Consider the following 144,179-nt stretch of genomic DNA (forward strand, 5'->3'; position numbering starts at 1 on the left):
AAATATCAGTAGAGATCGGATAATAGAAGTAACATAAAAGTAATTCGACCAACATAGCCACCCCTATCCAAATACAGGGAAAAAACATCTGATCCATATTGATACAGGAGTGTGTGAAACTACCTCACCTCTTGTGAAATAAAAAATCTAATCTATATTGCGGTTTAGGTGCTTAGGGCTCGAACTGGCAGGCCTGGCGATTTGGGTAGAGGTCAGCCAGCCGAATCTTTAATTTTCAAACATAGGCTACCAACTAACAACAACAATAACTCTATGATACAGCACCATCTATATTGAAAGAAAAGAAATGTTATAAAGGTTTTAAACTCTACCGTCCATGGGTATCTTCAAAACCCAAGTTCCAAAAAATCCCTCACAATGCCCACTTCCACCAACCTAGCATGAAATCCTGGTTCCTCAACCATGCAGTAAGCTTACAAAAGGAGCACCGATGTATCATAATTTAATGCAAAGTTCAGATTACTAAATCTTTTATCATTCGGAACCAAGGGATGGCATCCACAACTTTGTGAGATTACCCTTAGAACAAGGTCTCTGGGAACCAAGGGATGGCATCCACAACTTCCCTCAGAACACCTGCTATCAACCTAGCATGAAAAGGTCCTTCACCCTTTGCAAAAGTGAACGCAAAGGGCGCACCTATCCTTCAGAATTTCATGTTTTTATGCAGCACCTGAGGCTCATCTTGACCAATGGAAAACCTGCAATATTAGCAACATGCTTGGCTCTCTACTTGGTATTCAAAAGCTTTACATGGGACGCTATTATATACAGGTAATAGAACCTTGTGATTGTCATATATACTCAGTAAATTCCATTTGCTCCCTTTGGTTTACTATATAAAGAGAAGTCGTGAAGACACTTCTTTTGCTTTTAAGATGAGAAAAAAGAGAAAATATTCTATTTAAGCAACCCATAAAGAAAAATAAAAGTTAGGACCCGGGAGGGTATTTGAGGGAGACACATGACCAATCCAAACCACTCCTTTGATATTCAACTGTTACAATTGGTAAATCAGATCTCCAAAGGGCAGAAATAGTTGGCCTACTAAGAAAACCTCTTGAAGCAGTCCGGTTACCATGAAGGAAACCTGCTATTAATCAGCTAATATACTTGAAGCCCAACAGAAACATGGTAATTATAAATCAGATCCAAAAGTATGTGAAATTTTTCAATCCAACCAAGCAAAGCAGAATAATAGGTGTTGATCCAACTAAATATCCATTGACCCCGAATTCAGAACAGAACATAGGATACCCCTACTTCAAATCTTCTGCAATGTCACTAAGTACAATGAATCATGTTTGCTGAGGATTAAAAGAAGCAAATAGAAAAGCAAAATTCATATGCAGAAAAGGAACAAAAGATAGATCATAAGTTCTTATGCACAAAAAAAGAAGTCACCTAGACTTCCCATATTGATAGATCATAAGTTCTGATGCACAAAGTAACAAAGATATACCAAGGTAGCCAAAATTCAGATGTAAAAAAGCAAAAAAAGATAGTTATAACATACCATAAATTATCTGTCATGGTAATAAAAGTATCTTACTGTCAGATTTCATCATCCACAATAAAAAGATCAAATCATCCTACTAGTCGATCTATGTCATGCTTGGAATACCAAAAACACTAACTAGAGTTAAGTTAGTCTCTCTGTCATGCTAATAAAAGTATCGTAGTGTTAGTTCCTCAACAAAATGAACCACCATTAAGTCATATAACCAAACGAAAAAAAAAAAAACCAACCACATTGGCTACCACCACTGCATCAGACTTCATTGCCACCATCCTCCTCTTCGAGATACTTGTCCAGTATCTTTCTCTTGTCCACATCTCTTGTTTTCAGAAAAACAATGGCCTTCTTCTTCTCTGCCATAAAGAAATTCATTGCACGAAACCTCATGTTGAAGTCAAAGTTTGGAAGGGTATCCATTGCATCATTGAGTCTATCGGCAAGATCATCTAACGAGTCATTCTTTACCAGAGCATCCATGGCAGCAGCTATTGATTTTAAGGGACTTGAAATCTTTTCAGCTCCCCCCTTCTTTCTCTTTTGTCTACCACTTGTGGCAGATGATCTTCCCCTACGACTGCCACCTTCAGCTTGACTAATAGGGACACTATCCCCACCCTCAGTAAATTGATCATCAATACCATGAAAGCCACTTAAATCCACATCTGGAATTGTACTGTCATGCATATAGTCATTCAATGCATCAGTTGGGTTTTCAGCTCCATACCCGGTTGCAACTTCATTTCCCAACCATATTGCAACATCCAAGTGTATGGGAAGAACTCTATGTTCTTTCCAATACTTTTGATCCTTCTTCTGCCAAACACAGTCATAAGACATTCAGAAATTTCATATAAAATAACTAAGAACACAAATGTTGTAAATATTTGATATGCTATCAAGTTCACCTTGAATTCGGACCACACATGACCTGCTGCAACAAACCTCATTTCCATTGCATTCCATCCTAACCCACTTTGCTTTTGTAGGTCACACATGCTCTAAGCCTGGCTTTCCATATTCTGTAGTGATTTCTACATTTTTCCCAATCATATGCATATCCATACTTGTTATTACTGGCAACTGAGATTGACTGCCAATGGTCTTCATTAGACCATTATCCCCAGTTTTTTCATTTCTATAACAATTTGTAAGTTGTTCAACCATGAAGTGTGAAACTTCACTGGGCCATAAAGCATTCCCCACTCGTGACCTCGTCTAGGAAGCCTCCCCTGTATCCATGCTTTCGATAGACAAATAACTCAGATTCAATTAACCAATAGAGATACTATAATACCATCATTACATATAATACAACATTGTCATATAATCAAATAACTCAAATTCAATAATAAGTTAAAAAGTATTCAAACTAAATTATGCAGATTACTTCTCAAATTACCAAACAGACAAAGTTTAAAAGAGTATTCAAACTAAACCATGCAGATTAAATCTCAAATTACCAAACAGACAAAGTTTAAGTACGCAGCTTAATATTACATCAACAAGCAATCCAATGCAAGTAGATAATGTCCAACAATACTTAGAAATCTTAATCTTCATCACTACTATCTTCATCATCATAATCATCTTCATCAACAACTCCTCCAATATAATCAGCCCATATTTTGTCAGCAATATCATCTCGAAATTGTTCCCAATCTTTAGTGATATCATTACCTTCCTCGTCAGAATCATCACCTGCATCTTCATCATTTGTTTGTATTCCTATTTGCTGACCAGGCATAACAGCTCCTGCATTCTTTTGGTCTAAAAACCTCCTCTTCCTCAATAGTATTTTGATTCAAAATATGATCATGGAGAAGAACACATGCTTGAACAATCCTGGTTTGCGTGTTATAAGGGTATTCAGACTGGCTTTTCAATATCTTCTATTTTGATTTCAACGGATTAAACGCACGTTCAATTACATTTCGCAACTTGGAATGACGCAAGTTAAATAATTCCTTCTTATCAGTAGATGCTTGATTGCTGTTCTCCCACTCTTTCAAATGATAACAAACATTCCGATATGGTCTCAAGAAGTCCCTTTGGTTGGCAAACCCAGCATCAACAAGATAGTATTTACCTAGAGGTACCACTATCTTTCCTGCTCCTTGCCTATGAATTGCATCATCTCATATTCGTGAATCAGATGCCGATCCTTCCCAACCAGCATGTAAGTAAATTTTGAGTCGAAGTTGCATGTAGCTAAGATATTTTGCAATATATTTCCCTTCCTATCGCGAAATCTCTTATGTTCGTTAACCGGTACCCACGCATGGATATGTGAACCATCTATAGCTCCAATGCAATCCTTGAAGTAAGGATAGAAACTTCTACCTGCTATTCGCTAGTTCGTTGTTGTACTTGGAGGCTTCAATAATACTGGGTACAATTGCAATATTGCACCCAATACAAGATTAAAATACCTGCTTACAGTCTCACCGGAATGTCCAAAATCATGCAAACTTTTTCGATTTTTCAAATGGTGGCCGATTGTTTGTAAAAACATGACTAACTGTTCCTCCACTTGCATTGATCTGGTATCATGAAGAAGGCCCCTATCTTGCACCAATTTACATAAACTAAAAAAGGCCCTCCGACTCATTCTTATGATGCTTCGAGATGTCTTGTCGGACACCAATAATGCTCTCAGTCTCTTTCATTCCACATAGAGAGTCACGAGGGTAGGGCTCTCTAGTGAGAAACATTTTACTATAGTGCTCCGCTCCAATAGCAGCAGCAACAGCCCCTAGTATAATTGCTTTCCTACGCTTCTCATAACCCTCATCGTGTTCGTCATCGAAATCCATTTATACGTTGATCAACAATTCAAAACACAACTTTTAGATCGAGATATAACCTAAATTCCTCACATGAAAACCTCATCTAATAACTCAACTCGTATCCTTACTTTATAACTTAAGCTCCATTAATATGTGTCTAGCACTATATAATTCAATATATAAAAGTCAGGATGCCCCTACACACACTTACACACTCACATTCACCCACCCCTTGCTGCCCCTACACTCACTTACACACTCACACTCACCCACCCCTTGCTGCCCCTACACACACTCACACACTCATGCTCACCCCCACCCCATGTTGCCCCTATACACACTCACCCACTCCTTGCTGCCCCTACACACACTCACATTTAGCCCCACCCCATGCTGCCTCTATACACACTCACACTCAGCCCCACTCCATGCTGCCTCTATACACACTCACACACTCACACTCAGCCCCACCCCATGCTGCCCCTATACACACTCACACACTCACCCTCACCCCCACCCCTTGCTGCCCCTACACACACTCACACTCACACTCACACTCACACTCACCCACCCCTTGCTGCCCCTACACACACTCACACTCACCCCCACCCCATGCTGACCCTATACACACTCACATACTCACACTCACCCACCCCTTGCTGCCCCTACACACTCACACACTCACACTCACCCCCACCCCATGCTGCCCCTATACACACCCAAACACTCACACTCACCCACCCCTTGCTGCCCCTACACACACTCACACTCACCCCCACCCCATGCTGCTCCTACACACACTCACCCCCACCCCATGCTGCCCCTATACACACTTACACACTCACACGCACCCACCCCTTGCTGCCCTACACACACTCACACACTCCCCCACCCCATGCTGCCTCTATACACTCACACAGTCACAGTCAGCCCCACCCCATGCTGCCCCTATACACACTCACACTCAACCACCCCTTGCTGCTCCTACACACACTCACACTCATCCCACCTCATGCTGCCCCTATACACACTCACACACTCACACTCACCCACCCCTTGCTGCCTCTACACACGCTCACACAGTCACACTCACCCCCACCCCCATCCCCACGCTGCCTCTACACACACTCACCCACCCTTTGCTGAATCAAACATGTCACATACTCTGCAAATTAGAGAGCTACGCACACTCACCCACTCTTAAGTAATGACAATAGTATATGGACAATCATGGTGCTCAGAGAGGGAGTTTTCTCAAGACATCATAGATGCATAGATCTGAGCTTGTATGCCAGCAAGAAGAATGATGAAACAAATAGATTTGATTTTATATAAAATAGATCTACCCTAAAATACACCAATCTGGGAATCAAAACATGATGAAATTTGAACATATTTGTTTTCATTTTCCTCCATCAACAAATCTCTAAACGACCATAGTTTTTCTTCTCGCAAGTTCCAGTTTATAAATCTAAGACATCAAACTATCCTTTTTGCTACTATGTTTACTCTCAATTGGCACTTGTAACTTGAGGCCATCATTTTGGGATTGGAGGTAGCAAGATCTAGTAGAGAAGGGAATGATCTAGTTACTAAAGGTAAATCGCAGCCTAAAGATAAAGAGATATTGCCTATAAGATCATAAGTACCACAATTTGGTACATATTCTCTCATCTATACCTATCAGTCCAAGAAACCCTTTTGCAAAAAAAAATTTGGTTGAAATAGCCAGCCTTTTATCTCTTGTTTGATTAATCTCTCAATAGGGATTTATAAATAGATGCATTTGCCTTTTAATCTTTGTTACAAAAAACTTCCTTTGAGTAAAATAGTCTACAACACTGCAACAGCATCCATCAATCTGCAGAAGCCATCAATAGAATGACTTACCATTCAGCTTCATGATTCACACTTCTTCACTTCAATAGTTCAATGTAATCATGAAGTGGATCATACTGTTTCATGCGGACTCAACTCAAGAAGTATTTTATTTCAATACAACATAGCAAGTCAGAGTATCCAGATTCTAGAGAACTAGTAACCATTTTACCATTCTCTTGAGCTCTCTAAAAAACAAAAACATTTATCAGAAGACATAGGATCTACCAGTAGAGTTCTATGAAGCTACCAATATAGAAACCAGAAGATTCTAATGAAAATTAAAGTGGGAAAAGTACAAACACCTGGAGAATTGAAAAAATCTCTATCATTTTGTTCATGCAGCTCTCAGGTTGTGTTCTAGTTTGTTGCTTAAAGAATCGACATGTACTACAATCTATCCTTTCATCATGATTTCTCACTCATCCCAACACCCTGAAAGCCCATTTCTTATCCCTTCCTGAGCCATGCCTTCAACTATCTTAGAGAAATCCATTTATCAAAACAGTAATAGTTAAAAGAGTTCCATTAATTTTTTTTGTAAGCCTCAACTGCTATGGATCTGATAAATATATTTTTTTTAATCATCTTTCATTGATTGGATGAGAGAGAGGGAGAGAGATAAGTATACATTTCAACAACAAAAATGTTGTAATATCAAGAACCCTAATTAGTTGTGACTCTACCACAAAAAAAACCCCTCAGTGGGAGTATCAACAACAAAAAAGTAGAATTTAGAAGGAAGTAAATTCATATTACCCAATTTATGAGAGCATAGAGTTAATACCAATTTGTATAATTGAATAAATATTACCCAATTCATATTGCATACATTAGAATTTAGAAGGGAGTAATCTAACACAGACAAGCAACCATAACTATTGCTCATGTCCACACACACCCTTTCTGATCACCCCTTGCTTACCACCAACCCTCATGACCTTGTACCCTTTGTTGAATATAATTTTTTTATGGTCACTAACCAGAAACCTTATCTATCAGACCTTCCTTCTCCAAGGCTGTTCTCCACTCATATTTCATACACATCACTCCATGAATCAATCAAAAACTATGGCTGTCGAATAGTCTATTAAAGCCGGAATTGTAGAGATAACTTCATCATCATGATAATCAGTAATTCTCAACATCTATTTATCAACATGAAAGAAGAATTCAAACAGGAACCTTGCCCTCCCCCTAATTTCTCCCAAAACCCAGAAAAAAATCAAATAAAAAAACTACAGAATGAAGGAAGAAGTTTAGATCCTCAAGAGCATCATCAAAGAAGACATTTTAACACATAAAACTAAAACCAATGCCAACCACAAACCCAAAGCAAGAGCAAAAGAGAGACAGACAGAGAGAGAGAGAGAGAGAGCAGATAGCAGAGAGAACCATACCTCGGCCACTCGGGAGACTTGGATCGAGCTTCTCGTGCTTCAATCCGTGAACGGAAAACTTTGTCTCTATCTCTGCAAATGCAAACAATAATTAACAGTAAGAACAACTCACAACAACAACAAAAACGTTAGGGCAATGCAACCCTTTCTCGTCCCTCCGTATCTCCCTCAAACTGAAGATTAGGGCTGGGCTCTTGGACCCACTGCTTCCACCACAGAAGGACACAGTGAGAGAAGAGCGAGAGCGATGAAGAGTCAGAGAGAGCAAAGAGGGACAGAGCAAAAAAGAGAGAGAGAGAGAGAGAGTGAGTAAGAAATAGCAGAGAGCACGAGAGAGAGAGATACCAGAGAGCAGTGAGAAGTGGGTACCTCCTTCAGCCGTAGGGTTCCTCTTCGTTCGACTTGCATACTGGAGGTTGAAGGCGATGGGGTGCTGGAGGTAGAAAGCGATCGAGTTCCTCTTCGTTCGACTTTCAGTCTCGATTTTTTGGAAATAGGGTTTTGCGATTTGGAAATAGAGCTCCTCTTCTTCTTTTTGGAGGTTGAAGGCGACGGCGTGCTGGAAGTTGAAGGCGCTGGCGATCGAGTGTTGGAGTATCGCGATTTTGGAATTAGGGTAGATTTAGGGTGAGAATCACCCAAATTTCTAATTTATATACCAGGGACCTCAAAAGTAAGTTTCTCTTTGAAATTCACCTAGTGAATTCTTGTCCGAGTCAATTTTACTTTGAAATGAAGAATCACGTGTTTTCGTAGAATCCATCTCACATTCAACCAAACGGTCTTTTTTTTAAGAATCATGAGTCCGTAGACTCCAATTCTTAAGAATGACCGACCAAACACTTCCTTAGAATCCTGACCAGACGATCCTGCTCCTCTTTTTCGATACTATGAGGAACATGATTTGTAGTGAGGGGTTCTCGAGAACTTGTTGTACTTGAGATCTGAGAATGGCATGGTTATTTTTCCAGTATCCCTTTGTCCAACAAAGTTCTCCCTCTGTTTGTCTTCAATTCCCTTGGCTGTTTAGACCACCTCTGAATAGCTTTGAGCCCTATGGGCTACCATAACATGGCCGATGGAAAGCCTTAACCCATCTTTAAACTTTCTCACCTTAGCCTCGTCAGTTTTCAGATGCTCAGGAGCAAAGAAGAAAAGTTCCTCGAACATCTGCTGATACTCTAGGACTGACTTCGATCCCTGCCTTAATTCTGTGAATTCAACTTCTTTCCTCCTTACAGAACTAGGGAAGTAATTTTTGAAGAACTCTTTCTTAAATATCTAGCTCCCAGGTCAACTCAGGGTGAGCAGCGGCCAGTATAGGCTTGGTTATCTACCACCAAGCGCCCGCTTCATGCTGGAGTTTATACCTAGTACACTGTAACTTCTGTGCCTCGGTACAACCCAAGAACTCAAACGTTTTTTCTATTTCCTTCACCCACCTCATTGGTTGAAGGGCGTCCTTAGTAACACCACCAAAGGTGAGAGGTTGAATTTTTAGGAACCTCTCCATCATACGAGATGTAGCATCATTCATGATCTCTGGAGGAGTCGGTGTCGCCCCCTGTGGCACGTTTGCAGTGGGATTAACAGGTGGAGGTGGCGTGTTCTACGCATTCTCTCACATTTGGGCTGTGACGGTGGCCATAAATTGTTGTTGTTGTCGCTGCATTTCTTGCAGAATACCTCCCATCTGTAGTTGTTGCTGCCCCATCATACCAGCCACAATGTTAACAACATCTTGATCGGTGAGAGAAGTTGGTGCATTGGATGTTCCTGCCGCCGATTGATTTCCTCCACTAGGCCCAGATGAGGAGGGCATATTAAAAGGTATCCGAGCTCCCATTGGAAGTTGAAGATCGGTTGGAGGTAGCACCATGATTTTTAAAGAAAAGAGATGGAACAATAATGATAGGGTTGATTGTAGTAGATCTTGTTCTAAACCCGATCCTCCCTGATGGATTTAGACACAATATTACTACATAGCACAGAAGATTTCAAATGTGATATAACATTTGGAGGATGGAGGGCACATGGATTTGCAGAACAATAATCACAGTTGAGTATCATAAGAATACAAATAAGCATCCAAAGAGATAGAAATAATGATACATGCTTGAATTTAAACACATTTATATAAGTGCATGTACCTGACTACTTTAAATTGTGAGAAGTTGCAGGTCAAGTTCCAGGTTAAACTTTCCCCACTGGTGTGCTATTATGATTTGTCAGTGCTCCTCAGCCACTCGGATATAGTGTGCTTGCTCCCTCACTTCACAAGTACTATATGATTCTTCAACCTCCCTAAGTACTCTTCTTGTATTTGCTACGATTCTATTTATTTGACAAATTCTCCTCCTAAACTGACTTATATATAACATGGTACTCAATAGGCTAATTCTCGGAGGATTCTTCTATTTAGGTAAAGCCTATAGTTTATCTCAAATATCTCCTCTCTAACCCCCTCTGTTAGGTTAAGAAAATACCAACACTCTTCAAACTCAAAGGCGTCAGCAAATGATATGTGTTGTCTCAATTGTTTCCTTGCTTCAACTCTTACTCTCTCAAGATGGTTTATCCTTCTCCTAAGCCTCCTTAGGTGTTTCATAAATGCTGGGGTAAGTTGAGCTCATGTGTGCAACCATTTATTGTTGCAGGTTTGAGGCCATTAGTTTACCTAACCATATTAGGAAAAAAAAATTTCCCCAAGAGCACTAATAACCTTAAAGGACAGATATCAGCAAATCTGAAATTTAAATTGGCACCACTAGTTGTAACTCAGGTAATGCATACTGTTAGGGTTAGGGTTTTAAGCACAAGGTTGCTTAAAGCATTACACCCAGTATCTAGTTTGGAATACCTGCATGCTGCCTCCGGCTAGTATATATAGGAAAACTAGGGTTTAGGTCGGATGGGCTAATTACTAGATTACCCCTCACACTGGGCATTAATACAAGTAGGATTATATGAGAACATATAAAGGGATATTACATAAATACCCTTACAATCTCCTCCTATGTTCTACATATATCCATTACACATGTATAGGAACCATTGTTCAATCATTAATTGAATCAATATAAATTGAATATCAATAATCCAATAAATCAAATAAGAAATAAGTAGACTTCAAGAAATAAAACTAGGGTTTTAGATCAAAACTAAACCCAACAATAAATCAAGTTCCACATGCAAGTGGCTAAACCAAAAGAAATAATCAAAAGAAAGAGTCCTTGCAATCCATGTGACTTTACTCATCAAGTAAGTCATCCTCATCGAGATCCGATTCAACCGTTCTCCTCCATCTTCGCCATTCTCTGTAATTTGTCAAATATGAATTTCATAAGATATTATGAATTCAATCATTTGCACAATAGTATCTAGTTCAACAATAAGAACTTAGTACATTTCATATATGGTGAAGGTAAATCAAAAAACAATAAGCATCATCATCAAGTTTCTTTACAAGAACTCGATCCTATATAGTCTCTATCATAAGGACCATACCATGTTTCCATTTGGAATATCGTATTCGTCATATTCATAGATTTATGTTGTATCATCAAATTTGGAATGGGACACCATACTATGAAAGACATGTCATCAAATTTGGAATGACGTAAAGACTAGCACAATATCATTGAAACATATCGACATTTTTCATATTCCTTTGTGGAATAACAAAGTAAGGAGACTTCACATGAAAATTTGCTACACCATCAAGTTTGGAATGGTTTCACAAACCCCCATACTTAGTAACCTAACTAAGTTATCGAAACATGTAAACTGTCCCGAATGCTTACAAGGCTAGATGAGATTCGAATAATTCAAAATAATATTGGGTTAGGTTAAGACCGACTAAATGGTCTTTAACCCCATCTCCCCGTAGTTTTGAATGTTCGATCTTTGTTCAATCCCTTTGTAAGGGCATCCGCCGTATTATCCTTCGATCTCACATCAATCAAAGTGATAATCCCTTGTTCGTTCTATAATTCAGCATAGCCTGTTTCACTTTGATGTGTCTCCTCTTACCATTAAAGAGTGAGTTATTCACAATCGTCTTGGTTGCTTGATTATCACAGAATATAGATATAGAGTTTAACTTAAAACTCCTCAATGGAATATCCATGATCGATCCTTTATCCACTCTGCTTCATCTCCATGAAGGCTAGAGCATAAAGTTCCAATTCCATAGATGACAGAGCAATACTAGTCTGTCTTTTGATTTCCATGCTCTGTTGCTCCTCCTAGTGTAAATACATAACCACTGGTGGATCTGCTGTCTCCCAAATCTCGAGCACCAAGATGCATCGAATATCCTTCCAAAGTTGGAGGATGTCCATTATAACATAAAGCATAACCTTGAGTACCCTTAAGGTATCTCATCAGCCTCGATAGGGCATCCCAATGCTCTTTTTCGGGATTACTAGTGAAACGACTCAAGCATGCCTACCGTAAAGGCTATGTCCGGCCTAGTACAACTCATTGCATACATGAGACTACCAATCAGTTTAGAATAATCTAAGCGATTCACGATGTCACCTGTGTTAGGTTTCAACCGTTTGTTATAGTCATAGGGTGTCTCAATCGGTTTACAATCACCGTATCCCCAACTAGAAAGTAGCTTCTCAATGTAATGAGTCGACTAAGGGTGATCCCTTGCTCACTGAAGCTTACTCTCATCCCAAGAATGGTGTCTACCACACCAAGATCTTTCATGTCGAATTCTTTGGACAAGATTTCTTTAATGTCACTCACTACAGATTACACCCTGAGTATCTAGTTTGGAATACCCAGACTGCTGCCTCCAGCTAGTATATATAGGAAAACTAGGGTTTAGGTCAGATGGGCTAATTACTAGATTGCCCCTCACAGCCTGGGCATTAATACAAGTAGGATTATATGAGAACATATAAAGGGATATTACATAAATACCCTTACACATACTCCAAGCAATTAAATGAAAGAAACTAATAAAAAAAATCCCCTAATGGAAACTCAATATGAAAACCTATGTATTTATACGAAGGTTGAATAACCTATCAAACTAGTTTTTTTTTTTTTTTTTTATATATATAGATATTATGAAAGAGGATTTTTTTTTGTTCAAGTTATTTCAATACCTATTCATTTGTTTACATGCATGTGTACATGTAGGTACTTTATTAGTATGATTCTTCTTATTGCCAATTGTTTTTTAAACATGGATACAGACTTACTAGGGGTGGGCAAAAATGTGGGGTCCAAAAGGTGTAGGCCACTAGGCCCCCCCCTTCTCCCTTTTTTTTTTGTGTTTTGGGCTGGCCAGCCCTTGTAGGCCAAATGGGCCGGTCAGCCAGCTAGCCCTGGTTGAGTTTTTTAAAAAAATGAAATAAGGCTGCTGCCTTTATTTCCCTCTTCTTCTTTTCTCTCGCAAGTGCTCACGGTTAATCTTCTAACTTGGGGATTTCACCCCTAGGGTTTCGACAACTTGATTCCACACTTCTATCTCCATTTTCAAGGATCCAACTCCTTGTAGGTTTGTCTTTAACCGATCTCCATGCTTCTCTTCCTCTCTATTTCAAGTTTCTTCTTCTTTTTCTTTGGAGCACAATGGGTAATGGCATACCGTAACCTTAGAATTTTTCTTGAATCGACAGGGGTTTAACACCGTCAAGGCTCTTCTACCACCAATTTCAAAGATTCTAAACCTATTGGTAAGTCTTACCACTACATTTCCTAAAAAAAAACAGGTTTTTTTTTTTTTTTTGTAACATCTTCACTTGTCTTTGCAACCTCCTTTCAATTGTTTCTTTGACTTGGGTGTTTGTCTTCAACATTTGCCCCATGTATTTTGTTTGTTCTACCTATTGTGCTACATTGTATTGCATTCTATAGGTTTGAAAAATACCCATTTTTAACTTTTAGAAACTAGCTTGTTACTTTTATGCACACAAGTTGTTTGATGAATTGCTTGAACTAACTCTTGTATTCCATTGTGTGCTATTTTTTTTTTTTTTATATATAGGTTGTGGTGTTTGGATATATATATATATATTTCTTTTTTTCTTTGCCTTCCTATGTGATTACATTTTTCTTTGCTTAGCAAGTTCCCAAAACAATGAATTTTGGCTTGTTTTAAGGTCCATTAATGCCAAACACTGATTTTCCTAGGCTGACCACCCAACTCCTTACAATCGACCTTTGATAAGGTAATTGTGCTTGTTTCCACACTGAACCTATGTTGTCCACTTTTATTAATAAAGCACATAAGACTCAAATCACCAATTATATGACCCCAATATGTCTTTCTTAAATACCTATAATCAATAGCATTGTTTTCTTTATGTTCTTGACTGGAAAGTTTCATTCTTCTTTAATTTAATTGTTGGTTCTTTTTTTTTTAAAAGCATTCCTCCTTGTTTTGCTTATTATATATTTTTTTTCTTTCAAGCTTCATTCTTGATAATGGTAGGCTAATCTTGAGTATTTTACTTAGTATTCGAAACAAGTTGTGGTTGTATTTAGCATTCTTTAACCTAAAAATTATGTTTTGGCTAATGTACTCTTCTCTTTATACATCATTTCTTACAAGTTATATCTTCCTTTATTTCTTATTATAGGTTGGAGACAATGAATCCGAATGAAAATAACGATGAGAAAGATGTTGGTTGGGATGGATATTGGTATCCCGCTATAGCAGAAGAAGTAAGGTACCAACACTACTGTGGTGGCAAACCCATTGATGTGGAGCGAAAAGTTGTGACCAAGGACTTCGAAAGGTTCAAGGTCCGGGAAAGGTTCGAGAAGTTGGGATGGGGTCCCATGCTAGATCTTGATGATCCATGCTACCCCAAACTAGTGAGAACTTTCTACAACAATCTCAACCACACCTATGAGAACGGCGAATTCGTGATTAGCAGCTAGCTACTTGCAAACATCGTGCTTCTCATTTAACACCAGTCAACTTGCAACCATTCTAGGGGTCTCCAATGATGGAACGTGGACATATTGTCCCCCCATGACTGAGCCGGAAGAATTCTTTGAGGGAAATGATTACGAGTGGACCTTTTCCACCCTTACTGAGGGGAGGTCCCTGACCAGAGTGAAGGCAGAATTGGAGTACACACCCTCAACCAGGATCATCTCTAGGATTTCCAGTTACAACATCCTCCCCAGAGCAGGTCACTTTACTGAGGTCTCTCCTCTTAATGCCTTCATTACCTACTGCATTTATTGTAATTATCAAATCAATATTCCTTACCTACAAAAGAGGACCATGGCATTGCATGGGGATGACCCAGGTGTCAGTAACTTACCCTATGGGAGGTTACTTACTAGGGTCTTCAAGCACTTTAATGTATGTTTCTTGGAACAAGAAGCACTGAGAAAGAAATCAGTGAACTTCACCAAGTCCACACTCTAAAAAATGAACATGGATATGACCTACATATCCCTAGTGGCAACCCCAGAAGGTGTAGAGGAAGGAAGGGAAGAGGGAGGTGAGGGACAAGCTGAGACCAATCAGAGGGTTAGTTCTCATACAGGCGGATCTTCATCATCAACACTTCCTACTGATGAGAATCAGAGATGGAGTTGGCTTGCCGGTCGCTTAGACACCATCGAGGGGATGGCGAAGCAGTATTTGGAGGAGAACCGAGGTCTCAACACCTGTGTGACAGCCATGGAGAGGTAGATGGCGAAGTGGAGATCTTACTTTCCGTCGTAACCACCACCACAGTAGAGGCAGCCCAGCTTGCCATTATATTCTTTTTTTTTTTTTTTTTTCACTTTTGGGAATGATTTGTAATCAGCAGTATGTACTGCTGAATTTTTATGTTTTGTACTAGACTTTAACACCACATCCAACAACTTTAAGCTGAATTTTTGTATTGGAAACACTTATCGGTTAAGCACCAACATAGTTAATTACTCTTATTAAAAGTTATTTCTTTCTAAAATTTATTCTTGTCATAGCAGTTCTTATATGCATCAAACAAGTAACTACCCTGTCTCTATTACCTATGATAGTTTTTAGTTTAGATTTTTATTTAATTATAAATTTAGGTTCGCAATCGTCCTTATGAACCAAAATACCATTTCATTGATATAAGGTATGCCGATAAAAGTGGAGCACGTGCGCTCTGATACCAAGTTGTCACACCCCGCCTTGGGCAGCCCAGGCGTAACATGAATCGATGCGGTCCCGCACCCAACCTAGCCAGGAAGCTCTGTGCAGCACAGTTACCAAGCATAAAAATAAAGAGTTCCAACAGCAGAAAGAAAACTATAAACATAAGTATTTACATTAAGTCCATTGAGAGATCATGTGGTATATCTGTAAAGTATGAACGAGTGTATACCCCCAAAAGAAAAACTCATAACTACAAACTTTCAAAAAGACTATATACATAAGTATAAGTGTTATACACACATAAAAAAGAATATGAACAAGTACGGCCTATCCCATCAGGCCCTCCTAAGAGAAAGCACATAGATCACAGACACAAGACCTGTCATGCTCCTTGGGCTCTTGGTCTGTGAAGTCCTCAAAGGCATCATCTACGAACTCGCTATCAGGTAGTCGATCACCTGCACAGTCATCTAAAAATAGGATTTCCACGAGTGTGAGCTCACATTGAGCCCAATGAGGGGGAACACAGACATACAATGATGCATGCGATATTTAGAATATAATTACAATCATCAATCTCATGATGCATGTTCAAGTTCCATTTTTTTATTAATCCACCTAACAAACAGAATAAATCATTGGAATGAACTACGGTATCGACTCGAGGGGTACTTTGGGTCACTTCTTTTATCGTCGCCACACCCCCTCAGCCAATACAAATAGGGAGCCCACCTCCACGCTTGGCACCTTGGCTCAAACCTTCGGGCAGACCCCGATAGTCAAGTACCCATGACCCTGGGTTAATCCCTTTCTCCAAGCGTCAGTAACCCGACTACCCAGCACCTGAACCCCTACTGGTAAGGGTTGTAGTCTGGGGTTCCCATCCTAACCATGATTACTAGATGATGATATGCTGTGTTCAAGAGTGCACCGTGTTCCATATATACGTCTACTCAGGAACACAGGGTCACACAAATCATGTTATGCATATCAAATACACCACAATAGTTCATAACCAGCCATCATTAAAGGAATCACATCATAAGAAGTACAGCAGTATCATCACAGTAAATGAAACAATAATAACTCATACATCATGTTAGCTAAATTTAATATTAGGCATAAGACATAAGCACTATTAATGGAAAGTTCATACATATTAGAGAGATCAGATCTGAAATCCAAATACACGCACATAGGAAATTAGATAAAAATCATCCAAACAACAAACACCCCACTCACCTTGGGTGTCTTGATCAAGCTACTCAACCAAGATGTCCAAAACCAAAGTGAAGAAGTTCAAAGCAGGCTTCATGTCTTAAATACAGAGTTACAGAAAAGTTAGGGCACTTCCTAAGAGGCCAGAGCACCACCCCAACCCATCCAGGACCCCAAAAATCCACCCAGGGGAGGCCGGAGCTTCTAGCTCCAGAAGGGCCGGTCAGCCTCCTCTGAAGAGCCGGCCCAGTAAACAGAGTCAAAATCAGCAACCTGTTTGACTGGATTTTGTCCACTAGGCTATGTTCAGCCATTCAAGGGCTTAGGGGGGAGGGAAGAACACCCATTAAGGGTCATTGTTCATAGATTGCATGTATGATCAAGGAATCATATATGCATTACACAATCTCAACCAAAATGGGAAGAATTTGAAGATGGATTTGATGAGTTAAGTTGAAGCAACCCATGGCAGTAGCATTTAGGTTAAAGTGAGGTAAACTAAAGATGGATTGAACTAATTACATATTAGAAACTTACCTATTGATGGATTAGAAGGGATTTGGAAGAGAAAATCAAGCATGCAAGCTCTCCAAGAAGTTCTTCAAGTCAAAGATCTTTGTTTTTTGGTCAGAATCCAAATTTTATTAAACAAGAACGGATAAACTCCTATCGTCTACCACAGGTGAGGTAGCTAGATAGGGGTCGAAAATGGGCCAAACAATCCTCTCCGTAACGGATTGTGCCCTTTACACTATATGCAGCTCCAAACGTTTTCAGCATTCTAAGCTTTGAGAAATCATTTCTCAAAGATTAGTGCCATAATTTATATGGGGTCCCCAAGGGCATGTTTGTTAAAGGGCTGAAATAGAATGAGTTTTTCCTTGATTCTAGAATGTGATTCCAAGCCTTAATGGAAGCCGATTCCGAGATAAAATTATTAATACATAAGTTATTGATAATGTTGGGGTCGTACCGATACGACACAGGGTTTTACAAGATTTGATCACGTGGGACCTGCGAGGTATGGCTAGGCATCGAGCTGGCACGGCCAATCATGGTGGTAACCAATTCGAAGCCGGCAGAAACAAGCATAAAATAATAAACTTATTTTAATTCGAAAACATGTGTTAATATCTAATGTTCGGCATCCGACACAGATAATTGTTGCAAGTGGTCCGCCAAACACTTCGCACATGCAAACCTTATATGCGACGGGCCACTGAATTCCTCGGATTCCATCAGGACCGTGTTCGATGGTTCCTCGGCACAAGGTGCTATAGGGTGCGGGTTCGTTTCAACGACAGACAATGCCCACAATGCCCACAATGTGGAGACAATCATGGCACTTAAAACCGCACCCACATGACCTAATATTTCAAAAAAAATTAAATTGGGCCTGATTTTATGAGGTGGGTCTCACACACTCACTCATCTCTCAAAAAGATAACTACAATATATAAGAAAACTCTAGCCTAGAAAGTACAAAACTACCCCTAGAGATCCACCTGCTCTGGTTCAGACCTTAACCAACATGGGCGAAATACATCAAATTGGAGATCTCAATGAGTTCTACAGGAGACAGATATATGCACTTTTAAGCCATTTACGCGTGTTTTGAAGACAAAACAAACCGCCGAAGAATCACCACAACACTTTCTGGACTGAATTTAGGCTTCACCAATGTCAACAAGTGAGCAAATCAAAGTGAAGATATAATGATCCACGAAGACAACTAAAATGGAAGAAAAAAACAAAATTTATTGATTGATTGTACTTCTAATAATGCTCTAACTTTATAGTTAGCCCTTCCCATGGTCAACAAAACTATCAGTTTTTTGTTAGTTGGCTACAGTGTTTTAAAGCAAGGAATCAGGATCTGAATCGGGTTTAGCTGATTCCGTTATGAATATCGAATTGATCGACAATCGGTTAAGATCGGCTAGATTTCACCTGAATCCTAGAAACTCAGATTGAAGCACCCACTTCATAACGATTTCCCGGATGATTTGCCTAATCCGATTTGATTTTGAAATCCATGATTGGCCAACGGATTTTTAGGGTATTCCATTGTGCCAAGCACAAAGTTCATTCTAGGGATGTCAAAACCCTAAACCAAACAGGTCAAAATGACAAAAAAAATCCAAAATCAAATCGAACCAATTTCTTATTGGGTGGACTTTGTTTTGGGGTATTATAAATCTAGCTAAATATTGGACCGGATCAGACTCATAAAAACATGACCCCAAACATGGAAAACTATATCAAAATCGAACCAAACTGATAAGAAACCGAGATATCAATTTGAAAACCACTAAAAAAAAACATGTTTTTTTCCCCCATAATTATGTATGGGGTGGGGATCACTACGAGGCAAACATGCACAAGGGCATCCAACAAGGGTGGAGTTTTTCATTACACAAGATGAGAATAGGTGGGGTGGTCATTTCACCCTTTCTATTTATAGGTGTAGGTGCCACACAGTTTGACAACCTTGTTTTTTCCTTATATATATATGGGAGAAAGTTCTCTGTCCGGGAGTGTGGCCTGTGCCAGTGCTCCCATGAGTCTATCTCTCTCCTCCCTATTTAAAAAGACAGCTCTACCCCCTTGTTTTAAGGAGTAGAGAGATACACATGAGAGTGCTGGCGTAGGCCACACTCCCGGACAGAAAACTGCTTCCCTATATATATATATATATATAAATGGTAAATCGAACCTAAATCGGACCAAACCTGATATCAAATTGATAAGTGATAACAACCCGATAAGAGAAAACCGAAGTACACTGAATTCAAACCAGACAGAAACAGACCGAAACCGAACCTTCTTTTATTGGTTTGGTTTTGGATTCACCCATTCCCACCTACAAATCAATTCAGCCCGTCCAAAATCGGACCGATTGACACCCCTGAGAACTAGACAAATCCTTAACTGATATGGAAAATGACATAAAAAGATTCAAATCCCACGATAAAGTGACTGTGACCTACTGACGTAGCTGCAGGCTTCATCTACCCTATCATGAATCAACAGAAGAATAACGGCAACCACGGAATCCGGAGGCTTCGTTTCCCAGTTCGCAACCACATATTCCCACCGTTGGCGTGGCAGAAATCGCGAACCTCCGATCAAATCTCAAGCCAAATCAATCTTTTCATATAATCCCTATTCTTCCTCTTCTCTTCTCAACTCGATTTCCCTAACATGTGATCCCTTCAAAGCCAACACAGAAGCTAAGCTAAGCTAAGCAACAAACAAACATGTCTTCATGCACCTGTAAAGAGCTAGGGCATCAAAATTGGGAGATGTTAGGGCATAGAAGCTCAAAATTCTTCTCTAGGGGTCCGTTTGATCATTACCCATATGGGTTTCCTCGAAGCTCAGTGAAGATCCGCTGTGTATTGGATCATATCATTCCGAAATTTGCCGTTTCTTCGTCGTTGAATTCGGTGTTTAGCTTGGGGAATGTGATTGCAGCGGCCGCGGCAGCAGCTACTGGGTCTGGTTCGTCTCATGCAGCAGTTACTTCGGCGCTGGCTCATGTTGCTGTCACTGCGGTGGCGATTGCCTCTGGGGCTTGCCTTTCTACCAAGGTTGACTTCCTGTGGCCAAGAGTAGAGGAACAACCTGGTCGGTAGTGGCTGAGAGCTTTTCGTTGGAAATTTTTTATTTTTGAATCTTCAAATTGCCCTGATTGATTCTTAAAATTGAATGTTTTGCTTCATGGAGTTTGTTAAAGTAAGTACAGTAGAGAGCCTATTAGATTAGATGGATTATGGCTATAAACGTCTATGCTGCAACTTAAGTTTGTGGCTGAAGAGAGAAGGAAAGAAGTAAATCAAGAAAAGAAAGAAGACGAAATTTGAGAGCTTGAAATTATAAGACTCACAGTGAACATCTTTATTTGAGTAACCAGAACTGACCAACTATCTCAAATGCCTGACCCAGTGATGGCAAACTCTGATAGAATAGCATAGTTGTGTACGAAACTAGAAGGATTTATTACCAACATACCGAGCTAAAATTTATTGAATTTGGAGTACTCCTGGTAGATTAAGCCCAACAACCAATTGGAATAAATCATTGATTTCAGTGTAAGAAAAGAACCAGTATCTTGAATGGAAGACTTATAAACAAATGATATCCCAAAGCTCAACTCAATTGGACCACCCAAAGTGTGTCAACTACTCCAGTCAACCTGACTGATCTGTACCTAGAAGCAACAACAACAACAACAACAACAATAACAAGATATCCTTATCCCCAACTAAATGGGGTCGGTCGATTTGTGCCATAAGCAGGAGAAAAAAAAAACTTTGAGAAGAATTCAGCCACAGCTCTGAAATTCAGTGGTTTATATTTGGAGATTGTTATATACTTTTTCCCTTAAAATTGTGTCCTACAGGAATTCTAGCTAGGGTCTCTATGGTATTCAGCAGAATGGGAAATCATGATCCATGGAGGCCTTTCTAGGCCTTTTCTTGATAATTAATATATATTATACATAATAAAGGAAGACGGAGAATATCTGCAAGATTCCTATTTAGTCAGGCATCCACATTCAATTTCAGAATCAAATTTGTTTCATAGTTCATTCCTTGGAACATCAAGTCAGGTAGTGGCATCCACAAACTCACACAGTTAAATGCTTCTATCATTTAAAACTATTACAATGAACTTATAGTTAGTAAGCTGTTACTGGAAATTGGACCTAAGAAGCCACTATAGGTGCCTCTCGAAATCTTATATCGAACCCTGGTTCTACCCTAGATCTAAATTTACCTAATCTCTCAAATGACTTATTTTGGGTGCAAATACGTAGGCAAAAGATCGAGGTATTGTACATGTGTTATCTGATTTGTCTCCACAAGCAGTTGCACAAAAGTTGGAAATGATAAAATATTGCTGCATAAGTGCTGTCCTTTGGTTGCCATTAGGGTTATTGTCCTTATTTGTAATCATGCAAAGTTTATATTATAAATAAACATGCTGCCCTAATGGTTAGACTAATTCAGTCTGGCCATATAGATGGCTTCTTCTTCTAGCCAAGAGGTTGGGTGTTGATGTAGCTGAGTGGAAAAATAGCCACTTGTTGGAAGTCACTAGGAGTCTACTATTTGGCATACATGTTCCTAAGACCTTTTGGTCCGATGGCCTTCTTGTTGCTGCCTTCCTCGTTAATTGCATGCCCACTAAGCTCCTTAGATCCTAATCCCCTTTGGAGATCTTGTCTCCTTAGGTTTCTGCCTTCTCTCTTCCCCCCATAGTGTTTGGCTGTGTCTGTTATGTCCATGTTGACAAGTTTGCTCGGACTAAACTAGATTCCAAAGCTCTCAAATGCATTTTTCTTGGGTACTCCTCTACCAAAGGATATAAGTGCTATCAACCTTCTTCTCGCCGGCGGCTTCTCTCAAAAGATGTCACCTTCTATGAATCTATCCCTTTCTTTGCTTCCCATCAGCTTCCTCTTTAAGGGGAGAATAGAGGGAGTGAAGAGGTTACTGATGTTGCCCTTGTTATTCCTCCCTTACCCATTTGTCCATTTATGCTTGATATTGGGAAACACAATGAGCTAGCTGTTGTTGACTCAGGTGTTGGTTCTGGTAAAGAAAAGGAGTTAGTTGTGTACCAAAGAAAGGAAAAGAAGACTTGCCAAGAGTCCTCTTTGGATCCACATCTTGAGATCCACCTTCCTTAGTCAGGTAACACTCATTCTCTTAATTCTTACTTGGACCTTTCCATTTCTATTCGAAAGGGAAAAAGAGCTTGCACTAATCTCATAGCCTAGTTTATTTCCTATGATTTTATTTGTAACACCCGTGCCCAAAAACCCAGGCTAATTTGAGCTTTGGTTGTAAGTCCTGAACCAGAGGTTGTAGTTGTCAGTGCCTTGTGGTGCATTGACCAAGTGTTTGTTAGAGAAGAAGGTACCCCGAGGGTGAGAGCATATACACTAGTAAGGAGACAAGTACTTTCTTCGTGTAACTTTACAGATCACCACCAGATGTACAACCTAAGGGAGAGTTGACACGCGAAGGCATTGACCCTCGAAGTGATTCGACACTAAAACAACAAGGTAACACACTCTGGTCTATCCACCCTGGTTGATGTCCTATCAACCACTCCCATCGATCAGAGCTACTGTACTGGGTGAATCTCTGCCCCATGAGTACAAGACCCGGTGCCGCGCATTGGACATCTTCTCCCCTTGTCCCAAATACCTAGTAGAGGTGTATCCCCTGACAATTTGGTTGAGTGGGACCCGCGTATCGGCCCGTACACACAAGAATCAGATAAATAATGTAATTGGGCAAGAAAGATCCTTAGCCAAACGGACCCTAAGTCACCTTCTATTTAAACCCATTTCATTTCTAAAACCCATTCTTGCTCAGCTGAAATCGTTGGAGAAGAAAAGAGAAAAGAAGGAGAAGGGAGAGGAGAGGAAAAGAAGTAGAAGGAAAAGAGGAAGAAGTAGAAGAGAAGGAAGGGGAGGCTTGCTCGTGCTGCCCAATTCTGATTTGAGGTAAGGATCCTCATCACCCTCACTCTCTTTTCCAATAGGATTAAGTTGTTCTCACTAAACCCTTGCTGAATCAAACCTTTCTTCCATTGTTCAGCCCATATGAGTGGACTCAAGTTGTGAAACTCACTAATTGCTCACAATTTCAAGGTCAACCTTTAAACCTACTCAAATTCATTCTTCTATTTCCTTCTTAGATCTAGAGCCAAGTAGAAGTTCTGAATTGAAACCAAGAATGGACCATCTAGCTTGCATGCATGTGAATTTGATATGGATTGGTTAATTAGAAACTAAATTCCTCGCATGCATGCCTTGTCCTAGCTTAAGAACCTAACCCTAGTTCTGATTTAGGCAAAGTTTGACCTTCATCATCTTGTATCCTTAGATTATAGCATTTTAAACCAAGTTCCAATTTTGCTTGTTCGATTTGGTGAAATCGAAACCCAAAACCCCATGCATGATCAATCCCATCTTCAATTAATCAAATCCCCATCCCATGGACCAAATTAGGTTACCAATTTCATAGCTTGGGTTGTTAAATCATCATCCTTGAAGTTATTTGGAAGAATCCAAGCAATATTCCCAAGATTTCTTTAAAAAACACCGCCATTACTGAGTTTGGTTGATTCACTCTGGGCAATGTCCTATCAACCACTCCCATCAGCCAGAGAATGCATTCTCAGGAAAAATAACAAGTTTAGCTACTGACTCTCTTTGAGTCTTTGGTCGATAGCCTATGGTTGATGTAGATCCACCACTCCTATCAACCAGAGCTGCTGTCAGCCTTGTTTTGGTTCTGATCTCTGTTTAAACCTAAACCTAAGTGTACCTTAGGACCCCTCCTTCACTCAAACACAATTTAACATACATAAATGATTTGACCAATGTAGGATAGAACCGCTTATACGGCGAAGCTTATCGAAGAGAGTTTTGGAAACCGATTTGATCAAACAACTGCGTACTTGACAAGGTGAGTGGAATAGACATTGATTTCTTTTATAGAGTGTTTACTTCTTTGCTTGTATGGCACTCATGCATAATGAGTATATATTAAATCCTTGTATTTAAATTTTTTTCATTCCTTTACTTATTTAGAATGTATAATTTTCATATGAATACATGCTGTACTTTCTTTCTTTACTGGTTTATGGAATATTGAAGATGTGCTGCTGAATTAAAATTACATGTTTGAATATCATGAATGGAAGTGAGATAGAATAGAAGCTGTAGTTGGCTTGGAAATGAAGGGTATGGTGCGCTGTAGTATGGGATGCAGAGCACTGTACATTTCATACTATGCTCATATAGAATGGCATGTGGCTAGGGATTATAACATCACCCGTACTACGAGCCCTTGCCAATAGGGGCTAAGGTGTTGGATACCATAATTGTGTGAGGTCAATGTCCTGAAAGGGCATTGGTCAGTTGGTAGGCCCATCATAGTCGCTAGGACGTGGTGGTAGCACAGAAATGTGTGAGGTCAGTGTCTTAGAATTGGCACTGGTCGCTTGGATGAGCCATCAGTCAATAGGGTTGGTGGTAGCACAGTGGTAACCTAGAGGGCTGGTCGGGCTGACCTTGGGAAGGGATGCTGGAGCCGACTGGTCTTCTCCAACAACTCAATATGATTGTAACCAGGTATGGGCTATTCCTATACCCAGAATACAGGTACTGGGGATTGTAGTAGTACCTATGAACCTATTGACTTAGACATTGTTGTTAGGTGGATTAAATAATTAAAATTGAATCTCATGCATATAGGATTCATATTTGTTGCACTTGCTTGCATGGTTTATTTCACTCATTGGGCTCAGTGGAGCTCATCCCTCGAGGAAACCCCCTTTTTAGATGATTTTGCAGGTAATGGTTTACCAATGGGTGATGAAGCTGTTGATGGAACTTTAGATCTTCCTTATCTTGCTGTTCTGTGACGATATTGTGGTTATTTTAATTTCTTTTCTTTCAGAAGTTTAATTATCCAGTTATTATACTTTTTAAGCATAAATGGATATGTATATACTATAACACAAGTATTTGGAATTTTACTGTAAATGATGTAATCCATCTTTTGGGTAGTTCAAGTCTTCCGTTGTACTCTGATATTCATTTATTATTATCTATTTGCCCCTTTTTGTGTGGTTTGTGACGTGTAACTACTGCTTCTGGATCCTGGAGGATTGTTGGATATCGTAGGATATCCGGTGCCCCTTTTTGTGTGGTTTGTGACGTGTAAGTACTGCTTCTGGATCCTGGAGGATTGTTGGATATCGTAGGATATCCGGGTCACTAACCGGATCCTTCTAGGGAGTGGGTTCGGGGTGTGACATTTTTTCTCCTACAAGTATTGCCTTCACTATTGCCCTTTCCTTTATTTCCATCCCTAAGAATGTCACTAAGGCTATGTCTGACCCAATGTGGAAGCAAGCAATGTATGCGGAAATGATGGCACTGGAGATGAACTATACTTGGAAACAAGTTAACCTTCCTAGGGGGGAGAGTTCCAGTTGGATGCAGATGGGTTTATACAATCAAGTATAGATTAGATGGTATTATTGAGAGATATAAGGCCAGGTTGGTGGTCAAAGGATATAGTCAGGTGTATGGCATTGACTACCAGGAAACTTTTGCTCTCGTGGTTGAACATAACTCGATACGAGTTCTCCTATCTTTGGTGACGAATAGGGATTGGCCATTGTACCAGTTGGATGTGAAGAATGCTTTCCTCCATAGTGACTTAGAAGAGGAAGTATACATGCAAACTCCTCCCGGCTTCAACTTTCCTTCTGCTGAAGGGTAAGTGTGCCTCTTAGAAAAAACACTTAATGGTCTCAAACAGTCTCCCAGGGCTTGGTTTGAGAGGTTTAGATAGGCCATTTTGAAGAATGGGTATTCTTAGAGTCAAGCTGACCATACATTGTTTACCGGACGAGGTAATGACACTATCATAACCCTCATTGTTTATGTGGATGACATTGTGGTGACTGGGAATGATAAGGCTGAGATAATGAGACTAAAGTCCTATTTGACCTAACAAATTTGAGATTAAAGATCTTGGACCTTTAAAGTATTTCTTGGGAATTGAGGTGTCAAGATCTAAGAAGGGAATAAACATCTGTCAGAGGAAGTTTGTGTTAGACTTACTGAAAGAGACAAGAATGTTGAGTTGCAAGCCAACAAACTCTTCTATTGATCAGAATCATAAATTAGGAGAAGATTGTGGACCTTTCCTTGTTGATGTAGGGAATACCAGAGGCTTGTAGGGAAGTTGATTTATCTCTCTTTGACTCGCCTAGATATTACCTATGCAGTTGAGGTAGTGAGTCAATTTATGCATGCCCCCAAGAGTGGGGACTTAGATGTTGTATACCGGATTCTTAGGTACTTGAAGTCCTCCACAGGAAAAAGTCTTCTATATGCTAAGCACAACCATTTGAGAATTGAAGGCTATAGTGATGCTGATTGGGCTGGTTCAGTTTCAGACATATGATCTACATCAGACCATTGTACCTTTGTGGGTGGCAACTTGGTCACATGGAGGAGCAAAAAGCAACTTGTTGTGGCTAGATCTTGTGTAAAAGCAGAGTTTAGAGCGATAGCCCAAGGAGTTTGTGAACTCTTATGGTTGAAGAGGCTGGTTCAAGAGTTGGGCTTTGATATTAAAGCATCTGTGAGACTTTATTGTGACAACAACGCTGCTATAAGTATAGCCCACAACCCTGTGCAATATGACAGAACAAAGCATATTGAGGTGGACAGGCACTTCATCAAAGAGAAGATTGACTTCGGCCACATATGTACTCCTTTTGTAAGAACTGGTGATCAGTTAGCCGACATCTTCACCAAAGGTCTTATCCCTCATCTGTTCAGCACTCTCGTATGCAAGCTGGGAATGTATGACATTTATTTTCCAGCTTGAGGGGGAGTGTTAGATTTAGTAAGGGTATTTTAGGCACATGCCCATTATATTGTAACTTGATGTAATGTGTTTTTACTTTTTACCTTTTACCTCACTTAATTATCTTATATTAGCATGGGGGCTAGGATGTAATTTACCTTTCTAAGTTTAGTGATCAATATATGTGAGAGTTGAGAATCCTCTCCTAACATATTCCATTGAACTCTCTCCCTCTCCATTTCCTTGTCTTCTTCTTCTTCTCCCATCTTCTTCCTTACCTCCATCACCTAATTTCCAGCTGAAGTATCAGCTAAAGTGGGCATGCAGGTCATTGTCTAGCAAGTATGGGTATCGCCACATAATGAAATATAAGAATGTCCTTGATACACAAAAAGGGGATGGGTATGAGAGAGATCACAGAGGAAAGGCTTCCAATCTTGGTCTGATAAAGTCAGGGCTTCGTGTGGCCATTGGGTAGGGTAGAGATGTTGGGTATGGTGGTCAGAGCTTCATGTGGCCCCGGGGGGGGGGGGGGGTAGAGGTGTTGGGTTACATGGGTATGGTGGCTCTTTGTCCCTGGGAATGGTTCTGATGTGGGGTTTTGTGGGTGGTTTTTGGTCCTTTCCCTTCTTTTCTTTGGGGTGGTGGAGTCGCGGTGTCATGATGGTGGTCATGAAGGCCCTTATCCGACTTTTGCCATTTGCTTCCTCCCAATCCCTTCCCTAAAGATTTTTTCTTCTGTCTTCTTTCTTCCTTTGTCTTGAACATAATCGTTAATTTCAAATTTGGGTTTATACTACTGGTAATAGTTTCAATTGCATGTCTTTTCATTCACATTATTACATGAACTAACTGTCCTCTAAAGTAGCTGAAGAATTCTGATGATTTGTGATGATTGTTGCTTCCATATTTGTCCAAGCTATATTTATCATACTCTTTGAACTGACCATAATATTGACCCATTTTTGTTGATTGATTTCTTTATCACCAACATTAGATATTATCTAATCAGACGATGATCTATGTGGTGCAGATTCTCTTATATTGGATGGAGTAGATGTTACTGGGTATCTGATCTTTCACGATGCAAAGGTTCACTATTCTGTCCTGCAGCATGGTTTGAATATCATCATTTTCTGCCACTAAGACATTAAGCTTTGTGAAGGCAGGTGCAAAAGGCTATTGCATTTGCAAGGAATGCTCACCAGGGTCAGTTAAGGAAAACAGGAGACCCTTATTTAAGTCACTGTATCCATACTGGAAGAATCTTAGCAGCTTTGGTTCCAGCAAGTGAAAAACGAGTAATTTTTTTTCAGTCACTTGAATTTGAACTTGTTGCAGTTACTTAAAGAATATTTAGATGCTTTTGCTGCTTTTAAAGTTACGTGTCCCGTTCTTCCTTCTAATGGCTAAGGTGTGATGCATCTGTGAAGGAATCTATACCATATTTTTTATGAATGGATCTAGACCACCCATTTTAGCCACCTATTGGATGTGTTTACATAGAGATGCTGGATATTTAACATCACTCAATTCAACTGAACTCAACTAATCCTTATCCCATCTATAGGGGTTTGCCATATGGATCCTGCTTTGCCATTCATCTCTATTAAAAAGCCATACTTGTTAACCCATCCATGAATGACCAATTATGGTTGCTCTCGACTGAATGATTATGATGGCCAATTATTATTATTTATTATAAAGGACCACTAAACTTGGAAACAGCCTCTCCTGCGAAGCAGGGGGTAATGCTGCATATATTTGCCCATCCCAGACCCTGCAGTAGCGTGAGCCTCGTGCACTGGGATGCTCTTTTTATTATAAAGGACCACTGAAAGGGTAGCCCTCTGATGGTTTGAGGTGCTATTTTGGCAAATAGCAGAAGCCTAGGTCCTTAAATTCTTTTTTTTTATTTTTATTTATTATTATTTCATGTTCTGCTGCAGGCTATAGATACTGTTGTGGCAGGGATTCTTCACGACGTGATTGATGACACACGTGAAACTCTGCACAGTATAGAAGAGGAATTTGATGCTGACGTAGCGAAGTTGGTAGCTGGTGTTTCTAGGCTGAGCTACATAAATCAGGTAGTTTTAAAATTGGTATTCAGTATTTTCAGAGTTTTTCTTCCCCCCCCCCCCTTTTCTTTATGTACCTTTTTTGCTAAATGACAGATGAAATTGCAATGTCAATTTTTTTTTTTTTTTTTAATCTAGATAAGGTGTATTGTTTACCACTTTGAGTTTGGGTTCCATTACATATTTTCATTTTCCTTTTTTTTTTTTATTCAAATAATGTCTAGGAGAAATGGATAATGGATATTTTGCTCATTGATCTTCAGAAGTAGGGTGCTTTTGGAAAACATGTGGAACGAGATCATGTAAATTTTGGTTTTGCATAAAATTTCAGTGCAGTTCATCATCCATAGTAGAGTGATTGCTAAATGTTAGTACAGCATACGTATTATTTCACTTATTGGAATCTGAAATTACCACATTTCTAAAATATTTATTGACATTTAAGTGATGATCACAGGTGGTTCCATCTTATATATTTCAAATGCTATGTTTAACTAACTGTAAAACTACCCAGGTTTCTGAACACAACAAAAACTAATACTTTTTATTTACCAGAAAAAATAGAACAGAAAACTTAGATTGCATTCCAGTCTTCCACTTCTTCTTCTGTGAAAGGGGAAAGAAGCAGAAGTAGTGGAAATCTTTCATTGCATTTAATTCTTCATATTGTTTGCCTTTCACCCAAATATCCATATTTTGGATTGATATTTGTATCACTGGTCAATTTATGGTTCACCAACTTACGTTAGCATTGACTGTTATATTGCTGAAAAATCTTAAAAATCAAATTGTTTTCCTTTTATGCAGCTGCTTCGGAGACATCGGCGAACAAATTTGAGCCAGGGTACACTTGGTCCTGGTGAGGTAATCCACTTGAATCATGTATCTGTTAATTAAGGGCAACAACAATGTTTATCAACACTCCCCGCATGTACAGGCCCGTACATACTCAGCCCTGCACATGCAGGGCCGTACACACACTGCCCTGCACGTGAAATGCACTGACACAGAAACACTATCACATGGCACGGAGGGGAGAATGTGTTGGCGAACCCTGTAACACATCCCAGGGATTGAATACTCAACTTCTCTACTCTAATACCATGTTAGCACTGCTTAACCCCAAAGTTCTAGCTGTTAAGTGAGGGCAACAACAATGTAAATCAACAAATCATTGTAAGTTCAGGCATGCTATGAATTTTCGAACTCAAGTAGCTGTGGGGGGTAAGATGCAATGATGAATGTGGTCCATCAAACTTCAATTTTTCTGTTGTTCTGTTTCATTTGGTTGCTTTTATTTTATAATGGTCTATGGTGAGGGATTGGAGCTTTTTTATTGGAATGAGATCTCGTTCTCTGTTTTTGTTCATTATGAAAATTGTTGGCTCTTTTATTTCTCTTTTTGTGTGTGAGTGTGTGTGTGTGGGGGGGGGGAGGGCTGGGTCATGTGATAATTCTTTTGAAATCTGGTGGGACCTATGGCTTTGATGATTGGTGGACTTCTTTTTTAGGAGATGTGATTATGATTTAAAAAAATTTTCCATTGTAATTCATACCTTACCCATAGATTTGATAACATTGGGTAACCGCTAAATTTTTAACTTATGATGATTTTACATTGCTCATGACCATTCAACATGAGAAATAAAATTTGATGATGAAGATTCCCACAAGCCTTATTTGTGTAACCATTATAATGGTAGAAAAATTGAAAAATCGAGTTAGTCATGTTAGCAATAACATTTTTGGGATAAGATTTTTTTTTCCACCCTCACATTACGAACTTTCGATACCAAAATATTTCAGTGAAACAAAAAACCATAGAGTTTTTATTTTTATTGTATTATTTGATGTGGCATGAAGCATAAACTTTATTTCCTCATAAGTTAATTTTTCAAATAAAAATGAACTGTAATATGTAGCTCTAATTTATTTATACATCTCATGGATATTTTATGTTGTCTTTAGGCAAATAATTTACGAGTGATGCTCTTGGGTATGGTTGATGATCCCCGTGTGGTTCTCATCAAGCTTGCAGACCGCCTACATAACATGAGAACCATGTATGCAATCTAGAGGTTCTGGTATTTTATTTGTTATTGGTTGAACTGGTGAGACATGCTTTTACTGTTAACTGACTCACTTCTCAGAATGAGCAATATTCTTTTTGATGAATTACTTAAGGATGATATTATCCATTGCTTGGTTACAATTGTTCGAGTCTGGAAACAGCCTCTCTGTGAAAGCAGGGGTAAGGCTGCGTACATTATGATCCTCACCAGACCCTGCAGTGGCGGGGGCCTCGAGCACTGAGTACTCCCTTACTTAAGGATGATATTATCCTTATTTGACAATCAAACTTCCTATGTATATATATATATTTTTCTCTTGGACTGATGTCATGGTTTTTCTGACAAATGTTTTGGCTTATAATATTATCATATTCACACTCTTAGATCACCTCTTCTTACAGTTATGCACTTTCATCACCCAAGGCCCAAGCTGTTGCACAGGAGACATTAGCTGTGTGGTGCTCACTTGCTTCAAGATTGGGTGTTTGGGCTTTAAAAGCTGAATTGGAAGATCTTTGCTTTGCTGTTCTTCAGGTTGGTCAATTCTTCTTTTTTTTTTTTTTGATAGGCAGAGAAAAGATTTATTAAGAAAGAGAGAAGAATGTGGAGATTACGAGTTATCTCAGTGTAACCAAGAAATGGACTCTACAATTTTTTTTGCATATCAACAAAAAGGAATTATCTCTATGCAAATCATGCTTGAATGAAGTATAACCATTGAAAGCTTCCACATCTCAAAATATAGTCATAGCTTTAGCCCATCTCATGATGATTCTTTAATAATAGACATCATATGAGGCCAGTTTTGAACTTCATCCTCAAAGATACCACAAATTGAGAACACGAGTAGGCATCCTGTTGATCAAATATGCAGCGGTCAGAACAGCCTCACTCCAATATTTTGGTGGTACATTCATTTGAAACATCAAGGCGGGAGCTACTTCTAGTAAATGGCGGTTCTTGCGTTCAGCCACCCCATTCTGAGCCAGTGTGTCAATAGTTCAGCACATCTGGTTTGATGGAGAATGCCCTGAGATGCAAGATAGCTTGAAATGCCCATCTGTATACTCCTTCCCATTATCACTACAGAGAATTTTAATTTGGGCATTGAACTGGGTATGAGCAAAATTATGAAACGATTGGAAACAGTTGAAAACATCACTTTTATGGTGCATCAAATAAAGCCAAGTGCAATGGGTATGACAATCAATAAAAGAAACAAACCATTTATAACCAAAAATGTAAGAACACTGGGCAAGGCCCCACACATCCGAATGGATTAACATAAAAGGAGAATTACTTCGAGCATTCAAACTAGAATAAGAAGAACGTGTTTGGTTGGTTAAACTGCAAGCATCACAAAAACATCTTTGTGATTACATTTGGAAAATAACTTAGGAAAGGCTTAAACTAAAGTAACCCCAAGAGGGTGTTCTAAATGTTTATGCCAAAGTAACAAGTCAGGAAGAACAACGGGATCAGCAACAGTCGGATGAGCATGACTTAGAGGAGAAGCAATTGCATCGAGCAAATAGAGACTACCATAAGCTTTACCAAAGACAATCGTTTCCCCGTTACCAGATCCTGGAAAAGACAATGAGAAGGAAAAAGGTCACTTTACAATTAAGATCGGAAGTGAGGCGACTAATAGAAAGGAGATTTGTAGTAAATTTAGGACCATGTAAAACAGAATTTAATGTCAAGGTGGGAGAACATGTGATAGATCCCTTCCCAGCAATAGAGGAAAGAGAGCCATCAGCAATGCACACTTTGTCCTTAATAGAACATGGAGAATATTTGGAGAAAAAATTGGCCTTACCGGTCATGTGGTCTGAGGCACCAGAGTCGAGAATCCAGGATTGGGAAATAGTGGGTGCACAAAGACCAGCAAAAGAAATACCTAGGGTTGGAGAATCTGAAGGTATTAAGGTATAAGAAGAAGCGCAAACAGAATTGGCAGAGCCGGAGAAGTCCAACTTGGTTACCAAATGGCGGAGAAGCTTGGTAAGCTCAACCGGAGAAGTAGAAGGGGCAGCACCAGGTGGAGGATTAACTGCAGTGGTCTTAGTATGATTTACTGAAGGTTTCCCATGATCACGACCTTTGTTGGAAGAGGCAGTGGGGAGCCCATGAAGCTTCTAAGAAAATTCCTTGGTGTGTCTCTCTTTCCCACAATAATCACATTGATAGGATCGCGTTCAGAATGATCACTGTGGCGAGAAGAACCACCTTTGGATTGCACAGGAGAACTAGACAGAAGAGCCAATCGGTCTTGGGAAGAAGGGGGCAACATAGCAGCGCGACGGCTGTCTTCGAGTTGAATTAGGGAGTGAGTCTGTTCCAAAGTGGGGAATGGATCCCTGCTAAGAACCTGGGCACGGAGTTGATCATACTCCACATTAAGTCCAGCAAGAAAATTATACACCTTGAATTTATCTTCTCATTTCTTGAACTTGATCATATCTTCAGGGTTAGAGGCCTGGAATGTATCATAAAAATCCAGTTCTTGCCACAAGCTGCTCAACTTAGAGTAGTATTGGGATAGGCTGAGTTCCTTCTGCTTGGTCTCATGAAGTTTCTTACACAGTTCATGAGAACCGCGGACTTGCCCTTCTATACCAGATGTATCAGAAGAAAGATTCGACATCATTACAAAAAACGGGATGATCAACCACAGAGTTGAAGGTAAAAAAACTAGATCATCAACAGATCTGCAAAAACTTAGCAGTACAAAAACCACTGCCTTCGTAGATCATGATTAAAGGCTGATAGAACAAACAAAGAGGGAAAAAGCCCTCGGCGGTGGAGAAAAACACCATCGAGGGGTGGCAGATGAAGGGAGTTGGAACTCCCTCCCTGCCTCTCGGTGACACTAGAAGGGAGACCAAGAGAGAGGAAAGCGCAAGATGTGGCGGTGCTAAGGGAAAAACAAGAAAGAGAAATAGAGAGGAGAGAGGCAGTAACGGCTTTGGGAATCCCTAGGTTGATTTTGCCTAGAGCTCTCATACCATGATGGTTTTGGGAATTATGACTTGTGACAATGAGACACCAGTCCACCGATATTTATAATAATAAGATGTGAGGTACAAAGACAATAAAGCCCCTAAGCAACATTACATAACTCCTAAGGACATTTTTACCCTTATATCCCATATTACAATAGAGACAAAAGAAGGGATTAACGCTAAGTTAGAGCTATGTAGATCAACCTTGGAAACAAGAAGCTTTAAGATTAGTAGAACGAAGATGGAGTATATGATGTGTAATTTTGGTCACACTATGATGGATACCATATTTCGAGAACTCGTTTCGTTTCGGTATTTCGAGCTGACCGAAATATCCGAAATATTCGAAATTTCGGATATTTCGGTCGAAATATTGTATTTTTTCTGGTATGTTTCGATAGGTCATTTCGGTGGGTTTTAGGTCAAGTTAAGGCCTGAAACTTCATGGAAACCCTATTTTAGGCTATATAAACACGTTTAAATGTTCAAATTGCAAAAATAGTCACCCAAAATGGTGTTTTGGATGTGCATCATTGATTGGCAATGTACGGTCGAATCCTAATGTATAAGTGTATAACTTAGTTAATTACACATTTACACATACACATTGTACATTAAACAAGTAAATTGACTTGGAACTAAGTTGGAAACATAATGACTCATAAGTTAAGTCATAAATCATAATATTAAGTACATAAGACATCAAGTCAATAACAAGTTAACAAATAACAACTTAAGAGTTAAGATTTAAGAAGATGATATCAAACATTCCAAATCACAATATGTCAATATCCCCAATTGTCCCCTACAAGGCTACAAGTCAAGTAGTCAACTAGTCATCATTCATCTCAAATGTTTACAAATTTGCTAATAATAACTACTCCGCCGTCCAGGATCAACCCCACTCATGGTCATTGGAGCCGACGTGTATTACTCTCCGATGTAGGACAAATGCATGCCACGTCATAGTCCGGGAGAAGAAGCGAGTGTAGTCATCCACAGTGGCCATGTAAATCGCATCATCAACATCTTGAAGGTAACCTATCCTAGGATATAGGTCACCAAAGCGTGAAGAAGTACCACCCATTGATCCACTATGATATGAGTCATATGACGACTCGGGAGCATGTACGGGTTGTACGGCTGCGGCTGGTGGGTTGGGTAGCCGATATAGGAAAAGAAGTCATGCACAAAAGACGATCCACTATATCCTTGTGAGTGGGAGTCATACTCAAAGCGGGAATGGATGGAGAAGATATAGGTCGCGCCCCCTGAGTGCTGCCAGAATGCCCTTCGCCACATGGATGTGAATGAGATGAACCATGCTACGATTGTCTTGGAGATGGACTGCTGTCTACATGAGCAGATGGGGCACGGAAATGCCCACTCGATCCTCTGTCTTTATCGCCAATACTCAGTTCACCAACAGAGCAGATAGGGCATCAATGTCCATAAGCTCGGCTTGCCTACTAGTACCACTACCACGACCACCAGACGGGACTGGCCTTTGCTTTCTCGAGTAGGTCGAGGTGGACGATGTGGGCCGTGTGGCCGGTGTGGGGCCGGTGGGGGGCACGGCTGCCTCTCTGCCCCTCTTGCCTCGCTCTGTCGTTTACCACGGTTCGTCATAATCGAGACTAGTTTCTTGTTACATGAATAAAAGACAATTCATTAATCATCAAGCACATCAATTCTTTTAGTTTAAAATTTTAAATGTTTAAGAATTAAGATTTAAGAGCACTAACACAAGTATATAAGTATATAACTATTTAGTATTTTTCCCCTAACCCTCATATTTTTCTCATATTTAAAAACAATTTTTAAAAATATTTTTCAAATAAATATTGGCCTAGCACAACAAAATCGAAAAGATATGTAAATGGGCAGCAAATAAGAAGTATGTACAATTTACTTTTATATTTTTCAGTAATTTTAAAACAAAAACCTCATATTATTTCTTATTTTTTGCTATTTTTTTGAATTTTTTAAATATTTTTTATAATTTTCAAAAATTAAAATAATTAATTATTGGCAGAAAAATATTTTTGACACCATGAGGCCATAGATCGCCAATGGTGTCTAACATATATTTAATTCATCACCATACAATATACATAACCCTATTATTTTTGATTTTTGTTGTAAATATATCCAATTTTTGAAGTAGAAAAATAAATAAATAATATATATACAAAAAAATTTCGACACCGTGAAGTCGTAGATCGGCTTCCGGTGTCTAACATATATTTATTTCATCACAAACAAACATGTTGATCAAGCATTTCCCTAAAAAATCAATTTTGAGAATATGGTTTTACCGAAATAGTGGAAAGGCTTCACGGATGTGCTAAGAAGTTTGTTCTCCAAGTGATTCCGGCGTAGATGTGGCAAGGATTCAAGTGGGAAGTGGAAGATTGAAGAAGAAATAAGCAAAACCTTCAAAAACCAAGCAAAAGAGGAAAAATGCTCTGTTTTCTGGTCTCGGTGAAATTTAATGAGACTATCAAACATGGTATTTTATATAAAGCATTTTCTCGAGATTTTTGAAATCTCGCGAGATTTTGAAAATGTCTTGAAATATCTCGAAATCTCGAGAATTTCGATCGAAATTTAGTAATTTATTGATTCGAGGGGTCATTTCATTTCGAGGGGGTCGAAATTCTCGAAATTCTCGAAATCTCGATCGAGATTTCGCGAGATTTTGAACTATGATGGATACTGACATGGTGCGAATTGAGGAAAGAGAGATACCACAAAGAGACTATTTTAGATATCTGGAGTCAATCATAAATAAAGAATGTGACATAGAGGATGAAGTTTCACAGGGAATTAAAGTGGGATGGATGAAGTGGAGAGGTGCGTCCGGAGTACTATGTGATGGACGAATTTCCTTAAAGCTTAAAGGAAAATTCTATAGGATTGTTGTACGACCGACAATGATGTATGGGGCATAATATTGGGCATTTATGAACTGTCATATTGAGAAGCTATGTGTAGTAGAGATGAGGATGTTAAGATGGATGTGCGAAAAAACTAAGAAGGATAAAGTCCGGAATGATCGTATTAGAGCTGACTTAGGAGTTGCCCGAGTCAATGACAAGCTCCAAGAGAGTCGTTTGAGCTGGTACGGTCATGTTCAACGGAGGCCTAGGGACGCCCCAGTAAGGAGGGGTGATATGATTCCGATTGAAGGAGCTAAAAGAGCTAGGGGTAGACCTAAAATGACCATAGAAGAAGTTGTGAGGAAGGACATGGATTGTATGGGTCTTGTACCAAATATGACCTCGGATAGAGCCTGTTGGAGGGCAAGGATCCATTTTGCAAACCCCATTTAGCAATCAGAAAAGTGAACCAAAAACAGGGTTTCCGCCTCGTGTAGTATCAGGAGGTATAAGAAGCAACGAAGAAGAAGAATGGAAGCAAGGAAGAGGAGAGATCACATCTAATAAGAGAACCAAGGTTACCCAGAGGAAGAGAGAGAAAACCAGATCTCACAATTAGTAACACAGCAGCACATAAAACTCAAAATTCGAATTCACTATTAAACAACCAATCTTTCTATTGGGGGAGAGGGGGGGGGGGAAGGTGCTTATATATATATATTAGTAAACTCACACGTGCATATGCACGTGTGCCAATATGTTAGAGAGAGAGAGAGAGAGAGAGAGAGAGAGAGAGAGAGAGAGAAAGCAAAATAAAAATTGACGTATGATTATCATACACATAATGTCCTATTAAATGGGAAGATTCAGATCTTATTAGCTAAATTGAAGATAATTAAAATTTCATAATTAAGGTACAAAAACAAAAAAAAAATAAAAATAAAAATTTTGACGTATGATCATCATACATATACCCATGTTGTCCTACACAAAAGAATTCCAAGACTCTGGGATACTTTGATGCCATTCTGCTCCTGGTTTCATGTTGAAATCAAGGTACATTGTCATTGTGCGGATATATACTGGAGAACGGACACCCATTGCTTCCCAAGCAATAACTCTGACTTCAAATCCATCTTCTTCTGTTGTCTTAATGTCGTCCTTTGGGATTGAACTTTGTATGTGAGTTTGGGATTGAACTTTGTATCCAGGGACTAATATTTTTGAATGTACATCAAATAAGTAACTTTATGTTAAACAGCATATATACCTGTAAGTCAGCAGTTCTTGTTGTGCCTTTGTTTCCAGCAAAATCTTGATGAGTGAAAGCTCCCTAAAATTCATTAATCACCAGTTCAGCTTCTCATAATCTGAACATCTACAAAAAATTATTTCTGAAAAAGGAAATGTGAATTTATATGAACACAAACCTCCAACGTGTATGTAAGTGTCTCAAAACCTGAAAGGAGAGAACTTAAATTAGTTATAGAAAGTGACAAAGAGACATAATTGTCTGAAAAGGAGCCATAAAAAAACTAAAATTTAAAGTACAAAAAAGTGCATTTGTACCAATTGATAAGACTCTCGGACCTCTATGAGTATGGTCTGGGAATCCCGCAAGAGCAGTAACTTCAAAAGCAAGCAAGGGAAGAACTGAGTTAAAATTCTTTATTTTAAAAGTAAGAGCAATAAAAAGGAGGAGAAGAAGAAACCTACCAAATAACTCATCCAACGTGAGTAAAGGATCAAATGACCATCTTCAACATCTGATAATTTCAAAATAGAGAGAACTTAGAGTAAGTTAAAAGAAAGGGTGCACTTTCTTTGTCTGGTAGAGCATCTGGGTGCTGGCTGGGCCTAGACACATTGGGCGTGACAGAAACAGTTAGATTACATACATGTGTGTATTAGGGAGTACTACATCGAAGGACCATATAAAATGAGCATTAATTAACTATTAATTAAATAATTAAAGGAGTATAATTAGTGTGATAGATAGTATTTTTAACCAAGTAAAGGAATTGGTTCAAGCACAGGACAAAAAACTATATTTCTTATTTTGTAAGATTGTAGGAGTATCAATGTAACCACAAGACCCCTACCTATGTATTATAAAAAGCTAATCCTGTCCATAAGTGCATAAGAAATTAATGAGAACGAATCGAAAGAGAGAACACCATGTCCTTCGGCTGAACACACTGTCCTCTGGCTCAAGATGATGTGTCAGCAAACATTAAAATATAGTGGAAGATCTGGATTTAAATAGGGTGTATTGGCAGAACAAGATTTGTTCAACTGACCATACTTACCAGATTGGACCTTAGATTTTTGGTTGGAAAATTGAACTTATTTTCCATCTTCATAAGAAAAGGTGGGATTCGAGGTTGGGTATATTGAGTGTATGTTCAGAAGTTCTTGTTTCAGGTTGAGTTTGATTGAAGTCAGATTTATTATGAGTTTTGTTTAGTGATCTTAGTCAAAGGTGTGCCCTAAAACAAGAAGTACATAGACTACGGAGATAAATGAAGAAATCAGTACATTTAAGTTTTGTGGCAAGAGTAAATCAATAAAAGGGATTTAACAGAATTTCCTAATTTATAGATCTAGAAAGTGAGTAACGCAGAAATTTTAATTCCATTAATAATAATAGATTTTACAGCAATTCGAATCCAAAGGCAACTAAACTGGAAGACATAGATCTAATAATCTAAACTCAGTACTACAAGGTCTACATTCAGAAATAAGTCTTCAATTCTTCTGATGAGGCTGATAGTGAATCATCATCGAGAGGCAAAAGAAAGCCTTTATCAACAGGAGGCTTGAAATCAGATGAAACTGACTCCAAGGTCCCCAAATTGTCTAGGCTATCTCCAAACTCATACCATTCTCGAATCTCCTGTTCAACCATTTCACACTCCTCATCATCAGAGATATCCTTGCATTGGTCATGTATAAGATCCTCCAAAAATGTATCTATGTGTTTTATCACTTTAACTTCAGGTTGTGGCTTTTTAATCATCTCTATCTTTGTAAGCGAGCTGAGGGGAGTTCTACATGCACAGGATGTCACTCTCTTCTTAGGGACAGAGATCAACTTCTTCCTATGCAGGAGTGAGCTACAGTGTATTTTATACTCACGGGCTGTCAGCCTTCTCTTAGGGGCAGAGACTGATTGGGAAGTTTCTTGTGTAGCAATAGGAAATCTAAGGAATATATTACAGATCATGTAAAATGTGACAACACAATTTAAAGGTGTCTATAAATTATAAAATATAGAATATAAGTTATAAATAAACACACAAAAGAACACATTCTCATTTTGTTAATGTTTATGCAAATCTTAATTAAAAATTTAAGTTCAACTACATGATCCCAAACATCAGAGTACTGGAAACTGAATCAGTAGATTCTAGAAGTGGGTGAAAAATGGAATCAAATGAAAACTGTGATGATGAAGTTGATATCAGTAAAACTTCCAAATTCAACAAAACAAACTCAACTGTAGAAAAATCTGTGGAGAATTAATTATTAGGAAATGGCTGAAGATTTTCCCCTGAACTATGTAAATTATTTCCAAACAATGCAAAAGAAGCAACTTGGGCATAAGGAATGGTTGCAATTATGCTGCTTGTATGGAGCATGTAAAATTAGGAAGAGAACAAACATGTTTGGAAGAAGCTTCTATGAAGTAAAATTACAACGCCTCTAAATTTTATGGTAATTCAATTGGGGGAAGAAATGAAAGAGAAACCAAGAACTACCATAAAAAAAATCCAAATATATTTTAAGTCATAAGCATCCCATGGCCGCCATAAAAACAAACGAGCAGCAGCTTGTGGCCGCCATAAGCATCCCATGGCTGTGGGACAGCAGCCAAGGCCAAGGTTGCTGCAGATACAGGGTGCAAAAAGAAAAAAATTAGTTTGAAATGCATGCCAGGCTGCTGCATGAGCAGCGCTTGTGGATGCCATACGCAGTCCATGGCCAGGGTACAGCAGCCAAGGCTGAGGTTGCTGCAGCTACAGGGTGCAAAAAGAAAAAATTGGTTTGAAATGCATGCCAGGCTGCTGCCTTCTGCGGACAGCCATGGTGTCCATGTGTGCAAGGCACAATGGTCAAGAGGCCTAAGGGAGTATGAGAGTGCAGGCCACATGAGCCTAGGTGGCCTGGGGTGCAAGGTATCTGGCAGCAAGGGCCAGAAGGGGCTGTGGTTGTGGGGACTGGTGTTTGAAAACACCCAATGCCGAGGATGTGCGATATACTTGCAGCAAAGGCTGCCTGGGTTTGGCGTGTAATGCACATGCTGGTTTGTATGCAAAGTGTTGTCGGCAGTGCATCAGAGAAACCAAGAACTATCATAGAAAAAATCCAAATATATTTGAAGTTCAGCTAACCAAATCAAAACAAACGACAATAACAAACAGACAAAAGGGGGGGGGGGAAATTAAAATAAAACTCATGGCAAATGAGATATCACAAAGAAACAAACATAGGAGGAAACAGGGATAAAAAAGGAAGAGACAAACTTGAACCAAACCAAAAAATTTTGATTGTAGCAAGGCCAATGAAAAGCCCAAAAAAAAAAGGAGCACAAATACAGATGAACATGTGCAATTTCTTAAAAAAGCAACTGTAACAGGGTTTGACAAGAGACATTGAACCCCATAAGCAAAATCCAATACTGTAAAATGGCCAAAAAATTTATGACACCTATGTTCTGCCCAGCTTTTTGAAGTGCTAAAACCTCTTTCCTGTATTGTTTATCAAACAGGGAAGGGAGAGACATTTATTTTTTTCCACTTTATCTCTCTATTATTACTATATCTTGTGACAAAATGGAATCCAGCATGTGACCTTATGGCTGTGATGCAACAGGTAAGCCAACTATCAGTGGTTAGAATACAAACCCTTGTATTTACATATTTCCTTTTTATACTTTTTGATAAATTATGATTTTATGAAAAGTGAAACAAAATTACATCAAGATGAAATACACTACTACCAACCACAATGAACAGCTGGAAACAGAACCAACAACAAACACGACCAAACAAAGATTAGTTAATAGGAAAAGAACCCAAATAGTACAACTCTATGTTCAGCCCAGGTTTGGGAAGCTTGTCAGCCAGGCAGGTCACCAACAAAAGGACTCAATCACTCATGATTGAGGCTGTGTCACCCTCCACAATCAAATCTAACCACCCATGGGAAAGAAAGAGGCCTACCTCAAAATTCTTTTATTATAATTTTATTTACCAGTCAAGTCTTATTAAAGAAAGGTTTGATAACAGAAGAGAACTACTACTAAAGGAAGGGGGAAAAAAGGAAATAACTTTCCTTTTCAAAGTAATTTTCCATGTTACAGCCTTACAAGTGTATTTTCTGATTGCAAGTATCACCACATAAAGCACAAACTTCAAACCAATGGTGGAAGGAATGAAAAACATGTATTAAACATAATCTCATAGATGCCTTATGCATGAATCACAGGTCATCACTGCCCAAGTGCATGCATAATTTTCTGTTGTAATATGGGTTCAAGGGTAAATTGTCATAGGGGTAATATTGTCCTTGTACCTATTCCAGAACATTCTTTCTCTTTTTATAAATAAAGGACGACTGTAGTCACTCTGACTCAAGCCATTATTCAAGGATTTCAACATGGTATCAGAGCCAAAAATCCTAGAATATGGGACCTAAAATTCCTTTCCTTTTTTTCTTTTTTGCTCTCCTCTCCATTGTGATTTCATCCTAGCAGCACCACCGTCAGCAGCCACCTCCGCCAGCAGACACCACCTCATCCAGCCTTCCGCCAGCACCCCACACCACCGCCAGCCTTCCGCCAGCATCTAACCCCACCGCCAGCCCTCCGCCAGCCTTCCGCCAGTCCCCCACCACCTTCTCCCACCACCGCTACACTCCCGCGACCCTTCCTCTTTTTTTCTCTCGCGGGGGGGTGGGGTGGCTTCCGAAAACTTGTGATTATTTTTTTAACCCTCCTTTGGTGGTGAGTTGACTCCCATCAAGGGTCCTTTTCTCTGCAAATTTTTTCCCTATGCAGTGAACAATTCTGCATTTTTTTCTTTCTCTATTATTGAGATTTTCCCTGTGACTAGCCACTATGCTTGACAACTCTAAGATAACGTCTGCTTCCTTTGGTCCTGACGGCCCATCGCAGCGTGATTTTGTGCCTTTTCCAACCAGTCCTATAAAATTAAATGGGGACAATTACCTACTGTGGTCTCGTTCTTGCTTGTTTGCTATTGGTTGCCATGGTCTCTGTGGCTACTTCATAGGAACTTCTGTCAGGCCTATTGATGCTGGTCATGCCCAAGAACGGTGGATGAATTCTAACTTCTTGGTTATGTCATATTTGGTGAATTCCATGAAGCAAGAGATTGCCGGTCGTTATCTCCTTCTTGATTCGGTGGTCAAGATATGGAAGACGACCAAGGACATGTATTCTCAGGTTGGGAAATGCCGCCCAATGCTATGAGCTCCGTCACAAGATCCACTCTACCAAGCAGTTGGAGTTGTCGCTTTCTTAATATTATAACACCATGTGCACCATGTGGCAGCAGTTGGGTTTTCTGGGTACCTTTACTGCAACCTGTGATGTTGATGCAATGGCCTTCCAGAAGAGGGAAGATGGTCAACGTGTTTTTGATTTCTTGGCCGGCCTCAATATTGAGTTTGATCAAATCTGGGCAAATATTGTGACTCGTGATCCTCTGCCCACTCTTGAGCAGGCATATGCGATTCTTTCTGTTGAGGATAGTCGCCGTACAGTCATGGTTCAATCTGTTACTCAGGAAAGATCGGTTCTTATCTCTAGGGCTCCATCTTCTTCCCATGGCAATTCTTTGTGTTCTGTTACTGGTGATCGACCATCTAGGGATCGCCCTCCAATTAAATGTGATTATTGTGGGAAGGAGTGGCACACAAAGGACCGCTGTTGGAAGTTACATGGTTGCCCTGCAAATACTCGGGGGCATGGGAGAGGTGGTTCTAATCAGTCTCATAGCACCCGTTTTAATCAGGCCTCCACTGAAGAGCAGCCCGAGCAATCTCTTTCTTAGGTTGTGGCTGAACTGCAAAATCTCAAGGATATGATGACTTGTTTGGACACGTCTTCTTCAGCATCTGCACCTTCTTCATTGGCTACTCGGCTACTCAGAAGGGGTACAAATGCTATCATCCTCCAACCAGAAAATTATCTGTTACCATGGATGTTGTGTTTTGAGAATCCGAGGCCTACTTTCAATCACCGGTACCTCTACAGGGGGAGATTCTAAGTGATTCAGAGGCCCCACTGATTGTTCCTCTGGATTTTCATATACCTACTATAGAGGATTCTTCTGTGGAACTGGAATGGGATTACAAGTCAGGAACAAGAAATGGGACAGATTGAGCAGCAACAGTCCAGGGGAGAAAAATTTGAAAAGTTATTCTCAGGGAACGTCGTTTCCTTCTTATGAACTTTTGTACAAAGAGACCACCACCACTGATCCTACTTAATCTGCACCTGCTCCGAGTCGTACTCATTCTCCTGGTAAGCTTCCTTTTGATCCCAGTCTGGATTTACCTATTGCTATTCGGAAACCAAAGCGGAGTTGTACACAACACCCAATTTCTAATTTTGTGTCCTACAACTCTCTAACTCCTTCTTTCCATGCCTTTACACCTTCATTATCCTCTGTTACTATTCCTAACAATTGGCAGGAAGCAGTACCAGAACCAAAATGGAAGGATGCGATGAATGAAAAAATGCATGCCCTGGAAAAAAATCAGTCCTGGGATTCGGTGATTCCTCCACCAGGAAGGAAACCTGTTGGCTGCAAATGGGTCTTTGTTGTGCAGCACAAGTTTGACGGCTCAGTAGAAAGGTATAAAGCAAGGTTGGTTGCCAAAGGGTTCACTCAAACCTAAGGAATTGACTATCAAGAGACCTTTGCTCCTGTGTCAAAGATGAATACAGTGAGAGTCATAATTTCTTGTGTTGTGAATCAAGGTTGGGATCTTCAACAACTTGATGTGAAGAATGCCTTTTTTACATGGAGAGTTGGAAGAGGATGTCTATATGGAGGTACCTCCTGGATTTGCCTCACCAGACACTTAGGGAAATGTGTGCAAGTTGAAGAAGGCATTATACGGCTTAAAGCAGTCACCTCGGGCCTGGTTTGATCGTTTCCATAAAGCTATGGTTGCGAATGGATATAAATAGAGCAATGCTGACCACATGCTGTTTGTTAAAAGAGTGGGACAACATATCGCTATTTTGATTGTCTATGTAGATGATATAGTGATCACCGGAAGTGATACACAAAAAATTCAGAAGTTCAAGACCTACTTGGGTACTGAGTTCGAGGTCAAAGACTTGGGCAGATTGTGGTATTTCTTGGGAATAGAGGTTGCCTATTCAGCCAAAGGTATATCTCTTTCCTAGAGAAAGTATACTCTTGATTTGTTGAATGACACTGGGATGCTTGGGTGTAAACCTGCCGATACACCTCTGGAACCTAACATACACTTGAAGAGTAACGAAGGTGACCCTGTGGATAAGGGAAGTTATCAGAGATTGGTTGGGGGATTGATATATTTATCCCATATCCGATCAGATATTGCATTTGCGGTAAGCATAGTCAGCCAGTTTATGCATGATCCTCACTCTTCTCACTTGGAAGCAGCATACCGGATCCTAAGGTACCTGAAGTCCTCTCCTGGTAAAGGAGTCCTATATACCTCACACAGTCATTTCCGGGTGGAAGCTTATACTGATGCAGATTGGGCAGGCTGCCCTGATGATAGAAGGTCCACTTCTGGATATTGCACCTATGTTGGAGGTAACTTAACTACTTGGAGAAGCAAGAAGCAGGCAGTGGTAGCTCGGTCAAGTGCTGAAGCTGAGTTTAGAGCCATGGCACAAGGCATCTGCGGACTTCTCTGGCTCAAGGGGCTTCTTCAAGATCTTGAAATGTCAGTTGATCTTCCCATGCGACTCTATTGCGATAGCAAATCTGCAATCAGCATTGCCCATAACCCACTCCAACATGACCGCACCAAACATGTTGAGATTGATCGGCACTTTATCAAGGAGAAGCTAGAGCAAGGAGTCATTTGTATTCCATTTGTTCAGTCTAGTGATCAAATGGCTGATATTCTTACTAAGGGAATTAGTAGTAAATTATTTTGTTCTGTTGTTAGCAAGTTGGGCATGTTTGACAGGTATGCACCAACTTGAGGGGGAGTGTTGTAATATGGGTTCAAGGGTAAAATTGTCATATGGGTAATATTGTCCTTGTACCTATTCCAGAACATTCTTTCTCTTGTTATAAATAAAGGACAGCTGTAGTCACTCTGACTCAAGCCATTATTCAAGGATTTCAACATTTTCTAATGTGTTCTGTGGCACATGAGAGATCAGAAGTCACGAACATAGCAGGAAACAGGGATAAGAAACGAAGAGGAGAAGAAAAGAGAGAGATACAGAGACTCATTACTCATAGTGATCTCTTCAGTAGTCTCAATCCTGTTGAATAAATTTTGCAATCTTTCCCTGTTTCCTAGAGCCTGAAGAAAATACAATATGAATCTGAGGAAGAGTACAGGTTCAAATGATGTGTTTATTGTACATAAATCTCTCTCTACGAACATAGCAAACAGAAAAAAAGGAGGGCAATAAAAATCCAACTCGACCATACCTGTGAATCCCTACAAATCAGTAGTCTCTGAATCACTTCTGCAACGGATGAGAAGGTGAAGAAAACACAATACGTTGGGTGAGAAGGTGGGAAACGGATTTTATACAGCCATGGGCAGAGCCGACGGGAGGTGTCCATTTCTATTTTCTCAGATGTTGCGTCGTTTGACTCCTATTTTCTCAGAGAGGATGCATATGAGAGGGATAGTGGGAAGATTCGGAGTGCAAGGATGAATATGGAAACAGGACTCAGGAGTTCCTCGTTGGATTCCTATTTTCTATCAGAGATTGCTTTGATTCATTCCTATTTTCTCTCAAGAGAGGTTGCTTATGAGTGGGATAGTGGAAAGAAATGAAGCAACAATTATTCGGGAAAGGGGACTCAGGGGTATTTTGGGCGTTGTAAAAATTTGACAAATAGAGCTTGCGTATGAGTGGGATAGTGGAAAGAAACGAACTGCAAGAATGCATCTGATCGGGAAAGGGGAACCAGGGTTATTTTGGGCATTGGAAAGGGGACTCAGGGTCATTTTTGTCAGCTGAAAAAATTGACAAAAAAAGTAGAGTACATACTTTTATAGGATACATATATATATAGTTGCTAACAGAACTAATATCTGACTATCTCATGGATTCCTAGTCACAAACTGAGACTGAGTAATAGATTAAAAACCAAAAAAAATCAGTTACTCTACCACCAGCCTACTCTAATTCAAAGACCCACTTAAAGACTGAAACTAGACTACTATCTCAGTAACTGACGAAAGATTTTAAAAACACCACAAAAAATTAATTTTAATTACAATATTAACCCCAAACTTTAATACCAAATCTACACTTATTGGAACCAATGGCTCAATTTTGGCCTGGTTTTCCATGGCATGGGCTTCCAAACTGTGTAATGCATATCCAGCCAGGCTTCTGCATCTGTATCACTCATTTTTATTTCTCTCTCTCTCTCTCTCTCTCTCTCTCTCTTTCTCATTCTTCTTCTTCTTTCAACCTTGAAAGACACAATTAAACTAATTTAGTGTTTAATGGATTGTTTCTGCTACAGCCTCATACTTTTCAGAGAATGCGAGCTGAACTTGCTTCTATGTGGAACCCTAGCGTCAAGGCCAGAAATCTGAAGAGAATATCTCCTAAATCCAGCTCTCTGGTACCCTTGCATGAAAATCATATGATTTCTGACTCTCCTAAATCAAGGCAAGGATCTATGATGGCAGCTGATGACGATTTTGCAACTATGAAGGTGTGATGTTTTTCTTTTCTTTTTCAATCTTCTGTATGTTTTAAACTTTCATTATGAAATTTGAGAATGAAGTTTGAGCATTGCTAATGGAAATGAAGATCAATTATCTTCACATGGTTAGAGCTCAAATAAATTAGTTACATAATTTTTTCTGTGGAATTTCTGAACAGGGAATAATATATCCGATGAAGACTGAAGCCTTTCATTATTGTTGATATTAGTTTACTGAACATAAGACATTACCTTTTCTGAAATCTTTGTGTCAGACATGATACTGTATCCATGAGTTCCACTCATACATCTTCTGGAGCTTATTCACATACATACTTATTTGTCATACATAAAGTTATCACACACAATAATATTAGCAAGACAGAAATTAAGAGAATGGCTTGAGTGAAATGATATTCACACTCAGCCCCTTCATTTGTAACATTCACTTATAAAGCAGAATTACAATACTGTCCCTGTATAGCCAACTATGCTTATAACAGGGAATAAATAAAGAAAAAAACCCAAAATACCCTTATCAGGTTACATAACTCAACACTCCCCCTCAAGTTGGTGCATAGATATCACACATGCCCAACCTGACTAGACTAGGATGAAATAACTTTCCACTTAACCCTCTAGTGAATACATCTGCAAGTTGATCATCAGATTTCAAAAAAGGTATACAAATCTGCCCACTTTCTAACTTCTCCTTGATGAAGTATCTGTCGATCTCCACATGCTTGGTACGATCATGTTGCACTGGATTGTGAGCAATGCTAATCGCTGCTTTGTTGTCACAGGACAACATCATTGGACGATGAACAGAACCACCAATCTCTTGGAGTAAGCTCTAAAGCCACAATAGCTCACATATGCCCTGGGCCATGGCACAGAATTCTGCTTCAGCGCTGGACCTAGCCACCACATTTTGCTTTTTACTTCGCCATGTGACAAGGTTACCTCCTACAAAGGTTCAATAGCTTGAAGTGGATTTCTATTCAGGGTTACTACCCCAGTCAGCATCTGTGTAAGCCTCAATGTGAAGATGATCATGTGGAGATAGGAGAATCCCTTTCCCTGGAGCTGAATTCAAGTAGTGGAGAATACGAAAAACAACAACCATATGGGTAGAGTAGGGATCATGCATGAACTGACTGACCAAGCTAACTGCAAATGCAATGTCTGGTCTAGTGTGGGAGAGATAGATTAGTTTTCTCACCAACCATTGATAGCGCCCCTTATCAACAGGATCACCATCCTTCTCTTGTAGACGAGTAGTAGCCTCCAAAGGGGTGTCACATGGGTGACATACTAACAAACCAGTCTCTGAGAGTAAGTCCAGAACATATTTCCTTTGGGATAGAAAGATGCCTTTGGGAGAACGGGCAACTTCAATCCCAAGGAAGTACCTGAGTTGTCCTAGATCTTTTATTTTAAATTCTCGTCCCAAGAAAGTCTTCAGGTGAGAAACTTCATCTGCATCATTGCCAATCACCACTATGTCATCGACATAGACGATAAGAAGAGTGACCTTATCTCCATTTCGCTTGATGAACAAGGTGTGATCAGCATTGCTCTGTTTGTATCCTACAAAGATCATTGCTTTATGGAACCTGCCAAACCAAGCCCGAGGAGATTGTTTCAGCCCATATAATGCCTTCTTCAGTCTGCAAACCTTCCCATGAGTCTTGTCACAAGAGAAACCTGGAGGAACCTCCATATAAACTTCCTCCTCCAACTCTCCATGAAGGAATGCATTTTCCATATCCAATTGCTACAAATCCCAGCCAAGATTGATAGCATATGACAGCAAAACGCGAACAATGTTCAATTTTGCCACTGGGGCAAATGTCTTCTGATAATCAATCCCATAGGTCCGAGTAAAGCCCTTGGCCACCAGCCTAACCTTATATCTGTCCACTGTTCCATCCGGCTTCTGCTTAACAACAAACACCCATTTGAAATCTACTGGTTTCTTGCCTGAAGGAAGAACCACCAGCTCCCACGTCTCATTTTTGGATAAGGTTGTCATCTCTTCGATCATGGCTGCTTTCCATTTTGGATCTGCAATTGCCTCCGGCCATATTTGAGGAATAGAAACAGAGGAAAGAGAGGACACAATGCACGATAGGAATGAGACAAAGCATCATAGGAAACAGAATTGGAGATGGGATGTTGGGTGTAGGACCTAATGCCTTTGCGGGCAGCAATAGGTAAATCAAGAGAGGGATCCTTACCAGGTAATGTACCAGAGTCTGGATCTGGATCAAGTTCTGACGAGTATAGACTTTATCAATAGGAATCTGACTCACAGGTCTACGCTCCCCTGAATAGAAATGGGGGCTGACATTGGAGGTTCTGGAGATGTAGGCTCCCCCTGAATAGGAGCCGGTAGAAGAGCAGACACATCTTCAAGCACTGGATTATGCTCCCCTTGAAGAGATGGCTGAGAATAATATGTCAGGGACTCATGGAAGGCAATGTCCATGATAACAAATGTACGCCGAGAGGGTGGGTGATAACACTTGTATCCTTTTTGGGTGGTGGAGTAGCCCAAAAAGATACACCGAACACTTCGAGGATCGAGCTTGCCATGAAGATGATGGTTGCAAGCATTCCAAATACAACCAATTATTTTTGGGGGGACCACAAAAGAAGAACCTTAGAGAAGGTCAACAGGGGCACGACCCTCAAGGACAAGGGTAGGCATACGGTTGATGAGGTAGTCAGCAGTGAGGATAGCATCACTCCAATATGGAGAAGGAACTTGCCGTGCAAACATAATTGCCCAAGCCACTTCCAGACATAGTTATCAAGGTAGGAAGGCGGCCATGGCATTTTAGAGGGTCAGAAGTCAAGGCGACACCGCCATGGCGGCAAGGCATCCGACATGGCGCCCAAGGCGTCCAAGGCAACCAAGGACCCTAGATGCCATGACGTTGCCATGGCGACGCCTTGATAACTATGCTTCCAGAAGGTGCCGATTTTTTCTTTCAGCCACGCCATTCTGAGCCGGGGTGTCTACACAGCTGGTCTGATGAAGGATGCCATTTTCAACCAAGTAATTTTGGAATTGGCCTTCTATGTACTCCCTACCATTATCACTCCACAGAATTTTTAAGATGGCATTGAATTGGGTCTGAACAATACAATGAAATATTTGAAAACATCGAAAAACCTCACTCTTGTGCTGCATCATATACACCCAAGTGGTCCTAGTAAAGCAGTCAATAAAGGAAACAAACCATCTATGGCCAGAAATAGAAACACAATGGGCAGGGCCCCACACATTAGTACGAACTAAAGTAAAGGGAGAAGAACTTCTTTTATTTAATGGAGAGTAAGTGGAACGAGTCTGTTTAGCCAGAACACAGGCTTCACATAAAAACCCATCCTTTTTGCAATCTTTAGTCAACTGAGGAAACAAAACAGCTAAAGTTCGAAGAGGAGGGTGACCAAGCCGACAATGCCATAGATGGAGATCCCAAGAAGTGGCTGAATGTAACTGATGAGGCTGAGATAAAGCTGTTGGTGAACAAGTTTGATCCGTGTCAAGTATGTAGAGACTGTTAGATTAAATCGATCCAAATAGGGACAAAATCCTAAAAGCCAGGATCTCTATAGATGCAGTTACAGCCATGATTCGGTGTCTAAAACTCTATGGGACCTGATTGATTTTCTAATACGATCTCTAGACCAATTTGTTTTTAAAAATGTGCACATAAAGTTTTCTTAAAGGGAAAGAAGGTTATTTTGCAGTTCAAATCTTTTGTTAGACTACTAATGGAAAGAAGATTGGTAGAAAATGAAGGAATATGCAAAACAAAATTTAATGTAAGGGTAGGAGAGCAGCGAATGGAGCCCTTTCCATTAATAGGGGAAAGAGAACCATTAGCTACTCGGACACTATCTTTGCCAGAGCAGGGAAAATACTGGTGAAACACATGGGAAGAACTAGTCATGTGGTCAGTGGCATCGGAGTCTATAATCCAAGGAATTGAGACAGCCGATGCACAATGACTACTGACTGGAGTACCTGAGGCAAAGCGAGAACCAGAAGAGGCAGCAGGTGCAAAAGCCGTGGTAGGTGCAGCGGAAGAGGCCTGTAGCGTGCGACGGAAAGCCAGGAGTTCATCCTGAGTAAACCGAAGGTCAGTAGATGGGGCAGCAGCAGTAGTAGTAGAAGACTCCGTAAGATTTGCGTTGGGTTTGGATTTCACACGACCCCTTTTGGCCTCAAAATCAGCAGGCTTTCCATGTAACTTCCAGCATTGAGCCTTGGTGTGATAAGCTTGTTGCAGTGTTCACACTTGATAGGCTCCTTGGAGGCAGCATTACCACCATCAACGTGTTTACGGTAGGCAGCAATATCAGTAGGTGTAGAAGGTTGATAGTCAGAGTAATGATCCAATTGCTGGATTTGCTGCCACAAGCTTTTGAGGGCAACATAGTGCACAAAGACAGACAACTCCTTCTGAGTGAGGTCATGGGCCTTCTTGCGGATCTCATACATCTGAGCAGCATTCCCAGCACGTCCATAAGTCTCCTTGGCAGCACTCCAGATCTAATGAGCTATCTCCAGAAATAAGAAATTGTCGGACAGATCTGATTGCATAGAGTGGAGAAAATAAGACATCACCATTGTATCATGTGACATCCACTTCTCTTGCGGAGAACAGTGTCAGCCGGCATGGTGTTAGTGCCAAGGATATGGGCAGTAAGGCCACGACCAGCGATGGTCAAGTAGATAGTCCGAGACCACTTGAGGTTATGTGTCCCATCGAGCTTGATAGGAGCAGCAAGGGGAAGGAACTCTGTCCGGGACTGTCCATCAAGCTCAGAAGTTGCAGAAGAGGAGGCTGAACCTATCATGATGATTCAAAGAAATGCCCCAACAAAATGCACCAACCCAAGAAAGTAATTGCTGAAAAAGGTAACAGCAATAACCCCAAGAAATCTCCAATAAAAGAGGCTGAAAACTTGATCGAGTACTCTTCAATGATGATGGAAGAAGTCGTCAAAATTTTCCACCAATTGGAGAAGGAGAACTATAAGAGGCAATTCATCAAACACCTGTTGAGCACCCTTGTATGCTAAAATCGATAGCTGAGATGAGAGATATCGTGAAAGAGTGAACAACCAATAGCTGAAACTGAGGTCGAGGGAAGCTTGTGAGGGTAGTAAATAGCTCCAAAAAAAGTGGCACCAATAGGCAGCCCGGCAGTCCAAACCCAGAAATCGATTGGAGGTAGTTTTTGAACATAAAAACTGAAAAAAGGTCGATTAGAGGTTAGGATCTGCAAAGAGGGGATGGGAAAGGTTGATAGTTGCTGGTTAGGGTTGCAAAGGAAGCTCCAATCAAGAGAAGATCATCCTACAGCAGGTATCGAGGCTGAATCTTCAAAACTTGGAAAACTGCAAAACCGCAAAGAGAAGGGCAGCAACTATTGGGCATAAATGTGGTTTATGTCATGAAGAAGATGAGGTGGTTTGAAGGGCAGCAACTAGATCGTAAAAGCACCTCATTAGTGCTGCCCTAAGGTGAAGGGAAAGAACCAAGAAGAAGAGGAGAAAGAAGATCGAAGAAAGGAGGGAAGAAGGGGAAAACGACGGAGGGAAGGAGGTGGGTTTTTGGCCTTAGATCAGAATAGGGTTTTAGAGTCCTGCTCTGATACCATGTTAGCAAGACAGAAATTAAGAGAATGGCTTGAATGAAATGATCTCCACATTCAGCCCCTTCATTTATAACAGTCACTTATAAGGAAGAATTACAATACTGTCCCTCTATAGCCAACTATGCTTATAACAGGGAATAAATAAAGAAAAAAACCCAAGATACCCTTATCGGGTTACATAACTCACAAATAGCTTATTTTGAGTGCAATCTTGTGCCTTTGTTGGAGCAAGCGACTGATTTTTCTTTTTTTTCCCCCCCTCATCTGCAGGATCTTTTGCAAGCTGTACTGCCATTTGATGTTTTGCTGGATCGAAGAAAGCGCAGTAACTTTCTCCATAATTTTATGAAATGCTCAGAAGCTGCTAAAGCAAAGCCTAAGGTTGTGAAGGATGCTGGGATAGCTTTAGCTTCTTTAGCAGTTTGTGAGGAAGCACTTGAGAAGGAGTTATTTATATCAACTTCGTGCGTTACTCATTTACAATCTTATTCTCTTTTAATCATGCATATAATAAGTAAAAAATGCCCAATATTATGCATATATTTTTATCTAATGTTATTCATTTATGAGCCACTATTGGTACTCTAGCATCATATAATATACATTGACTTGTTTTTCTTTCCTGCTTTCAGTTATGTTCCAGGGATGGAAGTAACTATGTCTAGTCGCCTAAAGAGCCTTTATAGTATCTACTGCAAGGTATTTCTTTTGATGTTTTTGGTTCGTTTTTGGTGATCAATGTATGTTCATGTGTTAACCTCCACATTGTTGCTGCACTTTTTATTTTTTTGGGTGAATAAAATAATTCATTACCAGAAAGGAAAGAAAGAAAGAAAAAAAAAACTACCCTCAAATAGGATGGAGAAGAACAGAAAAACAAACAGCCAAAGACTCAAACAGGGGGAGTCCGAGGCTCAAAGAGAGAGAGAAGAAAGACCCCAGGATACAACAATAAGTCTGTTCCTTGGGGAGTCAAAACAAATAGAGGGAACAACCGAACTAAGCTTGGCTTTAATTTCGAAAGAAATGGAATCCCAAATCTGTTGATGAGATTGAGATTTGGTGGTCCATTTCCGGATATTTCGTTCCATCCAAATATGATTGATGACAGCACAAAAAGCCAACTTTTGTTCCATTTCTGGGTATATCTGAAATGAGTGTGAGTTTCTTCTTAGCATTGCCATGATTTAGCATGTTAAGCACAAAAGGTGTTTCCCTTTTGGGTGATACTTCTGTCACAAAGTTATGTTCCCTTGACACATGGCAGACATGATGAGATGAATGTGGATCCACGCTATCAAGTCTCGATACATATCGAGATTGGCCATGTTGATACGATATAGAGCTTGTTAAATTTTAAAATCTAGGGGCAGATAGGTCTTTTTACTTTGTTTTATTTCAGTCCTTTGCTATGTCGGTTTGTGTAAGGGCATTACTGTCCTTTTCCTTGCCTTTGTTTTATTATTAATACAATCGTGGATGACCTGCGGTAATTCATTGGAAGTTCTACCGCAGGTCCTCCTCTCTTTGGACTTGCGTGGTCTTCTTCTTCTCCTTTACCTCTCTTCTTCTTCTTCTGATGATCTGGTTAAGTGTTCTTGATATTATAACATGGTATCAGAGCATCTTTAATCAGATTGGAGTATTCCCACAATCCTCTTCTGATCTCTGTTTTTTGTTTTTTTTGTTTTGCTTGTGGTGTGCAGCCACCCATAGCTGCCTTTACCTTGGTTTAAATCCACTCCTATCTACAAGTAATGGAGTGTTTTTATTATTATTTATCTACTGCTGATTAATGATTGGATGTCTACATCAACCACCATCAAGGCTGCTAGTATCAATCTCAGGAGAATACCCTGACTGCTATCAATCTTCTCTGGACAGTTTGTTTTAGGAGCCTGTGATTATGGCCTGCGATTATATGGTCTTCTTATTGCTTTTGGTGATCGATTGCAACAGCAGTGTGTTAGTTATGCTGCACTTTTGAAGCCCTTGAAATTCTTCCCAGAAATTCTGATCTCGAAAATTTTTTTTGGCTGAGTCCTTCGACTGTGGATCTGCTACTGGTTAGTACTTCTTATTTTTTTCTGTTGCTGGTTGTGGATTTGCTGCTGGAATTTTCCCTCCTTATTTTTATCCATTGAAGAAAGTACTATTGCTGCTACCTTCGACTGTGAATTTGCTGCTGGTTGGTTCTTCTTATTTTTTTTCTGCTGCTGGTTGTGGATTTGCTGCTGGAATCTTTCCCTTCTTATTTTTTTATCCATTGGAGACAGTACTATTGCTGCTCCCATCATTCCACCTTCAGAATCGATTTCTGCCTTGGTTTTTTTGCTTGTTCTCCTTATCAATTCTTGGAGTATTTCTAATATGGCTGATTCGAAGACTCCCAGAGTCCCAATGATAATGTGAATGTCCAAATTACATCTATAAAATTGAAGGGGAATTCCAATTATTTACTTTGGGCACAAGCTGTCCGTGTCTACATTATGGCTAAGGATAAACTTAGCTATATTACCTCTGCTCCTCCTCCATTTGATTCCAAGGACTACAATACCTGGGTGAGGGAGAATGCCATCATTTTTATTTAGTTATGGAACAGCATGGAGCCGGATATTGCCGTCAATGTCATGTTTCACACCACTGCAAAGGGAGTGTGGGATGACTTAAAGGAGACCTACTCTCAAGAGAAGAGTATGACATGTATTTATGAACTCTATGGGAAGCTATTCCAATTCCAGCAATCTGACAAATCACTCCAAGAGTATTATAGTGCCTTTAAGGGCATGGTTGAAGAATTAAATGTGTTTCAACCACTTACTACTGATATTGAGAAGCTGAAGGCTCAGAGAAACGAGTTTTTTGTCTCCAAATTCTTGGCTGGTTTGAGTCCAAGTATGAAGACTGTAAAAGGGCATCTTCTTGCTGGTGAAACTGTTCCTACTTTGAATGATAGCTACTCTAGGCTGCAGCGACTGTTTCCCCTAGTTCCAAGCCTGACACCAACCCCAAGGAGAATTCAGCATTTACTACTACCAGGGGCCATGGTTCAGGGGGAGGACGTGGTTTTGGTGGTCATGGTTCAGGTGGATAGCATATTGATAAGGCTGCTTGACTGTGTTCTTATTGTGGGAAGATAAATCACACCGTTGAGACATGCTGGTCCAAGCATGGCAAACCAGAATGGGCTCAAAACTTGGCCAATCATGCAGCTCCTGAAGATGGTTCTGATTTTGTTGCTCCTACTGATACGAAACCTAGTCCAGCCGTGGGAGACTCGTCTACCAATCTTCGTGATGAGGTTCATCAACAGATGCGTTGTATAAAGAGTCTTGAGTCATCCATTTCCACTATTGGGGCATCTACTTCCGCTGCCACATTAGCTCATGCAGGTACACCTGCTTTCTTTTCCACCACTTCCACTCCCTGGATCATCGATTTGGGGGCTTCCGCTCATATGACTGGTAATTCATCTGTTTTCAGTTCTATTTCATCTAGTTCTCACACTCCTCCTATCATTGTGGCCAATGGTTCCTCCACCCCTGTTACTGGGCATGGCACTTTTTGTCTAAATTCTAATATTTCTCTTGCTTCTGTATTACATGTTCCTCAATTTCCCTTAAGTCTCCTCTCTGTTAGCCAACTTACTAAAAATTTGAACTGCTCCATGACATTCTTCCCGTCCCACTATATTTTTCAGGATCTTCACACGAGGAAGACGATTGGTGGAGTGTGTGAGAAAGATAGGCTGTATTATCTGAATGGTGCTGCTCCGTCTGCTTCGGCTGTAGCTACTGCTGTTGGTGGAGAATCCCCTTTCCAATGGCATTATAGGCTAGGTCATTTATCTTTGTTTAGATTAAAGGTTTTGTTTCTGCAATTTAAATCTTTAGATAGGTTAGAGTGTGAGGGTTGCGAGTTGGGTAAGCATCATTGTGCTACTTATCCATCTCGTACTATGCCCCATAGTCCTTCCTTATTTTCTTTAGTACATTCAGATGTGTGGGGTCCTTGTCGTGCAAGTAATATACATGGTTTTCGGTATTTTGTCACTTTTGTGGATGACCATTCTAGAACTACATGGTTGTATCTTTCAAAGGATCAGTCTGAATTTTTACATGTATTTCAAAGTTTTTGCAATGAAACAAAGACCCAGTTTAATGCTTCTATTAAAATTTTTCAGCCTGATAATGCTTTGGAATTTGTTCAAAATGAGATTTCTTCTTTTTGTGTTGCTAACGGAATGATTCATCAAACTAGTTGTTCCTATACTCCTCAACAAAATGGGGTAGTGGAATGGAAGAATAAGCGTTTACTTGAGGTTGCCCGGTCTCTCATGCTGCATATGCAGGTGCCCAAACATTTTTGGTGTGGTGCAGTTCTTACTGCGTGTTTCTTGACTAACCAAATGCCGTCATCTGTCCTTGCAGATAAATCCCCTTTTTCTATTTTATTTCCTGGCATATCAATTTTCAGCATACCTCCTAAGGTGTTTGGGTGTGTCTGTTTTGTTCATAACCATCATCTCCCTAGTGATAAATTAGACCCTCGGTCAACCAAATGCATCTTCCTGGGTTACTCTCGGACCCAGAAGGGATATAGGTGTTATGATCCTCTGACTCGGAGGCAATTTATTAGTGCGGATGTTACCTTCATTGAAGGAACATCTTATTTTTCTGGTCAGCCCACGGTGTCTAGTGATCCGCTAGCTGTATTTGACCCTCCTCCCATTCCGGCTGTTGTTCCTATTGCTACCTCTCCACCACAGGTGTATTGGCGCAAGAGGCATACTGGGCAGCTCGATACAGATAATGTTGGTCCATCTACATCGCTTCCTGCACTTTCCTCAACCTCTGGTAGAGATCCCTATTTACTTGCTCTTCCTAATTTACCAGCTGATCCGGATCTTGATGACTTACCTTTTTTTTTTTTTTTTTAAACCCGAATATTACCTGGGACCCGGGTTGGCCCCTAAACCTTTATTAAAATCAATGAGCAAATAATAAAGAATACGGGGGGGGGGGGACATTCCGCCTAACCCCTTCCCAAGACAAAATCACACCTCTCAATGAACAGCCACCCCATACAAGAGTAAAACCAACCAAACCATTAGCTTCGTAGGACAGGAAGGCCAGCTTTGTCCTCACGGAGAATGGCTTGAAAGGGACCACCCGGCAAGCTCTCCGGTTGATAAACAATAGAAGTCATCGCAAGACAAGAGTGCTTGGCCAACCAATCAGCCGCTCTGTTGCTCTCCCGGTAGGCAAAAGTGATGTTGGCCCGAGTACAAGCTCTTAATTCATGAATCTCCTTGTAGTGATACCACCCTTCCCATAAGTTACCCTTCCTCTGATTGACTGCTCTAACCGTTGCCTCTGAGTCATCGTTAATCACAACATCCGTGAACCCCAAATCCTTACATAACCTTAGGCCATCCTCGCGCCTTGAGTTCCGGCCAATGGTGGTTCGGCCCATAAAAATTAGAGAAGGCTGCCCGCTTTCCCATTCCGGTCTCTAATAATCCCACCTCCTCCACCTGTGCCAGGGTTACGAACAAGCTCTGTCAACGTTCAACTTTACCGAGTAGAAGGGGGGGCACCAGTATACTAGGATGGGCCGTTTGCACTTTACGATGGGTGCTGCAAGACCCAGACACTGTAAGATCAAGGTTTCCCTAGCAGATCCGTGGGTGCCTACCTTGGTCGGGTAGGGCAACTCCCTCACCCAGGCTTTGATGCAAGCAATAATGGAGTTGGCTATCCGCCTCCTGTCATCATGTCTTCTGAAGTTTCTTTCCCTCCATAGCTCCCAAATGATCGTGGATGGCGTAATCCCGCAATAACAAAGACTAAGACCATGTCCACCGCTAAACTCGCTGCAGTAAGACCCTGCTCCTCGCATCCTGAGTGGGAAGAAGGGTGATGTCAAACAAACTGGAGAAGTGGTCCCACACTCTAGTCGCCGTGCCTCCGGAAATAAGACAGTGGTCCGTGGTCTCCCTCTGAGGCCTACCACAGCAACAACATTTCGAGGCAAGTGGAATACCTATTGCCATCAAAGAGTCATCTGTAGGTATCCTTCCATTCAGCAGCTGCCACGAAAAGAAGCCCATCTTCACCGAGAGTGTGCTATTCCATATCCACTTCGCATAGGAGACTGCAATGGGCGACCGACCCCGCACCACATCCCACACCGCCTTGGTAGAGAACAAGCCATTACTAGAGAGAGCCCAAACCAGCACATCTTCACCTCCCGACAAGAAAAAAGAACCTGACGAAATATACTCTCTTATGGCCTCTGAATCAATGCTGTCCAACACTTCTTGCTTCCAAGTGCCATCCTCGCAAAAGGCATCCTTCACCCTCAGCCCCATATCAACCCCAAGACCATTGTCTACAGTGTCCATTAGGGGACCAAAACCCGTTTAGTTGTCCAGCCAGAAGAGAATATTACCTGCCCCCAGCAGCCACCTGGAATTCGATAACAGGACCTCCTTGTGCTCCAAAGTGTGCCTCCAAGACTTTGAGCCTGTTCTATTTGCCTCTGATAGAACAACATGCTGATTTTTAAAGAACTTAGCTTTGAAAAAATCACTCCAAATGGAGCGCTCCCCTAGCGCCCTCCGTAGGCCTTTGAGCCTAAACGAGAGTCCAACATCGTCCAGCAGTCTGATCCCTAGCCCTCCCTCCCCAACTGGCCTACAAACTTTATGCCATCCAACCCAATGTTTTCTCTTCCCCCACTCTGAGCAGCCCCATAGAAAGTCAGCAAACATCCCATAGACCCGCCTAGACACCGCCTTGGGTGGTGCCAGTGTCGCAAGAACATGAATTGGAATTGAGGAAAGGATATGCTTTATAAGAGTAATCCTGCCTCCTGCAGTAAGCAGCCTTCCTTGCCAACCTGCTACCTTGCATCTAATCTTCTCAATCAACCCATCAAACAAGCAAATCTTCATCCTCCCTGAATGGAGGGGTGCTCCTAGGTAAGTAATAGGGAGAGATTTCCTAGGAAAACCAGTTATCTCACCAACCAAGCGGCCTCTAGCCGGTGTGGCCAAACTACTCAACACAAAGCAGCTTTTCTGTCTATTAACCAGCTGACCCGAGAAGCACGCAGTAAGAACTGCACCACACAAAAAATCTTTGGTTGCCTATCCCATTGAAAAATTTGTTTCTTTGTCTCACCTTCTATCCTGTCCTCATAGTCTTGCTACTTCCCTTTCTACTTATATCGTTCCTCGCATCCATGCTGAAGCTCTTGCTATTCCTGCCTGGAAGCAAGCCATGGATGCCTTACTGACTCGACATACATGGGAGCTGGTGGATTTACCTCCTGGTAAAGACCTGGTCAAGTGTCGTTGGGTGTATACTATTAAGTATCATTCTGATGGGTTTGTTGAGCAGCTAAAAGCCCGCCTTGTTGCTAAGGGATACACCCAGACCTATGGTATTGATTATTTTGAGACCTCTCCTGTGGCTAGACTGAACTCAGTTCGTCTCATTATTTCAATGGCTGTGAATTTTGATTGGCCCCTATACCAGTTGGACATAAAAATGCTTTTCTTTATGGTGCATTACTCGAAGAGGTATATATGGAGCAACCTCCCGGGTATGTTGCTTAGGGGGAGGATGGTGAACGTGTGTGTAGGCTGCTCAAGGCCATTTATAGGCTGAAACAGTCTCCTTGGGCATGGTTCGAGAAGTTTAGTTCCATAGTGACTAATTATGATTTTTCTCAGTGTTTCTCAGACCATTCTGTGTTTGTTTGCCGTCAAGGAGAGAAATTGGTTGTTCTTGTTGTCTATGTAGATGACATTATTATGTCAGGGAATGATGAGAATGGGATCAAGGAGGTGAAGAATTATTTACAACAGCATTTTTCAGACTAAAGATTTGGGCCAGCTTCACTACTTTCTTGGGATTGAGGTCATTAGAAGCAAAAAGGGGATCAGCCTGTCTCAAAGAAAGTATGTGTTAGATCTCTTGACTGAAACTGGTATGTTGGCTGCAAAACCAGTAGATATTCCTATGGATCCTAATAAAAAATTTGGCACTGATGATGGTGAGTGTCTTGAGGATGTTCATTCCTACAGAAGCTTAGTTGGAAAGCTATTATACTTGACCGTCACTAGACCAGATATATCTTATGCTGTTGGGGTTCTTAACTAGTTCATGCAATCCCCTTGTAACTCTCATTGGGATGCCGCTATTAGGATTCTTCGGTATTTGAAGGGTGCTCCTGGGAAGGGGCTTATTTATCGTCCCAATAGACATATGGAGCTTATTGTCTACTCTGATGCAGATTGGGCAGGTTCGGCTACTGATCGTCGGTCTACCACAGGGTATTGTACATTTGTTGGAGGAAATCTAGTTACATGGCGAAGCAAGAAACAGATCACTGTTGCCAGATCCAGTGCTGAAGCAAAGTACAGAGCTATGGCTCATATGGCTGCAGAATTGATGTGGGTTCGATCTCTACTTCTTGAGATGGGGTTTCCAGTTTAAGTCCCTATAAAGATGGTTTGTGACAACCAAGCACCCATCTATATCGCTAGTAATCCGGTCTTTCATGAGAGGACCAAGCATATAGAGGTGGATTGTCACTTTGTTCACAGTGCCGTCTTGGAGAAACTGATTGAGACACCATTTGTTACTTCGTCTGATCAGCTAGCTGATGTGTTTATCAAGTCTTTATTTGCCCCTAGTTTTCGATATTGTTGTAACAAGCTGAGCATGAGTGATATATATGCTCCAGCTTGAGGGGGAGTGTTAAACTTGAAAGTCTAGGGGCAGATAGGTCTTTTTACTTTGTTTTATTTGAGTCCTTTGCTATGTCGGTTTGTGTAAGGGGATTACTGTCCTTTTCCTTGTCTTTGTTTTATTATTAATACAATTGTGGATGACCTGTGGTAATTCATTGGAAGTTCTACTGCAGGTCCTCCTCTCTTTGAACTTGCGTGGTCTTCTTCTTCTCCTCCTCTCTTCTTCTTCTGATCTGGTTAAGTGTTCTTGATATTATAACAGAGTTGATACATAAAAATATCTATGTACAGACGCAAACCGATATGTATCAATACACAGCCTGCCAAAACCAAAAAATCTCAGCTTTTGAAAGAAAATGTTTTCCTACTCTTAGTTTTTTGGCCAAAACCTAAGTGGATCCCATCTACACTCGAAACAACCTAGGAGGAGTGATTAAAGGAGAAAAATATGAACTTGCTGTTGAAGATTTGGATCACATAGTTTTTTCTTTTTCAAATCTTCTTGCTTTGTTGCTTCTTATTACTTATTTGTAGGTTTGATATATAAATGTACCAATGAATATTTGAATCACATGGCAAAGACATATAACTTGAAATTTGTTGGATATCATTATTTATTGCTTATTTATGGTGTAAAATGCTTATACACTCTAGTTTTTCATGTATCATGAGCATATAAATTGGTATCAAAGCGTATCTAGCATCTCTTACGTTTCTCCGATATGTCTCTTAAAATTAGCTTTCCGATATGCTGTCCGACACTGATACTTGACACCTTGTGTGGGTCCAATGTGATAGAGGATCCCACTCCCGTCTTACTGATCTAATTTCAGTCTACAAAAAGCACAGGAAGTACTTGAGAATGAGGTTAAAGTTTCATAAAATTACTAGGTTTCCATTTCATATCAATGGAATCATTATTAGTCTTGTGATTTTTTCACTTTGGACTCGCTTTGTAGAAACATCCCCTACTTATTTTGGCCTGAACTTACCACTGAGATAGGTATTTTTCAATCACTTGGACACGCACATGTCTGCCACATAGGAGGGGGAGTGTGAGTCTGTGACCTTGTAAAGATAAAGTCAACAGAGACCCGTGACGAGACAAGTGCATTCAGTTGATTATATATGAAGGATGAGGTTTCTTACATGTACTAATACCAAATTATTTTTAGGCATCATATCGGTACGTTAAAGATACAAAGCATATGAAACATATGGGTTAGTATTGGCAGATTGGAAGGATACTTAAAAGTTAAAACCTTGAGTGTGACCTTGTAAAGACAAAGTCAACAAAGGCTTGTGAAGTTTAACACCTGCTTCTAATAGTAATCTTCCTGAGGTTATTGTTGTGCTTTATATGAAAAAATTAGAAGAAAGAAAACAAACTAAGCAACAAATTTAATGATACTTGAATCATCTACGATTGTAAGTTGGCATGACATTGATTTACTGAGATAAAATATATTTGATGATTTTGAAGCCCAGTGTGGGGAGATTCAATAATATTTTGCTGTTGCCAATAAAAAAATTCCGCTTTCATTTCATTTTGGTATTTTTTTTTGGCTAGGCCTCAATGGGGAACCAGCAAGATTGTTTAGATTTGTGCAGGAAACAAAACCTTGGTTGAAAGTTGAAACCTATGGGAATTTAGGGAAAGAAACCTCAACATACAAATCTTACACTTCTTTAAAAAATGGGACTGCCTAAGTGACACTTCTATGGTTGTATGTACAATTTGGCACCTTCTTTAATTGCCCCTTGCCTTATTCCTAAAAGTTCTATAAGTTAAGGGTATAAAGGGGTTTTCAAATATAATTCGAAAGTGACTTATCATTATGTTATTATCAAAAGTTGTCATTATCTTGCACATTTTTTGAGTACATATGTGAAATGACAATTGCCCTCAGTGGAAAAAAAGTATGTTATACTAAAAGGCAAAGAGGTTACAAATTATGACACCTCAAAGCGGTGTCAATATGAAAATCTTTAACAAAAAAAAAAAACAAAAAGATCCAAAATTGGAAGTACTTAAGATTTATTTCTGTAGTACTCCTATTGTTTGAGCAATTCATATAATTTTTTGTTCTGAATTGTGAGATGTGTATTTTATTAATTTTTATTTCTGGATATTGTTCTTTAACCATTTGAAATACTTGATCGAAAATGTGACATGCTATCTGTGCAATATTTTCACAATGAATAATTTTGGGATAACCTTTCCAGCATATGGAATTTTGTGGTGCTTTTTCCCTTCAACTAATTTATCTCTTTGATCATTCTCAATAAATAGATGAAACGTAAAGATGTTGGCATCAGGCAAATTTATGATGCACGTGCACTAAGGGTGATTGTTGGGGATAAAAAAGGGACGTTACAAGGAGCTGCAGTTGAGGGTTGCTACAGTCTTCTTAACATTATACACAGGTGAATGAAGATGTCACATTATTCTTTTTGTAAAAAAAAATTCTAAGCCAAAGTAGGTGTTCATACATGCATGCTTGCCGTATCTTTTTCAGTTATTCAATTTTGGTTGATAAACTCTGCCTGCATAATTTTTTTTGTATGATCTAATGATTGAGTTATTTACTACCAAGTCAGGCTATTTATTTTTTTCCAGCTCCTAAAATTGAGTAGAAAATAGTGAGGTAGTGACCTTATTACTTTAGTTACAACTTTGAAAATGCATTATTTTCAACTGAAACTAAATGTTGGCATTCTTCCTCTTCTGCCATGCAGGCTTTGGACCCCAATTGATGGTGAGTTTGATGACTACATTGTTAATCCCAAAGACAGTGGATATCAGGTCAAAATCTTCCTATCTATGAGTCAATACCATGTTCTGATTGTATGACTGATTGAATCGTACATAAATTAAAAAAATAGAGGTTCCAAAATATCCAAACAATACCTAACTAAACATTTATAACCTATTTGGTGGCCTGAAAATGATTCTGCTGATTCGATTTTTTCTCTCCTTTTTTTTTTTTTCCCCCTTTTCTGGCCTGAACAGAAGATTATATATATACAAGGTTTAAAGTATCATATCGGTCAGGCGATTTTGAGAGCGACTAGGATGATGTTGTGTACTAATCGAACATAAGCACAATACTGACCCCAGTCGAAATACTGATGGTAATGTGTCTCCCACTCATAGTAGAATCGTGTGTACTGCTCTGGAGTGGCTAATGTCGGTAAAACACTAAGTTGTGGTTGTGCCTCACTGTATCCATAACTTCCGTACACTAAAGAAGCCCCATGTCCATAGCCCGAAGAAGCACCTGACGCATACTACTCATGGCCTCATGAAGCACCAGCATGATCTGAACTCATGCTAAGTGACTCCATGTCACTCACAAGCACACATGATCACAAAGGATGAGGATCCTTGCAACACTTCAACAGGTGCACGAGCATCTAAAAGTCGAGTGGGCATATAGTTTATGAGGTAGGTAGTGGTAAGGACAACATCACTCCAATATTGAGCAGGAACATGACGAGCAAACATGAGTACACTGGCGACTTCCAATAGATGGCAGTTCTTCCTTTCAAACACCCCATTCTGAGCAGGAGTGTCTACACAACTTGTTTGATGAATGATTCCATGATTAGCAAGATAATTCTGGAACTGATCCTCTGTGTATTCTTTGTCATTATAACTCCAAAGAATTTTAACGTAGCATTATACTGGGTCTGAACCATTTTGTGAAACAGCTGAAAGCATCAAAACACTTTACTCTTACGTTACATCATGTAGACCCATGTAGTATGTTTCGCCTATAAAGGTTACAAACCACCTATGACCAGAAATAGATGCTTGGCGAGAAGGACCCCACACATCAGTATGCACCAAATGGAAAATAGAAAATACTTCTTTTATTAACGGGAAAATAAGTAGATCGAGTCTGTTTGGTCAAAACACATGCCTCACAAAAAACCTCATCTTTATTACAATCTTTGACTAACTTAGGAAAAAGATGGGACAAAGTTCTTGAAGGTTGATGACCTAATCGGCAGTGCCAGTGATGAACATAGTTGTCAAAGCATTGCCAAGGCGTCGCCTAAGCGTCCTGGCGGATTTCTGGGTGCCTAGGCGGCTGCCGTTTTATTGTAGGGCGCCTTGCATTGGTTTAACTGGTATTGAACCAGGTTCTGGGACTTATTTATGCCAAATATCATTTAAGTAAATGTTTTATTATTTAAGATATTAATCATAAATAAGCAAAGACCCACTATTTGAATCCAATAAAAATAATTAAAAAATCAAATTCCAAAAGGATAAAAAGTCACCCCCCCAGTTCAAGAACAAAAACTGGATTTTTGCGGTAGGTGAAATTTTCAACTTTCTAATGTTGGGGCTTTTTTCAAATCTAAAAATACCATAACTTTCTAATGTTGGGGCTTTTTTCAAATCTAAAAATTCCATAAATCTTAATATGGTAAAACATTGTTAAAAATCAAAAGTGCGGTAAAATATTCATTTCTTTTAATATCTAAAAAAATATTTTCATTCAGAGCGATTTTGACAGCATTCATGCACATCAAATAAGGTTTGACCAGAACATAACTCCTTCAATATAAATCAGATTTAAGTAATCTTGGATTTGTTGGAAAGCTGGTTTTTTGTGCTCTATCTAATTAAAAAAAGTCTCATTTAAAAATAAAATCATTTGATCAATCAAATTCTTAGAGAACAAGAACATTTCTCTATATCGAGAGTTGATCAATTACTTATTGATAACATCATATTTTCTAAGAACAGTGTAAACTAAATGTGAGACTAGGTATACTTGATAATGACCAATTCCAAGAACATATAAACCAAATGTGTGTTTTGATTGTTTCACACATATAACTGATATATTAAAAAAAAGTATTGGAATGCGATTTAGGCCGCCTAGGCGCCACCTAAGCGCCTAAGCTCTTAGGGAGGACCTCGAATGCCTTGGATCACCTAGCGCCTTGACAACTATGGTTATGAAGATTTGAAGATGCCGAATGGAGCTGATGTAACTGAGATGGGAATGCAGTAGTAGTAGGAGAACCATTTTCAAGCAATTAAAGACCACCATGCACCTTACCACATTCAATCGTCTTCCCTGTCACTAGATCCTGAAAAATACAATGGAACGGAAAGAAGGTTACTTTGCAATTTAAATCTCTAGTTAAGCTAAGACAACCGATGCACAATGACCACCGAAAGGGATACTTGAGTGAGAAAAATTTGAACCTGAAGGAGTAGGGGCTGATGTAGAGGTAGTGGATGATGTAGTGGCAGCAGATGATGCCTTCAACATTCGATGGAAGACAATGACCACCAAAAGGGATACCAGAGTGAGAAAAATTTGAACCTGAAGGAGTAGGGGCTGATGTAGAGGTAGTGGATGATGTAGTGGCAGCAGATGATGCCTTCAACATTGATGGAAGACAATGACCACCGAAAGGGATACAGTGAGGAGAAAATTTTGAACCTGAAGGAGTAGGGGCTGATGTAGAGGTAGTGGATGATGCAATGGCAGCGGATGATGCCTTCAACATTCGATGGAAGGCTTGTAGTTCTTTCCTAGGAGAGACCAATATCGGTTGTGGGTGTTGTGGTAACTGTCTCAGTGTGATTAGCTTTGTTCTTGGACTTACCATGAGCAGCACCTTTGGCCTCAAAGTCATCAAGTTTTCCATGGAGCTTTCAGCAGGTAGCTTTGGTGTGATATGGTTTGTGGCAATGTTCACATTTAACTGGCTCCTTAGATGAATCACCAGTGCGAGAGGACCCATTAACTGTGGAAGTGGGGCTGGAACCAATCTCTAATGCAAATCGATCAGTAGTAGGAGTTTGTAGCATGGCAGCCCTACAACTCTCCTCAGTATGGACCAAGGCATAAGATTGCTCCAACGTGGTAAAAGGTGATCTGCTAAGGATTTGAACATGAATATGATCGTAATTTACATTTAAACCAGCCAAGAATTCATAACTCTGATCTTTCCACATGCTTGTGATAAGCAGCAATGTCGGCTACACTAGTAGGCTGGTAGTCAGTATAGTGATCCAGTTGTTGCCATAAACTACGAAGGGCAGCATAGTACTGGAAGATGGATAGTTCTTTCTGTGTGGTGTCATGAACTTTCTTACGGAGTTCATACACCTGAGCATCATTCCCCACCCAGCAATGTTGGCTACACTAGTAGGCTGGTAGTCTGTGTAGTGATCCAGTTGTTGCCATAAACTACGAAGGGCAACATAGTACTGGGAGATGGATAGTTCTTTTTGTGTGGTGTCATGAACTTTCTTATAGAGTTAATACACCTGAGCATCATTCCCCACTTGACCGTAGGTCTCCTTCGTAGCAGTCCATATCTGAGTAGCAGTATCCAACAACAAGTATCCACTAGCAAGATCTGGTTGCATGGAATTAAGCAAAAAAGACATTACCAGAGAGTCATTGGCGATCCGTCAATCCTGAGAGGGACCTGCTGCAGATGGCTTCTCAGTAGTCCCAGTGATGTGTCCTATAAGACCTCGACCAGCAATAGTCAAGGTTCAAGTAGTTGGTACCATCAAGTTTGATCGAAGTAGCAGCGAAGGGAAGGTACTCATTCCGCGTCTGTTCGTCAGATCCAGAGGTAGAAGTAGTAATGTCAGACATAATGACACATCGACTCACCAGAACCAGCAAGGAGTACAGATCGATGCAGGCAAGAAGACCCAAAAAAACCAGATCGATTTTGGGAAAATCGACTCTGAGATGGAGAATTCCAATATCTTCGAGAATAGCCAATAGAAAGGGCTGAAAACAGGGTCGAGTGCTCCTTTAGGGTGAACCAGACTTTCCCCCAAAAATCAGCAATTTCTGAGCAGGGTATGCCCCAAATCAATTAATGTCAGGGTTTTGAAAAAAACTCTGAATGTTGAAATCGATAGAAGGGAGAGAGCTTCAACTGCTGAGGAAGATGGTGATAGATGCTGTCCAAGGTCGCTGATATTGATCTTCAATAAAGGAAGACTCGATCTTCAACCAGGAGAAGAACCCGATCTTCAAGGGGATGAAGAATCCAAAATCGCAGAAGGGGGTCAGCAGCTATCGATCCAAAAAAAAAATGCTATTTCATTGTTTTTTTTTTCTTTTTTTTAAGGTAATGTGGAGGACAGCAACTAGATCTATCGTTCACCTCATTAGTGCTGCCCTTTGATAAGAGTGAGAACCGAGAAGAGAAGAAGAAGAAGCATAGTTCGAAAACTCATTTCGTTTCGGTGTTTCGGGCTGACTGAAATATCCGAAATATCCGAAATTTTGGATATTTCGGTCGAAATTTTGCATTTTTCTGTTATGTTTCGGTAGGTCATTTCGGTGGGTTTTAGGCCAAGTTAAGGCCTAAAACTTCATGGAAACCCTATTTTACGCTATATAAACACATTTAAATGTTCGAATTGCAAAAATAGTCACCCAAAGTGGTGTTTTGGATTTGCACCATTGATTGGCAATGTACGATCGAATCCTAATGTATAACTTAGTTAATTATACGTACACATTGTTTAAGACTTTTAAGTACTAGAGGACATAATAAATTAATGATTAATAAGCAATTTAAACAAGTAAATTGACTTGGAAGTTGGAAACAGAAAGTGAATAACTCATAAGTCATAACTTAAGTCATAATATTAAGTACAATAAGTAAATAACAAGTTAAGAAGATGATATCAATATAACAATATCCCCAATAGTCCAATACAAGTCAAGTAGTCATCTAGTGACTCAAATGTTTATAAATATTCTAATAATAATTACTCCGATGTCCAGGATCGACCCCACTCATAGTCCGATGGAGCTGACATGCATTGTTCTCCGACTATAGGACAAATGAATGCCACGTCATAGTATGGGAGAAGAAACGACCGAGACTAACTATGAGAAAAAAACCCAAAAAAACCAGAGCTTGTTAAGTTTCGACCGAGGCTAACGAGTTTTGGTATTTATAAAGCTACTTTTGAAAAACTAATCTCGATATCTCGCGAGATTTTGATTTTGTCTCGAGATATCGTGAGATGGTCGAAATTTCGACAGAGTTTTTGCTTTTTTTTTTTATTCAAGCTTGTGTTTCTTTTCGGTCAGGTCGAGATACTCAAAATATTCGAGATCTCGACCGAGATTTCACAAGATTTAGTACTATGAGAAGAAGGAGAGGCGATGGAAGGAGGGGTGTTCTGTAACCTAGGTCAGATTTTATAGCTCTGATACCATTTTAGCAGAACAATTAGGGCTGTAATGCTTGGATGATCAAGGACACCAGCCAAGCTCTCTATTTATAATAAAATAAAGGAAGGAAAAATTACATATAAGCCCCCCCTAACCGACTCAACTAGTTAGAGTTGGTGGAGGGAAAAAACCCAATATGCCCCCGTGGCATATCTTACACATAATTTAACACAGGGAACAGAGGCCACTGATGCACTATGACCAGCAAAGGAAATACCTGAATGGACAAACTTAGAGGCAGATGAAGCAGGAGCAGAACAGAGCTGGCATCAGTAGATGGCATGGCTGGTGTAGGCTCTAACTTGGTCATCAGATGCCAGAGAACTAGCAGCTCATCCTGTGATAGAGAGTTACCCACTAGTGCAGTATGGGTGATCTCAGTATGATGTACATGGGCAGAATCAAAGGAACCACGACCACTACCATTAGCAGGTCGGCCATGTAATTTCCAGCAATAGTCCTTTGTGTGGCGTTTTTTCCCACAATACTCGCACATAACGATTTCTTTGTCAGATATGGGACGATCACTAGAATGTGTGAAACCACCCCTAGGCTGAGAACCAACCCCAGTAAATAATGTTGATCTTTCCTAAGTAATGGGCTGCAACATGGAGGCAGGGCTATACAAATGTGCTACCAAGGAAGTTAGTTTCAGTTTGGAACAGGTCAGCGAGAGAAAAATGCAGCGACGCTGCTGAGGAGCAGCCCGGCCTCATGGCCAGGCTGCTCCTCCCCACTCTTCCTCCCTTCTCCTTCTCTCTTTCTCCCCACCTCTCGCCCTACCTTTCTTCGTCCTCCTTTTCTTTTTTTCCTCTTCTTCTGCTGGTTTGGAGTCTGGCTGTGAGGTCGAGCTCCTGCTGTTTCTCTCCATTCCTTTTTTCCTCCTCTTCTTCTTCGGGATTTGGAGCTTGGTCTCCTCGTTTGGACCTGAGAAGAGCTTGTGGTCATCATCCTTGCTTGTCTGCAGTCATGCTTGCCGTCAGCCCTCTTGGTTTGTTCGTTTTCGTGGACATTTGTCTTGCCTGGTTTGCTGCCTCGCAATTCGCCCTCCCGCTAGGGCTGTTTCCAGGCTTGTTGGTGTTAGAGTTGTTAGTAGATATGTAACAGGGGTAGTTTGGGATCTAGACTTTAGACTAGTTGCCTTATTATGTATTTTATCTTATTTGTCTCTTTTTACCTTGTACCTCCCTAGGGAGGTGGATGCAATAATTCCATTAGTTCTATTCAAGCAATATAGAGTGTGGAGAAGTCTCTCCAGCACAAAAGATTCACAACCGAAATATCTCTCTCCATTCGCTTCTTCCTCTCCTTCTCATCTCCTTCTCCTTCTACTTCTCCTCCTTCTCTTACTTACATCTCTAACCTAAAATCCAACTTGGTATCGGAGCTTTAGGTTTGAGAGTCATATCGGCCCTCTTTCCCTATTCTTTTCCTCTCCTTGGAATCCTAAGACACAAGGGACTTCAAGGAAGAGGCCTCTATGTGAACAACTTGCTGTAGATAGATGAAATAGGTTCTATGCAACCTATTTAAGTGTTTGAAGATGATCCTTGAGCTGTATTGAAGCCTCATTGAAGTGTTTGAAGCCAACCAAACTCCACCTAGGGTTTCTGCCAGCTCAAAGTTGCAGCTCCTGTCTTTTCTCCTCTCGGCATGGGTTTGGAGCTCGGAACAGCTCATTAGGATCGTACAAGGATACTCTTTATGCCCCATGTGTACCTCCTTGATGAAGGGTTCTCTTGGTTGAGCATAGCTCATTTTCATGGGGTCCCTTTTTCTGCCCAGGTATAAACCGTGACTGCTGCTTCCTCTTTTTTCTTGCATTTGGAGTACCATGGACCCCTCCCTTGGTTGAGAAGTGTTTATGGATACCTTGTTTAAGGTCTTAGAACTTGTTTGAGTGGGAGTTGCTCCTTGGAAGGTGCTGGGTGAAGTTCTGTCCAGATTTTACCTGTGTTTTTTTTTTTTTCTGCTAGAATTTATTTCTTGTGATTGGAATCCTTATTTGGGTTAAGTGTGTACTCCCCACTTTGTTTGGAGATTCTTGTGTATGGTTAATGGTTAAGTGCCTTTTTTATCCCTATAATATGGCTGAATCTGATGCCTTTGGGCTTGGCACGGCTGAATCACAACCTACTCCGGCAGCCCCACAGTTTGTCTTTGAGAACTCACACCCATGGTTCGAAATCTCGCGATATATCGCCGATATTTCGGCATATTTCGTATATCTCGACACTGCCGAGACGAGATGACCATACGAAATGAAAAAGTCCAAATTTCGGTGTATTTGGTGAAATTTCGGTATATTTTGTGAAATTTTGGTATATTTCGTGATATTTCGTCGAAATTTCATGAAATTTTGGTATATTTCGTAAATAAAGTGTATTTAACAAATTATACATCAGGGTCCGACCGTATACTGTCAATCAAGGGTGCAAACCCAAAACACCACTTTGAGTTCATTTTTTTGCAATATGAAGCTTTAAATGTGTTTATTTAACTTAAATAAGGGTGTACATGAAGTATTAGGCCTTAATATGACCAAAAATCCACCGAGATGGAGTGCCAAAATATGGTAGAAAAAAATACCATATTTCGGCGAAATCTCAGTATATTTCGAATATCTTGACCAGCCCGAGATACTAAGATATCACGAGATTTCAAACTATGCTCACACCCACAGATCTCCATTGTGAAATTAGACAACACCAATTATTTGGATTGGACCCACTCAGTGAAGCTTTCCCTTAGGAGCAATGGGAAACTTAGGTATATTATAGGTACCGTTACTGCTCCAGCTTTTGGTTCCCCTACCTATGAGAAATGGGAGACCGAAAATTCTAGAATCATGACATGGCTCATCTTCTCCATGAAGCCCGAGATTGGAACAATATTTATGAGAAAGGAAACTGCAAGGCTATTTGGTTTGTGTCTCCCAGACATTTGACAGGGTGGGTGATTCCGCCAAGGTTTATCAACTTCACCAAAAAATTAATGTAATGAAGCAGGGTGACAAGACTATTTCTGAGTACTACAATGCCTATATTAGTCTTTTGGAGGAGTATGATCACTATAGCAATCTCCAATTGACCAACCCAGCGGATGAAGCAAAGGTGTATCGTGCTCTTGAAAAGGTGCATGTCTTCACTCTTCTTGGTGGCTTGAACCCTGATTATAAACCCATCAGGCTCCAGATTTTGGGCCGGTCTCCTCTTCCATCTCTTGATGAGGTTTGCAGCTATTTAAGAGTAAGGAGACTCGGCGTGTTGCTATGGCACCAGCTCCAGCATCATCTCTTGAGGGATCAGCTCTCAATTCTTCCTCTTTCTGGGACACTTATGGTGGTGGTAGAGACCAAGGGCCTAATTATAGGGGTGACAAAGCAGTGGAGACAGGTGGTGCTAATGGAGGTGGCAGAGACAGGTTTAAATGTGATCATTGTGGGAGATCTGGGCACACCAAGGATAGATGTTGGACTCTTCGTCACCAATTCCATTATTATGATTCCTATACCATTTGTTCTGGTAAGGATAAGGTTCGGGTGGCCGATGGCTTCCTTTCCTCCATCTCTGGTAAAGTTAGTATCCTTGTTACCTCATCTATTTCTCTTACATCTGTCCTTCATGTCCCTAACCTTACCTTTAATCTTCTCTCTGTGAGTCATTTGACAAAATCTTTAAACTGTTGTGTCACTTTTTTTTCCTTCTCATTGTCTTTTTCAGGATTTGGTGACGAAGAGGATTATTGGTAGTGGACGTGAGGAGCAAGGCCTTTACCTTTTTTAGCCTTTTTTGCCCACAGCTCAGTCCTATGTGTGTGGACGTAATGATAGTAGTTCTGTGGAGTCTGTTATGTTATGGCATCGTCGTCTTTGCCATCCATCTTTTGTTGTAATGAGAAAACAATTGCCTCACTTATTTTCTTTTGTTGCTTCTTATCATGTTTTTCAATGTGAACCATGTATGTTTGTCAAACATTGTCGTTCCTCTTATCCATATCATGGTAATAGAATTGCTGCTCGTTTTCATATTGTGCATACTGATGTTTGGGGACCTTCCCCTATTACCTCTTTATTTGGCTATCGTTACTTTGTGTCCTTTGTTGATGATTTTTCTCGTGCTACTTGGAAATGTTCTTATGAAACATAAAAGTGATGTTTGTGGTGCATTTAAAACCTTTTATCAGATGATTCTTACTCAATTTGACATTCAGATCAAAATTGTTCGATCTGATAAGGGGGGGGGAATACATGTTTGGTGGCCTCCAAACCTTCTTTACTGACAATGGCATTCTCCATCAGGTAGTGTGTGTTGACACACCCCAACAAAATGGGGTTGCTGAGAGGAAGAATCGCCATTTATTGGAGGTCACCCGTAGTCTCTTGTTTGGTATGCATGTCCCCAAGACCTTTTGGTCTGTTGCTCTCCTTACTGCCTCTTTTCTTATCAATCGCATCCCTACCAAACTTCTTGATTTCAAAGCTCCCTTGGACATCTTATCTCCCAAGGTTTCTGCTTTCTCTCTTCCTCCTAAAGTCTTTGGTTGTGTTTGTTATGTGCATGTAAACAAATCTGCAAGTACTAAACTTGATCCTAAAGCCCTCAAGTGTCTCTTCCTTGGGTACTCTTCTACTACCAAGGGTTACAAGTGTTATCACCCTTCTTCTCGTCGGTATCTTATCTCCAAGGATGTCACCTTCCTTAAATCTGTTCCTTTCTTTGCCCCTTCTCAGCATCCTCTTCAGGGGGAGAATTGTGGAAGTGAACAGGCTACTAATTTCCTTCAGTATCCTCTACCTATCTCTCCCTTTACACTTGACATTGGAAAGCACAGGGCTGTGGATGTGAATATGAATACAGATTTGGTTGTTCACAATGTGAATGTGAATACAGATTTGGTTGTTGACAATGGTTCTGGTAAGGAGACGGATTGCCACATTACATACAAAAGAGGTGAAAGCTTGCATAAGAAAGGAAAGAAGACCTACTAAGAGTCCTCTTTGGATCCAAATCCACATCCTGAGATTCATCCTTCTCAGTCAGGTGACATCCCTTCTCCTACATGTGATTTAGACCTTCCTATTGCTGTTAGGAAAGGGAAAAGAGCTTGTACTAATCCTATAGCCCAGTTTGTTTCCTATGATGCTCTTTCTCCTACAAGTATTGCCTTTATTATTGCTCTTTCTACAGCTTCTATTCCCAGGAATGTTAATGATGCTATGTCTGACCCAAAGTGGAGATAAGCTATGTCTGAGGAGGTGATGGCTCTTGAGAAGAACGATACTTGGCAATTGGTGGATCTTCTCAAGGGACGTGTCCCACTTGGATGCAGATGGGTCTATACAATCAAGTATAAATCTGATGGTACCGTGGAGAGATACAAGCCAAGGTTGGTTGCCAAGGGGTACAGTCAAGTCTATGGGATTGACTATCAGGAGACATTCGCTCCTGTGGCTAAGCATAACTCTATAAGAGTTCTTTTATCACTGGCTGCCAATAAAGATTGGCCATTATATCAGTTAGATGTGAAGAATGCCTTTCTCCATGGTGACTTGGAAGAGGAAGTGTACATGCAACCCCCACTAGGCGTCAAAATGCCTTCAGCTGAAGGGAAAGTGTGCCTCCTCAAGAAGGCACTATATGGTCTCAAACAGTCACCAAAGGCATGGTTTGAACGCTTCCGGCAGGCTATTCTGAAGAATGGATATTCCTAAAGCCAAGCTGATCGCACACTCTTTACCAAGCGGGGCAATGGTACCATCACTGCTCTCATTGTCTATGTGGATGATATTGTGGTCACAGGAGATGATATAACTGAGATAGGTACACTGAAAAGCTACTTGGCACAGCAGTTTGAGATCAAAGATCTGGGCCCGTTGAAGTACTTCTTAGGAATTGAAGTATCAAGGACCAAGAAAGGAATCAACATATGTCAACGGAAGTTTGTTCTTGATTTGTTGATAGAAACAGAATGTTGGGTTGCAAACCAGCAAATTCTCCTATTGAGCAAAATCACAAACTAGGAGAAGATTGTGGTTCTTCTCTTGTTGATGCGGAAAAGTACCAAAGGCTTGTTGGGAAGCTTATCTATCTCGCTATGACATGCCCAGATATCTCCTATGCAGTGGGAGTGGTGAGCCAATTCATGCATGCTCCCAAGAGTGGCCACTTGGATGCCGTGTATTGCATTCTTAGGTATTTAAAGTCTTCCCCAGGGAAAAGACTGTTGTATGCTAGACACAATCATTTGAGAGTGGAAGGTTTCACTGATGCAGATTGGGCTGGCTCTATTACAGACAGGAGATCTACCTCCGGCTATTGTACCTTTGTGGGAGGTAATTTGGTTACATGGAGGAGCAAAAAACAGCATGTTGTAGCCAGATCTAGTGCAGAGGCAGAATTTAGAGCTATGGCTCATGGAGTGTGTGAACTCATATGGTTGAAAAGACTTGTTCAGGAACTGGGATTTGACACTGAAGACCCTATGAGACTCTATTGTGACAACAAGGCTACCATCAGTATTGCCCACAACCCTGTTCAGCATGACCGAACTAAGCATATTGAGGTTGATAGACACTTCATCAAAGAGAAGATTGACTTTGGCTGCATTTGTGCTCCATTTGTGAAGACTAGTGATCAGCTGGCAGACATCCTCACCAAGGCCCTTGCCTCTCCTCAGTTTAGTTCTCTTCTAAGCAAGCTGGGAATGCATGATATATATTCTCCAGCTTGAGGGGGAGTGTTAGAGTTGTTAGTAGATATGTAACAGGGGTAGTTTGGGAACTAGACTTTGGACTAGTTGCCTTATTATGTATTTTATCTTGTTTGTCTCTTTTTACCTTGTACCTCCCTAGGGAGGTGGATTTAATAATTCCATTAGTTCTATTTAAGTAATATAGAGTGTGGAGAAGTCTCTCCAACACGTAAGATTCACAACTGAAATATCTCTCTCCATTCTCTTCTTCCTCTCCTTCTCTCTCCTTCTCCTTCAACTTCTCCTCCTTCTCTTACTTACATCTCTAACCTATAATCCAACTGTTGGGGTCTCTCCTATCTGGTCGCAATGCTTCGTTGGCTTTGTCTCCGACAGCTGCTCACCTTGCTGGGTTGCCTCCCTCGTTGGCTGCCTTCTTCGCTTGGCCTGCTAGCCCATCTCTTCGCCTTCAGCCCCGCTCACCTTCTCTCTCACCAGACTACTTGCATCGCCGGCACTCTCAGCTGTCGCTTGGTCGCTAGCCTTCTCGATCAGTCTTCTGCTTGATCCGCCTTGCTCACTCGGCTAACACCGTGTTACTGCCAGCTGCATAGTCTGCCTTTTGCAAGCTATGCTCGGCCAGCAGCCGCTTCGCTGTTGCCCTCTGCAAGGCCGGTGCCTCTCTGACGTGGCTGTCACCTTCACTTGGCCTGCTACCAGCTTGGCCGTGGTCCTCTGCAAGGCCAGCGCCTCTCTGCCGCAGCTGTTCGTTTTTCGGTGAGGCTCCATTTTCGTCTTGGCAGCTGGTCCAAATTATGCTGAGATAGTTGGTTTAGGGTTTGTGGTTCCCTACCTGGAAATGACTTGGCTGCCCTTCTCCTTTTGTTGGGCTTCTTAGCTCTTGTGGGCTTTTGTATTCCTTGGGCTTTCTTATCTGGTTTTATGCCCTCATGGGCTTTGGATTTTACAGGCTTTGCCTCCTCCCAGGTTGACCTTGTAATTTGTTTATGGCTTTGTGCCCTTGTGCGCTCTCTCCCCCCCCCCCCCTCATTTCTTTTTCATTGGTAGTGAATTAAATTATTTATTCATGAAAAAAAAAGGGCTGCAACATGGCTATACGCCTGCTTTCTTCTAACTGAACAAGAGAGTAAGATTGTTCCAGAGTAGGAAAGGAATCACAATAGTTCGAGATCTCGGTGAGTTTCTCGGTTTTTTGAGAAACCGAGATGAGTTGGCATACGAGTTGCAAAAGTGCAACAACTCGACCGAGATCTCGAGAATCTCGACCCAAACTCCTTTATATGAGTGTCAGATCTCGAGATCTTGGTGGAAAATCTTGTTATTCAGACACCTATCTATGCAAACCTTGGTATACAGACACTTATTTAGGCCAGGAACTAAGACAGACACTTATTTATGCCTAATATCATTTAATATTTCATTTACTTAAGATATTATTCATAAATAAGCAAATACCCCCTATTTGAATCCAATAAAAATAGTTAAAAAATCAAATTCCAAAAGGAAAAAAAGTCAACCCCCCAGTTCAAGAACAAAAACTGGATTTTCGGCGATAGGTGCAATTTTCAACTTTCTAATGCTGGGGTTTTTCTCAAATCTAAAAATTCCATAAATCTTAATATGGTAAAACATTGCTAAAAGCCAAAAGTGTAGTAAAATATTCATTTGTTTTGATGTCCAAAAAAATATTTTCATTCAGAGCGATTTTGACAGCATTCATGCACACCAAATTAAGTTTGACCGGTACATAACTCCTATTTGGACTTTGTTTTTGCAAAATCTGATAGTGTCATTGTGTTTAAATGGCCTAAAATAGGCTGAATACCAAGTTGCAGACCCAAACTAGGTCTAAAACCCACCAAGTTGAGGCTTCGAGTCAAAAAAAAAAAAAAGCACCAACTCGGCAAGATCTCGCTCGCCGAGATCTCGACTCGACTCGACTCGGTTTTTCAAGGGACCGAGTTGGTATCGGGTTCCGAGTTTAGTACCTTGATCACAAGTGAGCACCTGGGCACAAATTTGGTTATGTTCAATGTTGAGACCAGCCAAAAAATCATATACCCACAGCATATCTTTGCATTTCTTGAAATTAGTGGCATGAGTAGTACATGTGGTTTGAAAAGTTTCATAAAAATCAAGCTCTTGACAGAGGCTGTGCAGTTCCGAATAATACTGAGAAAGGGAGAGCTCCTTCTGTTTAATGTCATGAACCCTTTTATATAACTCATAAACTTGAGCAGCATTCCCAACTTGAGAATACGTTTCCTTGGCTGCCTTCCAAATCTTCTCAGCAGAATCCAACAGGAGGTAACCACAGGCAATATTGGGTTGCATGGAGTTTATCAAAAATGACATAACTAGGGAGTTATCTGAACTCCACTTCTTCAAAGAGGGACCAGCAGTAGTAGGTTTCTTAGCTTCGCCTGTGAGATATGCAATGTACCCACGGGAATCAATCGATAAGAAACACGAGCGCAACCATACGAGATAATTGCTCCCATCAAGCTTGATGGGGTTAATAGGGAAGGAGGGAAATGCATTCTGGATACTCTGACCCATTCCCTCAGTTCCAGTCAACGTAGTACCGCTGTCCATCCGACATAGCTAGAACGCAAGGAAGCAACTTCAAACAAATGGAATAACAAATCTACAAACCGCTGCACATCATAAATAATGAGCGGCACCACAACATCCAATCGTGCTCACAAAAAATCCAGCAAACATTCTGATAAGGCTGATTTAAGACATAGAGAAGCCAGCAACAAATAAAGAGGCCCTCGGTGGAAGGAACAAACCACCGAGGGCTGTTCTAGGGTCGGCCTTCAATGGAAGGCGAGAAGGGGAGAGACTAGAGGAGGCGAGAGGGCATAAGAGGCGAGAGAGGGTGGTGCTAGGGTTCTGTCGGTGGTGGCTGGGTTAGGGTTCTGGCGGTAACATAGGCTGGGGTGTGGATCCCGAGAGATTTCCCCGCTCTGATACCATGACGAAATCTCTAAGAGAAATAATGACTTGTGTCTTATGGGACACATGCCAGCTTTATTTATTATAGAAAGGAGAAGATTCTAGAATAGGTACAATGACAAATCCCTAGGACAATTCTACCCTTGTACCCATATTACAACATTATTTAAACTTTCGTAAATAGATTATACTAAAACGATTTGATCCAAGCGGGTTCAAGTGATTGAAGAGCTATCTGACAAAATAAATACCAGGTAATGTAGGAGACATCTCTATTTTTCCACCCCGGGAGATTCCTACGTGTACTATGCGGACGAATATACATATGGTTCGATCTTCTTCCCCCCCCCCCCCTTTTTCGCATAGTAAAATTAAAGGAATTGTAGAAAAAATAAGCGAGCTCAAACTAATAATCCCACCATAAATCTGCACCTTCCACTACTATAACTCAGTCAAATCCTGTCCAAATCACTTGATTTTCACGTTGTAAAAAAAAAAAAAACATTCTGTAATCCATAGTTATAACATCAGTGCTCTATTGACATAGAAATAGTACACCCAACACATAGTGGCATAGAGTTAGGACAGTGGGTCAATATTTCATGGGTTCAGTAGCATGACTAAACAGTGCATCATGCTTCACATGTTTTCTCATGTACCTCTGAACATAATCAAATAAATCATTAGTGCACATTGAAATGGAAATATTGGACCAACATTGGGGCATAGTGATGGGAATGGGAGCCAATGTCTCATTAATGCAATCAGTGGATCAACATATCCTAAAGCAAGCCCGCAGATATGGGTCGTTATACTAAATTACCATGGAGATAATAGATAAAAGAAGCGAGCTGGGAAGGAAGAAAACTGGAAAACCAAAACTCTGCAACAAACAACAACTACAACAACAACTCAGCCTTATCCCAACTAAATGTGGTAGGCTACATGGATCCTTGCCCTACAATCAACTCTGTTCGAGGTCATACTTGATACAAGGCCTAAGCTATGCATGTCTTTCCTTACCACTTCTTCAAGGGTCATTTTAGGTCTGTCCCTGGCTCTTTTAGTTCCTTCAATCTGAATCAAATCACTCCTCCAAGGAGAAATTATACAACCCAGAAAATTTAACCCAGGATTAAAAAATCTCTATGGTCCGTTATTTACTGCTTTGTTCTGATTTTATTGTATTCCTCCATATTCAGCATTCGCCGGTATCACAAAAAGCAAAAGCGTATCAATTCATTGAGGCAACTAGTCTTGGTAAGGTCTACCACTGAATGAGAAAGGCCCCTAGGTAGATAGAACGTATGACCATTTCCGGGTGTTTTAAGGCATGTTTGCCGGCATCCAGTGTCCCCATGTATGATACGCGTACGAGGGACAACAAGACAGTGGGGAGTCTTTGTGACGGGGAAGAGCCGTGCATTAATTTGGAATATTTAAGAGCTTCTCCCTGACATCCACCCAAAGGAGTACTGTCAGCCCCCCAAAGGGGTACCATAACAGCCACCGCTGCTGGCTCACTGATTGCAGGGAGCGCAGGGTTCCAAACCATGTTCGGTTCTGGAAAAAAGGGCGGTGGGTAGGTTTGGAAGGAAAGTCAGAGTGGGGGCTTCTATAACCCACCACGGTTAGGGCTGGAGTTGTCACCCCCAGGCAAGAATAGGAGGTCCTACACTCGCTCACAACCGCTTATTTAGTTGATATTGTAGGGCCCTCGGACCTCGATCAAAAGTGGAAAGACAATGCCCATCATACCATTCGGGGATGTCAGTTAGACCATTCCAGGAGACAGCAAGCGGGCTGGGACCGAAGCTCGCTGTGCTGCTGCAAAGGATTAAGCTTAAAGCAAAGGGCGTGGTTGGGTCTTCTAGTAGTCAGATAAGAGATCACACGCCTCTTAGTCTTTTTTGTTAGGCCCGTTTTGAACCCAAACGCGCTAGTTCTTCCCATCTGACAGATAAGAAAGAAACTGGCACAACAAGCCCAGCTGGACTGGCCACAGTTACTACATCTTCTATCGAGGGAAGTTACTCACCGGTTCTCCCTTCCCCAGCCGGGTCGGGATTTGAATGAAGTGAAACCAGCGATAGGTGAATCAATTCTTTCCAGAAATTAGGATTTTGGCTATTAGGCTTTAAGAGATCAGGATATTTCACAAGAAATTTCAAATAATTGATAGAATCGGCTTCAGGAACAAAAAGAGAGATTAGAACAAGAAGTTCATAAGCAACTGAATAACAGGATTAACAAATTAGATCAGACATAAAGGGTCATAATGTAAGCAGGGGTAAGGCTGTGTACATTATGATCCTCCCCAGACCCCGCAGTGGTGGGAGCCTCGTGCACTGGGTACGCCCTTTTTTTATAAAGGAAGTTTTTGAGAAACAGCACAAAAAATAGAATATTAAGTTAACTGACCTATTTGGCTGCACCTAACAGTTAATTATATGTTTCATATTTAAAGGAACAAAGGAAAACGAACAGAAATACAGAAGAGAAGAGAAAACTGATGGGAAGATTAATATAATATAATATATATATATATATATATATATATAACAGAAGAGAATAGGGAAAAGAGAAACCTGAATGGGAAAGAGAAAATCCATCTCTTGCTGTCCCAATGTAGGTACCAGTCACATGTAAATTTTAGATCTATTTCATTCCAATCACTAAAAACTCATACTTTGTATTTATGTGGATGGGTATATAAGACCAATATTTGATGCAACCAGCCTCTTTGTAACCTCAATGGTTTGTTGATCATGTATTTAACCTTGAGTCCAAAGGTTCAAAGCTTGGTGGAAGTAGAGAAGAGAATATTTGATGTAATTCGGGACTCTTAACAATTATGTTAATAGCCTGAGCCAATTAGATATCATCTAAACGGCCTAAACACATTGACTGACTTTCTTGACAAGGAATGACTCATTGTAAAGCCTATAACTCTAAACACAACCTGACATTCTGATTAAAAAGAAAATTACAGAATTACCCCCAATGACATCTAGATTCATGTCCCCCTTTGGAACCCACATCTGGGCCTTATAACTAGGCCCATTACAATTAAAACGAACAGCCCACACTAATTAGGCTTAATAAGGTCTATTGTTTTTTCGCATGGCTTCTCAATCGGGTTGGTTTTCTCCAACAACCAGATAGCTTTTGCATCAATCATGGGTTTCAATGCCATTATACCACAATTTGTCATGTTTCACATGTTTTCTCAAGTACCTCTGTTTTAGATCCCACATCGGCTATGAGTGGGATCCCCATTCTGTCCATATACCTGGTAGTGCCACCACTTAACAGACCGGTCTTTTGAGACAGAAATCCAACATGGTATCAGAGCAGGTTCCAATCCTGCTGTGGGTCCCAATCCCACCTCCGTGCATACCCTTCCTTCGTCCATGTTTATGGTGGTTTTGACCCACCTACATGTGAGGGGGAGTGTCAGATCCCACATCGGCTGTGAGTTGGATCCCCATTCCGGTCATATATCTGGTATTACCTCCACTTAACAGACCGGTCTTTTGAGATGGGAAACTAACACTCTAAACACCTGAGAATGTCATCTACATCACATGGTAGGCCATTCTTATAAAGAGTTTGACTGAAGAACTCTCGCACAGGATACAGTTCAATTTCGTGGTTTCATTTCTCTTGCCAGTATGGTTAATAATTGTTACTCCTACATTGTTGATAAAAAGCATAGTGGGCAGGGGCTTCCTGATCTTCATTCAGCCTTCCCCATCTGAGAATCTTTCCGGCTGGCGTCTGGATTCCTTCTTCTTACATGTGTGCTGAATTCTTTCTTCCATAAGAACAATTCATTCCCTTATGTATTCAGATAACTCCTAGTTATGTCACAGCCTCTCTGTGAAAGTAGGGGTAAGTCTGCGTACATTATGACCCTCTCCAGACCTCGCAGTGGCGGGAGCCTTGTGCACTGGGTACGCGCTTTATGTATTCAGAAACATCCCAAAATCTTGACCTCTACCTAGCATTAATTAAATGTTGAAATGGACCGGCCTTTTTCAGTCACCATTTCCTGCTTTGCATGAGCCTCTTCATCCTATATCTTTAACACCTCAGTTGTTTCAGTTCTTCATGAATCTCCATTTAGAAAATTCTTATTTTTAGCCTTCTCATTTAAGGTTTTTTCTTTAGTAGTTTTTTGATTATTTTAGAAAGGTAGGCTGGTCGAACTTTGATTTAAACATAGTCCATATAAGGCATCAAACACTCTGGTGATGTTTCTGTATACAAGAACAATCTCTCTCTCTCTCTCTCTCTCTCTAACCTTCTCTTTGTAATTGCAGTCTCTCCATACGGCAGTGCAAGGTCCTGACAGTGCACCTTTGGAAGTCCAAATTAGAACACAGGTGCCAGACTTTGTTCTGTTTTTAACTATGGAAAACAAAATTATTGGACTAATGCTTTTGTTTTCCAGTTCATATGAGAATCATACCATCTCCATTATAATAGTTAAACTTTAATTGTGTAGAGGATGCATGAGAATGCAGAATATGGACTTGCTGCACACTGGCTTTATAAAGAAGCTGAAAACAAGGTGCCTTCCTCAAATTCATTGCATGATCTAAGAATGAATGCATCCTACCAATCCAAAGGATTGGAGGATGATACCTCCGTTGAAGCTGATGAATTTCGGAAGTATAGTTCCCTAAAGGTGGGACATCCAGCTCTAAGAGTTGAAGGAAGTCACTTACTTGCAGCTGTTATTATTAGGTTTGGTAACTCTACCCCTCTTGATTATTTGGATAGTGCATGATAAATATTCTTTTACAAACTCATGCCTGAAACTTCCAATTTTACAGAGTAGATAAAGGTGGAAGAGAGTTACTTGTGGCTGTCAGCTTTGGACTTGCAGCTTCCGAAGCTGTAGCTGATAGGAAATATTCTTTCCAGCTAAAGAGATGGGAAGCTTATGCAAGGCTGTTCAAAAAGGTTGGTGTCTGCATTTTGATCTGTGTGTGAAACTCCTATCGAGCTGAAAATTTTTTTTATAACATGAATGAGGTGATAGAGGGCAGCAACTGGATCTGTAGATCACCTCATCAGTGCTGCCCTAGTGGGAGGATGAAGAACAAAGGGAAAGAGAGGGGAAGAAGAGCTCGAGAATGAAAGGAAGAGATGGGAAATCGAGAATGGAAGGAGAGGGGACTGCCCTAATTCGAAACCTGCTCTGATACCATGTTAGCAAATCTGAATTAGAGAATAATTGCTTGAGTGATCAATATGATCAACCAAGCCTTGTATTCATAATAAAAGGGATTACATGCTAATGATCAAAATACCCCTAGTACGGCCGACTTAACTAGGTGGTACAGATAAAGTAAAAATAAAACTCTAAAATGACCAGAATACCCCCGCGGTATTCTGGTATACATAATTCAACACTTTCTATTTTCGCGACTCTTCATTAGCTAAGGAGAGTCACTATTATTGTAAGGGACCCCCTACCATAATCGAGGTTTATTATTCCTTTAAGATTATAAATTAAAAAAAGTGCGGTTGTACTTTTTTTTTTTTTTAACCCGAACTTGTCTGGGACCCGAGTCAGCCCCTAGTATTTTATTAAAACCAATAAAAGAACAAGAGCATACACAGGGGGGACATTCCACCTTACCCCAAACCCAAGGAGCTGCCCATACTGGGCCTCTCAAAACAACCGACAAGAGATAGTGAAGCAACCCTATTTCCTTAGAACCGGAAGACCCGCCTTGTCCTCACAAAGAATAACCTGAAACACACCTGTAGGCAAGTTATCCTGCTGAAAGGTGACAGAAGCCCCAGAATCGCAGGCCAAGTTAGCTAACCAATCCGCCGCTCTATTGCTTTCCCGACAGGCAAACAAGACACAGGCTCGGGTTGACGAAACCAGTGTCAAGATCTCATGGAACCAGTACCAGCCTTTCCATAGGCTGTATCTCCTTTGACAAACCATCCTGGCCATGGATGCCGAGTCCACATTAACTATTACTTCCAGGAACCCAAGTTCACGGCACAGTATTAGGCCATCCCTCAAGGCTCGTAGCTCGGCAATCGAGTTGGTGCAAGCCCCATAGATTTGAGAATGCAGCCAGGACCACACCATTTGGATCCCTTATGACCCCTCCACCTCCTCCCAAGCCCGGGTTGCCCCTGCAAGCACCATCCACATTGAGTTTTACCGAAGCAAAGGGTGGGCACCAATAAACTGCCATGGGGCGTTTCAACATGGGGGCCGCAGGCGCAAGCCCAAAACACTGCAGTATAAGACCATCTCTCAGAGACCCCGACCGGCCAATTTTGGGGGGGATGTGCATGTCTTTCACCCAGGCTTTAACTGCTACTATGATGGAGCTCGCTGTGCGCCTACTCTCTCCATGCCTTCTATTATTTTGCTCTTTCCATAGCTCCCAAACCACCAAGGACGGTAGAACACCCGTGATGTAAGCGCTAAGGGTACTGCAATGTGCCAAATTCTGCCACTGTCCTATGCGACCTCTGACATCCTGAGAAGGAGCAGAAGGGATGTCAAAGATACGCTCAAAGTAACTCCACACCTTGGCAGCCGTGCCCCCATAAAGCAGGCAGTGGTCAGTCGTTTCGCTTCGAGGGCTCCCATAACAATTCATTTTGAGACCAAGGGTATTCCAACCGACATTAGCGCCTCGCCTGTAGGGACCCTGCCGTTAAGAAGCTGCCACGAGAAGAAAGCTATTTTCACCGGAACAGAAGAGTTCCACACCCACTTCGTATAAGAATCCATAGGCAAGACACTTCGAATCTCATTCCACGCAGACTTGGTGGTAAAGCGCCCATTACTCGAAGGAGACCATACTAGGACATCATCCCTATCAGTAAGCGCAAATCCTCCCATAATAATGCTTTCCTCGATGGCAGGTGAGTCAATGAGATCAATGATTTCCTGTCTCCAGCTGCCGTCCGCCCCCAGGGCATCTCTCACACACAAATCCATGTCTACCAGTAGGCCATTATCCACATAATCAATCAGTGGCCCAGCTCCCGTCCAGTTATCGAGCCAGAATAAAACCCTGCCAGTACCAATCAGCCACCATGCTCTCTCCAACAGGAACCCCTTATAGGCCAATGTACTCCGCCAAGACTTTGAGCCTGTCCCTTGTGAGCCAGCCAAAGAAACATGGAGGTTCTTAAAGAACTTGGCCCTGAAGAATTCACTCCACAGTGATTAGTCTGCAAGCACCCTCTAAAGACCCTTGAGCCTGAGTGAGATCAGAAGTCTGATTCCAAGCCCCCCTTCCTTGAGCGGCCTACAGACTTTTTTCCAACATACCCAATGCCTGCTCTTTCCCCACTCCTAGCTTCCCCACAGAAAATCTACAAAGATGCCATACTGTTAGGTATATGGCCAGAATACCGTGGGGGTATTCTGGACCTCTTTTCTTTGTTATTTTATTAAGTGGTTTAGTCCCACATTGCTCATGTACATAATTTTATTCTTTTATTACTCTTATAAATAAAGATGTGCTTGGGGTGAATAAATCATCCAAGCCTTTCCCTAATTTTAAATCTCTCTACATGGTATCGAGCTGATTTCGAATTAGGGACCAACCCATCAATTTTTTTCCCCTTCTCTCTCCTCCATCGTTTTTCCTCCTTCTCCCTCCTTGTTTCTCCTTTGTTCTCCTTTTTTTCCTAAGGGCAGCACTACAAGAGGTGGTCGTATGACTTAGGTGCTGCCCCTCCAACCTCTTTTATGTTTTTTCCATGATCAATCCACCTGTTCGATAGCTGCTGGACTCTACTGCGGTTTTGAAGTCTTGAGTTTTTAGAAGATCAGCCCCTACCATTATTGCAGGCTGTTCTTCCCTTATTGGAGCTTCTTCAGCACCCTTTCAACATCTATTCAGCATATATATTCTCCTTCATTGAAGACCTCCACTCCCGATCAATCTCCATCTTGAGGTTTTCCAAAACCACGACAATTGTCGACTTTGGGTGTGGGGCTGCTTGTTGCTGCTACACTTTGGCTCTACTCGCAGGGCTGGTTCTACGCTTTCGAGGACACACTCGGCGCAATTTGGGCCTTCACAGTTCAGTTTTGAAGACCTCTCTAAGATCGATATATCATCATAGGTGTTTGTTCCAAAACCACGACATCCATCGATCTTGGGGCTGCTGCTGCCTATTGGACCTATATTTCTGCGAGGTTATTTTCTCCATTATACAGGGTCAATCGACTTGATTGCTGCTATTTACTGCAGTTTTATCCTCTCTTGTCCCTTTATCGATCTCCACAATTCAGGTTTTTTTCCAAAACCCTGTCAATTTCGATATAGGGTTCTTGCTCTTCTTTGTCTCGATTTTTGGGGTTAGTTCAGCCTTCACTGAAGACATTATTGGACTTCTTTCTTTTGGCAGTATGGGTGACTCTCACGATTCTTGCTACTTGAGATCAGCCATCTACCGATGGTCACCACAAGCCCGACTACCACGACTTCACACCAAATCCTATTAAACTTGATGGCTCGAATTACCTTTTATGGTCCAGTGCGCCTCTTTTGCCATTCTTTGGCCGTGGTCTCACCAGCCATATTAATGGCACTAGTGTTCAACCCATCGCCCCAGGCCTGCTCGGCCAGACGGTGGCTTGCTAATAATGGTGTTCTCATGTCCTACTTAATTGGTTCAATGACTACAGTTTGCAAAGATAACTTTCTTCTTGCAGCAGTATTTGCTGATTTGGGCTGCTTGCAAGGAAACCTACGGGCAGCTTGGCAATGATGCCCAGGTATATGAACTTAGCGAAGGTCCTCCATACCACTCAAGGTGAACTTTCAGCCAAGTACTATGCTACTTCACGCAACAGTGGCAGCAATTAGACCACTTTTCCGACTTCCACCCGTCTACGATTCTTGATATTGCTTCCTATAAGAAGCATGTGGACAAGATCAGGTCTATGATTTTTCGGCTGCAACCAATGTGCAGAAGATGATCAATTCGTGTTCAAGTGTTGGGCCATAAGCCTTTTCCCACACTCGAACAATCTTATGCATTGGTTTCATCCGAGGAGCACCGTAGGGCTGCCATGTTGCACCCGCCTATTACCTGATAGATCGGCTCTCAAGGCTGCTTCCCCGACTCCCTTTCGCACCTAGTGCACCGCTTCTCTTGGTGATTCTACTACAGGACTGTTGTTTTGTGAGCACCGCCACAAACCCTATCACACCAAAGAGAAGCGCCTGGAAACTTCATGGAAACCGGCTGATTTTGAAGCTAAACGGGCTGCCAAGACAAAGATAAAGACAAAGACCAAGGCCCATGGTGACCGAGATCACATTACACCCTACTACATCGACATGGTCTATCCCAGGATGATCTACAGGCCCTCCCTACGTATGCTCAGGACTTCATGCCGTGCGCTCTACTACATCGCCCTCTGCTAATTCCTCGCCTCCTTCGAGTTCACACTTTGCTTGGTCAGGTATTCCATTTGTAGGTCATTGTGCTTCGTGGCTTCCCATCCTTGGATCATGGATTCTCGGGGCCACGAGATCATATGACCGTTCCTCTAGTCTGCTTCACGATATTCTCCCACTTCGGGAAAGATAAGGTCAAAGTGGTGATGGGTCCCTTTCTTCAATATCCGAAAAGGACTCATCAAGCTCGCACTTCCTCTCTTCCCTTATCTTCTGCTTTTACATATTCTAATTTTACTACTAACCTTCTTTCCATTAGTAGTATTACTCGTGATCTTAAGCTGCAAAGTCATTTTTTTCCATCTCATGTGTGTTTCAGGATCGGACTGGGAAGACGATTGGATTGGGTAGAGTGCGTGGTGGCTTGTACCTTCTTGATGACGGCCGCTTCTCTCCACCACCATCGCCTTCTCGTGCATCGACCTCCTTGGTCTCTTCGAACTTTACCGGTGGCGCTCTCGGTTAGGTCACCCCCTTTAGGAATTTTAGCTCATTTATTTCCTAGTTTGGTCACCCTACATACTAAGGATGACTTTTTGTGAGGCTTGTGTTGCGCCAAACAGACACGTTCAACATATCCTATTTCAAATAAAAGGAGTTCTTCTTGTTTTAATTTGGTACATTCGATGTTTGGGGCCCTATCGAAGCCCTCTATTTCTGGTCATTTGGTTTGTCTCTTTTATTGATTGTCATTCTCGAAACACTTGGGTATATCTTTGCACACTAAAAATCAGGTTTTCTCATGTTTTCAGCATTTTCATAAGATGATTCAAACTCGAGTTCCAGGCTACTCTCAAATATTGAGAAGTGATAATGGAACCGAATTTCATGAATCCCGATTTCAAAAATATTTGGTCGATCATGGCATTATTCACCAAACTAGTTGTGTTGATACCCCCTTGCAGAATGGTGTGGCAGAGAAAAATCGCCATTTGTTGGAAATGGCCCAGGGCTTTGATGTTTGCGAGGAATGTTCCTTCTCAATATTGGGGGGATGCGGTTCTCACCGCGCCTATCTCATTAATAGGCTCCCTTCTCGGGTTCTTAATTCCCGTACCCCTCCGATATTTTCTTGGGCCATTCCTCCTTTATTGTCCCTCCCAAAGTATTTGGGTGTGTGTGTTATGCTAGGGATACCGAGATCTCCAGCAAGCTTGAGCCTCGTGGGCTCCGTTGTATTTTCTTGGGTTATTCTCCAACCCAGAAAGGTTATAAGTGTTACCATCCTCCTTCCGTCGTACCTTGGTGAGTATGGATGTTGTTTTCCATGAGACCCTTTCTTATTATTCTTCACCACCTCTTGAGGGGAGAGTTCTAGTGAAGATGTGCCCTTTGAGATTCCTCCACTAGAGGTTCCTCGGTTGCTGTCCACCTCCTTTGATGGCACCCACGACGCTCGCCCGAGGCTCCTTTGGCGATGCCCAACCTCCTTTGGATGATGTCCAACCTCCTCCGGCTGTTCCTCCCTCACCTAATGGGAATCCTTTAGGGGAGACCATAGAAAATAGTGTTGTTAATGTTCCTATTCAGGGGAGCGACAGGTCGACAGAGAACTATTGGTGAATTTGGAAGAGAATTGACAATTCCAACATACTCACCTACACAAGGGGAGAACCAACAGAGCGGTTGCAGAATCCACTTTAGCACCAATACCCATCCAATTGCGGCCCAGATCCGAGATCCTCCATCTCCTGGTAATCCTCTTCTCCGACCTACCTATTGCTCACCGCAAAGGTACTAGGACTTGTACTTTACATCCCATATCTCGTGTTGTTTCTTATAGTTCTCTTTCTCCATCTTTTTCGTGCTTTTGTATCTTCTCTTTCTTCCTTTCGATTCCTAAAACTTGGCGGAAGCATCTGAGATAGAAAGTGGAAGGCAGCAATGTTGGAAGAAATGAGAGCACTACATAAAAATAATACATAGGAGCTTGTGACTCTTCCTCGGAAAGAAACCGATTGGATGTAGATGGGTCTTCGTGGTCAAGCGAGAAGGGCGATGGTTACGTGGATCGATATAAGGCACGCTCCGGTTGCAAAGGGGTTCAGCTCAAACTTATGGAGTTGACTATCAGGAGACCTTTGCACCGATGGGGAAGCTCAACACTTGTCCGGTGCTATTATCTGTCGTTGTAAATCTTGGGTGGGATCTTTGATTAGATGTAAAGAATGCCTTCCTCCGTGGGGAGCTTGAGGAGGAGGTATATATGGACATTCCACCAGGCTTCTCGATGACGGAGGACCGAGGCGAAGTGCTGCAGACCAAGCGTGCGCTTTATGGGCTGAAACAGTCACCTAGGGCATGGTTTGGCAGATTTCACAAGGCTATGATTTCAGCAGGTTATAGGCAGAGTAATGCTGATCACACTTTGTTTATCGAGACGAGTTGGTGACAAGGTAACTCTTCTCATAGTCTATGTGGATGATATTGTGGTCACCGATAATGATGGTGATGCTATCGGGATTTGAAGCTCCTCCTTGGCCGTGAGTTTGAGGTCAAAGATCTTGGTCCTCGAAATATTTTCTAGGGATAGAAGTTGCTCGCTCTTCAAAGGGCATCTTTCTTTCTCAAAGGAAATATGTTCTTGATCTATTAGTTGAAACAAGGGCTGCTAAATTTGTCATCCTTGAGATACTCCTATGGAAGCTACTACAAAACTTAGGGAGAAAGAGGGTGAGCTGTTGACAAGGGTGTTTATCGCCCGGTTAGTGGGCAAGCTAATCTACCTTTCTCACACACGACCTGACATTGCGATTCTTTGTGAGTTTGGTGAGCCGGTTCATGCATGATCCCTATTCCTCTCATATGGATGCGGTCAGAGTCGTATTTTGAGGTATTTGAAGTACGCTCCAGAAAGGGAATCCTTCTATCTCCCACGGGTCACCTTAAGATTGAAGCCTATCGATGCCGATTGGGCTGGTTCTCTGACAGGAAATCTATCTCGTTCTTGTTCCTTTGTTGGTGGGAACCTTGTATGCACTGGCGTGAAGAAGCGAATGTTGTGGCCAGGTCCAGTCTTGAAGCCGAGTTTCGTGCGATGGCCCGAGGAATTTGTGAACTTCGTGGCTTAAAGGATTATTACAGGATATCGGTGTTGCTGTCCATCTTCCCATGATGCTTTATTGTGACAATAAAGCAGACCATTAGCGTATTGCTCATAACCCATCGCCAGCATGATCGTACTAAACACGTGGAGGTTGACCGACATTTCATCAAGGAGAAACTTGAGGCCGGCCTCATTTGTGTTCCTTTTGTGAAGTCTCTTGATCAATCGGCTGATGTGTTCACTAAGGATTTGAGTAGCAAGCTGTTTCATCCTATCTTAGTCAAGTTGGGCATGCATGATATATATGCTCCAACCTGAGGGGGAGTGTTAGGTATATGGCCAGAATACCGTGGGGGTATTCTGGACCTCTTTTCTTTGTTATTTTATTAAGTGGTTTAGTCCCACATTGCTCATGTACATAATTTTATTCTTTTATTACTCTTATAAATAAAGATGTGCTTGGGGTGAATAAATCATCCAAGCCTTTCCCTAATTTTAAATCTCTCTACACATACAACCTCCGTAGAACTGCCTTGGGCAGGTCCAGTGTAGTGAGGACATGGATGGGGATAGAAGCGAGGACGTGCTTTAGGAGCATAACCTGTCCCCCAGAGGACAAGAGCCTTCCCATCCAACCTGGCACTCTGTTCCTTATCTTTTCCACCAAGTTGTCAAAGAGGCAAATTTTGAGCCTTCCAGAATGGAGAGGGGCCCCCAAGTAGGTGATTGGCAGAGACACCCTGTCACTGCCCCAACCATGTGAGCCCTAGCCATAAAGACCTTGTCCCCCAACACGAAACAGCTTTTCTGCCTGTTAACTAGCTGCCCTGAAAACCCTTCATATTTGCTAAGAAATCCCATGACCTGTTTAAGTGAGCTCTTCAAGCCCTTGGTGAAGATTATGGTGTCATCAGCAAACAAATAGTACGAGATCCCAGGGCACCCTCTCGGGAGCCTGTAGTAGGATGCATGTCCCTCCTCAAATAAGTTTCTGATGCCCCTGCTCAGCACCTCCTCTGCCAAAATAAATAGGGTTAGGGATAAAGGATCCCCTTGCCTGACCCCCCTGGAAGACTTGAAAAACCCTGACATGCTGCCACCCAGAACAATTGAGAACTAACAATTCTCCATGGTCTTTCTAATCAAAGCAATCCATGTTTCACAAAACCAAAATCTGGAGAGAACACGCCAGAGGAACTCCCATTCCAGGCGGTCATAGGCCTTTGCCATATCAAGCTTGAGGATGACATTGCCCCCTCGAGTCTTTCTGTTCAAGTCATGAGCCATTTCCTGCACAATGGAGAAGTTGTCGTGGATACACCTACCCTGCACAAAAGCACCCTACTCCTCCGCCACTAAGGATGGAAGAAGCCCTGCCAGCCTGGAAACAAATATTTTGGTAATAATCTTGTAGGAAAAGTTGCAAAGACTAATGGGGCGAAAATCAGCCATTACCTCAGGGTTGTCCTTCTTGGGAATAAGAACTAGATTGGCAGAGGTGAAGCTCCTAAGGAGGGCTCCCCCCATGAAAAAATCCACAACCGCCGCCCAGACATCTTGGCACACCACCTCCCAACATGCTATGAAGAAGTACCTTGAGAAACCGTCTGGGCCTGGTGCACTATCGCTCAATAAGGAGAAGACAGCCCCCTTTACCTCCTCTTGAGATGGGGGTAACATAAGTGCATTGTTCTTCGCCTCTGACACGTAGTCATGGAAATCATAGCAAATAAATCATCATCAACATGGCATCCCTGGGAAGAGAAGACCTCGGAAAAGTGCCTCACCGCCTCCGCCTGCACCCCCTCACAATCAGTAATCCACACACCATTCCCCCCTTTAATTTTATTCACACATGCCTGCTTTCTCCTGATATTGACCATGGAGTGAAAAAACTTCGTGTTGCGATCCCTTCTTTCAGCCAGGTTACCCTGGATTTCTGTCTCCAGTAAATTTCCTCCTGAAGAAGCACACCCTGCAACGCCTCCCTTGCCTCCCCAAGGGCTGCCCTGACCTCATTACCGGCACCCATATCAACCACAGCCTCCGCCCTGCTCACCGAGTCCTCTGCATCCCTACCCTTCTGGTGCACATTGCCAAACACCTCCTTGTTCCATTTGCGGAGGGCACTGCGAAGCCCCTTGAGTTTTAAGTACAAAACAAACAGGGGCGAGCCTACTACCGGTTTAGCCCACTCCCCTTTTACAAAAGCCTGAAAATCCAGATGCAGCAACCACATTTCCCACTCGGCTGGCCACAGCTGAGAAGGATAGCCAAATGGGAGCGTGGTCAGAGCACGTCTTGCTAAGGTGGGCGACCTCCCACCTAGGAAAAGCCCCAACCCATTCAGCATTGACAAAGAAGCGGTCTAGCCTGGCTAGCACCCTTCCTGCACCTGCCTGGTTATTCGACCAAGTAAAGACATTTCCAGCATAACCTGCATCCATAAGCCCCGAGCTGCTCATAAATGTCCCAAACTCCTCTAGCAACGCCGAGTACGCTGGCCTTCCACCTCCTTTCTTGGACGGGGAAACAACAGCATTAAAGTCCGCACCCACAGCCCAAGGGAAGGAATTTAACCTTGAGAAAAGCTCTAACCTCTCCCATATCTCCCTCCGATCCATCACCGTGCATAACCCATGGACAAAGGTGAGGATGAAAGTTACTGCACTGGCATCCACACATTCCAGTGAAACAAACTGGGGGTGCTCCTCAACCACACGAACCTAAACCGAGGCCTTCCAGAAAACCCAAATTCTATCGGATGTGTGCAACGATTCCATCCCAATCCGGCGCATAACCCGCCTCGCCTTAGCTGTCTGTGCCTTGGGCTCCGCAATGGCAACAATATCAACTCTATGCAGACATGTTAAAGCTTTCAGACGCCTAGAAGTAGGCTTATTCCCTATGCCCCGTGCATTCCAGAATAGACAACTCATCTGGCATCCTGGGGGTAAGAATTCAGCGATCTCATCGATCTCGTAACACATCGGGAAGGGGCCTCATTGGATGGCCGTCCTCGTCTGGCCTTCATGATTTTCTTCCTCTTATACACATGGGCAGCGCTGAGGCACACAGCCCGAGGGGGCAGCCGTCTCCCAGTGTGGACACCTATGGCTACTGTCCCCATGTTGTCTTCACCACCCCTTTCAAAGGACCTGTGGATCCGATCTGCAATGGTTGTGTGAAAACGCCTAAAGCTCTCCATTACTGCCTCCCGACTTGGCGCAGCCGGGGCAACCTGGTCTGACACATGGGCATCGTCCCTCGCCCTCATGGGCCCCTCAAAGTCTTCAAAAAAAGGCACTGAAATGGCTCCTGCTGGTTGCGCACCGTCATTCTCCGTAATAAGGCCAGCAGCGTCAACAGCGCCATCGTCCCCACAAGAATCTGCCACCAACCAGCCCTGCAACACCAGCTCCAGACCACTGCCAGTTGCAGTCTCGCCCACCACCGTGGGAATGGTCTCGACACCCGCCGGAGGAATTTCACCCTCTTCCAACGTGTGAGGTGTCCCCTCGGTAGCAATCACCACCGGCAAAACAACACCCTCAGCTCGTGCAACGATTCCACACTGGCCATTCGCAACCAGCGCCTCACCACCATTTGCAATGCAAATGCCCTGCGCATCCTCCTGAATCAGCGGAGGGCCCAAGCCCTGATGCTCTACAGTCCTCCATCAACCCACTCATCTCCTCATCCTCCTTGGAATGGCCGGAGTACTCTGCCCAGGCGCACTGCCATCCACCCTGTGACCACCGTTGGAGGGTCCCTCTCCCCTGGGAATGAAGACACCCTCTCTGTGTCCGGCACCAGCCTCAACCTGTACCGCCGAGGCAGCGATGTTAACCTGAGGTAGCTTGAACTCCGGCTGCTATAGATCCCTCAACTTCTTTCCCCTGTTTTGCCTTTCTACAAGCCTCTACCGAATGGCCTACCTTCGAGTAGGATACACAGTATGGGGGGAGTCTATCGTAGACCACCTTCTGGTAGAACCCCTGTGATCCATAACCAATCCAAACCTTCGATGGAAGCGCTGCTCGCAGGTCGACTTCAACGCAGAACCTTGCCTCGACTGTGCGAGTGCAATTTGCCGTGGCGCCATTGACTTTTAAGAATTGCCCTATAGTTCTAGCGATGGATACCAGAAAATTGCCCTGATAGAAATTGACTGGCAGTCTAGGCAAGGAGACCCAGACCGGAGCAAAAGGAGATTCCCAACCAGAAACGAACTCCGAAGTCCACTTCATAAACCTCAGAAGGTAGCCCTGGATGTGAGTTTGTGCTTTCAGCCAGACTTTAACATAATCTGCCGTGTTCGAGAACCGTAGAAGGACATGTCGCGGATCCAGGGAGGAGACGACAACATCCCCTTTCAAAAAAAGGACTTTCTGCAGGTATTCCTTGATTGCAAATAGAGATGGCCTACTGTGGCTGCACTTTGCGATTAACGCTGCCGAGAAGGCCTCTCCGATAGCGCAACCTCCTCCTTGGAGAAGAAAACAGCCGGAGCTCCAAAATACGAAGTAGGCTTCTTCACCTCGATCGCGACAGGGGGGGTAGCCAATGACCTGGACATTGCAGCAGCGAAGGAGTAAGCCTGGGCTCCACCAGCGACAACCCCTGTAGAAGGATCAGGGGGGCACTTCTCCCGAGGAGGGGGAGAAGCCATGACCTAGCCCACGTGAACGAGAATTCTTATCGTGCGCCACCAGAGCTTAGTGTGCACCACCAGAGAAAATGTGAAAAGAAATCGACCCTTCAAAGAGGGGTTGTACTTTAGCAAATGATTTTAGATAAAAGAAAAGATGATTACTCTATGCTGTTTCTCCTTGTGAGATGCAAGATGGACTTTGAGATGTTGTTGCAAGGTGAGAGGCTTTGCATAGTCAGTGGGATGCTGATTGAAGCTTAGGTGTGATGCCCAATTCATATCCTTTTTTATTTTAATAAATTCTGTTATTGATTATTTTTTGGGTGAATAAAGAATTCAATACCAAGAAGAAAGGGGACTACAAAAGTCCCTAGAAAGGGGGAAAGAAAACAAATACACACATAAACAAACAGCCCGGACCTCAAATAGAGGTGGTAGGAGGCTGGAGAGAGGAAATGGGAAGGCCCCAGGACACAACAATATGCATGTTCCTTGGGGTATCAGAACAAAAAAATTGGACAGCAGAGAGCTTTGCTTTAATATCGAAAGAAATGGCGTCCCAAATCTTGCGAAGAGACCAAGAGTTGGAGGTCCATTTCCTGATATTATGTCCCATCCAAATATGATTAATGCAGCGCAAAAGGCATGTTTTCCCACAGTGTCAGATTGAAGAACCAACAAAAGTCATATCAACCCAAATCCACTCTCTTTCAAAAGGAAGAATTGTTGTCTTACAGGTCAGCATTTGTTGAGGATATCTTGCCATATGGAAAGAGAGAGGGGGCAGCCAAAGAAAAGGTGGTCCATGTCTTCAACAGCATTCCAGCAAAGGCAGCATTGGGGAGAGACCTGAATCTACCTATGGCGAAGAAATGACTGTGTTGGAAGGCCATTAGAGAAGACTCTCCAGGCTGTAAAGCAGTATTTGGGGATGTGATGCTTGAACCGGAGAAGCTTCCTCCAAGGAGCTAGAAGACCTCTGATACAAACAAGATTACAAGTAGCTTTGGAACTGAATAGGCCGGAGGTTGCAGGGGCCCACAAGACACAGTCATCCCTCCTAGAGGGACTTCTAGGAATGGAAGGCAGGGCATCCCACACAGAATTAAGAACTGGATGAAAGTGGGTCAGGGTTCCAATCATTGTTAGAAATGATATCAGCTACCAAGTATTGCTTGTTCAAGCCGCAATTGTAAATAGCTCTAGAAGAGACAATATGAAGAAGAATTCCTATAGGGTGTCAATGGTCCAACTAGAGAGATGTAGAGTTTCCATTACCGATTTGATTGTGGATGGCATCAAGAGTAATCGGTATAAGAGCAAGGATTTTGTGCCAGGCCCAAGATGCATCAAAGGGAATAGATACGGTCCAAATTGAGTCATTGCGGGGAGGTCCTGAGTAAAGCCAATCGACCCAAATGCTTCGCGGCTTAGAGACAATCTTCCAGATGAGCTTGATGATACCAGCGGAGTTAACATCTTTGATTCGACGAAGACCGAGACCGCCCTCTTCTTTGGGAAGGAAAATAAAAGCCCAACTGGTGGGATGGAGAAATCTTGTAGAAACTTTACCTTTCCAAAGAAAAAGGTTATAAGGGATTCCAAGGACTTAATAGTTGATGATGGCAGCCCAAAGATACTTGACAAGTAAATATAAAAAGCTTGCAATACTGATTTGATTAGAACTAGCCGGCTTGCATAAGAGAGAAGCTTTCCTTTCCAAAGTTATAGCCTTTTTTTTTTATAAGATCCAACATAGGAGAGCAGTGATGAGCGGTAAGCCTGGCACGAATCAAAGGCAGCCCCAAGTGTTTAATTGGGAATTGGCCAAGAGAAAAACCAGATTTGTCAATTAGAGAGGCTTTTTCAATCTGAGTGACCCCAGCAAGGAAAAACAATGACATAGTAGGGTTGATCCAAAGCCCCGAAAGAGCTTCAAAATGATGCAGGCAAGACATAATATTCTCCATAGAGCTAATAGAGGCCTTCGCGAAGATCATGAGGTTGTCAGGGAATGCAAGATGAGAAGCTCGAGGGCTTTGCACTTGGGGAGCGAAGAAATTCGCTGCTGGTCAGTACTAGTCTGAATGTACTTGGAGAGAACTTCCATAACCAAAGTAAATATGTAAGAGGAGAGAGGGAAACCTTTGCGAATTCCCAATGATGAGGAAAAGTAACCCACTGGACTGCTATTGACAAGCACTGAGAAGCTAGGGGTGGAGATTCATTGGTGGATCCAATAGGCAAACACAGGATAAAATCTCATCTTCTCCAAAACCTTTGAAATGAAATCCCATCTCAAAGAGTCAAAGGCTTTATGAGTGTCTATCTTCATAAGACCTGCAGGGGGGTGAGATTTTCTGTTGAAATGAAAGCAGACTGATTCTCACTGACAAGAATATCCACAACAGCCTTGAGCCTGATAGCAAGAATCTTGGCGATGAATTTGTACAGCAGGTTGCAAAGGGCTATGGGTCTAAAATCAGTCACACTTGAAGCACCTACCTTCTTGGGGATGAGACAGAGTAAAGTGGGATTTACACCTTTAATCTGGCTGGGGTTGAAGAAGAAACCCTTGATAGCCTTAATGAGGTCCTCCTTGATGATATCCCAAGAGGCAAGAAAGAATCCCAAACTAAATCCATCAAGACCAGGAGCTCTGTTAGCTTTAAGAGAGCGGATAGAAGAAACAATTTCATCTTCAGAAGAGATTGAGCTGAGAGAGGCTTGGAGCTCACTGGGGATGAATTTATTAAGCAGATTTTCAGGGATAGGGCTCGAGTCCCTTGAAGAACCACTAAATAGATCCTTAAAGTACCCAACAGCCAAGTCCTTAATATCTTTGACCCGATGAAAAATAGATCCTGCTGAATCTTTAAGGTGCAATATGTAGTTGGTGTTATTCCTAGATTTAAAGATCGATGGAAATAGGCCGATTTTGAATCCCCTATTTCCGACCATTTGATCCGAGACTTTTGCCTTCGAAAATTTTCCTCCTGAGATAGCAAAGATTGGAACTGAAGAGATACCACGGTATCGATTTTGTTCGTCCCTATATCACCATTCCTATTGCATTGATCTCCCACTGGTTCTTTCCCTGGTTTGAGGTCATTTTGCATTATTTGGTATCAGATCCATTGGGGGAGGGCCGACAAAGTAGACGGTAGTTGAGTTCCACTTCCGACTGAAGGTTGATCATGCGGATCTGATTCCTCGACTTTTAAAACTCAAGGACAAGTTTTTCCAAGCTGGGGAGAATTGATTTAGATCATAGTGAAGAGAAAGGAGGTTTATGATTCTGGTACAAAACCTGTAGATCTTGTCTTAAGATCTCGTAGAAGATTTGATTTGAAGATCATCTAGAAGATTATGTGAAGATTGCATGAAGATATTCTAGAAGATTACATGGAGATTGTGTGGAGACTATTCTGCTAGATATTCCAGCAGCCTTTTTGCCAACTATGGGATCTTATTTAGTAGTTTCTTTTATTGTAAATCCTAGCTACTAGGTAGATTAGCAATTAAGTACTTTAGTTACTATTTTTACAGTTATAGTTACTTTCTAGTTTGGTGACTCTTCCTTAGCTATGGAGAGTTACTATTATTGTCAGGGACCCTCCTACCATAATAGAGGTTTCCCAGTTTGCTTTTTATTATTATAAATAAAAAGAGAGGGGTCTTACTCTAGCCAACGATTTTAGACAGAAGAAAAGATGATAGCTTTATGATGTTTTTCCTTGTGAAAAGCAAGATGGGCTGTGAGATGTAGTTGCAAGGTGAGAGGCTTTGCATGGTCGGTGTGATGTTGATCGAGGCTGAGGTGGGATGCCCAAGTCATATTATTTTTATTTTTTCTTTCACCTGTTAAAAAAAATTAAATAAATAAATAAATAAAAGAAAGAGAAAAAATTCTGTTATTGATTTTGTTCGTCCCTATATCACTGGTCCTTTTGCAATTAATCCTCCACTGATTCTTTCCCTGGTTCATGATTGATTCCCATTAGTTATGCTACAATACTTGCTTAGATTTTGCAAAGACAGCTAAAATATTTGTATGTACTATCTGTTTCTCTCTTTAGGAGTGGCATACCCTCATTTTAGATAGAATCTGTAAGGTACCAAATAAATACACTTACTTGAAAGGGTCATGTGCATGTAGTACAAGGTGAGGATGTCGAGTGTTATGAATCCCAGAAGATGGCATTCCAAAATCATGGTAAATATGGACTATGATTGCAGGTGTGGAAAAAATTAGAGATAATGTGACACAGAAATATGTTGTGGTCCTGACTCTTTTCCACTCTTTCTTTTATTGATGCAAATCTTCTTGCCATTTTCTTAGAGTTGTATCAATAAACATTGGATTGAAAAAGATAAGCATGTTTATGTCAGTGGAAGCTGGAACTCAACAAGTTTCTAGACTGTATGATCTTATTTTGTCTTTCATAAGGAATATTTCATAGTTCCTTTCTAATGGTATGCCAGAGATTTACTAGATTATTCTAAGATTTTCTAGCTCCCATATGACTCGGATTTCTCTGAAAATCTACTAAATCATTCTGAGATTTACTTTACCCTGTAGAACTCAGTTGTTATCATATTTTATACATTGAGATGATTTGAAATTCACTAGTAAATCCTTAATTCATTACAATAGCTTATAATTTTTGTACTAGTTTAAGAGTTCTAATTATTGGTAAAGTTGGCATTCTCCTTTAGCATGGTTGAATTAGGTGGTCATCATGACATGAATAGATTTTTAGAAGTATCCCAGTGGAGTTTTTCCCAACATTCAAATACCTGAATCATAAAATGGTTCACTCTTTGTTTTGTCTATAGAAATAATGAATTATATATAAATAAATTTAAGAACTATGCTGAAACTAGTTGACGTCACCTGATCAAATTCAAGTAATCCACAGTACTCTTAATAGTAGTTTTAAACACTGAATTGGTCTTTCTTCCCTGTATAAAATAATTTAATCATATTTCTTTGGTAAAAGAACAACACTTAATTATCATAAGTTTTCCTGGTGTGAAATAACAAATATCTTTTGTATGTTCATAAGAATTTTTTTATAAGACTGAGAAACATGTCAAAGGAAAATTTTCAAGTTAAATCCTATTTTTTATGCTAACTTCACCTGATAATTTCTTTTTGCATAGTTTTTACCTGGAAGGCTGGAAACAAATGAAGTCTAAACATAATCAATTAATCACCGGTAACACCATGCATTATTAATCCTCAAAGGGAAGTTCCTTCAAACCCTTTATTTTTTCCTATATACTCTATGAAATTTCACTTGTTCCATTTGAGGACAATGAAAACAAATGGCATTGCTGGCCAATTAGCCAAACAAAGAGTTAGAAAAGTAGATGATATTCTCGCCATTCCTTACTATTGGCAGATTAGCCAGATTTTGCATACATTGTGTATGTATCTCTATGCTCTCTCCTACTTTTCCACTTATCTTTAGTGTAGTATCGGGTATGTAAGATTCTCTGTTCGTGCTATGTCTTTTCAATCAATAAAAATTGTTTTGTATCAGAAAAAAAAAATCTCCATATTATTAAAAAATGTTCTTGGGCTAATCTATTGAATTGCATTTACATGTTTCAAAAGGAATGGCATTTATATATATTGCAATTTGACAATATACTTAGAAGAAGTTTATTTCGCAAAAACTTCATACATTTCCCATCCATACCGAATTTGGTTTTTCAGGTTTCAGATCAATGGTGGTGTGAGCCAGGACATGGAGATTGGTGCACCTGCCTAGAAAAGTATACACTTTGTCGAGATGGTATGTACCATAAGGTATGCACTTCATAACGTCGAGTCATTACAAGTACTCATGCGAACATGATAACAACAACAGCAACAAACTCAGCCTTGTCCCAACCGGACCATGACCTGTCTATCCAATGGTCAGAATTGCTAGCATCGTCCTGGAAGTAGAGGCATTTGCTGTCAGGTGCAATTTCAAAAGATCACCCACCTAGATGATCCATTACTTTTCCTAAGTTGGATAATTAAGAGTACGGTTTTTGGAACTCTCTCTCTCTCCATTAATATAAAGGAGCACTATTGGTTTTTTCCCCCTAATGATTCAACTCTGTTAATCCTGTGCTCCTGATGCACCGAATGCATGAGAAATTAGATTTTGAAATTGGTTAATATAGCATATAACTGAGGGAGGGTGGGCTTTGATGCAACGGTAAAGGTTGCTCCATTGTGACCAAGTGGTCACTGGTTCGAGTTTGGAAACAGCCTCTATGAAACAAGGGTAAGGCTGCATACATTATGACCCCCCCAAGACCCTGCAGTGGTGGGAGCCTCGTGCACTGGTTACACCCTTTATAGCATATAACTGAGGCTTCATGGAATTTCAATTATATCATAATCTAAAAGTAGAAAAAGAAGAAAGAAGAGCTTGCTTTAGGATTTGATTTTCCCCAATTGAAATATGAGCGGAAAAAAATGAATCTGGGGAAATGCAGAAATAGAAACAAAATAAACAATTAGTGCGTAGATTAATGGATGATTTACAAGATGGGAATCAACTGATTTTTACAGACCTAGATTGGAAACTAATGTAACAACATCAATTTACTAGATCTCAGTTCAAAACCCATCCTTGCCCACTTAACATTTGATCGCTGACCCACTTTCCCTACCCATGCCAAAAATTTTAAATATATATATAAAAAAGGAAAAGTTTTTCTGTTTTAACAATGCACACTTCAATACCGGCTGTTGAGATGTGTTACCCGATATTATGAGGGTATTTTTGGTTTTTTATTTATGCTTTATTTATGTACTCTTGAACAGGGGTAGGATTGTAATTTGGGCTGTCACACTGTTCACATGAACAGTGTCTTGAACAGTGTTTCCCTTTGTAATCTCTTTTATTATTATTATTATAAATAGAGAGCTTGACTAATCTCATTGATCATTCAAGCCATTCACGAAATTCCTGTTTTGTTAACATGGCATCAGAGCCAAATACACTCTGATCTAGGTTTTCAAAATCCACCTCCCTCCCTTCGATTTTTTTCTCCTTCCCTCCATCGAGGTTCTTCCCTCCTTTCTTCCTTTCTTTTGGTTCTTCTTCTCCCATTAGGGCAGCACTACTGAGGTGATCGTAATGATCTAGCTGCTGCCCCAATATACCTCCTTTTTTATGCCTCTTTTTTGGATTGAGTGGAGCTGAAGCACTGTCTGCGATTTGAAGATTTCCTATTTTTTTTGGAGATCAGGCTCTACAGCTGTTTCGGCTGCATCTTCTATTGTGGGATCTTTATTTGATATTGTTCTCAGCCCCTATTCACTTCATCAGATTGGTTGAAGACCCCAGCCCCTTATCGATCTCTCTTCTCAGGGTTTTGAAAAAAACCCTGACATTAATCGATCTTGGGGTTAGGCTGCTGGTTCTTGCTACATCTGATTGGCACCCTTGCTGCCTTCATTCAACATCATTCCCAACCTATATATCTGAGATTTTTTGCTCCAATACAACCCTTTTCTATTGGGGGTCGATTCCAGAATTTTTTTGGATATTTTTTTGCTGTTTGCTGCTTCATTGAAGATTGGTTACCTGCTGCAATGACTGGTTCAGATTCTTCTTCGGCCTCTTCTGGCATTGATGGCCAGCCCCGGACTGATTTTCTTCCCCTTGCTGCCCCAATCAAACTTGATGACTCTAACTACCTGAAGTGGTCTCGGTCTACCCATTTGATAGTAGCTGGCCGTGGCCTCACTGGCCATCTTCTTGGGACAACAACTAAACCAATGGAAGAGGGTTCTCAACTCAACAAGTGGTTATCGAATGATGCGATGGTGATGTCCTACTTGATCCATTCTATGCAAGGGGATATCTCAGACAATTTTCTTCTACTGGACATTGCCCATACTATCTGGAATGGTACCAAAGAGACTTATGGTCACATGGGGAATGATGCACAGGTCTATGAGATTATAAAGAAAGCTAATGCCACTACCCATTAGGAGCTCTCTGTCTCCAAATACTATGCTGCCCTCAAGAACATGTGGCAGCAATTGGATCATTACTCCGACTATCAGCCCTCTACTGCTACTGATCTGGCTGCCTATCGCAAACACGTTAACAAAATACGTGTCTATGATTTTTTGGCTGGACTAAATATGGAGTTTGATCCTATTCGGGTGCAAGTACTTAGGCAGTCCCCTTTTCCATCCCTAGAGCAAGCCTTTGCCTTGGTTCATAATGAGGAATCTCGTCGGGCTGCTATGCTGCATTCCTCTACTGTTGATCGCTCCACCTTGCAAGTTGCTTCCAGTACTCCTTCTCTTACCACTACTGATGTTGGTACTGCTGTCCCTAAAGGTCCTGTCAAATGAGAACACTGCAACAGGCTCTGTCATATTAAGGCTCAATGCTGGAAGCTCCATGGGAAGCTTGCTGATTTTGAGGAAAAGAAAGCCCATGGGAAGTTTAAGCCCAAGGCTCATATGGCTGATTCTCCTAGTACTGCTGCTGCTGCCCCTTCATTTGACATTGGGCTTACTCAAGATGAGCTCCTAGCTTTCCGTCGCATGCTACAGGCCTCTTCTACTGCCTCCACTACGGCATCTACACCTGCTACACCTCCTGGTTCTAATTTTGCCTCAGGTACTCCAGTCAGTATTCTGTGTGCATCGGCTATATCCAGTCCTTGGATTATAGATTCCGATGCCACTGACCACATAACTGGCTCCTCCCATGTATTTCATTTTTATTCTCCATCTCCTGGCAAAGGCAGTGTTCGAGTAGCTAATGGTTCCCTTTCTCCTATTAATGGGAAGGGTTCCATACGCTGCTCACCTACCCTTTCATTAAAATCTGTTTTGCATGTTCCGTCCTTTTCTACCAACCTTCTCTCTATTAGTAGTCTAACTAGAGATCTCGGCGCAAACCGACTTTTTTCCCTTCTCATTGTGTCATACAGGATCGGAGACGGGCGCACGATTGGGGGTGGTAAGATGCAGGGTGGTCTCTACTTACTTGACCGGGTCAGCCTTCTACTTTGCATTCGGCTTCCTCTACACTCATCATTTACTGATCCACCTCGTCCCCGACCTTCATCTCTCGGCATGCCGACTTGGTCATCCATCCCTTAGTACTTTGTCTCTTTTGTTTCCGAGCTTGATTAAGCATTGTAATAGGAATGAGTTTTTATGTGAGGCTTGTGTTTTGGCCAAACAGACTAATTCCAGTTATTCTTCATTAAATAAAAGAAGTGAGTTTCCTTCTGCTTTGGTTCATTCTGATGTGTGGGGCCCTGCCCGTTGTACTTCCCTTTCTGGTCATCGATGGTTTGTCTCGTTTATTGATTGTTATACTCGTGCCACTTGGGTGTACATGATGAGCCATATAAGTGAGGTCTTCCGCTGTTTTCAGTTATTTCATCGTATGGTTCAGACCCAATTCAATGCCACCTTACGCATTTTACACAGTGATAATGGCAGAGAGTACATGGAGGGTCAGTTCCAACTTTATTTGGCTGCACATGGTATTATCCATCAGACCAGCTGTGTTGACACACCTGCCCAGAATGGGGTTGCTGAAAGGAAAAATAGACATCTCCTTAAGGTAGCCCGGGCCATTATGTTTACACGGCAGGTTCCTTCTCACTACTGGGGTGATGCCATTCTTACCGCTGCTTATCTCATCAACCGTGTGCCTACCTGTGTCTTTGATGGTCGTTCCCCTGTTGATCTCCTCCAGGGTTCCTCCTCCTTTGTGGTTCCCCCCAAAGTTTTTGGTTGTGTTTGCTATGTCCGTAATCATCATCCTCATGGGAAATTTGATCCACGGAGCATTTGGTGTATTTTTCTGGGCTATTCTGCGACCCAGAAAGGATACAAGTGTTACCATCCACCTTCTCGTCGTACTTTTGTCTCCATGGATATTGTCTTCCATGAGTCCTTGTCATATTATTCCCAGACACCTCTTCAGGGGGAGCAGGATCAGGGTTTTGAAGATGTGTCTGCTATTCTTCCGGCTTCTATTCAGGGGGAGCCCTCTGTAACTTCAGCTCCTATAGTGGCTCCTATTCAGGGGGAGCGTAGACCAGTCAGTCAAATCCTTGTTGATAAGGTATATACCAGGGAGCGCACAGGACAAGTTGAGACTACCACCACCACCATACCACCTCCACAATCGTCTACACTTGATCCAGATCCAGACCCTACTACATCATTTGGTAAGGATCCTTCCCTTGACTTACCTATCGCTGTTCGTAAAGGCGTTAGGTCATGCACCCAACACCCCATCTCCAATGTTGTTTCCTATGATGCTTTATCTCCTTCCTATCGTGCATTTGTTTCTTCTCTTTCCTCTGTTTCTATTCCTCAGAAATGGCAGGAGGCGATTGCAGATCCAAAGTGGAAAGCAGCCATGATGGAAGAAATGACGGCCTTACTTAAAAATGAGACATGGGAGCTAGTTGTTCTTCCTTCGGGTAAGAAACCAGTCGGGTGCAAATGGGTATTTGTTGTCAAGCAGAAGCCAGATGGAACAGTGGATAGATATAAAGCCAGGCTTGTGGCCAAAGGCTTCACTCAGACTTATGGGATCGACTACCAAGAGACATTTGCCCCTGTTGCGAAGTTGAACACTGTCCGGGTCTTACTGTCTTGTGCTGTCAACTTTGGCTGGGACCTACAGCAATTGGATGTAAAAAATGCATTTCTTCATGGGGAGTTGGAAGAGGAGGTTTATATAGATGTTCCTCCGGATGTTTCCTCTGACAAGACCCATGGGAAAGTTTGTAGGCTCAAAAGGGCACTCTATGGGTTGAAGCAATCTCCACGGGCATGGTTTGGGAGGTTTCATAAAGCCATGGCCTCCTGTGGATACAAACAGAGTCATGCTGATCACACTCTGTTCATCAAGCGAAAGGGAGAAAAGGTCACTCTTCTCATAGTTTATGTTGATGACATAGTTGTGACTGGTAATGATACAGATGAAGTTTCTCACCTGAAGGCTTTCTTGGGACAGGAATTTGACATAAAAGATCTAGGACAACAAAGATATTTTCTTGGGATTGAAGTTGCCCGTTCTCCAAAAGGCATCTTTCTCTCCCAGAGAAAGTATGTTCTAGATTTACTATCAGAGACTGGTTTGCTTGGTTGTCATCCTTGTGACACTTCCTTGAAAGATACTTCCCTTCTGCAAGAGAAGGATGGTGAACCTGTTGATAAGGGCAGATATCAACGATTGGTGGGCAAGCTGATTTATCTCTCCCACACCAGACCAGATATTGCCATTGTTGTGAGTCTTGTGAGCCAGTTCATGCATGATCCTTATTCCACTCACATGGTTGCTTTCTTCGTATTCTCCATTACTTGAAGTCATTTCCAGGAAAGGGGATCCTTTTGTCTCCTCATGACCATCTTCGCATTGAGGCTTACACAGATGTTGACTGGGGTGGTAACCCTAACAGGAAATCTACCTCCGGATATTGTACTTTTGTTGGAGTAAATCTAGTCACATGGCGGAGTAAAAAGCAAAATGTTGTGGCAAGATCTAGTGCTGAAGCTGAATTCCGTGCTATGGCCCAGGGCATATGTGAGTTACTGTGGCTTCAGAGTTTACTCCTTGATATCCGTGGTTCTGTTCATCTTCCAATGATGTTATACTGTGTCAACAAAGCAGCAATTAGCATTACCCACAATCCAGTGCAGCATGACCGTACCAAACATGTGGAGATTGACAGACACTTCATCAAGGAGAAGTTAGAGAGTGGGCAGATTTGTATTCCTTTTGTGAAGTCTAGAGATCAACTGGCTGATGTCTTCACCAAAGGGTTGAGTGGGAAGTTGTTTTATCCTAGTCTAGTCAAGTTGGGCATGTGTGATATCTATGCCCCAACTTGAGGGGGAGTGTTGAGATGTGTTACCCGATATTATAAGGGTATTTTTGGTTTTTTATTTATGCTTTATTTATGTACTTTTGAACAAGGGTAGGATCGTAATTTGGGCTGTGACACTGTTCACGTGAACAGTATCGTAAACAGTATCATGAATAGTATCGTGAACAGTGTTTCCCTTTGTAATCTCTTTTATTATTATTATTATTATAAATAGAGAGCTTGACTGATCTCATTGATCATTCAAGCCATTCACGAAATTCCTATTTTGTTAACACCGGCTTTTTTGTTGTCACATTGAAGCTGATGTTGCGGATCTAAACTCTCCAAATTATGGGGTCAGTCTTGAATAGCAACAGCCAACATGTACCAACATATCAATGCCAGACAATCCTTGAACTGCATTTTGGCTTTACAAATAAGAGGTCTTGAATGTTCTTCAATTTCCTCGAGTAAACGAGGCTTGCAAAAGTGCTATTAGTCCTTGTGGTGAAGTGCTCTAAGTCCAAAAACTACAATATGTAAAGTTGACTAAAACACATGTATACTTTTTTGGCAGCCAGCTCAGGTTCCACATGTCATAATCGAAACAGTAATCATTTTCTGTTCTATCCAAACAGCAAAACTCAACTCTCAGAGAAAAAGAGGGGGTAGTTAATGGGTAGATCTCAATGTTTGAGAGATGTAACACACTCAAGAAAAAATCAGAATAATATTCCATTCTATCAAAATCAAGGAGTAAAAAGAATATGTTAGGGTATGTAATAGGTAGCTTTTTGAAGTAAAACTCTCAGGTCCTAACTGGACCCAAAGTACAAATCAATAATCTCTCGTTTACCCTTCTTGAAATACAAGAATTTCTCTAAATCTTTTATGAAGATATTTGAATCATTGATTTTATCATTAGAAGGTGAAGGCTCAAAACTTTCAAACTTAAAATACAAGTGATCTCTTCAATTGATTCACTGCATGGAACCCATATCCATTCCTGATTTGGTAAAACTTGCAGGGCATACCCAGTGCACAAAGCTCCCACCATTGTGGGGTCTGGGGAGGGTCATAATATACGCAGCCTTACCCCTTCTTTCACAGAGAGGCTGTTTCCAGACTCGAACCTGTGACCACTTGGTAAAACTTGCAGATTGATATAAAATTGTATGCTATTCAGCTCACCAAAACCATGCTTAGACTGGTATAGAAAGAATGAACTGTTAAAACCAATGTTGCTGGAATTTGTATATCACACTCAAATTCCATTGCCACAATTGCCTAGAATGTCATGGCATGTTCATAAAACTACCTCTAGAGTCTTAAAAATTCCACATTCATCAAACAATTGTTGTTGGTTGTTTGATGTATGCTGTTTTTATGCAGCAAGATCAGTTTCAGCGTCTTCGGCCAACCTTCATTCAGATAATTGATCTCACACCACAAGAGGAAGCCATGTACTGGATGGTTGTGTCTGCTATTTTTGAGGGTACACAGGTTACTTCTGTTCTATCCAACACAAGCTACTATGAAGGGTCAAGCAGCCAGGCTTCTGGTTCCACTCCCATGGAAGCCAGCATAAATAACAAGGTCAGTATACAATCACTGATGACTTGTTTACCTGTACAATTCACCGAAGATTTGAGTTATTGAGGGCTTTATATTTGTCCCGAAGAAAAAATATTTTTTTCTCCCTCTAGTTGCCTCCATACTGATATTTAAACTACATGAACAGCTTAAGTCGGGATATTCAAATGCAGAGGTATGGGATTTTACCCTTTGATGGATCTCGTTTGCCAGAACAAATATCCATTAGGATGATCCTACCCTCCATTTCAATGCAATCTTGCAGACAGAAAGATTCTGTATCTGTTGGTTATTATTTATTTTATCCAAATTGCATTATAACCCATACTGGAATGCATTGGACCATTTCTCCATTAGGATTATTCAACCATATTGGTTCTTGGCATAGATAATCATGCTGGTAAGACCATTCAATTAGTGGCTCCCAATTCCTCTGCATTTACATCATGCACAGCTTAAAGATTGATATCAAATGAGAACAAACATATTTGAGACACATCCAGTACAGTTCATTCATGAATTTCCCTCAATAAGGAATCTTTCCAATTTGATTTTCACTGTTAATGATAGGTCCGTCTTCTGAGGGAAATGCTGCAGTGGGAGGAGCACATGCGATCTGAAGTGGGTCTTAGAGATACGACGCATGTAACAAAACCAGAACATGGTCCTGATTCTGTTGTTGGAGAAGTGGTGATTGTATGCTGGCCCAATGGTGAGATAATGAGAATGAGAACTGGTAGCACAGCTGCTGATGCTGCCAGAAGAATAGGTTTGGAAGGAAAATTGGTTCTAGTGAATGGTCAGCTCACGTTACCGCATACAGAGCTCAAAGATGGGGACATAGTAGAAGTTAGAGTGTAAATTTTAACAATTTGTAGACAAATAGGTGGGGAAATTCTTAGGGTTGATGTCTTTGTATATGTTGTGGATGGTGTTTAGCATTTGGAGTGATTGGAGCCTTTGGGGAAAAAGTCCTCAGGGTGGGGGCAGCGGAGTCGGGCTTAGCGGCCCAAAATGACTCCTTGGCTAATTCACTGTACAGATTGACTTCACAACAATAATGAGAAAGGAATTGATTTCTTCTTCTTCTCTTCTTATATGTGCATCTGTATTTTTTTTTTTTTTTTCTCCTTGGGTAGGGGGTGGGAGTGAGAGTTGTGAGTTGGAAATTATATTGATGTTTGTCTTATAGTTTTTTTTCTTTCTTTTTTTCTTTTTAGGGGGGTGGTGTTGGTGGGGGTTGAAAATCTTACTTTTAGGCTGTATCAGGATATCCAGTATTGTTGGATGTCAATTAGGCATCCATAATCATCTGTGACAAGCACTGAGACCCATCTACGTGCATGATCTTTATGTGTGCCTTTGGTGTAGAGCTGCAATGTTTATAAATGAATGTATTTAAGTATTTTATGATAAGCTGTCCTTACTGAAACTATTCAAGTAGAACTATTGATATTGTACTTGTTATTACTATGATGGGCACAAGCAGAGTGAAATCTCTACTGAGGCACCCTTTAAACATCTTTTGTCCACCACATAGTAAATCAATTGGCATCATATCCTCTAAAAATAACATCTAATACCTGTTTAATTGGATGATTGAAGGGTGGAATTCTAATTCAATAACCCATTGTTTAATTGGATGATTGAGTTTCTCCCATATTGATTCTTGGGAGAGGGTTTCCTACATGAGCAGTGTAAGGAGTCTACACATTACAACCAATGAGGGGTTGGAAAATGGCATCATCTATATGGTACCTACATGGTCAAAAGTCAAAACAAGAGAGAAATGTCAGTCTTGGTTCCATTATTTATTATGTGAAGAGGGTATAAAGGAATCTGTACAAGAGTAGTGTAGCAATCTTTTTCTCTTGTATCTTTATTAATAGGTTCTTAAGATATACTTTCCCCCCAAAAAAAAAATATTTCTGGTTATATTGGGAAAGTAAACGGAATGTTTCCCTTTCCATTTTGTTTCCAAATGCTCCCTAAAGGGGTTGACGATATTATCAACACTATCAGAAACTTGAATGGTACTGTCAGAAGCAGCATTCCTGTGTCAATACTTCTTGAAGGATATATGCAGACCAATCACTTTTGAAGATATTATCAAGTTGTTGCTTGCTCTTTTTGTGTAGAATTTTCTTATTGACATCTTGCCCTTCTAGTATAACACACTTCTTTTAGTGAGGGTTAAATATCATCATTTTACATGTGTACTTGAAACGAGTGTAAGATAATGACAACTCTTGAAAATGAGAGCACGTGCAGGAGCATCAACATAGATGGGTTTCTTTTTATTTCATAGTGGGTAAGATGGTAAATTCATGTGCTCCTATGTCTGGTGCAGGAACCAAGACCAAGAGTAGCATTCTTTTTTCCCCTATTTTTTATATGAGCAAGTTTGTCTTCCAGAGATGGGTATGCGTTTAGGGTTGTTAATTAGGCCAACCCATTGGATTTGGAACTAAATTTGGACTACTTTGGGCCTAGATTTGGGCTTGGCTCTATTTGGCATTCATCAAGTGCCCAACCTGGCCAGTCTGAGTTAGCATCTTTCCCTCCTATTCTGTTAAAGCCCTTATATGACAGTTAAAGAGATAAAGAAGAGATTTTTTTTACTCCGATGCAACCAGATATCCTATAATCCAAGGCCCAAATTGATTGCAATAACATTCATTGCATTATTTCCCTTGAGTAGAGGTTTTGGATTTTTTTTTTTTTTTTTTTTTTTTTGGGGGGGGGGGGGGTGGAAGACCAGGGAACCCCTGACCTGGACTACCAAATTCGTCACATATTTTTTAAAAAATAAAATCATATTGTACATAAAAGTATGAACTCATTTTTTGTGACAAACTTTTCACTTAACAAAAATACTTTTATCTCTCGAAAATTTTCTTCCAAATGTCTACTAATATTAGTAGAAATTTTCTCAAATATTTTTTTAAGGCTTCGTTTGTTTTGACGTAAAATAGCAGTAAAATCATATTTTTCGCCGTTTGTTTCGTAAATTGGAAAATTTTCATTGTTGTAAAAGTTTACCAAAGCCTACCCTTTTCCAGAAAATAGGGTGGAAAATTTTACCCTAAAATTTGCAAGTAAAATTTTCAAAACAAAAGAATCGGGTTTTCGTGAGAGCACCGCGAGGTCCCAAGTCTCCATCTTCTTCCCCGATGTCGGTCTCCCAACTGTTCCTTCCTCTGGTCATCTGAGAGCAGAGCTGTTACATTTGTGCCCAAATACCCCGGCTAATTTGAATTTTTAGTTGTGGGTCCGGAACCCAAAATCATATCAACGGATACCTCCCTCATGCAACTACAAAATTCACCACCAAATGTACGAATTGTAGTAAGAACCACTAGCTAACAAACCCTAGCCATAGATTTGATGCTTTAAACTTGAGAGTTATGATGGAGGTATGTTAGTATGCGTAGGCACCGACGCTCGGGGTATCCTGACACAAAAATAGCAAGGATAGCACACACTGGTTGATGGCCTGGTCGACTACTTCATCGACCAGTGCTGCTGTCATAACAAATCTTTGTCTTGAGAGTGCGGGGCCGAGTGTCTTGAGCAGGGATCTCGCCGTCGCGTCCCAGTTACCTTGTAAGATCGTTCCTCAACAATTTCTGGTACGTGGGACTCATTTATCGACCCGTATACGTGAATTCGGATAAATAACCTGATTCTGGGTATTTGGTCTCTAGCCAAATGGACCTTAAACAAAACTCTATATATAAACTAAACCTAAGCTAAGACCCATTTCACTATTCTATCCATTGGAGAAGAAAGAGGAAAGAAGAAGAAGGGTTAGAGTAATGATTTGGTAAGAAGCCTTACCTTTCTCTCTTTCATCTCTGGTGTATACCATGAATCCTTGTAGAAAACACATCTGTCCTTCCCTATCCAACTTTTTATTGTGATCCAAGGTGAGGAGAAGTCACCCAATTGTCTTCAATTCCAAGGTAATCATCAAACCCTAGCCAACTCTCTTCATCTTATCCATTCCTAGACCTAGGGTTAACTATGCTACTGAGATTGAACCATGAATTTATCATCTATCTTACCTATTTGTATTTATATCCCAAATTGGGGCAAATTATAACCCAATCCTTTCATGCATGCTTAACCCCATGTTACCTCATATCATCTCTAATGGGCTTAGAATTATGTATAGATTCTACCTTAATTTGAGAATGGATCATCCAAACCTGTGCCTGCATGAATTGACATGATGAGATTTGATTTCTATGCATGGATGGTTGTACCCGTCTTCAAATCATCACTTCCCCATTTCAATTGACCTAATTTAAGGTTCCAACCCTTGGATTAGGTCAAGTAAACATCAATCCATGATCCAATTGAAGAAATCCAAACAAAATCCACCCAAAACTCCTGTTTTCATTCTTAAGATTCTTGCTGCAAAATCTCTGGTTGATGTCCCGGTCGACTACTTCATGGGCCAGAGAATGCGGTCTCAGTCAAAAGTTATAATATTCTTATGGAATCACTCTGGATGATGACTTGGTCGACTACTTCATTGACCTGAGTTGCTATCAAACTCATATTGACTCTTAGATCTAATCCAAACTAACCCTAAGGTAATCCTAGGACCCATCTACATTTGGACACCTTCTAACTCATGTGTATGATTTCATAATAATAGGGCATATCTAATTGATCGTCAAAACCCATCGGCAACCGGCTTGAGAACCAATCCAACTTCGCAAACACAAGCATAACAAGGTAAATGGAGATAGATTTGATTTATTTTGAGAATGTTTGTTAGGAATCATGCATATGAATGAATGTTGTCTTTATTCGAAAATGATCTTTTGGCTGATAGTTATAGTTTATAGATATGGAAATGTAGAGTGATGTGATGGTTTGAAATGTGAATCTTAGTATTAGAATAGATATTGTAGTCGGCTTGAAAATGAGTGGTATGGTGAGTTGTAGTATGGGATGTGGGAACATTGTCCACCTCATACTATGTCATTTAGTCTGCATATGATTAGGAATGTCATTCCCTGGTGCTACAACTCTTACCAGTAGGAGTTCAGGTGTTGGATGATCATAGCTCCCTGTCATTGAGGAGTGTGATGGTAAGCCGAGATAGAGTCAAGGCTATGATTATCGGGGTCTACCCACGAGGAGGTAAATAAATAAATAAATAAAATACTACAACCGGTGTAGGTTCCATGCAACAAGTGAAGTTATAACTTGGAGTCAGGTAAATGGACCTAAGGATGTTTCCGGAGTTGTTATCGTAGCACAAACTTAGAGACTTAAGCATTGTTTGTTAGGTGGAATTAAGATTAAAATTAAATCCATGCATATCGGATTTTTCTTTGTGTGTGAATGTGCTTGTGTATGGTCTATCATTTACTTACTGGGCTTGGTGGAGTTCACCCCTGTGGAATATTTTCTTTTAGATGATCTTGCAGGTGGATGTGATGGTAGCGGAGAGGATTACTTGAAGGCGGAGGCTGATGACTATCATGAACATGCTGGTGTGGATCCAGAGGGGTGTGACCCCTATCACGCGAATGATGAGGGTATCCTTGGAGAACAGGGACTGATGACGTGGTGTTATCTTTTTGTTTTCTTTTGTTAAAACATTATTCTTTTTGATGGAGGAGTTTCCACTGTAAATATTTGGAATAGTTGCACTTTGGCCAATGGTTGTGAACCTTGGGCTATCGACTGTTTGGGACTTTAATGTAAATAATGTACATAAACTTGTAGGTATTTACTTTCTATGCACTCTAAACATGAAACACTTGTTATCTCGATATTGTGTTGTACTTGTGACGTGTAAATATTGTATTTAGATCCTGGAGCTCTTCGAATACTTTGGGAACGGGTTAACCATCGAATCCTCCCAGAGAGTGGTTTGTGGGTGTGACAAGAGCAGCCATCCATTCGAGCACTTCATCTTCTTCTCGATCGTTCTCGCAATTCTTCCTTCCTTTGGTCATCTCAGAGCAAAGCAGCAACCTTCTTCTCGATCGTTCCCACAGTTCTTCCTTCCTCTGGTCATCTGAGAGCAGAGCAGCGACCTTCTTCTCGATCGTTCTCGCAACTCTTCCTTCCTCTGGTCAGCTGAGAGCAAAGCCGCAAGATTGCCATTCGAGTTTCGATTTTCTCCATTGGTATGTCATTGAAAACCTTCTCTCTAGTTATTTTCTAAATCGCCATTTGATTTTTATTTATTTATTTATTTATTTTTGTTCTCCTTATGGCTTCAAAGCCCTAGCCAAGCTCTCTAGAGACTGAGCTGCTCTTCCAGGTTTTTTTGTTTCTAGCTTTCAGCAAGTTTCAGGTTGAAACTTTTCCCATAAAATTCTATTAACTGTCAAAACTATCTCCTTATGATTATCTCCATATAGATAATACTCTCTTTGCTTTACAAATTAGATAGTTCCTGGTCTCATCCATAAATACATTTATAAGACTAAAACATTATTACATTGTTTCTCCCTCTTCTTTCTATCTTCTGTAACTCTAAGGGAAAACTTTGATTAATGGGCATAAAAGGAAATTGATGAACATCAAAAACTTGATTATTTTGCTCCCAAATTTTCAATTCACACAGGGTATAATGAATGAAACCATTTGTGTTATATTAGAACAAAGTACTAGGAAATCTTGGTTTACAAATTTAAATAATTAATGGGTACATACCATTATAGTACTAGATAAAATTAAATTACAGAACTAATACAAAAGAAATATCTCAGAGAAATTAAATGGGAATAATAGATATATTGGTTCCACAGGTGGTAGTCGTAACCAACGTATGTTGAAATTAGAGAGAGAACGTGATGTTTTATTAAGTTTGAGCTCTAGTTCTTTTTATAGTTTGAAATATCTGTTTTGGCAGCAGGGGAATGCTGCACTGGAATTTAGACAAGTGCTTAACAAGTCTTTATTAGACTGCTGGCTTCCAATCGACGGTTGAAGACTTGAAAGGAATTTTCTATTGAGATACTCCTGCATTCATATCCACTGAGAATGCGTAAGAAAAGAAAAGAAAAGAAACCTCATCTCTTCTCACTGTCAAGTTCCTTTCAACTATATATATCCTCTGCTTTTGCATGTGATCAGGTGGTGGTGGTGGATCCATCAATGGCTTTGCCTCCCTCTGGTTTTTACCTTTTTCACTCACAGCAACAAAATTCTCATCCCTAACCCATCAATCACTATGTTATTGGGAACTGTTTTGAGGCCCCTTTGTTTTAGCCTCTATATGGGCTTGTTTTAAAATCTGAAATTCTCATCCCTAACCCATCAATCACTATGTTATTGGGAACTGTTTTGAGGCCCCTTTGTTTTAGCCTCTATATGGGCTTGTTTTAAAATCTGGTTTTGGGACATGTTTTATAAATTGTTTATAAATGGACTTTTTCCCTCCCATGATTAGACCATGTGAACCCTAGGTGGTGGGACTTGCCAGTGGGGCCATCCCACATTATTATTTTTTAACATTAAAGTGCTTAATGTTAGAGGAAAGAATGTTGCATTAGCTACAGTAGTCCCCCCCCCCCCACCTAAGATTGTAATCTTTGTTTGTATAAGGTTTATGCATAGCCCCACCTCTCCAAAAGAAAAAAAAAAAAAAAAAAAAAAAAAAAAAGAAGAGAACTTACAGGTAATGTAAAAGCCAAACCATAATGTAGAAGAGGCTGAAGAGACAGAGGCTGCTAAGATAGCAAACATATCTTGGTTAAAGCAGAGTGAGAGGGTACCATGGCTCTAGGTTTTCTTTCTTTTTTTCTTCTTCTTTTTGGGGTTTCTAGTGTAGCAAGTATCTAGCTTTACTTTGCTTGATTAGTGTAAGAAGGAATCTAGTACTGAATTTGAATGATGAAAACAGTAGCTAAACAAGATCTTTTAACCAAAGCAAAGATTCAAAAATAGGGTGATTTAAGATAACACAAAATCAAACGGATGAATGGGATTGAAAGTAGGATCGAGTGTAAAGGGTATGGAGGGGAATGATTGCTGAAAGGTTTAGTCCAATCAGGTAGTTAACAATTTCTTCCAAATGTCTACTAAATTTAGTAGAAAGTTTCTCAAATATTTTTTTAATGGGAATTCCATTTTAGGATTTATCAATCTTGTTCCAATGAGTTTTTTACCATAAGGACTTGTTGCACAAAGAAAACGGCTTGGTTTCCCTCTCTGTAGCACTCCAACTAAGAATGGAAATAGTATTGGACAACGAAAGATATTCTTAAAACTCTCTCGATTGCTTTATTTCTCATTTTTTATCCAATGAGTATAGGAATGGCTTGATTATAAATGGATTTGAGCCTATCCTTTTACATGGGGCACAAGGGCCTCTATTTATAGAATTTCTCCCCCCAATCTTGTTACAATAGAACTGCCAGATGGCTTTTCCCCTCCCTCTCCTGAGATTGGGTCATTCTCAGTATATGATCTTCGCATAGGGGGGATCTTCTCCTCTCTTCCAGGGGTCTAGAATCTTCTTTTTACACATGGGTAGTGGTTAGCAGTCACCATCTATCAGGGTTCTCTAAAACTGATCTTGCTAACGTGTCTAAACCAGTATAACTGCCACACATGTGGTCTGATCAATCTTGGACAAAGACTGGTTTCTTGGAATTCAAGCCACTCCATGTGTCATCCTCGGATTGGGTAGATATAATATGGTATATCATTTGCCCCCTACTCCCTTTGTCTTGAATAAGGCATAGGGAGGACTCTTCACTTCTTCCGAGCAGTAGTGTTTCGGTCTTTATGCTCGGCTATCAGTGATCTTCACTCGCTACAGACCTTCAGCGATGGTCGGTTTTCATTTAGGTTCATTGATGTTCAGTAGCACTGATCATTGGTCATGCGTGGAAATTGCTTCGTTTCTGAATTTCATTTCTTTCATTGATGATTTTACCCTTGGGTATGAAGCAGGAGTTTCCAAAATTGCGCCGCCATTTGTCGTTGTTTACATGTGGGTCCGAAATATCTTCTGGATTTCATGCCTTTTAAGGGAACTCGAAAAGACATGACAAAGTTCTAATTTGAACTTCTTGTCCTCTAGGTGCTTCCTTGTCAAGGAAGCCTCCTTTATGAACTAAACACGTGTTTTTCACATTCTTTTTTGCATCTTGATCGTTCAATTAAACACAAGAATAATTACTAGCGAGTTGTGAAACTGACAAGAGATTCTTGCAAATAGAAGGTATAATAAGATATCCTTCAATGGCAATGTAGTGTTACCTTGCACAATTTCTCCATCACCAACATGCGTAATCGATAAGTATGTTCTACTACCAATTATAACAGTGTGTACCATTATAAGCAGTAAGATTACTAAGTTTACTTGCATTATCAGCCATACAAGCAGTAGCCCCCGTATCTGGAAACCAAGCTAAATCTTGTGAGTCAAAGATGCACATAGCTACTAACACTTAAGGGACATCTTGAGCCTGAATGCTATTATCGAATCTACTCCAGCACTTGAGAGCCCCATACCCATTTTGTGACAAATCTGACATTTAATTGAGAACCAGTGGGTTTATTCTGAGAACCAGTAGATTGACCAGTGTTTTGTTGTTGTTGAAACATTGGCGTAGCTGAAAGAAAAAACCGCCACCTGCTTGAGGTAACAAGGGCTCTCTTATTTCATGCCAATGCCCCTAAATCTTACTGGACTGATGCTATACTCACTAGTTGCTACCTAATCAACAGGTTGCCTAGTAAGGTCCTTGATTTTAAGTCTCCAATGGAAATTCTTTTTGGTCGTCTAGTAAATATTTCACATCTTCGTATTTTTGGTAGTATATGTTATGTTCATTCTCAAAATGGTGGAAAACTGGACCCTCGTGCCCGTAAATGTATGTTTGTGGGATATTCTTCCCGTAAAAAGGGTTATAAATGCTATGATCCTATAAATCGAAAGATGACCATTTCTCGTGATGTTCAATTTGATGAAAGCCATATGTTTTTTTCTGGCAGGAGTCAAATTCAGGGGGAGAATGGTGGTGACTATGACTACAGTCAATTCAATATGGAATTTGTCCTGCCTATTGTTAATGATAACATAGGTAGTACAAGTAATGATCAGCACACTGATGATGTCACTGAGCTCACCACCGAGCCTAATGCTGAGCCTAATGTTGAGGCTAATGTTCAGCCCAACACTGAAACTGAGGAAGCTGAGGCTATCTTACCTACAACAAATCCGGTTTCGGTTCCTATTGAACCTCTTCGAAGATCATCTCGGGTGACTAGGCCTTCTATTAAATTACGGGATTTTTCTTACCATACTGTCAATTACCCAATACAAGCTCATATCTGCTATGACAATATAGCATCCGAGCTTAGAGTTTTTTTTAGCATGATTGATGCTACTAAGGAGCCCAGTAGCTATAATGAAGCTAAGACCTTCCCTATATGGGTCAAAGCTATGGAAGAAGAGCTCATAGCTCTAAACAAAAACCACACTTGGGACATTGTTTCTTTGCCCGACGGGAAAAGACCTGTAGGATGTCGGTGGATATATAAAATTAAACACAAAAGTGATGGGTCAATAGAAAGACACAAGGCTAGGCTGGTTGCAAAGGGTTATACTCAAACCTACGGGGTTGACTATAAGGAAACATTTGCTCCCGTAGTCAAGATGAACACTGTGCGTGTTATTCAATCTGTGGCTATTAATTATGGGTGGTCTTTATTTCAAATGGACGTAAAAAATGCTTTTTTGCAGGGTGACCTAGAGGAGGAAGTATATATGGAAATTCCTCCAGGTCATAACTTGGAAAACAAAAAGGGTATGGCATGTAAACTCAACAAAGCTATCTACGGTCTTAAACAATCACCACGTGCGCGGTATGGAAAGTTAAGTTCTGCCCTTATAACTGGAGGTTTTAAAAGGGGAGAATCGGATTCCTCCCTCTTCATTAAGAGGAATGACAAAGGCATTGTGGTCATTCTTGTTTATGTGGATGATATTGTCATCATTGGCAGCGATCTTCAAGAAATAGCTAAGCTCAAGCGGTACTTAAGTGACAAATTTGATATTAAGGATTTGGGGAGACTTCGATATTTTCTCGGTATTGAAATTGCCCGATCTAGTAAAGGGTTGTTCATGTGTCAGAGAAAGTATGCCTTAGATCTATTAAAAGAAACCGGGAAGCTTGGAGCTAAGCCAGTGGAATCTCCTATGGACTATAGTAGTAAATTTGCCAACAAAGATGTTCCCTTGCCTGATAGTAGTCGTTTTCAAAGGTTAGTTGGTCACTTAATCTACTTGACTATTACCAGACCTGACATCACCTATGCTGTTAGCTATGTCAGCCAATTTATGCATTCCCCCACTGAGGGACACATGGACCTTGTTAATCGTATCCTACGATACCTGAAGTCATGTCCTGGAAGGGAAATTTGGATGAAACAAAATGGTCACACTAAAATTATTGGCTATGCTGATGCTGATTGGGCAGGAAGTCCTACCGACAGAAGGTCTACCACAGGTTTTTGTACCTTTATCGGAGGAAATCTGGTTACTTGGAAAAGTAAAAAAACAAAGTGTTGTTGCTCGTTCAAGCGCTGAAGCAGAATATCGCGCAATGGCTTCTACTACCAGTGGGCTGATTTGGTTGAAATTATTGATGCATGAACTTGGTCTTTATGTCTCACATGTTCCTATGAAGTTATTTTGTGATAACCAAGCAGCCATACATATTGCATCCAACCCCGTCTTTCATGAAAGAACGAAGCACATCGAAGTTGACTGTCACTTCGTTCCCGAAAAAGTTCAAGACAAGACCATCGAGACTCCGTACATTCCAAGCAAGAGTCAGCTTGCTGATATGTTCACTAAAGCTTTATCTGGAGGAATCTTTCGAGACATGCTATCCAAGTTGACCTCAGAAAACATCTTCGCCCCAACTTGGAGGGGGAGTGTTGGCGAAACTAAAGGAATTGAATATCCCTATTTGGTAGGAAATCTGGGTCTTACCCAAGATAAGAAAAATGACAGTTGCATGACAGCTTGTTCCCATTGTACATCCCCATCCCCATCTCAACACATGTGTAATTCTTTATTTAAGGATAATCAACCCTCCTCAATAAGCCAAGATTGAGAGAGGAATTTCACCGTGGAGTAGGATTCCATCTACAGGAAGTCTGAACCACGTTACATGCCGTTCTTCTTCTTCTTTGTGCTGTGTTTGCATAACCCTTGTGCTCTAGCAAGGTATCTCTTATTACTTCTGATCTAGCATTGGTTTGCCAATTGCATTAAGTTGATCACAAATGTTCTTAAATTCCACAAGATACTCAGCCAGAGGTGTTGTATCCTTTTCTTCAAAAAATGAAATTTAGAGAGGAGCTCAAATTAATAGCTTCTGAAGCCTGAGAGAATGCATTTGACAATGCATTTCATAGCTCGGCAAAGGTCTTGATGTCGACGGCCAAACCAAGAACCTCTTCAGACAAGATTCTAGTTATCCATGCTTTGACAAGCCTATTAGTTCAAATCCAAGACATGAATTCTGGATTCAGAGTTTGCTTCCAGTGGAGTCTACTATCTCCTGATCTAGCATAGGAGAGATCGCCATTGACAAAACCGAGGAGAACCTGAGTTTCTATCAGAGACATTATTTGAGTCTCCCAAAGGACAAAATTGCTCTAAGTTGCAGTGAAAAAAAGTTTGCAAGTGCTTAAGCTATTTGAATTGGTAGACATGATTACTGAGCTATTTGAATGACAATCAAGGAAATGCTAGAAAGAAATCTGAAATTCAAAAGAAGAATGAAAGCAGATCTAAGATCAATGAAGATTTAAAAGGGATTCAGAATAGAATGCAATTTTCCTAAGAACAAAGTAGATATGTGAATCGAAGTGAATTTATTCCTCAATTTGTAGATCTGAGATCTGTAGAGATAGAGGTCTTCTTCTACAAGCCAAGACAATACATTGAAGAAGACACAGTCACCATTGATGTGCATGAGAAGCTCTCTCTTGGTAGTTCTGATACCATAAAGAGATTTGCTAAAGCCAATATCGTGGAATTATTTCTCACATAATGTGAGAAAACTAAAGAAAACTTTATAGGTTATATTACACGTCGCCCCCTGGTTTTCAAACGAAACTCAAATCACCTCCTGGTTTTTGAAAATACTCAAATCACCCCTTATATTAGATCCCAGTATGACAAATTAGTCCCTACCATTAGTTTTATGCTGTAAAGTGATGATGTTAGCCAGTTAAATAAATTTAAATCCCTAAACTACCCTTGACCAGTCTTGATTTATGATTTTACCCTTGTAACTAAAAACCCCAAAATCAGTCATCTTCCTCATATGACCTACAACTCACTGCCACTGGTTCTTACATCTCTTCCCCCTCTTCTTGCATCAACCATGGATTCAACCTGCAAAAAGCAATCTAAATCCACCATTAAGTTTCTTTTAAGTTCCTTTTAATGGTGGGTTCATTCCTCGTTATTTAATTTGATCTCTGGGTTTTCTAGGGTTTCGTTGCTAAGCCGAAGACGTTACCAGATGGGTCTTGTGAAGTCGTCGTATCGAGTGAGTCAAACAAAGCACCATAGTAGGCGCATGCCTCGTCCACCCGAGCTCCGAACAGCGTTGTATTGGTATTCATCTCCTACTCTACCAGCGTCACCACCAGAGGGGATAACCCTTTCACCAATCTCAACAATTGGTCTAGAGGGTTCTCCGTCGATACACTCTCATCTGCCATTTTGTACAGCTTGAATGCAAAATTCACTGCCACTGCCTCATCAGTATCGCAACTCAGTGCCTCCCTGTCCAGATCGGTGATTATACGACTCACGACATTGAATTCGAGGTTGACACCCACTCGATCGGCTAGCTTTTTTAGCCGATCACCAATGGCTCGTAACTCCTCTTCGTATGGGTTACTGCAAGGTTCAATGATGGTGCTGATTTTTGCGGTGGTGGGCTTGCCCAATTGTCACTCTGCAAGAGCATGGATGAGGGTCCTGTACTAGCTGCCCTGTCTGATATCAAAGTCCACGACATGGATTTTATTGGGTTGTTCTCTTGTGGCTTCTTGGATTTCTAGATTGGCTGCCATGAACGCAAGTTTGAAACAAGGGGAGGCTTCATACAACATTTGTGTCGCAAACATGTGCTTGGTGCTTCCGAGCTCTGCCACCGGTGGAGGATTCTCAGCTGGGTTGACTCTGGATTAGAGGGCCGACATCATGTAAGCCGTCAATCTCTACTCCGGATCGCCTCTAGCATTCGAGACCTGTTTTACTTTCCCTAATTCTCCCCTTCCCTAGGGCTATCGATGCTCATACTGCAATTTCTTCATTAGGATCAATCTAGGCAACAAACTTGAAAAACCTAATTTCCACTAAAAATAGGTCAAGAACCAAATCAGCCATAAAACTCTCATTGTTCCAAGATTTAAACCCAAGACTTCTTCTCCGATGTTTGGCTCGGACATCTCCATCTCCGACGGCTTCTCTGGTTTCTCCTTGCGCTCACAGCACAGATGCAATAACTCCATCTCCGGTGGCTTCTTTGAGAGTGGGAGAGAGAGACGGAAGAGATTATCGTGAAAGAGGAGAGAGATGAAAAGTGAAAATGAAAAGTCAGATTTGAAAAGTTTAAATTTGAGGTTAAATTTATCATTTCACTTTTTGGTTTGATTTAAGTTAACATCGTTACTGCAGAGGGGGACAGATGAGTATTTTCAAAAACCAGGGGGTGATTTGAGTTTCATTTGAAAACCAGGGGTGACATGTAATTTATCCAACTTTATATATTGGAGAATTTAAGTGCAGTTACAAAGAAAATTAACTATCTAACTAACAGGGGTGTCTAATATACTAACTGAGTAATTCCAACCAAAAAAAAAAACTGAGTAATATCTAACAAACTAATAGAATATATGGGGATGTTTAGAGGTATTAAAATCTCTATATATGCTCCGGACTTTTTTTTTTTTTTTTTTTGCGGGTGATACATTTATCTTCTGCAGAGCAAATGAGAACGACTTGCTTACCATCAAAGCTGTCCATGACCTTTTTTCGGACCTATCAGGTTAAGAAATCAATTTTGGAAAGAGTGGGCTATGCTTCAGTAAGAATGTCCAATCTTCTGCCAGAATCAGATTTGGCTCTATTCTAGGCATCCAAAATGACAACTCTAGTACTACCTACTTGGGCACTAACCTTGTTCCACTAAGATCTAAAGTCAAAGAATTGGGAGGCCTAGTGAATAGAATTAAATCTAGATAATTTATTTGGAAAGCTAACCATCTCTCTTTTGCAGGTCACGAGATCCTCATCCAATTTGTTCTAAGTTCCATCCCCGCATATTTATTGTCTTCTTTCTTGTTTCCCTTAAAGATTTCTAATATACTAACTGAGTAATATCTAACAAACTAATAGAATATATGGGGATGTTTAGAGGTATTAAAGTCTCTAGATCTGCTCCGGAACTTTTTTTTTTTTTTGCGGATGATACATTTATCTTCTGCAGAGCAAATGAGAACGACCTGCTTACCATTAAATCTGTCCATGACCCTTTTTCGGACCTGTCAGGTTAAGAAATCAATTTTGGAAAGAGTGGGCTATGCTTCAGTAAGAATGTCCAATCTTCTGACAGAATCAGATTTGGCTCTATTCTAGGCATCCAAAATGACAACCCTAGTACTACCTACTTGGGCACTAACCTTCTTCCACTAAGATCTAAAGTCAAAGAATTGGAAGGCCTAATGAATAGAATTAAATCTAGATTATTTATTTGGAAAGCTAACCATCTCTCTTTTGCAGGTCACGAGATCCTCATCCAATTTGTTCTAAGTTCCATCCCTGCATATTTATCGTCTTCTTTCTTGTTTCCCTTATAGATTTGCAAAAGTATTGATTCAATCTGCCTTAAATTTTAGAATGGTGGAGCGAAATCCCATTTGATCTCATGGGATAAAATCTGCTCCCCTCAATTTGCGGGAGGGATTGGGCTACGAAAGGTTGATATCCACAATAAATCTCTGATCCTGAAATTAGGCTGGAGACTTCTCAACAAACCAGAGGACATGTGGGCCAGGTTGTTAAAATCCAAGTATTTTAACATCTCTTCTCTCTTTAACCCTAAGATAATGAAGAAAAAAAAATCCTGGTCCTGGAATAGCATTGCTCAAATGCTACCAACACTGAAAGGTATGGTCTTTTGACAAATAGGTAATGGTGAACACTCTTTTTTCTAGTCTGACCCATGGATATCTTCAATTCCTGACCAAAGTCTATCTAATTTAGCACAAGATAATGTTCATGATGAGCTTGTTTATAACGCATTAGATAATTCTGGATCTGTACACACATCTTTTTCACATGTATTACCAACTTGTTTTGCTTCAGCTTGTGCTACGATATCACTTGTCAATAAAACAGATTCATGGATATGCACTCTCTCTAAATCAGCAATATTTTCTACTAAGAAAGCAGCCCATTCTCTTATGCTTTCTAAATTTACTCATTCACCTTGGTGGTGGTTCTTATGGAAAATTCCAATACATCCCAAGTTCAAAATATTTTTTTGGCATGTGTTAAACAAAGGTTTACCTGTCAAAGCAATCATTTCACATTGGGTCCAGTTTGATCCCAATTGTGCTTTTTGTGGTTCAAATGTGGAATCAGTTTGGCACATATTCTTTTCCTGTGAATGGACAAAACATATATGGGCAGCAGGACCTTTGGGGTTGAGAACCGAACATATTTCATACCCCTCTTTCTTTCACTTTTGTGAATCCTTTCTACAAAAGAACATTAAAGATAAAGTCATGGGTAGTTGGTTTTTCTCAGTTTTCATCATAACATGCTATTTTATATGGTTTCATAGAAACAAAATCCTTTTTCAAAAGGTTAAACCTGATCCGTCATGGGTCATCACTATGTCTAACAAATGGCTGTGTGAGCTCGCAGTTTACTCCCTACTATCAAGAGATTTAATTCTTTCTCATGTTCCTCTAATAGACTCCACTTATTTTCCTCCTTGAATAACTTGCCGATGCTTCATTACCTAATTTTGTTATGCGCAGGAACTGCTGCCTCCAAACTAAACAGATCTGATTGGGTTTTTACAATTTTGTTACAGGGAGAGATTAGACTAATCGCTGCAAGGTTTTTGGGTACTAATGATATTCTGGAAATAGAACTCTTTGGCATTATTCAAGGTTTGGAATATGCTACAAGGGAAGGATACAACATCAAGGAGGTGTGGTGCAACAACAAGAGTATTGTGGAGATGATCAATAATCCTCAGAACATTGTCTGACATCATTTGCCTTTGCTTTATCTTCTACTCAAAGCTCACACGGTCTCCGCATCAAGTCACTTTGTTTTCAAATCTGATGTTTTAATCTTTCCAATTCTCTATGCACTGGCTAAATATGTGTATATTAACAAAGAGCACATAATACTCTTAGACAATATTGTATAGTTGTTATCTTTTCTAGCTTTATATATATATTCTCTTCCCAAAAAAAAAAAAAACCTAACTAACTAACCACAGAATTAATTACACAGGACCAGGGGGAGATGTAGAGGGCAGAGATGAGGGTGAAGGTGGGGCGGGGTTGGAGGTGGGCTGCCAGAGAGGAGAGGAGGGGAGGAGACTAGGTAATTTAGGATTTTGAATTACCATGGGAGAAAGAGAGGTGGATTTTATTTTTTATTTTTTGCAAGGAATTTGAATAAATATAGGGCAAATATAAGGAGGTGATATAAAATTTTCCTTATTTATTTTATAAAAGCTGGTAGAGTGGTTTGTCCAAATGACATTAAGTAGTCGGTCCTAATATTCACCATGTGATAGATTAGGTAGGACCTATCAACTTGTACTCAATAAGAGTTAGTTAGGTAGCCGTACAAACCTTTTGAAAGATTCATTATATTTTAAAGGGATTGAGTTTCCTATCTGGTTGCATAGCGTATGTTAGCGTCTCCTTGTCTCTCTCCTCTAACAATAGAGGGTTAAATATGTCATTTTATAGGACAGAGGAGAAAGATAGACACATGCTACGCAGCTTCGCATCGTAATTTTCCCCTATTTTTAATAAACAAAATGGGTGGCTAAAAACATCTAATATGTGGGGACATGATTTTTTTTTAGTGAAAACAATTGACATATGATCACTCCATGCCTTTCCTATTCTTATACAATAATTGGATTTGCAAAATCATCATTCTATGTGACACATTAAGTGGTCATTGCCTTAAAACTTCCATGTGTGGTCACCCACAACAAACTTTCCTTTTTAATCATTTTAATTATATTAACTAGCATTAACTTGATGCAGTTTCTCAACCAAACAGTTTTTAGTAATCTTGTGAACATCGAAGAGCTGCTTCTCTTTGAACTTTGAAGAGCCACAAAGTCCTTTTTGCATCCATGTGGTCTAAAGGAGGCTTCGAAGTTAGGGACTTGGGGCTTATAAATGTCATGGGCTTTTAAGAAAACTAGATAATTATTCTATGCTCTCAGCTAAATTTTATCTTTATTTTTTTAATAAAATAGAAAGAAAAAAAAATTTCCTTGTGTTGTATCAAAAAACGATCCTCCAATAAATAAGGGACACGTGAAAGAGATTACTTGAGCCTCACGGTTCTGAGCGATTCCACTCACACCAAAACTAACTCTAGTAACTGACACACCCCCTTTGCAAGAAACGTTCCCAGAATCAAAGGGACACGATCCCCTCGCTAACTGCCAACACAGACACATGCCAAAACGGGCAACAACCACCGCCTTGATAACCGACACACTATATAAATAAGAGAGGAGGGCCTAGAAAGGGATCGACTCTTAACTCAAGCTCTGACTCTTTCCTCACTCTCTTCATTAACTATTCTGCTAGGCTGACTTAAGTATTGGAGAGTATCCTCTTGAAGTCCGCTTCGAGTCTCTTCAGTGCCCTTCATCTTTTGTAGATCTCCACTTCACTTGGTTAGATTCCGGCGACAACACCTTATTAAGAGAAAAAGATATCAAAACCTAATAATATAGAAAAAATCGTTCAATGAGAGTAGGGAAAACCCATAAAAATTTGTGGAAATTCTGATTGGATTTGAATTTTGGATATTAGTACATCTGCTCCAATTTGGACCTCTTAAAATTATGAATACTTAAAGGCAAGTAATTCATTATTCTTAGAAATTATTGAATTACTAAATTAAACCAAGTTTACTCAACATCTAGGTTACATTTCGAAAAATTATCATCTTCAATTCCTAAAAGTGTGCAGTGCGGCAGTGCTAGGTGGAGATGTCGCCACCTAACAGTTCCAATATCCAACGGTGGATGTCAATAAATTCGAACTGTTGAATGTCCAAGTTGTCAAGTGTCGACATCTCCACCTAACACTGCCGCAATGCATACTTTTAGAAATTGGAGAGGATTAAAATCCTTAGATTTCCCATTATAGTGAAAACAGTTGAGTTAAATCAGTAAAACCAAAATTGGACTCATCTATTTCTGGGTCAACATTGGTTTTATACTCTTAAAACCATATAACTTTTAATGGAGAGGTGTAATGGGTCACGTTGGATCAATTCAAATTAGTCTGACAACATGGGAGAACAAATAATTAGTTTAAACCCCGACTTTCTAACTGTTTTGATAGGAAAATTTCTAACTTTAACTCGAAATATAAAAAAAAAAAAAAAAGACAAAAGATCGTAGCCTGGTCGCAGAGCCTCTGCACAACATGGGGGCCAATGAGAATATGCATAAAGACATCAATATGGATGGAATTTTTTATTTCATAAAGGATAAGATAATAATTTTGTATGCTCCTATATTTGCGCATAGAGACCATGCAATCAAGTAATGTTCTTTTTAAAATAAAAATAAAAATAAAAATAAAAACAATTCCATCCGAATTAATTGATTATTTTAACTTTTAGCAAAATCAACTTTCCCGAGGTACAAGTAGGTTTAATTAAGAAAAAAAGTATCATATTAGTCACTTGTAAGTCCTTTCAGGGTGGTGTCCCAGTTATTTTGGACATATCAACCCTATGCAATACTTTTTCAATCTCTATGGTTCCTTTAATCCTCCAACAACTAACATGACATGATGCCACCATTCAAACTGTTCACTGGTTAGGATCATAAAACCTAACACCCACTTGGGTTAGATGGCAAATCCACATCCAATTTGGTGGGTCATTTAACAAAATAAATAATTCATATGGAAAAATATAGGAGACCCTGTTATAACTAATAATCATAGTGGAAATAAATTTTATAGGGGAGGGATTTATATGCTATGTGAAGAAGTAACTCACGATTCGTATACAGGAGACCCATATGGTTAAGGAGAAGAGAGACTCTGTGAGAGGACGTATATTATCAGTAATGCATACATCAATTTCTCATTGTGGTTACACTGAGGTTAAGCCCTATTATAAAAGATTTTTTGGGGAAAAGGTTGGGTATGCTAGCAGTATACTCTATGCTAGCATCATTCGTGTTTATCTCTCTCTTCCCCTCCCCCCGCCCCCTTTTAAAGGGTAAGGGAGTTATTTTAAAAGGGGAAGATAGAGATAGACACATAGGGCGCTAGCATACGGTATACCACTAACATACCCATCCCTCTCCCTTATTTTTTATGGGAAAAAGATCTCTGTCCGGGAGTGTGGCCTACACCAACACTTCCATGAGTCTCTCTCTTCCCCGTATGAAAAGACACTTCTATCCCTTTGTTTTGAGAATAAGAGAAATAGACACATGGGAGTACTGGCGTAGGCCACACTCTCGAACAGAAATCTGCTTCCCATTTTTCATAAACAAAAAGATAGAGGTAATTGTTCTTTCAAGCACAAAATTATTAAAATGAATATCATTAGAATCTCCAAAGTACCCAAGGGAATAAAATTGTTCCTCAACTCAACTAGCACCCTCATGCATCGGATTATGCACAACATCATCATCATCATCTCCTCCATTGGATCTTCCTACCTAGGCATAGACAAAGCATTTCTGATGTGTCTCCCCAATAAATGAAAGAGTATTCCCTATGTCCAGATGTATCAGATCGGGTGGTTACAACCCATAACCCATACTCAAGGAGAGAGGTGAGGTTAGTGGATAAAACTATATATATGTGTATCTCTATAAGAATAAAAATTCATAATTTAGTATCTCCGTTTCCCCGTGGATATAGATATATTATTAAACCACGTAAATTATTGTGTCTTCTTCTTTTTTTGATCCTCTGTCTCCCGTTGATATAGATATATTTCTCTGTAGATGCATTCTCACTGAAAATTAATGTTAGATATATTGATGTGAAACCAACTTGGTCCTACACAATATTAATTCAATATATTGTTATATGTTATAAAATCAATTTTGTTTTGCAACATATTTTTAGATATAAAAGACTACTAACGTGTGAATTAATATTTATTATAAGAGAATTTACTAGAGCCAATTCAATAGAAATTCTTATATCAGATAATTCAAATTTATCCCAAACAAAAAAAAAGTAGGTAACAATGTCTATCCCAAGGTCGGACTGGACCGGATCAGGAGTTAACCATTAAATCCATTTTCACTATGTATTCCCTTTTAGGTGGAAACACCAACCAAAAAACTAACAACCCATAACCCTACCCTTCACTAGAGAATGTTGCATAGTCGTGTAGTCTCGACCTGCACCAATGCAAGGATCAACGAGAGCACATGCAGAGGCATCAACATGGATGAGATTTTTTATTTCACGAGATGAGAAGGTAATTTCATACGTTCTTGTGTCTAGATCCCTGAGCCATTCCCTGAGCCATTCGACTAGGCAGCATTCTTCTTCTTCTTCTTTTTGTTTTTATTTTTTTTGTTAGGTCATCATCACATAGGGTTCTATTTTGGCTTAGAAATCTTCTTGATATATGGGCCTAGGTTGGTCGGGTTTGGGTCAAGAACTTGGACAGTGTCTGACCCATTTGAAACCATTTATATTGTGTAGTACCGTATGGGACTGAATCCGACATCACTTTCTCCATGTGGTTCTTATTAGGGTAAAAGTTGTAGTCTTTATCATATCAATGAGATAACACAAGAAAGAACCAACATAAAACGTACATTTAATCGACAATTGGATTGTGGTCCAACCATCCATACACAAGAAAGGAGGAGGAGAAAAGGTGAAAGAATAACTCAACACCACATAAGAGAAAATTCCATGACACAAGAACACTTTATTTACTTAATTTTTATTAAAGATCAGTAAAAAAAGATATTAAAGAAAATAAATGGAGGTACAAGATTATAGTTAGGGCTGTAAATGGGTAACTAAAAATTCGAATTCGATCCGCATCCATATCCGTTTAGGGGCATCTGTATTCGTTTAGAGATATCCGGAAAAAAATCCAAATACTCCGATTTAAATCCGAATCCAAATACTTAATTATAAAAAATTAAGTAAATAATGATCGTTGGGGTTTTTGAAGATTCAACAGGTTCTAGAATATGAGGAAAAGAGAATCATGATCTAAAACTATAGATTGAGAGTGAATTGTATCTACTAGGGGGAGGAAGGTTCGGGTTATACAAGGCAGAGGTGTAAACGGATGGCTGAAAATCCGAATTCAATCCGCATCCGAATCCATCCGAATCCGTTTAGAGGTATCCGTATTCGACCAGGAAATATCCGAATCCGATTACATCCGATCCGTATCCAAGCCAAATCCGATCCGTTTACAGGCCTAATTATAGTCTAGGCATACCTAGATTCAAAGTCAAAGACAAATCTGTACTTCGATCACCTTCGGCATTTCCATCAGCAAAGCACAAGCCCACAAAAGATTGATATGAGGGTTCACCTCTGGCATGACCTTCAGCAAAAACCTTAATCCTAAAATATAAGAAACTCGATAACTATCTCCATCAAATATGAAACTGATATCTTGGTTTGTATTGGGAATCCTAGTTGTTGCGGCAGAAAATTGTCTCTCCACAAGCACGAGTTGCGCTGGATGGTATACATATGGAACACAAAGAACAAGACACCATGAGAGGGCCGAATGAGGGTATGACAAAGACTCTTTGATGCCTAAGTCAACTTTTTGGCAACTAAAGGGAATGACAGAACAATATCACAAGAGTGTAGAATAGTTGAGATTGTCCATACCTTGCCCTGTGAGGGAGGTTCTATTTATATTGAATGTCTAGTAACTTGAGTCAAGAGAGATAGTCCTCATCTGATACGTAGTCTCCCTAAAGTAGTAGTTTCTTTTTAAGAGTGGAGATATAATTCCCGGAGAGTCTGATGAGGGAAAGCCTCTATATCCCATAGATGCATTGGGATTACTTCCCTTAGTCGGGAGCTGGAAGTGCGGGGCTCCTTGATTTCATATTTGGAGTGCACTTCCTATGTTTGATATTTGATTCTTGGAAACTTTCCCTATTCAGAAAGTTGGGTTGGAGATTCACTGGATCATGTTTCCAATTTAATATATTCACATATCTTGTTATGAGTGATGGACATATTTTATCCGTAACACCAGTTAACGTCTTGTATAATAAAAGGTGGATGCTGAGGCAAAAAAAAAACTGAGAAACATGAAGCTTAGCTCCTTTCAGTGCTAACTGGTTTACTCTGAGTTTGTCTCCCTCTAACAATGAGATATCTTTCAAGAGAGATACTCTATACAATAGATCCATTGTTGTAAAAATATTCAAGGTATAGAGTTGTTAAGAACACATAACACCACAGCATTAGAATCTGATTCTATCCAAAGGTCGGTCTAAAAGTTTTTAAAATAAAAAGATCAATCTTAAAGTTTTAAAAATAAAAACAAAAGACCAATTAATGTACATCAGAGAATTTAGAGGACTCCCTATCAAGGCTGCTTTATCTAAATGGCCATCGATCGATCCGTCCTGTGCTCTTTGTGGAAATTGTGCAGAATCATACTAGCACTTATTCATATCTTGTGATTGGATCAAGCATCTTTGGGTGGCGGGACCTCTTGGCTTGAGAACTGAATTCTTAACCTCTCCAAATCTGTTAGAATTATGCATCTCTATGTTTCTTAAAACAAATCTCGAAAAACAGTCTCTTGTCTAATTTTTTAATGTCTTTATTATAACATGCTACTTTATTTGGGCGGCTCGAAATAAGGCTTTGTTTGGCGCAGAGAGACCTAATCCCACTCGGATTATAACGCAAATTTCAAGTTATTTATCTGAGATGAAACTCCCCCCCCCCCCTCCCCCCATCCCCATATTACATCCTCGAATGTGAATAATGAGCAGGATATTTGTTTGTCTGTTTCACAATTCCATGGCTTACCAAACCTAGATTTTCATGTTTTAATTTGCGCAGAATACTACATACCAGGTTTGAGAACTGCAGGATGGTCTTATTGTTTTTTGACAGGAGGAAGATTTATCTTTTTTGCTGCTGGATTTCAGGTTGCTTCGACGCAACTGGAGCCGGTTTTGTATAGTATTCGGACTGGGTTGGATCAAGCATCAGTTTTGGGGTTGCAGATCCAAGAAGTATGGTGTTCTTATCATATGATCGCCAATGTTCTTCCATCTCCAACCAAATCAGCCTGGCCTTGGCAGCATCTTAAAGATCTGCTATATATTTCTGACTCATATAGTAACATTAAGTTTGTAGCTCATGGAGATCCTTTTTGTATAACTATAGTGTTGAACATGGCTCGCCATGCACTGATCAACAAAACTGTATATACCTCCTTATCTTAATATATCTTCTTTTTCTATCACCAAAAAAAAGATTTAATGTAGTCAAACAGATATGTCGATGTGGTTGGACCTTGAACCAAATTTTTTTTTTTTTTTTGGACCAGCCCTGATCAAATCTCATTTGATTGCCAGGTCCGGTTCAATTTCAATTACTATAATTCGTTGAATTCCAATGTAATGCCCTGGACGTTTAAACTTCAGGTCCTTTTGTAACAAGTAACATGCACGGAAGCAGCATTGGAATGTCTTAATTATTACTGAAAAGGATTTCACCCTCACGCATTGGCTTATTGTATTAAAAAAGTCTAGAAAAAAAAAAAAAAAAAAAGGGTTCTTCTAGGCTTCACAATGCCTAATGGGTTAGTCCATGTGATAGAAGATCCCATATACATCTCAATGACTAAATTTTAGTCCAAAATAAGCGAGGAAGGTTGCTCAAACTTTGATTCAAATTTTTAGTAAAATTATCAAAATGCCATCAACTCGAGATAAATATAAAATAAAAAATGTCATCTTCTGTAATTTTAGCTGCAACTGAAATTGTATTGATGAAATGCAATGTTTAAAGTATCGGTATCATGTATCAGAAGGGTGATTTTAAGAGACGTATCGTAACGTATTGAAGAGACACAAGATACACATGGAAATGTTTAGGATACATGAAAAATATAATTTTGATGCATGATAAACTATAAATAAGTAATATGTAAAATATAATTTATAAGAGATGCATCAACTATATCGATTAGTATCGACTGTATTGGGTCACGCATTGATCCTATACAGTTGATACATTTTTTAGGTATCGTATCAGTACCCTAAAAATAAGTACGTATCGATTAGTATCGGCAAATACGTTAAGAGACTTAAAACCTTGATGAAATGCTTCTCTGGTCCTCTATCATATGGACTAACCCATGTATTGTCTATATGGCAAATAGTGAATTGTTATATTTCACTAGGCATAGTGACAGCTAGGAAGAAAACCCTTAAGCGAAAAATCCACTTTTTAGATCTCTTACATCAAACTGATCAAAGTGACTTGAATTTGTAGCCAAATACAACCATTCATGCATCTTTCTTATTTCATTTTACAGCTAATTAGGTTAAATATTAAAAAAAAAGTTAAATTAAAATTTTAATATAAAATTTTTTTTTTTTCTAAAAAATTTTTTTATAAAAAAAAAAAAAAAACAAAAAAATTTCAAACTATGCAACCATATAGTTATAGAAAAGCACAGTCAATGAAGAGAAAATTCTAAATTGGATGTATTAATGGTTAGAGTAGACTCTAAATAGGGTACTTATTAATACTTAATAGAGATTACAATAAAATAGGGAAAGAAAAACAAAACCATTTTCTTATATATACTAAAATTTATTTATTTTCGTCATTATAAATGCCCAAACTTTGCTAATCCGCTCTAAGATAAGACCATATTTACTTGACTTAGGTCAGACACAAGTTGCAGATCATGTATTATATGAAAATAAAAACCTAGCATTGTTCATGAATTGTTCTCAGGAAGTTAATTTCCCCAAATTAGAGATATGGGTTTCTTGAACCATTTAATGCATAATGCAACTTATGTACATCATTGTAAGAATTCTAAAAAATAAAAAAGTTGGCTCAGTTCATTATTCCAATTTTGGTGCTAGGCCCACATTGGAGGCCGAGAGGGACCCACAAGGTGCCAGAGCAAGGGGCACATGGCCACACTTATTAATTTATTATACCTCCTTCAACTATCCCATTCTCATTGGGTGGAGGTCAGCCATTGAGCTAAAAACATGGTTCAAAATCTTGAGGTTGAGAAGAGATGCTACGTGGAAATGAAAAAACATATATATATTTTGAAAATTTCATCTTATTTTGGAGTTTTTGGTCTAAAAAATACTCTGTTTCATTGAATTTTTGGTTATTTCAGTCATTTTGTATCGATATTTCAATTATTTTGGTATTTTACACTCGAAATGGTCAAACAAAACTCATAAAAAATATAATATTTCAACAAAATTTTGATATCTCAACCGTAATGACGTACCAAAACAAGATTTAATATCATGATTAGAGAATCATCCCCAAAGGCATAATCTCGAATGCACACATATGGTCCATAGTCAAAGTTTTGGACCTGACTTGAAGTACCACTTGGAATCTTTTATTACTGGTTGTTGATTAAAAGTAAAGTGACTCTATGATTTGATAGTAATAAATGCCATAAATAGTTAAAGATAATAATGAATCATTATTATACCTAAAAGGTACCATCAATGGCATCAATAAAAATGTATTTCACCATTCTACGTACTGATTTATCAAAAAAAAAAAAAAAAACCGTTCTACGTATTGACAAATCAATTAATAGCATTGAAAAACATTAGCTTCAACGTAACAAACACGTTTCTTCTGTTTTTATTTTTTTCCTTTTGAATTGGAGAGCTTTAATAGGGGGGGATAAGGGATAGGGATAGGGATAGGCCCCAAGGTGGTTTGGTACGTTTCATTTTCTTCATGCATGAAAATGACTTTAATTTTTTTTAAATGATAATAAAATTAGCATAACAAACACGTTTAATTTTATTTTTTTTTCAATATATTGACACAATGATTGATTTATGTTTCTATCTCGCTCTTCAAATTCAAAAGAAACAGAGTCTAATATCAAACATTGGAAAATTTTGCCCTCAAACACCTGTCTTGTTTTAGAATACGTACGGCACTGGAAGTTTTATAAGTAGTAATATCAAGCAATAGAGAAAACAGTTCGCATGAACGTTCGGAATGGGAGCTTCTTAGGCAGCATAATTCATTATGGGGAAGATTGATGAAACAGAAGTATTTCCCTACAACTAGCATTCTTCATGCTAAGGGTCCAAGGCGCTCTTCTTGGGGTTGGAAGTCTATTATGAGCTCAATACCTCTTCTTCGTAAAGGGATATTTTCTCAGTTGGGTGATGGATGCAATATCAATTCATGGATTGATTATTGGATCCCTAACTTTCCTCTTCCTCAAGCTCCATTTCTTTTACCTTATAATGCTCCAATCCGAGTCTCTCAACTCATCGATCCAGTGTGGCATCAGTGGTAAGTCCAAGAATTAGTAAAATGGTGGCCCCTGTTAGAAATCAGTGTGCGATCCAACGGAAGCATAACAGGATCAATAGCTATCAATGGGAGATGTCATTCAATGAACAAGAACAACAGGGGAATCAATCGTTATCTAGAGTTTCACTGATGCAAAACCTCCAACCGATGATAGATCTTTCGTAATCGTTTCACGCACCATGCACAGCTTTACGTTCCCACACGATCAAACCAACTCCTCCATACTCTAGGATTCTCAAAACCCTAGACTATCTCCAAGATCAAACACCAAGAGAGGGGAGGTGCTCCACGTTTTGGGTTGTGAGAGGGTGATCTTTTTATTTTGGCAATCTCATATTATTATATATTATTGCCCATTCTCAACCCTAATTAGATAGATCACAAGGCTAAGCAACATTGAGTTTCCTAATGGGACTCAATCACTAAGCCTACAAATCTTTCCAGCCAAGGAAAGATTCCCATTGCTAAAGGAATCCAATATTGAGTCCAATATCCAATATTGACTCAATATCTTTCCTTTTCTAACAATCTCCTCCATCCTACTGTAAGATCCAGTCTTACATGAGGATCACGAAAAGGAAATCATGATCAACCGTACAATGTAAATAAATGGAACTGAAGGAAAAGGGGTAGGATCGCAATGGGATTCTACTCATCTTCTAAGGTGATCAACATAAAAGATGCCAAGTAGAGTGTGACAACCAATATCCAAGGTAAGTAGTTAAGACACGCATAAGTGCCCCACAATCACAATGTTGCATGGTTCAATATAAGGCATGTGTTCGGGACTGTCAATCCTCAATGAACCGATACACTGTATGAGAGATTCTATAACCTTGATTGGACGGAGGAAAAACATTTCAAACCATATGTTCAAGAAAATAGACAATGGTTTTATAAATATATATCTAAAATCATTTCAAAAGCATTTAGAAAATGCTACCGGAACCGGATTTGTGTCCAATCCTGTATAGAATGCTCTCCTCAACATACACCCAACGTATGGGCTATGGGTTCCATGTTGGGCATCTCTTTCGAATATAGTCAGACACTATAAATCCCGTGTACCGATATATAGTCAGGGAGACATCAACCGTTGGTGCACCAAAACTCACAGCATATGAATGCAATGATAAGGACTCCTCAGGTCAAGGGACCAATCGTGAACTGCTTAAGAGAATCTCATTTTCTTTATAAGCTAACAATACACTACATGTGAAATTCTCAAGTGATCCAGTCCAATGTACACACCGTATGTATACTCACACTTGTGTCTTGGAAAAATAACCTTCCTAAGCACACACAATGTGATCACCATGCCGGACAGGATGTCCAGTCCCGTCCCTAGTAGTGAACAGTTTTAGGTATGAATACCTATGGACAACAACTGAGCTCAATAAATGATCATGCTAATCAAAAATTAAATTCATTAATTCAAAAGAGTTTGTACATCAATGTCAATTACCCATGAACTTTATGCCCATATTCCCAACATGTTTCTCAAAAACACTAGGAGATAAGCCTTTAGTCATAGGGTCAGATAAATTATTTGCAGTGTCAAACTTACCAATGGCTATGTTGCCACGCTGAATAATCTCACGAATCAAGTGATACTCCCGCTCCACATGTTTATTTCTCTGATGAGCTCTAGGTTCCTTCGCTTGTGCTACAGCTCCTCTGTTGTCACATAACAATGGAATGGGTTGTTCCACTAGCTTAGGGACCACCCCTAAGTCGGTCAAGAACTTCTTGAGCCAGACACCTTCCTTGGCTGCTTCACTAGCTGCCAAGTACTCAGCTTCGGTTGTGGAATCGATCGTTGACTTCTGTTTGGCATTCCTCCAAATCACTGCCCCACCACCAATCATAAAGACCATCCCAAAGGTGGACTTTCTGTCATCCTTGTCAGTTTGGAAATCCGAATCGGTATATCCAACCACTGACAACTGATCACAATCATACACAAGGAAGTAATCCTTGGTCCTCCTTAAATACTTGAGGATCCCCTTGACAGTTGTCCAATGTTCTTGTCCTAGATTGAATTGATATTGGCTCACAATTCCTACAGCATGACAAATATCTAGTTTGATACACAACATGACATACATCAGACTTCCTACTGCTGAAGCATAAGGAACTCTCTTCATAGCCTCAACATCCTCAGAACCTGGAAAGACTGACTCCATGTCTGAGAAGCACATTACCTCTCTTCGAATCTTGCATATTGAACCTGTTAGGCACTTTGTCAATGTAGGTGGATTGTGATAAACCGAACATCCTATTATTGCAATCTCTCACAAGCTTAATTCCTAGGATGTAACTGGCCTCTCCCAGATCTTTCATTGAGAATGATTTGGATAACCACATCTTTACAAATTAAAGTAGCTTCACATCATTCTTAATGAGCAATATATCATCAACATATAGAACAAGAAAACAAATGGCATCCCCACTGACTTTCTTATACACGCATGGTTCATTAATATTTTGCTCAAATTCAAAATCCTTGATAGTTTGATCAAAATGGATGTTCTAGCTTCTGGAAGCCTGTTTTAGCCTATAAATGGACCTCAACAACCTACATACCTTGTTTTCTCCCCTGGGGAAGCATAACCTTCTGGCTGATCCATGTATATGACCTCATCAAGATATTGTTAAAGAAAGCGGTCTGTACATCCATTTTCCAGATCTCATAATCATGGTATGCAGTAATCGATAATAGAATCCTAATGGATTTAATCATCGCTACCGGTGCAAAGGTTTCATCATAGTTGATACCCTCCTTCTTAGTGTATCCTTTCGCCACCAGTCTTGCCTTGAAACGTTCTACCTGTTCATCCACATCTCTCTTCCTCTTGTAGTTCCATTTACATCCAATGGGTTTTACCCCATTTGGCCGATCTTCAAGAGTCCAGACGTGGTTAGAATCCATGAAATCTATCTCTCTGTGCATAGCTTTCTGCCATTTCACAAAGTCAACATCCTTAAGAGCCTCAACATAAGTATAAGGATCTATGTCAAAACAATCAGAAACCATATGGAATTCTTCCACCTTTTGATCTTCCTCTAAAAGAAAATTTAAACGAGTTGGTGGTCAGATAGACCTCCCACTTTTTTTAGGCTCTTGAGGTTGTTGCTTCTCAGCGGGTTTGTCAACTAGAATTTTTGTGGGTGCAGAGGGTGGCTTGTCATTAGATATTTCTTCTACGACCACTGGATCTGATCTTGGTGAGATCATGTCATTCTCAAGAAAAGTCATGCTTACTAAGTATGACCTTCTGATTTACAGGTCATAGAAATAGTAGCCTATAGTAGTCTTAGGGTATAATAGGAAATAGCATCTATCTGTAAGAGATTCCAACTTATCCATCTGTTGCTTCCGCACATGTGCTATGCAACCCCACACCCTAATATGTTGGAGACCCCATGCCACAATTCAAAATGTGTTTTGGGTACAGATTTTGTTGGTACCCTATTCAGTATATAGATCGCAGTTTCTAGTGCAAAACCCCAAAAACTCAATGGTAATTCTGAATAACTCAATATGGATCGAACCATGTCCAACAAGGTTCGATTCTGCCTCTATGAGACTCTGTTCTATTGAGGTGTCCCTGGGGCCGTCAACTGAGATACGATCCCAGCTTCTTTCAGATAGTCCCTGAACTCATCTAATAAATACTCTCATTCTCAATCAAATCAAAGGCACTCGATGCAATTACCCAACTGTTTTTCAACTTTTGCTCGAAACTCCTTGAATTTATCAAAAGTTTTCAATTTGTGGTGCATCAAGTAAATGTAATCATAACGAGAGTGGTCATCAGTGAAGGTTATAAAGTATTCGCAACCATACCTCGTTTGAACATTAATGGGTCCACTCAATCAGATCAAAGGCACTCGATGCAATTACCCAACTATTTTTCAACTTTTGCTCGAAACTCCTTGAATTTATCAAAAGTTTTCGATTTGTGGTGCATCAAGTAAATGTAACCATAACGAGAGTGGTCATCAGTGAAGGTTATAAAGTATTCGCAACCATACCTCGTTTGAACATTAATGGGTCCACTCAATCAGATTAAAGGCACTCGATGCAATTACTCAACTGTTTTTCAACTTTCGCTCGAAACTCCTTGAATTTATCAAAAATTTTCGATTTGTGGTGCATCAAGTAAATGTAACCATAACGAGAGTAGTCATCAGTGAAGGTTATGAAGTATTCGCAACCATACCTCGCTTGAACATTAATGGGTCCACACACATCAGAGTATATCAATTCTAGCATAGCTTTGGCTCTTCTTCCCTTATTTGAGAAGGGTTTCTTGGTCATCTTTCCTCGTATATATGACTCACAGGTTAGATAAGGTTTCACCCTCAGATAATTTAAAGGTCCATCATTTACCAAACTATTTATCCTTTCTACTTCAATATGACCCAACCATAACTGCCAAAGATATGTTGAATTATCTTGGGCAGATTTTCTTTTTATAGATGTGTTGGATATTTCATTCATATCAAACACCAGCTTTAAGAGATATAATCCATTATCTAGTAAGTCAGTAGTACCAAAAGAATTATTAAACCGAATAGTTAACTTATTGATGAGCACATTTATGTGTGAAATTTTAGGTTATAAATTATACATTTTACCACATTGGACAGAGTTACTCGGTGCTTTCTTGTGCTTTTCAGGGTTTAGGTGAATTCTTGTGAAAATGAAGGAGATGATGCTAAGGAGATGTTTTTAAGCTTTTTAGAAGTGTAAATGGATGCATAGCCCATCGAGTCAGCTTCGTAATGGTTCAAACGACACTTAATTCGAGTTGAAACGAAGAAGTTATGGTTGTTTCCATAACGACCGCGTGAAAATGGTCTGCAGGGGTTTATTTATAATTATTGACAGTCGGATGGGGACAAAGTGAAACGGAAGTTCGGATTTTAGGGGCCTTAATGAAATTATCAGAAGTTACTTTACTGTACCCGAAAGATTC

General features: G+C 40.4%; 1 protein-coding gene across 6 annotated transcripts; it reads left to right on the top strand.

The window, feature by feature from the left end:
• The first annotated feature begins 20,015 nt into the window (after positions 1–20,015).
• Positions 20,016–112,419, top strand: LOC122645824 (probable GTP diphosphokinase RSH2, chloroplastic). 6 transcript variants are annotated; one of them, XM_043839198.1, is made up of 18 exons: positions 20,019–20,565; positions 28,384–28,442; positions 28,520–28,651; positions 29,300–29,440; positions 30,239–30,295; positions 31,400–31,494; positions 31,905–32,037; positions 48,148–48,342; positions 54,282–54,475; positions 54,644–54,710; positions 65,069–65,202; positions 65,515–65,581; positions 85,028–85,090; positions 85,213–85,454; positions 85,544–85,673; positions 103,598–103,690; positions 111,139–111,342; positions 111,910–112,419. In XM_043839198.1, the coding sequence occupies exons 1-18, from the start codon at positions 20,196–20,198 to the stop codon at positions 112,198–112,200; spliced, it is 2,667 nt and encodes an 888-aa protein (XP_043695133.1). In that variant the 5' UTR covers positions 20,019–20,195; the 3' UTR covers positions 112,201–112,419. The 6 variants fall into 6 exon arrangements, with proteins under 6 accessions (XP_043695138.1, XP_043695137.1, XP_043695134.1 ...); XM_043839201.1 differs by having other exon boundaries at positions 20,484–20,565; positions 28,516–28,651; XM_043839203.1 differs by lacking the exon at positions 111,910–112,419 and having other exon boundaries at positions 20,016–20,565; positions 103,598–103,676; positions 111,139–111,325.
• The last annotated feature ends 31,760 nt before the right edge of the window (positions 112,420–144,179 follow it).

Source organism: Telopea speciosissima, chromosome 11 (genome assembly GCF_018873765.1).
Source record: "Telopea speciosissima isolate NSW1024214 ecotype Mountain lineage chromosome 11, Tspe_v1, whole genome shotgun sequence".
Classification (NCBI taxonomy): Eukaryota; Viridiplantae; Streptophyta; class Magnoliopsida; order Proteales; family Proteaceae; genus Telopea; species Telopea speciosissima.

What these genes read in the sequence shown, in the direction of transcription:
- LOC122645824 (XM_043839198.1), top strand. Translation starts at nt 20,196, where the DNA reads ATGTCTTCATGCACCTGTAAAGAGCTAGGGCATCAAAATTGGGAGATG. An exon ending in GTACACTTGGTCCTGGTGAG is followed by an intron (nt 30,296 to 31,399) that starts GTAATCCACTTG and finishes TGTTGTCTTTAG; the next exon opens with GCAAATAATTTACGAGTGAT. An exon ending in TTTATAGTATCTACTGCAAG is followed by an intron (nt 54,711 to 65,068) that starts GTATTTCTTTTG and finishes CTCAATAAATAG; the next exon opens with ATGAAACGTAAAGATGTTGG.